The following is a 144,179-nucleotide window of genomic DNA, read 5'->3' on the forward strand; positions in this document are numbered from 1 at the left end:
CTGATTGGAGACATGGTAATAGCTGTCCAAAATAACTGGCTTGAAGAATGGCCTCTTGAAAAGCACTGTCATTTTTCAGACCTAGCAGCATCACTCTGTTTCCCTGAGAAGCATTTCCCCTCTATAAAATCCTTTTCTGGAAACCTGGAGTAACAAGAAGAGATAAGAATTCAGCCTACTTATGGGCAGAGTTTAACTCACAGAGAATCTATACACTTTCTCATAGTTCAAACGAACCCAAAGTGGCAATGCCCTTGTAATTGAACAGATTCTACCCAGTGTGTTCTTGAGAATCAAGTAGGATTGTTGAGAAAATCAAAGTACAGGAATGACAGCTTCTCATTTCATGGAATCCCATCTGTTTTTGCTATCCACAGCATATTGCTGACTAGATGTTATCGTCTTGTCACATCTCCATCCCCAAAGCCAATTTCAGCATGTTGCCAAAAAAAGCAAAAGATCATATGAGAAAACCAAGGCAGAAAGATAAGAATTCTGGGCAGTTCTGATCTCAAACAAGAGTTCAACTGTATGTTTTAAATTTCAGGAAATGACACATACCAGAATATTTTAAAACAAAAATCAATGTTGTCTGACAGAGACTTCCCAGCTGTGTCCACTGACTATGGAACACACATGAGTTTTGCTTACAAAATTCAGGCCACTCTCAGCACTATCATCCTTTGTCTTCAAATGGCTGGTGTTTTCAAAGAACTCCTCAGGTTGACCCCGCCCCACTGTATTAGTCCGGTCAATGAAAGGTCATCTCTGAAACCACCAGAAATGTCACACTGTCATAGGTGAAGAATTTCACCCTTGTTCCAAATCTCATCTGGCAAGAGAGAAAGGGAGAGATGCTCTACAAGTACCGGTACTTAGGTTATATGTGTGAATTGAGGAAATAAAGGCTAAAGGAGGCAGCATTGTTTCTGTAGAAAGGGAGTCTATTTGTGTGCGGACAGGGTAGACCTGTATATTTATTAAAGCAGTTTTTTCTGAAGTTTGACAACTTTAAGAGATGTGGACGTCAGTTCCTAGAATTTCCCAGGCAGTATGCTGTCTCGGGAAAACTTGAAGTCCATGCATCTTAAAATGCCAAGGTTGAGAAACACCATAATAACTGGAAAAAAAAATTCAAATATTGCTACTTTAGACATCAATAATAATAAAAATAATTAAGTAAACCATCTCTCATTAAACTAAGATTATCAAAAGCTGTTTGGAAACACTCACAGAATGGTAGAAACCATAGTTATAGTTGAGCTCATAGTTCTATGTATCCGTTGTTTGCTTTTGAAAAGAATGGGTGTTTTTTATTTTTCAAAACTCTGCCCAGCACAGTGAGTAGTTCTTCATTTCATATTCCACTCTGGCATATTTGAGAGTACCTGCTGACAATTTGTTTCAGCATGTCCATGTCCACAGAAATTATATCTCAACCAGGTTTAAAACAAAGGGCCCAAATCCCCCAAATAAAATCATAATGCAGAACCAAGCAATAGAAAACGATAGAAGACAAATAAGAAAAGGGTTAAAGCAGTGTTTCTGAAGCTTGGCAACTTTAAGAAGTGTGGACTTCTCCTCCCAGAATTCCCCAACCAATCATGTTGCCAAGTTGAGGAACACTGGGCTAGAGGAGAAAAAGAAAGGCATTTCTCCCTTTCTGCCAACTGTATTTTCAACTTACAAAAACCTCTCCTATGTGCAGCAAAGGGTGGACAAGTTCACAGTGAAGATGATCTTGGGTACTCTCATCCATCAAATATCTGACTATTTCAGATAACAATAAACAACACTCTTGACTAGACTCGAAATAGTTCTAGCTGGACATTGCTGACGTATAATTATACTAGTCATCCTTCACCATTGGCCAGGCTGTTTGCGTTGGCTGGAACATATGGATAGCCAAATATACAGTAACAACATTCAGAACAAGAATGTATGATTCTTTCCTGATAATGTCAAACTCAATGTCATATACATCTTTGTCTGGACTTTCAAAATCATCACACAGAATGTATACGTGTGGTTAGAACTTGTAATCTGAATAAATTGTTAAGTCTACAAGCTGTATGTATTATTTTTAATTTTTCTCACCCATGCTTTTAAAAAATATCTGCCCCTAATTACACTAAATGCTAAAATAATAAAGCAGACAGAGTAATGTTATAATGCAACATTTGTGCTTTTGTACTTACATGACCATGTTGCAACAAATACGTAATAGGCAGAGTTTGTGCTATGATATTGCTTCTTCCTCAGAATTACAATATTAGTGAATGCTGTATTCCATAAGCCAAATGGATAGGTCTGAGGTTTTTCTAGAACAGACATGTCAAACTTGTGACATCACGTGACGTCGTGCGATGTATCGGAGCTTTTTTGCCATTGCCGGCAATGGGGTGGACGCGGCTCCAGTATGATGAAATCGGCCCATGGGCCGGCAATTTGACACCCCTGTTCTAGAAGGACCCTAGGTAACATATACAGTATTATGGTTTTAGTGGGATAGGTATGTAATCCATCCATTATTTGCATTTAGCAACAACTTCTCCCTGGTTAGGAAGTCTATGGAACTCAGCATAAAGAGATTAATTCTAAGATCTTGGGCACTTAAAATTAGAAACTGAAGCATAAAGCTGATACTGCAGATTTTTACTTTTCTCTGATGGACTGTATAGGTTCACCCTTATATCTGTATCCAGTCAAATGTTGGCTGCTCTCAAAAAGACCTATAAGGTGATTCAGTGTAGCTGCTTCTGTGTGCTCCAAATCACTTTCCCCCTTTCAAATCCAGATTTGTGTTTATTTCTTAATTTAGTCTATAGCCCTGAGATTTTCTGGGGACTCCCATTTACATCATCTATTGACCAGGTCTAAATCTCCATAGCTATTTGTGGTTAGCAAAGATCAACTATATATTGTCACATTGCTGGACAATCTCTGAGTTAAGCACCCGATTAATAATAACAATAATTTTTATTTGCTATAACAAAGTCACAATTTCTAAGGTGGTCACTTATACTTCAACAAAGAGAAAAAATATGTATCCACCAGAAAAGAAGGTTCCCATTTTCCAAAATGATGCCTACTTGCATGTGGCTTCCATATAGGAAGGCTGCACTGCAGATCAGTTATTTCTTGAAGAATATCTATGGAAAAGGTAAGTTACCAAGCCATGATGTGAATGGGAAGGAGGGAATCACAGGGCAGGAACAGACCCAAGGCCTGTGGGTGCCCAATAGGGTATCCCTCTGCATCCTTGCAGTCATTCATATAGGTGGGCAGATTGCTAAGCCTTTGAGTTTTATTCAACATGACTGAGAGGATACTGCAGCAGCTGTAACTTTGGCAGGAGTCATAAGTCCTATGTTCAGTGCTATCATGATTTTTAATGGTTACTGAATGAATGGTGGTAAGATGAAGACTACCTGTTCCTATTTACAGGTTCTTAGGGAAAAAAAATCAGATCAGTGTATTAAACAAAAAGTGTTTCAAAATATGTATATGCTGCTTCTGATCTCCTTCCCTTTCTTCCTGTCATGCAAAGCAAACAATCCATTTGCCTACATCAGATTTTCCAATATTTATTCTAGCTTGGTGTAATAGGAACTAAAGAGAATGGGCCTGCTTAGCATCAGACTTTTACCCATTTTTTCCCCTTTTTAAACCCAACCTTTAAGATTCTTAGCTAAACTAGCTAAGTTTCCTCCAAACAGGTTTTCTCTCAAGATATCAATTCCAAATAGCATTGAACCATGGAGAATTATTGTCAGTTGCCTTGTCTTTTTTAAGCTACTGACCAGCATATGAGATGAAGTACACCTCCTTATCCTTCCTGCTGTCCCATTCTCAAACTGCAATGGGATGTTGGGACTTGGAGGGAGGAGGAGAGTAAATATTCCTGTCTCAGGAATAGTATCCGAAGCAGAACATCCAGATTCAGTCACAGTTTTGTTCCATATAGTACCGTATATGCTGGCGTACAAGGCGACCCGGCGTATAAGACGACCCCCATCTTTGTCACCGAGCTGCATTCCTAGAACGTCGTCTTATACGCTGGAAACTATCAGTATTTCCGGCGTATAAGACGACCCCCGTCTTTGGCGCCAAGTTTAGCGCTTGCGGAAGTCATCTTATATGCCGGCATATACGGTATTAATCTTGTGAACGTTAAAGCTTCCTCCTTCCGTTATGTATTCAAGATGGACAGTGATTAATATTTATATATTACTTATTATGTAAGGGTGTAGATCTATGCGTATGTTGAATATAGTATGTTTAAATGTATGTTATGTATGTGTACACTTTGAGAGCAAGCAATTAAACTTTATTTTTAATTGTGTGCCATTCTGCTCACAGTAAAAAAAATGACAATAAAGGTTATCTATCTATCTATCTATCATCTGTCTATCTTATCTATTTCTATTTACAGCAAGGTAACAATGGTCTGGATTTCATCTTCGTCCTGGTAATTCTGATAAATATTGCCATTTTTCCATGATTTTAAAATGGCTGGGAGGCCAAGATTGAAAACTTTCCACCTCACCAATGCAGATTAATATAATTGCCCTACACTAGTTGTGTCATGATGCTATGTTGCTTCCACATCTGGAACTGTGCTTGTAAATAATTCTGGAAATTCAAATAGGAAGAACTGCTTTAAGATGTTGAAAAAGCCTCTTTGCAGTAGTACAGATTTACCACAACTATTCCAATGGAAACTTTTCCATGTAATTCTTCCAATAAGCTCAGAAAGTCTGGATGTAGCAAATTTCAAATACATTCATAGCAGATGCTTGTCAACTCCTGCTTACTCATCACTTGGCTAAGCAAGACATATTTCATCTTCAGGAGCTAATTCTGGCTCCTTCAACATTTTTATTGCTTGCTTGAATCCTCTCCAACTTGGAACATCACAAGAAATGTCTGGAAATGAATATGGTAATAAAAATGCACCTCATATGAGAGAAGGTATTGCCTCCTACATTTTTTTTTATAGTGGGATGCTTGCCAGGTACATCCAAAATAGCAAGACAGTCTATTTTTTTTAATTAGTAGTCCACAATACCAACCAGACATCTAAAATATATCTAGATGTAATGGGTTCATTCAAACATCACTTAATTATACAAAACAAAACAAATCATTATAGATCAGCCAGATATATGTTCCTAGAGAATTACTCCAAACTGATAACCATTTCTATCACTCTATTCTCTTCTAATTTATGTACTGAAGAAAACAATTTATATTCACCCAATGAAGTGTACCTTTTCTGTGAATACTATCCTTTAAAATAAAATAAAAAAATCTCTGCATACATTTTGGAGTTTCTTGCAGCCACTATTATATAAAAAAAACAGCTACCGTTTATCTAAGATGACTTTCAATCATGTAGTCTAGCCAAAACAGTACTTTCTATCTTGATATATTTCTTTAATTCATAGGCTCTGATTATGTATTCACTTAGCCTGGAATAAATCCCACTGAATTCACTAAGTAAGTGGATTGCAATACAGATGGACAATGCACACACACGCATACACACACACACATACACACACGCACAAAATACAGACACTTCTTCTATTACAATAAGACTGAAAGCAAGCAGTGCCTTCTATACAGTAAATTGATTTTAAGTTAAAAATGTGTTTGAGACCTTCTGAACTCCTGATGTCCCAGAAAAACCTCAGAATGCCAAATCAGCATATATATCAGCAGCAGCCAACCTGTCTAAAAGTTAAAACAGTGATTGAAGGCTATACTTGAATATAATTTCTTACTCCTCCCTTAGCAAGAAATCTTGGCAGGTCTTGCCTTTGCTGGCTAAGTGGAAAGCATCATCTTTTTCTCCTGACAATAGAACACAGAAAAAGGAAAGCAACACATCATTTTTTAGCAGAAAACCTAGTGACCTTTTCTTACAATTCCCTGAAGCTCATTCTTCATGAATACATCCACAAATATGTTGGTCGTAAGAGCCTTTTTCTCTCCTGAGATAACTACTGTACCCATGTATGCAACTGTGTTCAGTGCTGTGAAATTGAAATTGAGTTCTGCCTTCACTACACTACCAAATACTGCCAAATATACTGCCAATAATAAGATAACTGCCATAGCAATATGCCATGGTTTTATGATCTGTGATACAGATTTTGTACCCAGTCATAGGCTAAATGTACTGCAGGGAAGCTTATCAAGTAAAAAAGTATCCTACAGTTGTTGTAAATCATCATCATCATCATCGCTACTGGGACACTATGTTATGGGGCTTGTGGGCTCTGAGAAAGATGAAAGCTATGTCATATATTCAACCACACTGGATGGGTCTCATCAGGACAGTCTGATGAAAAGTGTTTCTTGCATAAACCATATGCTGACATGTAACTTATGGACACTTATACCAGATTGGTTGTCACTTGGCTCAGCAAGACTCACACTAGGAATTCCTGATCATCTGGGACTTAGTTTCCAGCTACCAGCAGCTGGAAGATTAATGGAAGAAAGGGTCTTACAAATATACAAATACTGAAAACAAAGAAATAATGATTTGCTATTATAAATCAAATCAAGAAGAGAATATCTGAAAAGAATGCGCCAATTCTGAAAAAGCAATGTCCAGAATCAGAAATAACATAACAGATGCTAGCAAATGAACACTGATTTATAATATGAAATAAAATACTCACAGAAGTACAATTGGAAGATCTGCAAAGGTCTACCCAACTCTAATAAATTGAATTTTTGCCAGAAATTGATCACAGCAGAGAAACTAGGAGCATTAGTAGCAGAGGAAACCAGCATTGCCACTGAAGTATTTTCACTCCCAAACCAGACACCCTATCTCAGTGATGGCGAACCTTTTAGAGACCGAGTGCCCAAACTGCAACCCAAAACCCACTTATGCATTGTCAGGAGAGCAGTGGGCAGCAAACACCATTTCTGTAAAGAAGCTGGAGAAACAGTGGATCACTTTGTTACCTCTGCAAGAAGATCACACAGACTCATTACAAACAATGGCAAGATAAAATAACAACAATAGTGCATTGGAATATCTTCTACAAATACCATTTTCCTGAAAGCAAGAATGGGAGGACCACAAAATAAACAGAATAATAGAAAATGAAGGAACTTAAGTACTCTGAGACTTTAGAATTTAAATGGACAAACATCTGCCATACAACACCCCAGACATACCAATTGTTGATAAGAAAGACAAAAAGTCTGGATAGTGGACAATGCAATACCTGAAGACATAAAAACAGAAGAAAAAGAACTGGTAAAAAGCTTTCTGACTGACAAGCTTAGCATCTTTAATCACTGAGCCTTGCATCCCTTAACAAAATATAGACCTGAAAATAGAAGTAGAATGACTGAGGAAAAAAGCAAAGAGGGTACCAATAGCAATAAATGCCTTGGGTGCAATTCCAAAACAATTGGAGTGCCATTTAAATACCATCGACTGACAAAATCACCATCGGTCAATTGCAAAAGGCAGCTTAACTTGGAACAGCTTGTACCCTACAAGGATGCCTTTAATATTATTAAACAACAACATCTTTCTATCCCAGATCCTTGGGAAGGACTTGATTGGTAGACAAAAATGCCAAATCAAAATTAAAGTATGCAACCAACCATAACAATAATACTAATCTAATGGAAATGCAAATGGAAATGAGGGTAATACTTAGCCAGAGATAAAAATCCTTTCTACATAAGCTTCACTCAAGAATTTAGCCCAGGAGACATCAAATTTTAAATCTATAGCTAATGATCAGTTTGAAAATGCCAGTGTGAGTGTTGTATATAAAACACATATATAAATTTCAAAATATTCCAAACAGACAGTGGAGCCTTCTCATGAAGCCATGCAGTCCAAAAATAGATACTCTGATGGATTACACATGTTCATATATATTCCAAAACATCTTTTCCTAACTGACTCTAGAACACTTCATAATACAAATTAAATATCCATTATCAAATGCAAAATACTCTTACCACTCTCTTGTCACCCAGGATGGTTTCTCTCATTTTAATTTACTTTTTTTTTTGAAGAAAATTCTATGTAATGAGTCACCCAAAACATCTATGTGGCCCAAAGTTTTTCTAATGCAAAGATTATGCTAGAGGTTATTTTGAGCCATATTTTCTTGTTCATTATTTCATTTATTTTTTTAAAGTCTCTAATAGGATAAGGTATTGGGGAGGAACCATGGTAAACTTCTGGTAGTTTAATACTATTGCTTTATCATCAAATGCATTGTGCTTACAAAGAGTTCTTTTAGGTCCAAGGTCTCAGAACTTAAAATGTTTGATTATTTAAAAGATTAAGATGTATACCATTCCCAGAAAGATAACTTTTACCTGCTCTGAAAGAGGATAGTTCTATCTTTATTATCATATTTCTTTTTCAAGGATCAGAAATCATTAGATTAATTCTTCTGTTCTGAATATTCCTAAACATGAGCTAAACTTTTTGTTTTAAAAAATGACCAAAATTAAGCTGAAAGCTGGGGAGAAAATAGAAATGATAGAGATGATATGATTTTGTGGCAGAAAAACTGTTAATTCCTTATGCTGTTATACTGACAATATCTTGGAAAAGAAAAAAAAGGCTGTATCCATTTTCATGCTAATAATGTTATTCCCATCACTCACTGCAAATCCAGGTTTCTTTGCAAAGCTAAGAAAGTCCTAATCCAAAAAAGGGGTTTTAACAGGCTGAATTTTATTCTGTCCCTTTTTGTCTCCGGCTCCCCTCTGTGCCCATATCAACTTCCCAAATCAAAGGTGCTCTCTTTGTATTAATACAAGCCTTTTTTCAATCACAATCTCAAGTAAAAAGAAGGGGAAAAATATAAAAAACCTAAAACATCCAAGACAGTCAGCACACTGTCCATTTTTCAGTTTGTGGAAAAAAGATGTGTATACCGGTAATTATTTTCCATGAGAAAACTGGGGGGTGGATACTTTGGTGTGGTTTCAATGATGTATAATTTGCAGTGGTTAGCCACTCTCTGTTTAGTTCCTGGAAACTTCCCACAGTCAACTAGTCTAGACAGGAGAAAACTAAAACTATTCAAAGAACAAATGTACAAGGCACCCAAAGGTAAACTGTCTATAAGGACACCACTTTGATCAGCACATGTGCCTGGCCACTCAATAATCTTGGCTTGGACACTATTTCTGAGACGATCAAAAGGAAACAACATTTCACCATGCAGACAGCAGTCCTATATGACTAAATTTGACTCTGCAGATCTGACCTTCAACATAAATGTGGAATATCAATAGTCAGTGATGTTAGCCCACTGCAAATAAGAACTTCAGCCAGAATAAATAATGAGACAAATGGCTTCTGAATATGTGTAGAATCCACATAATTCTAGCAGCTATCAGCCAGACAATGAGATCATCAGCCATACAAAAGAGAAGAATTTGATTTGGCTGAAGTCACAGAACTAAGATAATTTTCCCAAGGGAACATAAGGCGAGAAGCAGGTGGGAGATAAAGACATCAGAAGATCCAAACAAGACTACCTTGGCAAAAGTCCAAAGTTCCAGATTAGGGGAAATCAATGGTTGTGGAAGTCAGGACAGTTATTTACTTTTGATAGGATAATGCTGTCTTTTTTTTCTTTTTAATATGCAGCCCTGATTCACTCACCATAAGGGGTTCTAGGACATAGTCAGAGTTTTTCTGATTTAGCACAAGTTGATTTAGACATATCTGAAACATTTTTTTCTGCACTAATTTAGCTATCTAATACATAGCATAACTACTCATGACATGAAACCGTGCATGCAAATACTTTGTTGCTGTTGCTGTTGTTGTTATGGCATGTAAGTCCCCCCAATTTATCAGGATTTTATAATAAGAAGAACACACAATCCTTCTATTTCTGGCTATAAACATATCTTAAATACCACAGATTCCCATATTGCCCTTGGGGTCAGGTCACAGTAAAAGCTGCCATTGACACTACTGGGAACATTTAAATTTTTCTATAATTAATTGCCATAAGAGGATTTTTGTTACTGTTGTTGCAATGTAAGGAAAGGAAGAATTAAATTTGTCTTTCCATGTGGTTAGTTCTTGATAAAAAAAACAAAAAACAAAGCAGGACTCTCTGTGCTGTAATTAAAAAAGTAAATCTGACAATGTGATAACATGTGATGAAATTAGTATCATAAGTAGCTGAGTACTGAATAATAATATTTTTAAAAAAATATTAGGAAAGAAAAAAATGGAAAAATAGAGATGCAAACTTTTACTTTTTTTCCAATTATATTCCTGTCTCTTATATACGTATCTTGTTACTGAGAATGTTGGTATTTTTGTCTGCCTTGAAAGAGGCAATAGTGTGCATGTGCATACACATACCCCCCGACACACAAACACACACACACACACACACAGAGAGAGAGAGAGAGAGAGAGAGAGAGAGAGAGAGAGAGAGCTCAATAAACTTTGCTGGACTTAATGGTTCTGGAAAATTTTTACCTAGTTTCTTTGGAAAGTCAGGAAGATGACCTTGGTGCAGATATGGAATAATATAGGATGTGATTATCTGAGATACCACTTATTTCTAAGTGTTCTATACACCCAGTATGATCCAGCAGATTGGTGTGTTCCAGGTACCCTCCATTACACACTGCCATCTCCTGAGATCTTGAAACTGTGCCTTCTCTATTGTGGTCTCCACGCTCTGGATAGCATCCCCCTAGAGATAAGGATAGCACTTTCTCTCCTAAGGTTTCGTAAGCTTTGAAAACCTGGACTTGGTCACAGGCCTAGAGTTGATGTTTATTTTTTGTTCAATAGCCTGTTTTGTTTTGTTGCTTTAGCTGTCTGTTAGTTATTTTAGCTTGAGCTGCCTGTATTATTTAATGCTTTTAACTCTTTTTATAATTTACCTATTTTATTCATCACCCAGAGGTCACGAGTTGACTGGCCAATAAATTTAAATAAATAAATAAGCAAAATCTTTGTTTTGGCAAAAGATAGGAAGCAGCTCAAGAAGATGCCTCCCTAGTTCATTGAACTAAAAGAAGGAGGAGATCTGATTCACAATATTCTTCTGCTAAGTCAAATTAATAAATATAGTTTTAGCTTCTTGTGTAGTTGATTTCATTACCTGAACAGGCTTAAACTCAATTCAAACAAGATCAAGTGGCTATAGTATATGTTATTTTTGGTACTGGAGAATCTCCTTCTTTGGTTCTGACTGTTATACACAATTTAGGGATCTTTCTAGACAAGTTGTATGGCTTATAAATCTAAATTATAAATGTATTAATAAATGAAGATGGCATATTGATCCCAAGCATTCTATCTTTGCAACATTTCATTGCATTTATAGTTTATGGCAAATGATTATGTGCTAAGAATTTATAAGGTCTGGTAATCCATGCCTCACAATAGGCATTGCATTACCATTGCACTTGGATCATTCCAGTCTATTATATTTCACATGAACTGGTTGTATAAACATTTATTTCTATTACACAAGCATTCCTTTTCTTTGCAGCATATACAGTGCCTCCCAAGAGACGTCCAATTTAGTCAACAGGGCATCAGCTTTCTGGGATTTAATAGGTGCAAAAAAAGTCTATAACCTTTCATAAGGATGGGCAAATTCTGCTATCAACTGTAGACATAAAAATGAGTTCATTACCCCAGCTTCTCCTTCAAATCTTTTCATCTATTGAAATAGGCTCCATCTGTCCCTTCCTATTCAAACATAACAGAAACAGAGTTCCAGGAGCATAAACCTCCTTGCAATCACTTTATTTTGTATAAGCATAATTAGTATGGTGGCAATGAAATGAGAGAGAATTGCTTTCTCCAGGGGACTAGGACTAGTCTAGCACCACCAGACTGTTAAGAAAAGTAATGCTTGCTAATCAAGAGATCAGCCCTGCTGTAATGCTTCTTTGTTCCCCATAGCTGTGTCAGCAGGTGCTATAAAGCTGTCAACAAGGCAGGCAGGAGTGGAAGGCTATAGTAGGATGATATAGCCTGATAGGCAGTCTTTCTCTGAGAATAAATGAAGAAGAAAATACACTTCTTTCACTTTACATCTACCCAAGTCTCAGAACTGTTAGCTCTGGAAAAGACTTTCTTCTTGGATTTGTACCTGATACCACTGTTGCTGTACCATCAAAATCAAGCATCTACTAGAGATGCTGTTCATAAACTGGACCAATAAAAGACCAACTATTATATTTTTAGTAGTAGTTTTAATAAGCAAGATCATTGATTGCCATCTGAAGCCTGGGTTTAAATCATACAGATTGTATGTGGTTATTTGTGTTTATACATACACACTAATATGCATTGGTTACTTGTCTTGTCAGTTAGCTCTTTGGGCATTGTGCAACATATTCAGGTGACCCAAACAGATCATTTTCTGTACTGCTGCAATCTGTATTCATATCCAATGTGACTGATTCTGGAAGTGAAAGCATCACACAATTCATAAGTCACAAGGTGAAGAAATTAGCAATTTTTACATACATTGTTACATAATAGGTGTAACCCTTCTATCTAATGGTCATCTGGATTTTTGTAGTCCAGATTTGGTAGCTCTAAATTACATCCAACCAATGTAGCTACTTTTATGACAGGAATAATTTGGAATTAAAAAAAACAATAGAGAAGAGGATGGGAACTCTTAATCAGACAAGTCCTTGTTTCAAGTTACTCAAAACCAATTATTCAAAAAGTAAATCTGTCCAAGCATGAAATAAGGAAGCAGCACATAGAGAAAAAGTTAAATTCTGATAATTTCACTAGAAGCTGCTGTTATTATGAAGGAGAATTAATGTTTATCTCCCCTTTTATAACTGAGATTTTAGATTCAGAACACAAATTTAATTCTACCATAGTAGAAGTAATAAAAGTAAGATTTCCTTGAAGTCATGGTAGATTCCTGATGACCAGACAACAATTCTCAGCAACAATTCTCATTGCCTTGCTCCATGATGATATTTTTGTTTTTATTTCATTGTCTAAGGTGCAGTTCTAGTGATTTTTTGTCTGAGTATTAATCAGGCCAAACCCTGCAGAATGTTAAGCCCAAATAAGGACAGCCAGGTGATGCCTTCTGCTTACTTAAATAGCATGGGAGCCAGGTGATGCCTTCTTTCTAAGATAGCATGGAAGCCAAATGACTCAACAAGTATTGCAGCTTCAATAGATCAGCAGGATTGGAGAAAGGAAGGCAAAGTAGACATTACTATCCTCTATAATTGATCAATACACTTTCCAATCTCATGCTCTCCAGATGGGCTCAATTATACCTTCCAGTTAGATTGGAGTTGGCTGCCTCAGAGAAAAAAAATCAGGACTCTTTGACAGCATGTTTGTGTAATTCAAAATGTCATAAGTAAGAAATCACCTGTTATCTCATCTCTTAATATTCATATATATTTTACATGCACTCCACTTTTATTCATGTGTTTTCTTTTGTTGGCGAAGCATGTAATTAGAGAAATAGAAGAATTAGACTTCTATCAGTTAAAAAGATAAAAGATAAATACTGTGGTAATGCAGTATTGTAGAGCCAACTCATTCACTAATTATCTTCTATCTATTATTTTAAGCTACATCTTCTTAGCATTTTCCTGGCTGCTGATCCAAATGTTGTAAGAATGTTAAATCCTTCTTTGGCCAAGTTATTCATTCTATTTGTTAGTTCCTCTAGATTTTTTTAAACTGTTCCTGTTGAATAGAACTAGTTGGCTTCCATCACCTTTTGCTTACTGAGATGCCCTACAAGGATTAATAACTGAATGCTAAGTGAACTTTCAGGCTAAGATCTGCTGCGGTCTGTAAAAAAGAGCTCATCATTTACTAATGTGAAAACATTACATCTGACTTCATTTATTTTTAGAATGTCAGTTATTTACAAAATTTAAACAGGATCATAGCCTATTTGTAAGTGGAACAATATTTAAAGAAGATTCTGAATCAAACAGATTATTATACAAAGCAGCCTTTCTCATGGCTGCCTGATGTGAGGAATTGTAACACCCATTATCATCAGAGACCATAGCTAGGATTCATTTTTGTAGTCCCAAAAATCTAGAGATCATCAGGTTGGAGGAAAAAAACAGGATGGGGAAAAAAAATAAACAGTATCAACTGCTTAATTTTGTGAGAAGTTAAAAGCTTCAGATATAAATCTTTTACATTTTTAAAAAGCTCCAGTGCAGAAACTGACAATTATATTGGAATAGGCAGAAGAGATATTACTAAGTTATATTCACTTCCAGAAGATAAACAGAAGCTATATCCTTGAATGAAATCCAAGGATCAAAAGAGCCAGCACATTGACAAACTGGAGAACAAACTTTATGTCAAGAACTGCTGCCCTGAAACAGAAAACTTTTAAATATCCCATGTCCCTCCCCCCAGTTGTGAGTTTCCTTTTGGGCTTTTCACTCATGAGTAGCCCATTAGAAGGAAGGGTTTTGTCCCTGACATCATAGATAGCAGCTCTCTGCTTGACCACTCACTGAACTGCTTCTCTTTACCATTTAAATTACTGGCTGCTGAACAGCATCTTAATGACTTTTCTAGAAGCAAAGAGAGAATTCCAACATCAAATTGCAGGTCCAAGAATGTTTCCTTTGGATAATGAAGAGCTGCCTACCAGGATTTTCAGCAGTATCTACTATAAAGAAATATAGGCTGGCTTTGAGATTGAGGAAGGAATGAGTGAAGCTTATAGGTAGTTTTTATTTAGTGGCTGCCTCATTTAGTGATTGTTTGTAGTTACAATGAAAAAGTAAGTTTATGACTAATCCTTGTATTTACAAGCTTTGCTGGTCTTTAAAGCAAAGCTGAAAGATGATTATAAGCACAGTTATGATTTTGCTTTACTCTTTAAACTCCAATTCTTCCTCAAGGCATGGTATGATGATTAAAAGCCTTTTTGTGGAGGTCAATTAATTTGGGCAGGGATAACAACCAAAGTTATTGGGGAACACTTTGGTCTTTGGAAAACTCAAAGGCAACATCAAAGTTAGCAAAAGACTAGTGGCTATGATCACAAGCATGAACTGAAAGAAGCAGTTAGTGCCAAATAGTCTCGACCAAAATGCCCATTTTGGTCATAAAGGGTCATCTCTGACTGAACAACTATCAGATATAAGTTATAGAATTTTGAATGACCTTTATAAGACAGTAATTCCTGACTTGCTTTATTTAGATCTTTGTGGCCCCCTGGTTCTTTCTGCAGCTATCTGCTAATTAACTACATTTTTGATACTTACAACCAGGAAGAAAGGACCATAGGTTTTTACTTCTGTTTCACATTTGTTAATACATTTTTTTTCACAAAGAATTGCGGTAAAAGGGGAGACAGCATTTGATATTTGCTTAGTCCTTAAAATATTGTTCAGAATAACTGCAGTTGATGCAGACATAATATGGGCTATGGTATCAGATAGTACTATACAAGTTAGAAAAAGGGATGTAAACTATATTAAGGGATTAAGATTTTAATTTTTTTAACACTTCAGATCCAAAATGTATTTCCTGACAGAACAATTAATCAGTGGAACAACTGCCTCCACAAGCTGTGAATGCTCCAACACTGGAAGTTTTTAAGAAGACACTGGACAGCCATTTGTCTGAAATGTTATAGAGTTTCCTGCCTGAGCAGGGGGTTGGACTACATGACCTCCAATATCCCTTCCATCATCATCATCATCATCATCATCATTACTATTATTATTATATACCCTTCATGTCCTGCAGATATGCAGAAGCCTTTTCTAGCCTTTCAAAGTGCTGGAATAAGTTAAGAAAAGACTGAAGCATTACAAAACATTTTTTTTAAGACAAACTCCCTCACCTTTTTTTTTATCACAGGATGATTTTGCTATGCAAAACACTTAGTGTAGTTGAAGCATATTAAAGTGATCTTGCATTGGATCTTAGAGGATATCAAATTTAAGTTAAAAAGCTAAAAAGATGTGGATATATTTTATATTCTTGCATGTCTTTTATTTTTCATAATAGATCCTAGATGTATGCTATTCCTTTGATTCTATTTGAATTTCAATGTGTTTGTGTGTACATTTTTATGTGTGCATATACAATATATTTGTAATACTAGATAATACACTATTTCTATGAATAGAATAGAATAGAATAGAATAGAATAGAATAGAATAGAATAGAGCTGGAAGGGACCTTGGAGGTCTTCTAGTCCAGCCCTCTGCTCGAGCAGGAGGACCTTTACCAACTCAGACAGGTGATTGTCCAGTCTCTTTTTTAAAATGTCCAGCGATGGAGCACCCACAATCTTTTTTCAGAAAAGAGATTTTGTATCACAAAACATGTTTCATCATGCCTTTTTATTATAAAACTTAGCCACACAAACTCAGCTGTCTGTGGTGACAAGCTTCATGCCTGTTTGTGACATCATGGCATATACAAAAGGAGCAGCACTTGCATGGTGGTATCACAATGTCATTTTCCTAATTCTGCTCTTTCCTTCATATCTGAAGATATCACTATCCCTAAAATGTGACGTCTGCCTTTCAAAGCATGTATTCTCAGAAATCAAAAGGGGTAGTAATAAAAAAGAGAAAATTGGGCTACCACAAATGGACTACAAAAATCTGGGTGAGCAACAGACATAATTAATGTGTTACAGTCCAGTAATCAATGATAATAGAAAGGAATTACTTTTAGAAAAAATGTGCAGCATTCTGATTGAATGTAATCCGGAAAGAAAATGATATTTGTTCTGCTGTTCTGTCATAAACAGATAGGTAAAAATAAAACAACTCAGAAGAAAAAGTCACAAGGCCATTTGGAGACCCAGTAATGAATGAGAATTGTGACAGTTTGATTAGCATTGGCTTAGAAAAAAATCTGTTTATCATGAACATTTGCTTTAAGAATCTCTGTTTATATGTACGTATGTCCAAGAAATGCATATAAAACCACATGCAGTATTGATTTTTGCAATGAAATATTGGGAAAATTAATAAAGAATTGTGATGTTCTTGTTGTGAAATCAGCCATTTTTTCTGGGGAAAAAACTGGAAATGAAAGAAAAGGAAAGATGTGAAACAGACTAGTCTGAAGGAATAGAAAGTGATAACAACAGATTAATCACAACAGAATTAATGGAAAATAAACATCAAAAATGGAGGAAGTTGAAATTTCTCTGATTAGAATAAAAAGAATTATTTTACAGAGAGGCAAAGAAGTTATGCTAAGAGGGATATGTAAAATGACACTGAAATAGAACAGGCAGTGGATAAGGAAAATGTATGTTAAGAAATGGTTGGGGCAAAGAAAATGAGATTGAAAGAAAAGTATTTTGCAGAGTAACACACATATATAAGGAGAAATGTTGCAAAGTATGTAGTAAAACAGCAAGGAACTGTTAAAATTAAAAGAAGCAGAGAAAATTTAGAGCAATTTTGATGGAAATTAAAGAATTGTCTTGGATGTGGAACAAAGTCATAAACAAGAGCCTCCAGCAGAGTGAACAGAATTAAAAATAAAAGTAATGAAATAATTTGGTTAAATGTGTATATAAAAGGCATTTGTGCCTTATAATTAAAATGCTATTATTGTTTCTGTATACAAAGTGAAAATGGTAGTAATAGTGAATGGAAAAATTAAATGTTGATTAGATGATTTGCATGGATAGAAAGGTGTCGAAAGGTATAATGAGTTGCTTTAAAGTATCTTTAGGTATATTTCCTTTTGTTATCTCACACCTCCTATTACTGTGACTATCTTTTACTCCCTTTCAATATAGGCAGATAGGCAGTGGTTGGTCAGATCTAGGATGTTTTTTGGGGGGGGGTTATATTTGTTTTGGATAGCTGTCAAGGCTTCTTTGATTGGCACTTGGGTGAAGAGGGATATGACATTGAAGTTCACAAGTAGGTCACTGGGCTGTAAGTTTTGTTTCTTTATGATCTCTATGAACTGGAATGAGTTTTTTACATGTGAGGTGATGGATTCTGCATAGGGCTGTAATTGTTTGGCAAGAAATTTAGCTAGGTTTTGTAGAGGTGAGCCTATGGAGCTGACTATGGGTCTAAGTGGGGTTCCTTATTTGTGTATCTTGGGGAGACCATAGAGCTTAGGGCATCTGGATGATTTCTCTCTGGGAATGATTCTTTGCTAGATTTGTTCACTAATGGGGGAGGCTTTTATTTTGGATCTGGTGGTTTTTTCCAGGAAGGTGGTGGGATCTGTATTTAGGGGTTTGTATGTGGAGTCTTGGAGTAGGTTTGTTAATTTGGTATGGTAGTCAGATGTGTTCATAACCACCGTGGTGTTGCCCTTGTCTGCTGGTAGGATTATTATGCTGGTGTCTTCTTTCAGGTTAAGTAGTGCTGTCTGTTCCTCTTTGGGTAAGTTGCTTTTGGATGGCTTGCTGGTGCAGAGGATGTTGGTAATTTTGAGTCAGATTCTGTTAGCGTCATCGGGGTTGATTTTGGTCAGGCTGGTTTCAACTCCGCATATAATGGTTTCAGTGGGGATGTGTTTGGGAGCAACTGCAAAGTTGAATCCTTTGGAAAGGACATTGGTTTCGGCTTTGGTGACGATCCTATCTGAGATATTATGCACTGTTTGTTTCATGTGTGGCTGTGAGGGAGGAGGGTTTGTTTCTGGTGTTCTTGTAGTCTTCGGAGTTTGTTGGTGTGTGTGTCTGTCTTGGGGGTGTGTGTGTGTGTATTTAAAGTCAATCAGATAAAAATAAAGAGCCTGTGGGATGTAAGGTAAAAGGCTTTTCTTATTAATTGCTGAGCTTTCGTTAACAACCTGTTAACATCATCAGAGCAAAGGGCTAAATGAGAAGGGGGGAGTATATGCATAAATTTACATAACAGTTAAACAACGATTCAGTGTTATGTTATGTTAACTTTTATGTAAATTTATGCACATACTCCCCATCTTCTCATTTAGCCCTTTGTTCTGATGATGTTAACAGGTTAATGAAAGCTCAGCAATTAATAAAAAAAGCCTTTTATCTTACATCCCAGAGCTCTTTATTTTTATCTGATTGACTTTAATGTCCATACCTGGGATTCCAATATTCAAAATTATTAAAGACATATATATATACCTTACTCCAGAACTAAATGGCACGATGGATATCTATAAACTAGAACCAGCAAAATATTTATTGTTCCAGAACAAGCAGTAATGGGCTTATATATCCTTGCTTCTTTCAAAAAAATATTATCCATAGTTTTTCTGGTTTAGAAAATATGGGAATCTCTGATTTAATGGAAGATTGCACAATTTCTCAGCTTCCATTAAGGGAGGGAAAAAGAAGTTGTTTGTGGAGTCACAAAGTTCATCCATAGCAAAAATGTCTTTGGTTAGAGGGCAATGGAGATAATTGCACTTGCTTCTATACACAGAAACAAGACAGTCTACTGAGATTGTTTAAGAGCTAAGCCTGCTTGGGGAGCTGTAGGGAAAAAACCCATAATTTATAAGCATTATTATGGGATATAATTGTATCACACCTGTATCAGTATTAGATTAACCTGCAAAATGTTCAGTATTAGCCATCAATAGAGACATGATTACAAACTAAATAAAACCAGGCTTTTATTTGTCTTTTAATGTCTTTAAGTGGTCTGTTTCCAGATCACCGTTTTTGAAGTTTTAAAACAGGCATTTATTTAATTCTATATTCATGCAACCAGCATAACTGAGTAGGCAGACATGTACTTTAGATTTGGACATAGACATACATAGCAGCACCAATGAATTCCTAGCTGAACTCAAAAGCTAAGCAAGATACGTTTAATACTTGAATAGGGGGGTTGGATGGGGGATTGGCTGGGAATTCTAGGACTGTTTTAAAGTGGGGAATACAACAGGAAAGTTCTTGAAGAGAGCAGTGGCAAATATCTGCCATGACACTGTCAAGAAAATGATATGAATATAGTGATCAGGAGTCAAGCCTGACTACAGGGTATTTTTACATTTGTAGATGATGACAGAACTCACACTATTTGGCAATTGCTCTTTTAAGGACTAGAACACATGCCTAGTAGTCAATATGCTCTGCTCCAAATGATGAAAATATCGGATGTGCATTTTGAACCTTCATGGGCTGCCTCAGATAGCAGCAATGAGAGTTTGTGCCAACAGAAACAAAAGGAAAAGAAGAAAAATATGTTTTGATTGTAAGAAGAATGAACATGCACAGATGCATAATAAAGGAAGTAAGAGTATTTAAGCATTATGAAGAACACCTTGGCAACCATTCTTTTAATTACATTAATGCTAATCCATTCTCAGTGTGATAGGAGGATTGAACACTGGTAAAAAATGCTGTTCGCTAAAAAAAATTAAAAGAAATGAGTTCTTTTCTGCTATTTTCTAAAACATATAATTTTAAAAGATTGTGTGGGAGATATGATGCAATAAGAGGCAAATCTGTAGAAATACCAATAAGACAATAAATTATGTTTCATTTCAGTTTTTAGAAAAATTTATAGTTTACAATTATGCTAGTGCAAGTTAAGCTAAAATTTCCACTGAGTTAAGTTAACTTTACAATATCTATATGGACAATACATGCTGTTTTCATGGCAATAATGCAGAAGAGATTTGCCACAGTTTTCTAGGTTTTTTTTTTTTTTTTTTACTTTTCAGTTTATTGGACCTGACTTAAGTGCTTAAGTCCAAATAAAACCTCCTTTGACATGATGGTGCAAGAGAAGTAAACAAATACTATCAGCCTATACTAACAATTTTCTAGTGATAATAATTCCCCAAAATTTACTCCTAGATGTTTCAATTCCAATTATAATAACTACAACATAATCCTATGATAGATTTGCTGTTACACTAAATAGAGTATGAATTAAACTCAGTTTGTGAAAATCATAGTATTAAAAATAAACAAACCAGTGTCTTCTGTTCCATAGTGTTGAGTAACGTGTGATCTATCCCCTATGTAAATTCAAAAAGCTTGAAATTTAGAAAACCAATCTTCAAAATCAACCAGAATTCATTTTTTTTTAATTTTTTATGGCTCTATATCAGATCACTAAACTTCACTATTGGCAGAATGGAATTGCTGCAGCTAATAGGCATAAGCAGAAAGTTCCAAGTCATAGTCAATGTATATTTTCCAATTAAATTCTATGAAATATATTGACATTCATGTAGTTATTTATTGCTTATTCATGATGGTAACTACTATTGAATTTGCAATGACTATGGGAGGTTTCAAAATCTAAATAGTAGTGTCATGTTTTTAATGATTTAAAGTAGTTTCTTGCAAAAGTTAAGCACTTTTTACACCAATTATTTTCAGTGGGAAGATTCACAGTCTTTAATTTCTGCAGTGAAAATCAATGGGAAGAAAGGGCTTAGATTATATTTCTGAGCCTCAGGTGGTGTGTAATTGTTTCTATATAGCAAAAGGTATGATACATCTTCAGATGCATTTATTATTGCAATATGTTTTTTCCTTAACTTGCATGATGTTAATCCCAACCAAATGTTTCAGGATAACAACTCTTTAGTAGTCTAGAGAAAACCATAGCAAGAAATAACGGGCAATTAGGATTCAGAATTTCAGGAGAACTCACTGGGAAAGACTTGTCAGATATTCAGGACGTTGGACAGATCCAAGCAGCAAAAAGCTTGTTAGGATTGAAGTGTACTTCTACATAACTAGGTCTGACTATAAGCTGGACAAGTTTATTGCATTGCTAGGAAATGGAGAATCTTAAAAACACGAGTACTTTATCATCTCTTAATGTCTCTCACCAGGAATCTGAACCGAGCAATAGTTATTTATTTGTTACGTTATTTATATACTGCCAACTTGAAAATGACTTTCAATATTTTATTTCTTTATTTTTTTCTTTAGGCAGTCCAATTCCATTCCACCTCTGGACAGTTAACAGCCATAAAATCAAAACAAAATGATAGCATCATAAACCATCATATGACAATGAAACTTAAATCAAATAATTACATGAAACCAAATAAAATACCCTCACAGATGAAGAAACCTTCTTGATAGACCCTTAAACCCAAAACCCCTATATTTTAATACTCTTCTTGGTTGGCAGAAAAAAAGAAACCATCCTGAATTCTGAGGGAAGCATGTTCCAAAATTTATGAGTAGCCATTGAGAAACTTGTTTTTCCCCAAATCTCATGAAGAGGTCCCAAAGTTGTGTACATGGGGCAAGGGATTCCATCAATAAGTGATAGTTGCTTGGGAACCAATCACATAGGCTTTAGAAGTAAGCTAACACTTTAAATTGTGCTCAGAAATCTATTAGTAAGTAATGCACACACACACACACACACACACACACACTCACATATACACACAGACACACAGAGAGAACCTGTGCCATGGAGCTGTGACAGAGATTAACACCAACACATAGGCAACTGAATTCTGAATTGGTTGTAATTGCAGGTAGCCTCTAAAAATAACTCCATATGTAATGTATTGTAATACTCCAACCTCTAGATGATAAGGACACGAGTCACTGTTGCCAAAGCCTTTTACTCCAAATAGAGCTGCAGTTGTCAAAGATGGTCAAAGGCTTGCCTAGCCATTGACGTCATCTGCAGATTCAAAAGCCATGTCTCTGGAAAAAAAATCATTCCCCTGCTCCTTCAAGAGGGGTAGGGTGCTAACCTAACCAGAGATAAACAGAAATCAACAGAGTCATGTGGTTTTTGAACTTTTTTCCCTTTTGTTGCAAAACAACTCCTGTATAAAATGCTACAAAGAATATGGAAGACCAAAACTTAACACAGTGACTGAAAATATGAGTCTAACATTCTCATTCACATTGAATAATCACAGGTATAATTGTAAATAATGCTTACAAACTAATTTTATGCTTTTGATCCAATGGTTGTAAAGTGCCCTTACAGACTGCTCCAAGTACAACACAACTGACATTTCGGATTTACTACCCACCATTCTGATCATCAAAAATACAATTTCTGAGCATTTCAGACTCTCATGTTTTAAGCTTGCATTAGTCATCATGACAAAAATAAATAAATGAATAAATTTTTTTTGTCTATTCCTGCTTTGTTAAAAACCAAAGAACATAATAATTTAAGCATCTGTACATGCTGAAAGCCACTCCTGGGTTAGTTTACTGAGAAAGAAGAACACAGAAAAGATGCTGTGACAATCTTTATCAACCCCAGTGAGGAGGCCTCTTTGCTATTGCCTTATCATATACTGCTTTCTGGATGGTGATCAGAGGCTTTTGTGCTTAAGGACCTTTAAAACAAGGAGAAAGATCTATTCAGTTCATCTGTAGAAACACCTCACATTTAACATTATCCTGTCAAAAGAAAAAGGCAAATGTCATCATTTCCCACTATTATTTAGCTAAGTAAAAAATGGAACTATTGTCTACAGCCTGTTGACTTATGAATACAGATAGCAATAAATACTGTGCACTGAAACATTCAATAGTTACCTAAAGCTAATTGTCTAAAAACTTAGAATTCTAAAATAAATATGTCTCAATGCAATCACATTTTAATAGCTCAATGTATGGAAGAATCAATTCACAACTAATAATGACAAAGAAAAATACATAAAATTTTTAGGAGAAGCCCTGGTATTCTACCACCTCAGTAGACAACACAGTAGAGACCTTCACATTTCTAGCTTTTATAATCTCAGGACTTGAAATGGATACTCAACATTAGAATCATCATTAAAAAGGCACAACAAAGATGTTCTTGCTGCATCAACTCAAAAAGCTTAGATTGCCCAACTGCTAATAGTTCTACAGAGTATTGTGTCTGTCATTTGTACCTCTATAGCTGTCTGGTTTGGCACAGCAACCAAACAGGATAGGTACAGACTTCAGTGGATAGTTAGGACTGCAGAAAAAAATCAACTGGAACCAGCCTGCCTCCACTGAGGTCCTGTATACTACACAAACCAGAAAGAGGGCTGACAAAATTTCTACAGACCCCTTACATTCTGGACAAAATCTGTTTCAACTTCTCTCCTCAAGACACTGTTATAGGGCATTGCATGCCAAAGCAACTAGGCACAAAGATAGTTTCTTCCCCCATGCCATCACTCTGCTAAATACCTAACTCCTATAGCTTTGTCTTCTGCTTAAAGATATTTGCCCATGTAGTAGGCTGTATTGCTATTATCCTTGCAATTTCTCATCCTTCTTGTCTTCTCATCTTTCTCATCTCTCATCTTTCCTACTATCTTCTCCTATTGGTATGTTATGATTTATCAATTTTAGTTGTACCTTATGATTTATTATTGTATCTTATAATTTGTGATCTGTGACTTATCACTTTGTTGATTGTATGTACACCGAGAGCTTGTGCACTGGAGACAAATTCCTTGTGTGCCCAATCACACTTAGCCAATAATTCTATTCTATTCTATTCTGTTCTGTTCCGTTCCGTTCTGTTCTGTTCTGTTCTATTCCATTCCATTCCATTCCATTCCATTCCACTCCACTCCACTCCACTCCAACCCATCCTGTCCCACCCTGTCCCACCCCATCCCCTCCCCTCCCCTCCCCTCCCATCCCATCCCATGAAAAGCTTTTTTATCCCACAGGGAACAAAGCTTCACTTTCTAAACAATGACTCCCATGCCTAACATCTTTTTTACAAATCTATATATTGCTGGACATTTCCACCCTGCTACAGTTTCAGTTTCCACTCTCCAATTCCTTTAAAACAGTTGACTACTATGAAGAATTGCTTTCACTTTGTCCAACTTCAAAATGTTGGAAAATGGGCAAAGAATTTTATTTGGTGACTATCCTTCTCTAATGTTCTGAAGTAGCAAAATCTTTCTAATTTCTACTCCACACAAAAGGTACATAAAAATATTGCTTATCTGATCCCTTTTTATTCTGGTTCTTAATTCTTGTAGTATGCATTTCAACTCAATAGATAGATATCACCACCACTTTCCTCCAAGAATGCAGGAAGATAGCAGAGAGTAGGTTATTGTACCTTTAAGCCATTTTTCCTTTAAAAGTACAGCTGTGTGATCAAAAAAATTGAGGTAGGATGAAATAAAGATTTCTGTAAATTAGGAAGTAGATTGGCCATAAGCTCCAGAAAGCTATAAGCCTTCAGTAGTTTGACTGTGTTTTCAAATACATTACAGCTGAGCCAAAAATAAATTGGCTTAGCTTTCAAACAGAGTTGACATCACAGGAACACAGACATCTGGATCCATTTTCAAATTGGTGAGAGCTTTTATATGAAAGGGACCTCAATCTCCTTTTTCCATTTTACCCTGTGTCTCTAGAATAATAAGCTAATCAGTCTTTACAAAGACTGTTGAGGAGAAGTATTCAGTACTTATAATCTTCCATTATGAATAAGGACAACCAACATACTTATATGGGAGTAAAGCTGAAAGGGTAACTGTACTGTATGGTGTGAGATTCCAGTATAATATAAAAGTTATAAACTACAAGGAGGGCACCAGATCAGAGCATTTACAGAAGAAAACAAGGATAATATATCCGATCCAAATTGTTTGAGTTTGTCATAATAGAGATTCATTTTTCAGTCTGACATAACACATTGTTCTATTAAACCCTCTTAGCAAACTGGCCAACTTCCAAGTATTCTATCATTGTTTATTTAATGGCATACAAATGCATATTTCATGGTGCAAATGCCCAAGCAATGTGGTAATTTCTCAGTTAAACAAAATGTTTATTAAAGCCCAAAAAATAGACTGGTTGAATGGATTTCAAAGAAATATGATTGAAAAGGATTTCACTGGATTCTATACTATGTCCAGGAAGTAAATGCTGATTAAAAATGAAGTCAGCAGATTATTCAGTTTTCCATAAATTATTCTTAACTGCAGGTGTATACTTTAGTGAAATTTGAGGAGGGGGAGGGAGAAAAGTAGCCATAGTAGTAGAGTTGGAAGAAACAGAAGGTCATTGATGTTGAAGACTGTACTAAATATGGATTGAGGCTTTGACAAATACAAAGGATAACAATATGCAGCAATAAAGATTAGTTAAATAATATATATGGAAAGGACATATAAATGAGTCGTAAGTTTAATGATTGTTATTATTTGTTTTTGTGTCTGGAGCTATAGTTGGCTGACAACAGAGAGGCAATCCTTTACTGGATAGGGATTTCAACTTCTTGATTGGATTGCCTTCCATGGATACCAGGTGATGATTGTCATGAATAAGAGTCGGAATAAGGTTGCAGTCCTTACAGAGAAACAAGTTCAAAGTCTGCATGAAGTTTTGGATCCAAAGGATTTATCACTATAATTTGAAATACCTATTACTGAAGTTTATTGTAGCTTTTCCTAGATGGAAATAGTCTTGCAACAATTCCACATTCTGGTTTATTTCTGCTATTTAATGTACATGAGGCTGTCTCTAATGTAGTTCTAAATACAACTGTAAGAATATTAACTTGAATCAGTTGCTGGCTATATATTCAGTGGTAGGATTCAAATATGTGAACAACCAGTTCTTTGTGTGAATGCCACTTCTGGAAATCCATTCTGGGTCTGGGCAACAATTAATTAGCTACTGGTTCTGCTGAACTGGTGCAAGTTGGCTGAATCCCACCACTGTATATATTGTCTCTAAGAGCAGAGAAAGTGAGACTCCAAAATCAGCTTCAGGAGAGCAAGTGAGAATATGTGACTATCCTTGTGCCTTGCAGAGGATACTATGCTTTGCCCTGATCCTTCAATGGTCTTTCTCTATTCTTCAGTTTTTAAGTAAGATAATTATATTGTTATATACAACATTACACAGATATTGATCAATACATTTTTCTTTGGATTTTTTTTTTTTTGTAGTATTGACTACTTTTTAAAAAAAACATTAAAAGCTATTCAATGCAACATTTTTAAAGTACAGGTTGACTAAAATCTTTATGATATGAAAAGCTTAGGGTCAAAAGGATTGACTCATCTAGGCAGAAAATCCAGACCATTTATCTAATCTAAAATTCCCACTAGAACATGAAGATCAAGTTTCAAAGCATGGAATTTTATTCAAACAAGGAGGCAAAACCACCAGCAAAGCTATCAATGCAATATTTTTTTCTTGGATGTTTCTGTGACCCCAACTGTTTATGATCTATGTGGCTGAAGTTATCCAAGCAATCTCATTCTTCTTCTGACAGCAGGTATAAACAGCAAGACGGCAAATTTATATATACACTTTTCTATGCCTGATAGCACTCTGGCCTTCATTTATTCTCAATCACACAAACACTGTCCTCCATTGAGGAGCTGGATGAAGGGTACTTTGCTGATTTATTAACTATAAGAAGACACACTACTTCTTGGTATGAAAGACAAGATTGATTATTCACCCATGAGCTATGCAATCTACCCTAGTCATTCCATTTCTCCTGCTTTAACACAACAGGGGACATGACCCTAACATAAGGAATGCAAAGCATGTGGGACTTAGTGAAATGATGACTAGAAGGAAAATGTATGAAATCTACATTTAACCTGGTAGAAAGTTCAATGAAACACAATCAGACAATAGTAGTAGTCAATATTGAGTAGTCAATATTAGTCATATTTTTTCATATATATTTTTTCTATTGTATTGGCAAAGAGAAAAAGATTGATATTGCCCCATGTCTAGTTGTGTGACTGCATTTGTTGTTTTTCTCAAATGAGTATCACCTAATATATCAGTTTTAAATTCAGGTTTCCCTTCATTAATTTTAACCGTGACTAGAACAATGTGTTTTCCAACAAACTATCTACATGTTGTATTCTAATCATAGGATTCTTTATTCTAATAAAGCAATCACAATGCATTTTAGGCAATGGTATATTTAACAAGAGTATATCATTAGAAAGCAGTAAAGCTAAGAAAATGTTTTAAAACCAGAGACAGCAGGCTTAAATTAGTTAGGCTCAGAATGAGACCAGTGCTTTAAATATTTCTTCCCATGACTCACACTTGGAAAAATAAAAAACACAACTCCCCCAGTTTTTATAATTGACCTTTAGTAGAGTGATACAGTCAACAAGACATTGTTTTCCATACAGAGACACATTTTATCACTAAAGCATACCCAGAAAATATCTGATATATTTACTATATTCCTTTAGTTACCCATGGAAAGTTACAGAGAGAGAGAGAGAGAGAGAGAGAGAGAGAGAGAGAGAGAGAGAGAGAGAGAGAGAGAGAGAGAAAATTGAATACAATTTTATTTAGGCTTACTTCCAACATATTTAACAATTTTTCTCCCATCATATTATTGTTTACAATTAGTTAGGATCTTTTGAGAAGAACTGCATTTCTTCCCATGAACTCCTTATCTGCATTAAATAATACCATATTCCTGAAATAGTGTCTGAATATTAATAGTTATTCCCTGCCCTCCTGAAAAACCATTTCCTTCTATTTCCTTGCAGAATGCTTTTTGGCTCTGGGGGTTATGTGGAAACAAATCTCCTAATTTTGCTGCAGTTTGGCAAATATTGTCACTAACAGGTGAAACTGATAATAAATCTCTATTATAAGGTGAAGGGCCTTTTTCAGCTTGCAGAGAAATCTGTGTGCATATGTTTGCCTGTAATGTTTTATTCATTTCATAGAATTTTTAGGACTTTAAGAAGTAGCCTTTTCTATATCTTTGTGTGTGACCAAGAGGAGTAGTGATTAGTATTTGTCTCAGAATATACAGGGAACTATCAGAGCTATAGGCTAGATTGGAAAATTTAAAAACATCCTAAAAAGAAGTAATGGCAAATTAACAGTTGTATATTTCTCAAAGATACATGGCGCCTCTACGAAATAACCTGGAGTTGGTTTAGTCTTCTATGTAATATAAGCATTTAGCAGCAAAATAATTATATTCACAAGAATTCCACTAGAAAATGGTTCTTGTGAATAGCAAAATTTCATCACAATGAAAATTTTAAGTTTTAAGTTTCATATGCAGTCATATAGGCTGCTAAGACAGCAATGGAATGAAGAATATTTTTCCTTCCCTGCAGGATTGTTCATTTACAAGATAAGTAAACGGGAAGCTATGTTGAATTTGAGACTTGAAGGTGTTGCTGAGCGATGAGTCAGGGTGGGAAACAAGTACTAAGCAGACAAAGGAGGACATGCATAATTAGATACAAGAAAAAATTGTGGAAAGAAGGACACATTGACTGTTTAATTTTCTTGCCATCCACAACAAAAATTACAGCAAAATCTGCAAAAAAAAAAGTTTACTAGGATTATGTGTATATGAAATTATTTTTTTCCCAGCATTAGAAAGATTGATTTTTCAATCACAATATTTTTCCAACAAATCTTTCATTTCAAGAACATATACTAGTGATAACATAATCAAAGATACATGCTTTCAAAAATTTCACCATAGAAAGTTATGATGTGTTCTACAGAATACAGTAATCATAGATTTGAAAAGACTGGTTTGAAGCCAATTGTTGGAATCAGAAAATGAATTAAATAACATAAATCTAGGCCAGGGGTAGGCAACCTTGTCTCTTTTATGACTCGTGGACTTCAACTCCCAGAATTCCTGAGCCAGCCATGCTGGCTCAGGAATTCTGGGAGTTGAAGTCCACAAGTCATAAAAGAGACAAGGTTGCCTACCCCTGATCTAGGCTAACCAGTCTATTAAGGGATGAGAGAAAAACAATTTACAAGATCACAATACATACTAGTGTTGTGAAAACACTCTAAAAGTCAGACGTTATGTGATGTTTAGTTAACCCTGCCAGACAGAGGAGACACAGATAAAAAAATAGGATATGTTCGCCTTTTGCTAGACTTCTGGTAACCCTAGCCAGAGGCCATAATATCCATGATCATATATATGCAAGCAAATAGGAACATACACAGTCTCCTCCCTCCCCTCTGAATAATTTCAGTGAAACTGTTTGGCAGAGAGGGAAAATAAAGCCTTTTCTCTTGATATACCATTTTCTAAATATTCTAGAAAGCTCCATAGAACAGGCCCAGCCACCATAGCATCTTCTATGTGCATTAGTTGATACATTGACTTCTGTTCTGAAAAGACTCTGCTACTAGGGCTTCAAAAATACATAAAATACATTAATAGGGTTGATGAAACAAGCAAGTGAAAGACATATAGGGGAATTCTGTGCATTCACAGAGTGGATCTCTAGAAAGTATCTAAAGACCACTTCTGATGTTAAAATCATAGCATAGGATCTGCTGGCTTTAAGAAATTAATGGAATAGATATCAATGTAAGATTGGGAAAAATACATAAAAAATAAAAACCATCAGCCATTATGGCATCTAGATTATTTTGCCCTTATCTATTGAAACAGTTCCTTAGCATTTCCTCATTAGGAAGTTGTCTCTAATTGACATCAGCAAGATTTTCTTTCCCAAAGAGTATGAAAAAATTTCCATGTCAGAATTTTCTCAGATATCTACTAATATTCTACCTGTTTAAATGCTGGTGCAAATCTCTTAGCTTGCTAAGGGCTTTTATTTTTTTAAACTCATTTTCTAAGGAAGTTAAAGTGGTTTAATCTTGCTGAAATTCCTCTGAGACTTAAATAAGTGCCTATCATCATTCCTGAAATTATGAGTTGGCTACCTTTGCATATTTAAGCCATGTGTAAGACATGATTGAAATTGCCTTCTGTAAAAATGTGCATATGGAAGCATGCCAAGACAACTACAATTACTAGTAGTAGAGACACTACAAAAATAATGGGAAAGGATTATGAGAAAATATTATGCTGAATTACCCAGATAGCATCATAATGCCCAGTTTCAAACAGTTGAACAAAACTTCTAGTCTCTTGCCAGAATTTAGATCTTCCCAGTCCAGCTTATTCCTTCCTTTAAGACAGCCAAGTATTCTATGATTTGACATGGATAAAGTCTGGCCTAATCCCTGGAGGATCCAACAGCTCCTAAACTTGTCACAAAAATAAAGCTCCCTAATAGGTGGGTTGTAAACTGTAAATAAACTGCCAACACTGGCCTTGCCCATGTTCCAAAAGCCCAGCTCACTCGACCCGCTGGGGCTCATAAAATAACAAAACAAACAGCAAGCTCACTAGCAGGAATCTGGGAAATTCGCCAATCTCATTATGGGGAAAGCAGCATTAAGCTCTGGCTTTTTTAGAGCAGACAGAATCCCCTTTTTCCAGAAGTCAGTTATAGTTGCGACTGGAACGTTGCTGGAGAAAAGGAGTTTCATACCCACAGACAACACAGCACTGAATATCACCCCACAACTCTCTCACACGCCTCCTTGCAATTGGTGGCAGACCTAAAGTTTTTCCACATCTCCCAAAGAATCAAGCTTGAATCACAATGACCAAATGCTAGTTTCACAAACAAGCATTGATTTTCCAGTACCCTTTGTTTGTTCTTTCATCTTAAGTAGTGCTTTCAAGCTGGAAAAATGTGCTTACCAAAACCAGGAAGTTACATATTGTTAGTTTGATTTTATCCCAAATGAAATCATCCTAGATGATTTTTACAGGGAAAGGTCTCTATAAAATATTAGAAGGAGGCACAAAAAAGAATTATCCACAAAAGTGATCCATTATATTCACCAGAGGTCCAGGATTCTAGGCTGCTTTTGTTAAAGGGGAGGGGGGAGTAAAACAAAGAGGACATTATGGGAAAACGTGGGATAATAAGAAATGGAGGAGGAGCCTTTTTCAATCCTTCTGTAAATCTCTATTTATGAGATATGGAAACTCCACAACAGTTTCAATGGAAACACCAACAAGAGCTAGATCTATTTTTCTTGAGAATGAAAAATGGAAGTTGGATAAAGTCATTTCTGGCACTGGTGAATTTATTAATTTGTAGGTTTTCAGAATTAAACTTTCATATTCATTCTTCATTTCCTCATGTGCAATCAACAAACACACAGCAAATCCCAAATGTACCTAAAGAGCTTTTGATATCAATGTTGAATTGTTATTAATACTGATTTTCTTCCAATGTTGAAATTGTTGTTACCAGGACATTTATATATTGCTTTACTCCAATCAGAGCAAATATTATAATGTTCTGTTTAGCTTTAACATAGAATGTTTTGTGGTTAAATTTAGGCAAATTAGTTATACCACCTACCAGGATATGATATAGCCTACACTAAGGAAGCTCTGCTGTTCCTTCAACCACAGTTAGATATTTTGCAACATAGAAGCTAAAAGAGAAAAATAGATTAGTAATGAAGATTTCACAGATACTGACTAATCAATTAAAAGGAAGTATAATATTGCCATAGGAATTCAGTGTTCTCAGTGATGAATCCTCAGAAGACACAAAGATATGTTTAGAAAATGATATAGTCAGAATCAACATCCCAAATCCTTTCCAGCAAGAAAATCCCCATAGGGCAAAAAGAGAAAAAAAAATCCACTCAGCAGAAGACCACAGCTAATGGATTATTGTGGCACTCAAGACTGCCAGTTCTGAACTCTTATTGGCTCAGACTGTTCATCAACAATCAAGTAACAATTCTTTAAACTGTGTTTATATTTTACAGTCACTTTTTACACCATAACATTTTAAGACTGACAAGTTCTTAAAACTCTAAAGTACTACAATTCTTTTACAAGGAGAAATCGCTGGCTCAACTCAATATCTCCATTTTTAAATAAATTTACCCTTACTTGAACGACATATGTTTGTACTATATCTGGCAAATTCCCTCAAGACTCAGAGTTTCTTCCCACAACTAAAATGTAGTGACGAGAAAATCAGCAATTTCAATCAGGGTCACTGGGGTAGTGAGAGCCAAGTCCCCCTGCCCTTAGTTCATGCTTTGAAAAACATGATTTTAAACAGGATTGCTGTGGAAAGCATCCCACTCCACTCCTAATAATTCTGGTTAACACCTATGCTAAAAAAAAAAATGTTTAGATTTTTTTAGAATTCTTATTTTTTACAAATATTTCCTGACTTCTTGAATGTAACAGGCATTAACATTGATACACATTTCATCTTTTTATATATTACTCTAGAACAGTGTTTCTCAATCTCAGCAATTTTAAGATGGGTGAACTTCAAGTGGCAAGGGAAATTTGAGGAGTTGAAGTTTTTTAACCCAAATGTGATGACCCTATTTGATTCTGTAATGACAATACAGCAGCCTCCTATAAATATACTTGGCATCATAAATGCATCAGTTTGAAAAAGTTTCCACTATAAAAATGCCATCAGGGATTAAACCATCCCAAAATGAGCAGTCCTTTAGTAATTCTACATAATTAATAGAACACAATTTCCCTTGGAATATTAAATTACCAAAATTCCCATACAAGCTACTATTTTTAAGTGCATTTTAAAGTAAAGACTTTCCAGCTAAAACTGTAGTAGCCTAAGCACACACACATACACACTGTTGCCCCACACTTTTTAATTGGCATACCTTTGAGAAATGTTTCAAACAGAGACAAAGAGGTAAAGAACTGTACAGTACTACTAGCAGTTATGGTCATTATTAAAGATGTTACTAATCCAACAATTATGGAGTGACAAACCATCTATAGTCTTGAAATTGAGCCAAAGGTCATCAGCTCAGATGTCTGCATATTCAGTGCAACTATTTTTCGGAAATTGGTTTATAAAAGTGTAGCTAATTGAACACATTAAGGAAAAGTTCTATGCAAATATATATTAACAATTGTGTGGGATTATGTTCTAGAGAACACATGGGTCTTGCTTGTGAATAATTGCAAAGGATTATACTGCCCTATATTTTTTTAACATACACACAAAGTTTATTTATGCAATGTGGGATTGATCTTATGCACCAACTCATAAACTTTTAGTCTAGTATCACTTGACTTTATTGGGAAGGTGGTGAAAAATGAGCAGCCCTATTTTCCTAGACTAAAACATGCTTGTGTCATGATGTGAATTACAGTAATAACTGGAAAGCAAACCTGTTGGTAGGATTCATACAACACAGCCATAACAAGATTTTCTCAATTTTGCTCCAACATGTTATATAAATATAAATTTGTGGTTTGGAAAGTAGGGCTTATGCTTTAACATAATGTTTGAGTTCAGTCAATTATTGCTTATTTAAGAAATCATAGCCAAACAAATCACAGCTAAGCAAATGATGACCTAGGATGCCCTGTGAATTCAGCCATAACATGCCTAATTCCTTAGCTAAGATTATTATGTTAGTTATTATAACAAATTACATTACATTCATTAGTTAATTCATTATATTTGATGATACTTCCTTCCTTCTGTAACTTCTCCTTTTTACCTCATATGTTGTTCCAGCAGTGTCTGCAACTCCTACATTACCATATTTGGGCTGCAAAAATCCATATGACCTCTAGATAAAAGCAAAGAATTCAGAGTTTTCTGGGTCCCTTTACTGCTGCACAATGATTACCTGGATTTTTAAAAACTTTTCCAATGCTCCAGAGCAGATTTTTAGATGCATTGGGAGGCAAACAAAGTTGAAAATCAATGTCCTATTCATTCCTCTACTCCTAAGAGAATATTATTAAGACTTATGATGGTGTATCAGGATGCATTCTCAACAGTCAAATGGGAAATCATATCACTCGGCAAGAATATTATGTCCATGACTGATTGAAACCACCAATTTCTAAACTAAAGCTGTTGGAATGGAAAGTTTAAATTTATGTGAACATCTAATTTACCACAGAGCTTTACTCCTTTACCATGAATATGTGTGAAGAAAAAGCCACAATGAATTACCACTTAGCTTCCTAAGTTTCACAAAAAAAGAAGCCTTTGTTTAAAGGCAAAGGAATGAAAAATGCCCCTTGGGCAAGTAGCCTACTTTTTATATAATGCAGGCTATAAGGAATTTTATCTAATGGATCCGTTAGTCACAGGATAAAATCCATAGAAAGGGCAGAATGGTGAACTGCAAGATTAGAGTGTAAAACAGCAATGCCTGAATGTATTTTGAAAAGGCTACCATTACCAATATTAACACATATACAGTATTTCTCTTAAATATTGAAAGGAGGTTGCTGTCAATATCAGGATTTCCACTGCTAAAAAGCAAAAGTGAAATCAAGAATGCATGTTTCCAGATTTTGAGAAACATCTATGGTTGATAACTCAGAAAAAAATACTATATCCATACTGTACAAAAATATGTTATCAAGCATAAATAGATAAACCTTAAAGATAGCATATCTTCTTGACAATAGCATAAAAGTATTCAAATGTGATTTTAATACTGAAAATCTGGAAAAGCTTCATGTTTCTCCACTTTCACAGAATCCTTAGTGTCAACCGCCCCCCATTCCAACACAGAAATGCTTCAGCACTCCCGATATGACTGTAGTTGTAATTGTGATGATGTTGTAACAGCATGTCTCCAAAAGAACAAGTGCAAATAATTGGAATAGCCCCGAAAAATGTGTGGCCCAGAGCAAAAAGAAAATCAGACTTGGATCATGTTTGGAAAGCATATTATAAATATATATATATATATCTTTTAAAAATATAATAAGAAAGTGATTATTTAGCAAATGAAGCAGAAATATTGAATCAGATTAATCCAGATAAACTCAGATTTAAAAAAAACCCACAAGAATTTGAATATTTAATTCTTAAACACTATAGGCTTTTGGTTTTCTTTTACATTTATATGCCTGTTTTTGCTGCCTTCAATTTACATACATCTCCAACACTCTTCATTCTCCTTGGCTGCCCTTGCTATCTGATCATAAAAAAAAAAAATAATCCATGGATCTTTATGATTTGGGGAAGCAAAAGTAACCAGGGAAATTGTTTGTTTAAGAAAAGAGGTATGATAATTCAAAATTAAGGTAAGGATAAAAACACACTGCATACCCAAATGCCCAAAACATGTTCTCTGAGAACATGTTTCACATGTTTCAAACAAAAAAATGAAAAAAAAAATCTCAATTCTTTTTTTTCCTAGAGCAGCCTTTTTCAGTTAGAATTTGGTAGGGATTTCATGAGAGATTGCAACTTAAAAAAAAATTGAATCTATGTGCCATATAATGCTAACACTCATAGTAGTGGGAATTTTTATGCTGCAACTCAGTTGCTGGCTTGCCACTTTGTTGTTATAAATGTAAATATTACAAACATGGGTTGAGGAATATTATAAGTAATTTTTTGTGAAGTTTTTGCATTTTAAAAGTTTTTGAGCCAGTTAAGTCTCTCTCAGTCCAATCAACCTTATAGTTGTTGACTTCTGGCTTTGCATCGCAGCAAAATGGACACAGAAAGGCAAGGCTCTGCCTTCCGTGCCCGATTTTGCCCTTCTGGGGGGCCTGAAAAGGGCCTAAAGTCACCCCAAAGAAGTGATAAAGAAAGAGGGTGCCTTGTCAACACAGAGAGATGGCAGTCTCTCTGTTCAATCTCAGGAAAACCCTCTAAAGTGGCAGAGGAAAGACCACCCACACCTCTGTGACCCGCCATTAGCTGCTGACAACTGAAGAACAAAAGCTTTAATTAGCACGTCATAAATAGCATGTTTGGACTGGGTGAGAATATTGATCCTTTCTTCATTATTTTACAATTGAATTTCCTGGAAAAGGCTCCCACGAAGCCTAAAACCTCACCAGATGTGAACAGAAGTGCTGTTTTAAATTTGTTATGGGGGACAGAAATACATAATACTGAAGTGAAAGTAATGCAAAACTACAGTTTTGATAAATTGGAGAACTGAGATAATTGTTAAGGTTTTCTCTTGGAAACAATTATTGAGGTGAAATATAAGATATATAAGAAATCAACCCTTTTTTAAAGAGTGGAAAATGGACTTTGAATAACAACTAGTGATGGATTTAAGTACACCACCGTAACTACCTCCTTGGCTGCTTGGTACAGCTGGCAATAAAGGAAAATATTTTGGCATATTTATCATCCTGACCTTACTGAACTATAAATACCTACTGACCATGGACTTTTAATCTCAAGAACTAGTGGGAGAGAAAGAAAAAATGACTTTTGAATACGTCTGGCTGCAGGGAGGTGGAATATTTTGAACACTTGGAACATTGTGGACTACAACTTTGCCTAAATGATAATTTTCAGGATACTTGAGATAAAGGATTACTATAAAATATTGCTATTAGGACTGGATTATAAAGGCTATATATAAATACCAGAAAACTAGAAGAAATTTTGTTCCACTCTTACTGAGACTGGTGATACCAGAGGATTTCTAGGAATCATGCCTCAAGAAAAAACAAATACCTTTCAGAAGAAAATACTCTCTATGTTACAGCAAATTCATTAAACAATTGTTGCACAAAAAGAAGACATTTAAGACACCATAATGAGATTAACAATAATCTAGATGATATAAAGGACCAAATCTTTAAATTGAAGCTACAACTGGAAAGCTCCCAGACAACGACTACAAAGTATGAACAAATAAACCAGAAATCAGACGATGAAGCAGAAGAAATGGATCTAGATATGGACGAGATAGGAGAAGGGATATATGGACTGCCATAAAAATCTAATACATAAGTAAATAAACTGAATATTGATTAAAAATATGGAAAACAAAATTTTGTAAAACCTCTAACGATCAATATCCATAGAGAAATGAAATGTCTAAAGGTAAACAGTTGTCCTACCTTCTTTAACTTGCCACTCTTGGTACCCACAAACACCACACTGTAGCCATTGTAGACATATGATGTAACAGAAGTCATCCGATCACGACCAGAAGTGTAAAGGGTCACTCCCTCTACTGGTATGGAGCCACCCAATGGCTGATTAATGTCCAATCCACAGAAGTTGTCATCTATTGGAACTGGCTGAAAGTGATGAAATATTTAAACACAAATATCAGTGAAAAGTGAACAGTAGAGCAGCTTCTTAATTTGATGTCTTCCATAATTTTGGGACTATAACTCTAAAAATTCCCAACCAACATGGTTTTTGGTCCTGATGCTTCTGGAAGACAACAAGATAGAAAAATTGGCATACAAATTGTGAAAAATTATATGTAATATCTGGCATATGACAATCCATTTGGCATATAATCAACTTTATGGAGTTTAAAATCTGGAATAATCAGATTCTGAGATGATGTTCTACGCTTAAAGACCTGTCTTGTATTGCTTTCTTTGGCTGCATCTATATAGATAGTCCTCAATTTATGACTACAATTGAGCCCAAAATCTCTATTGCTGAGAGACACAGTTATTAAGTGAGTTTTGCTCCATTTTATGACCTTTCTTGCCGCAAGTGAATCACTGCAGTTGTTAAGTTGAACACATGATTCAGGTACACAGAAACCATCAGAAATACACCAGTTGCTAAGCATCTGAATTTTGATCACATGACCATAGGGATGCTGCAACTGTCATGTAAAAAAATGGTCATAAGTCACTTTTTTCAGTGCTGTTGTGACTTTGAATGGTCACTAAATGCACTTCTATAAGTTGAGGACTACCTGTACTTACCTCTTCCCCTGTTGTATGAATAGCTTACACACATTTCTGGAGGCTTATGACAGGGAGGCAGTGGTGGAATTCAAATATGTGAACAGCCGGTTCGCTGTGTGGATGCTGCTTCCATTCTGGGCCTGGGCAACAAAAATTAGCCACCAGTTCTGCCGAACTGGTGCCAACTGGCTGAGTCCCACCAATGCATGGAGGCATGAGGATAAGGACAAAAGGAAGATCAGTGATGGGCAGTGTCATTTTCTGACAATGGTTGCCAACTAGTTCAGATGATGGGACCAGAGGTAAGCACAGATGATACTTTCTCCTGTTATGATTTATTTATTTGTCTGTTTTTTGCAAGAAAAATAACAGCAGCAATAGAACTAAATGGAAGAAAATTACATAAGAATCTGTACTAAAATCTCTTGCTTAACTCAGAAGAATTGTACAGCTCTCCCTAATAAAAGGCCTTTCCCAGAATTGTTCTGCATCACTATCTCTATGTTAGGCTCCTTAAAAGGCTTGTCTTTAAGTTTTTGTGTCTCATATTTGTAAGATGCTTTACAAAGCTACTCATATTTAGATGTTTACAACTACATAAAACATTTCATCATTTACCTCTTTAATAACACAGCTCTGGTTCATAACCCTTCAAACCTTTACTTTTCTGCAGACTCAAAAAGGTTCAAAAAGCTGAAGTATGACTTTGGTATGCCTAGATTAAATTTCCTGGATTCCATTTATTCAGTCAGTCAGATCTCATGCTTCTACTTCAATGAGATTGAGATTGAATGATAAGAAATACACTATGTATAGTTTTCACAAAATCTGCATTAGGAATTAATGCTGGTGTTTTTAAAAATTGCATAAGAAATAGGCCTGTAAAAGTGATTTGGTGAAATACCTCTTTGGCCTTTCCTTAATGTTGTGAAGAAACTAATGAAAGGTTCACCATGAGCACTCTCTGAATCTCACTATTTTTACCTGGAGTATAATTATAATTAAGTGCCATGCTGGTAAATATAATTATACAGTACAAACCAGTATAAGCGATAAAGCAATATAATAATTAATATATTTCCTGTTTCTTCTCAATATAAGTTGATAGTGAGTAGCATGTTAAGTAAAATAGGTCAGATCCCTGCACTCTGAAGAAAACAAACTATGATTTTCTTCTTGTGACTATTTTGTCTTTTCCTAGAAACAGCCAATTTTATCCCATACATATTTACTTTGATGGAAAGCATTAACATCTGATTCTTTCAGACACCTTCTCTAGCAAGGAACTACTTAAGGACATGGCAATCTGAGGAATTGCAGCAGGGATGGTCTGCATCATTTTACTCCGGCAAAATGTTATAAACAAATTTTATCTTACTATATTTGAAGGAATATATTATACTTACTGCCAATAATAGGAAATGCAGTTTAATAGTTTGTAGGGAAACAGATTGGAGAAGCTATCCTAAACAACCAGTAGAAAAAACTCTCATTCTCTAATCAGAATCTGTCTGGTTAAGCATCCTATTTTCCATCAACCAAATACTTGAGGGGTACAAAACCAGAATATAAGCAAAAAAGATTCATGTCAACAGTATTGATTACTCGTGCAGTTAGTCTACATGCATGTAAAACATTAAGTGTCTCTAAGAGCCACTTCATTTTCTTTATGTGCTCTGATATAGAAATCAATTTGTTTTTATTCTGATTAAGGCAAGGCGGTCACATTTCTCTTGCATTTATCATCTTGGGGCAGCTGTATTAATCAAGACAAAGAGGATAAATTGTCATTAAAATTGTCAGTAATGTTTAAGCTTTGTTCACAGAAACCTTGAGTTTCTTTATGAGTGTGTGTGTGTGTGTGTGTGTAGAGAAAAAATATATTATAATTAAATATATAAATAATAAATATATAGAATAAAATATTCAATAAGTATTATAAATATAAATGTTATAATTATTTATATATATTACAATAATGTAAGGCCTCCAAACCAATTATTTCTTACTTTTGGCCCCATTGCTTTAACCAATACAAACTTCACTTTTCTATTATTATAATACATGAATGAATTACAGTTTTCAATTTCATGCAAAAAATACTGTGTAATCACAAAACCTACAAATGGGAAAATGTTTGACCATTCCCATTCATACCTATTCTACACAATGGGTAAATCAAGTTGAAACTTCAGTAGCAGTCTTTTTAATTCCTGCCAGAAAAATATGTTGAGAAAACATTCTTGTGAGATAAATTAAAAACTGAGCTAACAGTTAAATCTGGTTTAACTTTCAAAAGACCTCTTCAAACTTCTTGCCAGGTAGCAAATTCTTAAATCCCATAATTTCTAACAGTGTTACTGCTAATATTCTCTATACCTTCCTTAAAGTAACCCTATTTAAAATACAGTATTCATTCTTACCGCCTTGGTACATTGGACATCTTTCCCTAGTAGCCAGTTGAGTTCCAAGTTGCCTTCCCCCTGGTAGCAAGATTGTAGCCGTTCCTTAATTTGGGCATTGATAGCACGGATGGGAAAAATGCAAAGTGCAGAGTCATCAGGGGGGTGGTGATACTGTTTTTGTCCCTTGGAAAAAATGGCAAAAAGGACATCATCCTGCGCAGTAATATTCAGGGATCTGGCAAGTACCTCCCCTGGCTTAGAAAGGTAAGCTGCCTGTAGTAGATGGTATTCCACGTCACCTTTGACACAACCAAAGGGCAGAGAAACATAGGAGTGAAATTTAGGATCATCCTTGCAGAGACGGACAATCCGAGATGTGTAGAAAAGTTCACTAGCCGAATTGATAGACACACCTTCGGGAGTCTCTGGCTGGACTGTCAGAAAATAAACAAAATTTCCACTGGCAAATCCATAGATATAGAAGATATCAAAGTGAGAGACTAAGGCCAATGTATCTGAAGGAATTTTGATTAGTGATGAAACAAAATCACTGTGAAGCTCATAATCCAACATAGCTGAAGATTCTGGATCACGTGGCAGCTTTCGGCTAGACAGGGTGGGAAAGTAATCCTGCTTACCATCCACTGCTGTGCCAATGAATAGCTTCCCGTCTTCTCCCTCAGAACGAACTATAACTCCATACATAGTGCCAGTCTTGTTGACGCTGGAAAGGTAGTGTTCTTTCTTATGAGATGGCTCTACTAAGATGAAGAGGTCATCTAGGCGCAGCAGTTTACAGACACCTTGATAGAGACTCCCACAGGCCAGCAGCCTATTTTCTGAGTAATCAATGATCAGGAGCTTGTTAACATTGTTTGTCAGAGTCAGGATCTCAGTACAGGGTTGCACAATAAGTGGTGGGTAGCAGGACTTATTGTCCTCTTCAGGTCCCGTCTTGTGATCTACCAAGACAGTCAAGTTTCCAGACAGCTTGTAAACCCGATTGATGGCTCCCACATAGACTGCTCCCGTTGTCTGATGGACTGTTAAGTGATTGAAAGTCCAGTCACGGTTCTCAGGATGAAATGTATTATAGACAGGAGTGCTGTTGATGTTTTGTGAAAAGCCTAAGAAAAGAAACACCAAGGCTACTGACCAGCCATCGGAGTCCCATGTCCGAGGCCAGAGCTTTCTCTGTTCCATCCTGTGGAGAAGAGCAAGGAAGAAAGGGAGCATATATCCCAAACTCCCTCTGTGCGATTCTAGCCACAGTAGCTTTCTTTACATGGTTCTATAGAAAGGAAGAAAAAGAACAAAATGCACAGAACAAAAAATTAGATGGATGTCATCCTAGGGTTACAATTGAAGCAGACATTTCCATTAAAGGCTCTTTGAAATAAAACAAAGAGGTTTCTAAATCCATAAGTCACCTTCCCATTTGAGTAAGCAGTACAAGCTTTAGTGCTCTGTTCTGTCTCTGTGTATTAATTATTACAAAATTTAACTGCTCATTATATGCTCTGATCCATGATTTTAAAAATAATGTTTTTACACATTCATCTACCCAAACAGCAGATCTAAAAACACAGATGGGGCAGATATGGGTTTTTTTCCTCTAGTTACAAGAAGATTTTTAATTAAAGAGAAAGATATCAAAGGTAAATCTAGTCTAACTATCTGGTTTTTTATATACTGCATTTGTATGCACAGGAAACTCAATTCTTAGGCTGCATTTGCATTATCTATGTTTGGCAAGTCCAAAGGGTGCTGGCATAGTCAATATTAAAGGGCAGGTCAAATATGCATCACTCACTTACAAATGTATGCAGTCAAATAGGCATCGGAATCAGAATTTCTCAACTCCCAAATTTCACACATAAAACCTTTATATAATATTTAAAAGTCTGTTAAGCAAATTGGTCAGCATCCATTAATAAGCAACTATCTACAAAAGGGTCATTAACTGCTGAATATCTACATTATAACCAAATTTCTCTTTTTACATGACAGCAGTAGAAAGTACAAGCACAACTGTGGGTTTTGGAAGAATTTCAGAGTATTATTCCAATAAAAGTGGGGGGAGTATGATGTTAATCAAGAACACTTAGTAATGTTTTTATCATTTGGCAATTTGTCCAAGAAGAGAGGTTTTCAATTTGCACTTCTAAAGTTAGTTAATCTCTGCATGGGCTAGAAAAGATACATTGGCTAACTTTAGGCAAACTACTTAGATGAGTTCTAGTTATATAATTCTTCTTCTCCCTAAAGATGTTTAACTTTAGCTGCACTGCATGAGCACCATTATACAAACACATGAAGGTGTTTTAAACAAGACAGAGCATTGGTCCACAAAGTTCAATACAGTATTTACAGCAGCTATTCAAATGTTAAAGTGGTTGTGATAAGTGCCAGGGATCTCTCCATTCCTATTACCTGGGCTCTTTCAGCTGAGATTAAATTAGATAGTTTTTGCCTTTCTTACATTCCCTCCCAATAAAAGGAAGTACTAAAGATTTTCCACAGAGTGAAGAAACCCAATATCACTTATTACATATTGCTCTTTGTGGGGTCCTTGATGCTCTCTGAGCTTCATTGTTTTTGTGCAAACATTTCATTACCTGGATAAGTAACATGTTCAGTGCTAGAAGGCAGTGGAGTTTGTTCTGTATTTATATAGAGTGGCTTTCCCTCTTCTTCCTCTATATTTCTCTTCCTGTACCACCTTTGTGCTCAGGGTGATTGTAATCTAACTTCTGTCACTATCTGCCAGGATTGCATTAGTCCTCCTCTAGAGCAGGTTTATCCAGATTAATGTGCAACAGTACCAGAACAATTTGAGAAAAATAGTGGAGCATTTCCAAGACTGCACATGAATACTTTCAATCTGATAATTAGATGAACTGATCCTATTTTGAAATATTAAAGTATTTTCCCCTCGCCCTGTTTCAGAATTTGAGTTAAAAGAAAATAAATTTGGCACCTGTCTGAAAAATCAAACTGAAAGATGGAAGTTTTATATTACTAAGATGCTCTACTCTAATCTGCAAACTCTATTCTTGCTGTCATAGCGGTCTGTGGCAAGCCCTATATGGTTCTTTCAATACTAATTTGCATCTCTTTTTTATCCAGAGGGTGACCATTCAGTTGAGTATCATACCTGTCTGAAAAAAACATTAATTGCAAGGGTTGAGTTTAGCAGCTGCACTGAAGTCCTCATATGAAAAACATTTTGAGGATGCAAGCAAAAGCAAGAGCTATTTAGACAGATCAGAAAGCACTGTGATTCTCAGATTAGTGGTGATGGACATCAATTTTCATGCTCTAATGCTAATCTATATAGCACTTACTGCAGCTATTTCTAGTAATTTAAAGTTTAAGGCTCAGTTAAAGGTTATAATTACTGCATATACAACAATTATACAAATTTACATTCCATATGTGAAACAAATTTCTTTTCAAATCTGGTACCTTGGATATTTGCATTAGATTGCCCAAATGTGTGTACTTAGATACTGAGAAATGAATGCATATGCATTTTTTAAAAAAATTCCTGGAATTAAGGTAGTTAAAGCAGGGGCTTTTTTTTTTTCTTTTTTTTTTTAGCAGATGGCAGAATCTAGTTGTTCTTGGCTGATCTCAAAAAAGCTAAGCAGAATTTAGATGGGAGATTATCAGAACATCAATCCAAGACAGAGGTAATGACTATGCCCATATTGTTGTAAAGAAAACAAATCAATATGTCTATGTAATCCCAAGAGATTGATCTTGGCTAAGAGGAATACAATGTGCAATTACCAGTCAGCTATTAAATGTTCATACAATTGTATACCTGATATATTAAACTGATGTCCTAAATGTGAGTGGCAAGGGCTACAGCTAGGCCTCTTCCAGATCCTTACTCCTACTTCTTTTTTAAAAATAGCCACGTTAAACAGAAGGACAAATCATAAGGCTAGGATTTCCTTAGGAAATGGGAGTTTTGCCCTAGAAAAACATTGGTTGTGTAGTGCTAACTTATATCAGAGAACCTTTTAATCACTCTTTTGGAATATGAATTTATTTAAAACCAGATGCTTGTGTGCATCTCTCTCTCTCTCTCTCTCTCTCTCTCTCTCTCTGTGTGTGTGTGTGTGTGTGTGTGTGTATGTTTCATAAATATCCACCCCCTTCCTCAAGCTATACAAGGAAAAAAACAAGAAAGACAAGAAAAATAAGATGAGATGCTTTATGAGTCATAATCCCTTTTTTCACCTGAGAAGTTGCCATTTACCTTAAACACTTTGGAATGAAGTTATAGAATATTATTTACAGAACAATAATAGCCAAGAGAAATCTGAACTTCTTTTAGCTTAATCATATGAATACACTTTAACAAAAGTACTAAAAAAAAAAAAAGCTTCCTATCTGAGTGATGGTTTTGATATATTCTCATCTGGCCGTTGATGGAGGAAGAGGAGTGTGTGTTTGTTTACAGTGTGATAATTCTAGTTTCAGTCAATGGAATTGTATGGTCATAAAATGAACGGAAATTATAAACTTTTATTCTATGATTATTACCAGCATAGCCAGTAGGGTCTTTGATATGGGTGGTATTCCATCAAATCAAAAGCAGTTCTATTTCTAATTACTGCAATTTTCTGTATTGAAAATTTATATCACCAGTTTCCCGTGTTTGTATGCTGCATTTCACAAGTGGAAACTACATCGAATTGCTGAGAAACTCACTCTCTCTTTAGCTGGCACATGTTTCTGTTGGGAATTATTAAGCAGCTAAAAGGGCATTATCATTGTGCAAGGGACTTTGGAGAACTCAAGGTTGTAGAAGTACCATAAATATGCATGGAAGAAAACCTAAATAATGAATGTTTTTCCTATATTCCCAGAAAGTCTTGGTATGTTTGGAGTGCATGATATTCTGTGGAGAAAAGGAAACAAGGGAAGAAAATCAAGGGAAGAATAATTCTGTTGACAGAATAGGATCACCACACTGCAATATTTTTTTAAACTCCAGTTTGCTGATTCCATAAAGACTAGTCATTTCCATACTTGCCCTTTGAATGTGACCTCTGAAGATAATATTTAATAGGCACGTGACATGCAAATGGGGTAGAAAGTTGATGCTATTATACTAACACAATAGCAATTCTCCTTTCCTCCTTACATTTATATAAAAATTTGGAGAAGTCACAAGATGAAAGCTGATAATTTTGCAGCCAATTTTGGCAATGTCGTATAGAGATACTTTGAAAATAGGGCTGAAGATTCACATGTTTCAGGGGCCATTGTTTACCCCATCTTAGAGAAAAAGCTATCACCTCCTTAACTATTCACTAGAACAGAGAGAAAATCTGAGAATTAATCCAGTTTTCTGTTTTCAGCAGGACCAAACTTAGATCAAATCATAAACACATGAAAAAAATACTATATCTTACTGCTAGTATCTGATACATAGAGATATCTTAATTATCTAAATGGAGGCTCCATTTAGTTGTCACAATGTATAGCTACAAATAGACTCATACAATAATAATATCTTGATATCATGAAATTGTAATAGCAAATTAAGCATTATCAGAAACTAACTTTATCATATGAATCTACATCCCAACATCCTTTAGGAGGAAACAAATTATATTCATTATTCCCTCTGTCATTTATCAGCACTGAATGACATCAGTTATTCTGTGCAATGACATCTGAATATACAAGAAAGGAAGATCTACAGAAACAGAAACAAAGTTTGTAAGCACTGTGATGGAATGACGAGATTCCTGAAGATCATTTCTTACCACAACATGGTTGTAGATTCCAACTGTTTTCTTTGTAATTATAACTTTCTGATTCCACTTTAGTACAGGTTAGTCCTTGACTTACAACCGCAATTAAGCCTAAAATTTCTGTTGCAAAGTGAGACATCTGTTAAGTGAGCTTTTTATGATCTTTCTTGTCACAGTTATGAAGTGAATCACTGCACCTGTTAATTTAGTAACATGGACGTTAAGTGAATCTGGCTTCCCTATTGAGTTTGCTTGTCAAAAACATGCAAAAGGTGATCACATGACCCTGGGGACACTGCATCTGTCATAAATATGAGCCAATTGCCAAGTATCCAAATTTTGATTATGTGGCCATGGGGATGATGCAACAGTCGTAAGTATGAAAAACAGTCATGAATCATTTTTTTCAATGCTGTTGTAATTTCAAACAGTCCCTAAATGAACTGTTGTAAGTCAAGGACTATCTGTAAGATCTTGCCTGAACTAAAAGTCATATTTTATCTTTTTCTTTAATTAAGTTACTATATCTTCTGGTTTTGAATTACCATGTTCAATAATACATGGGGATGAATCCTCTAATATTATATTTCTGAAATTCCTGAACAGTAATAAGATGAGTTCTGTTAGAAGAGCAATCATTAGTCTGTTGATCTTTTTTAGAAAGACAGAATGAACTGACTCAATTGGATTCTGAGTGCTTCCTGCAGCATCAACTGAGCTTAATTCAAACCTGTAGCTTAGAGCTGTCCCTTAGGCTAGAATAAAAGCTGAAAGCAGCTAAAAGTACAATACAGCAAGTCCAATACAATCCAAGATTTAGTGCTTCAAAATAAAGATCAACTTCTGCAATAACCTTATTTTTGCAACTCAGCAATTCTGGTGCAAAGTAGGTTAAGAAGCTGTGTACAGCAGAGATAGTCAACTTTCTGGAAGTGTCAAGTCAATTTGGCTTTCAAAAAAATACTAGTGAAGACATGCACCCTATTACTCTGTGGACAAGATAATGAAGGATGATATAATAATGTTAGCATTTAGTCTAAATACAATTCACTACAGAAGAAATGGCAACTAATTCTAGATTTCTGCCAAGATACTACAAGATTAGTTCCCCATGACTGCCTTATGAAATATATCCACTGAAAAAGAGGAAAGGACAAATATGCGTAGCACTGCTGCTTTAAGATGTGGCTGGATTAAAGTGAAAAAGATGCCTAGCTGCTGATGTGTCCATAGACAAAATAAAAGCTATATGCTCTGTGTGTATACACCATTGGAATGTGAATATTAGAACCATGAACTAAGGAAATTTGATGTTGTCACAGCAGAAATGTCAAGACTGAACATTGACATTCTGGGAATCAACAAAATGAAATGGACTGAAATGGGTCATTTCACATCAGAGGAGCATTATATCTTCTGTTGCAGACAAGGAGGTGAAGAAGAAATTTATTAACAAAAAAAGCCTCAAAAAACAGTTTTCAGATGCAACCCTAACCCCCTTCCCCTACGATAAGATGATTTAAATTTATGTCCAAGGCAAGCTAATCAATGTTATGCTGATTCTGGTTCAGAGAAAATGAAATTTGAAACTTGATAGAATGCTAAAAAATGGTATCTGAGATAATGGGAAAATTTGACCTCACAATGCAAAGTGACTCCACACACGAACAATGCCAGATATGCAGCACTGAAATCAAATGGTTTCTGTATTCTGCAAGGAAAGTTGGATAGGTTCTTTAGTTAGCACACCTGGGGCTGATTAAAGCCCATATCATGAATTACTTGCAAAATTATAATTGCTACCCAGAGTTGTCAGGCTCAAAACCCAAGTGGGGATATTTTCAAGACAGCAACCTTCCAATTCTGAGCCAACCAGTTTGAGTAATCTAAGCCATGTCAGCTGCCATAACTATTGTTAAATTGCAGATAAAAACATATTTATTACAGATTAATCTGACATTCACCAACAGAAGCTAGAGCATGAAGGCACCAAGTATCCTGTGGCCTAGCCCTGATGGGCAATCCTGAGGCTGGATCCTAAGATTACTCTAAATCAACAAACCCAGCAGCAGCTCTGAAGGCATTCTACCTCTCAGGATCCTGCCCATTAGAGGCTCAATGTTCTAGTCTGCCATACAATTTATTCCAAGACCCTCCCTGTAAAAAGTAAAGAAGATGACCTTCGTGCAGATATGCAAATTTTGCTACCAAAATAAGAAGGGGTGAAATCTATCTTTAAAAAAATCTTCCTAATTCACTGAAAGTAAAAAGAGGGAAGAATGACAGCACAACAAGACTTGCAGAATTGTTGTCAGTCTTTCTAAGTAGACCAGACCAGTAAATCAACTTCATTAGGAAGCTAGTAAGACTACTTATAATCTTGCAAACTGTTTTGTATACATGGCACTAGTCTGCAATTTCCTATACAAATATGTCTTTTTCTGAATCATGTTGTAGTAGTTAATCAAGAAGAGAAGCAACCTAGAACTAAGAAGAAATTTCCTGACAGATAGAACAATTAATCAGTAGAACAACCTGCTTCCAAAAGCTGTGAATGCTCCAACACTGGAAGTTTTAAAGAAGAGACTGGATAGCCATTTGTCTGAAATGGTATAGAGTTTCCTGCCTGAGCAGGGGGTTGGACTAGATGACCTCCAAGGTCCCTTCCAACTCTGATTCTCTTCTCTTCTCTCTTCTCTTCTCTATTATTCTCTATTATTCCATTCCATCCCTATTCCTATTCCTATTCTATTGGTTGAACCTGAAAAAGCATTACAAAGTATATTTTACAGTCAAATCTGAAGCACTGCACACTCTAATTAAGATCTGTATGTTAAAAAGAATCTAAAGCGATTCCCTCTTCCCATCCAATTACCCCATAGATGTCTGGAATTTAGAGGAATCTCATCAAGTGACTTTAATGTCTGTGCCACTGAAAGATAAATGCTTACCTAAGAATGTTGGGTTGCTAGGAACCATCATGTTAAATTTCCGACAAAATTTATTCAGGGATTCTGTTGGAATTTTAAAATAACTTTTGCAGACTTCCAGACTTACCTGGAAATGAAGAATGATAATATGTATTATCATTCTTGCAAGATGCAAGAAAACAAGAGAGGACTGGTAAGAACAAGCAACATAACTGATGGATGGCAATACTACCATAGGCTTTTTCCCATTTTTAGTATACAATAATAATGATTTGACTTTGAAGAACACAGACACAGGTTACAGAGAAAATGCCTTTGAAATACTTGGAATACACTGACCTTACACTTTGGTTGCAGAGAATTTATTAGATCACAAAAATGTCTCTCAGATTGCTTGGATAGATTGCTTAATCTTCTTTTCCTGGCCTTTAAATCATTGTTAGTCAAATATTAAAATATGACATTTTCAAAATCCTAAGGCTACAGTCCACAAATAAGCATGTCTGAGTCAACTAACGTTCAAAATTTAAGAATCTCAGTTAGTCACATTTCTGAAAAAATATACTGCTCTACCATGTGAGCTGAAAGCTCTACCTGATGCTTTAACAGTCAAAAATAGTGTTCTAATATTTCCAATGCTTTCTTCCCTTGCAAAAAGAAGGAAAGAGAGAAGGAAAAAGCAAGCCCCAAAATAATGTCTGGTACATTTTTTCTCCTTTTTCTTACATTCTTCTATAAAATAATAATAATAATAATAATAATAATAATAATAATAATAATAATAATAATAATAATAATAATAATAATAATAATAGTAATAATAATATAACACCCCAGACTTAACAATTGTCGATAAGAAAGACAAAAAAGTCTGGATAGTGGACGTGGCAGTGCCTGGAGACAGCAGAATAGACGAGAAAGAACTGGAGAAGATAACCAAATACAAAGACCTACAAATAGAAATAGAAAGACTGTGGCAAAAGCAAGCAAGGGTAGTACCAATAGTAATAGGCTCCTTGGGTGTAATCCCAAAACAACTGGAGCACCACTTGAACACCATTGGCATTGACAAATTTGCTATTAGTCAATTGCAAAAGGCGGCCTTATTAGGAACTGCTTCCATCCTGCGACGATACCTGTAATACCATCAAACATCCACATCTGCCTATCCAGGTCCTGGGTAAGGACTCGATAGGTAGACAAAATGCCAAATCCAGTCTGAACATCTGGCTGACTGTGCGATGATCGATAATAATAATAATAGTAATAATAATAATAATAATAATAATAATAATACAAAGACCTACAAATAGAAATAGAAAGACTGTGGCAAAAGCAAACAAGGGTAGTACCAATAGTAATAGGCGCTTGGGTGCAATCCCAAAACAACTGGAGCACCACTTGAACACCATTGGCATTGACAAATTCACCATTAGTCAACTGCTTCCATCCTGCAACGATATCTGTAATACCAACAAACATCCACATCTGTGTATCCCAGATCCTTGGTAAGGACTCGATAGGTAGACAAAAATGCCAAATCCAGTCTGAACATCTGGCTGACTGTGCAATGAATAATAATAATAATGATGATGATGATGATGATGATGATGATGATAAAGTTGGAAGGGACCTTGGAGGTCATCTAGTCCAACTCCCTGCTCAGGCAGGAAACCCTATACCATTTCAGACAAATGGCTGTCCAATCTCTTCTTAAAGACTTCCAGTGTTAGAGCATTCACAGCTTCTGGAGACAGGTAGTTCCACTGATTAATTGTTCTAACTGGCAGGAAGTTTCTCCTTACTTCTAGGTTGCTTGTCTCTTTGGTTTCTTGTGTTGAGAGTCACAAAGATATTTTGAGCACAACCAGGTTTATATCTATTCTATAATCTTAATATGGCACATCTCACAAAATGATGTTTAATATATATATTAACCTAAGTTTTGTCATACTATAAATATCCATGCCAACTGCATTTCAAATCATGCCATTCTAACTCCAAAAGCCTTCTAATTTTTGGCAACCTCCACTCTTTCATATAACAAGCTGCAAAGTTAACATTTCCTTTGATGCAGTTTTAGTTAATACTAAAAGGCAGAGGGTGCTGGCATTTAAGTTTTCTGTTGTATACCTCTCTATTCTTCCTTAGCTTTGTTAAAAAGTCCATAGGAAAAGTTCTCTCAAGATCTTTCTTTGGAATTGAACTGAAGTGTTTAAAACCCCAACACTGTAAAACACTGGAGATAGGACCAGTGAGTGAAAAAGAGATTATTCAAAATGCACATTTCCTCTTGGTCACTCTGTAATTAAGGAAAACACAAAAACCTTGTATGAAATATTGAGGAAAAACAAATTGAAGCAATATTCTTACATCAACATGGATCAGAATGACTAAAAAGATGGCATTTTTTTAAACAGCACAAGAATAAACCATTTATTTATGATTTTTATGCCAATTATGAAATGTGCAGCTGCTTCTTACTCTTTTTACCCCAAAGTAAGCAGAGAAATTGGTTTGGATTGCAAGAGTCATACAAAAATTGGAATATTAACCTTTTCCTTCCCATGTCATCATTTTTTTATAAAAAGATCTCAAATGGGTCTTTAAATAAACAGCCCTGCAATTGAAGCAGGAAGGTGGTGAAGGAAAGAATTAAACCTCTTCTGATCCACAGGGGGCATCCCTCCAGACATGTGCCTTGGTAATTATTTTGGAGTTGTTGTTTTTTTTAAAAAATCAAACAAGTCACCTGCACTTTAACCCTGAATAATAAGATTTCACAACAATATACTCTATTGTTTATACTGTATTGTACATAGTAACACTAACAAGTCATTTACACAACTTCATTAGCTCTCATTATTTAATAAGGTGCACTGGAGAATCTCTTTGCAGGACTACATGGTGTCACAGGTTCCGACTAATGAAGCACTTCAAAGAACTTTCAGGCATGTTTCCCAAAGTCTTTATTGCAGAGCTACGATTTTGCCGGTCACCATGATGGACGGGCTGATGCCAGAATCTGATTTCCTTTCGCTGGCATCAAGCTTTTCTTGCTAAACCCCTCCCTTCTCATGCAGTCACAGGTCACATTATCCAATTAGTGTGAAGGTCAAAAGTTTACTTCCTCTTTCTTTCCCGGGCTTTCCCCCCCCCACTCTAAGCTAAGTATTAACCCAATAAATACCAGACAGTTTTGCATATTGTCAAAGCAAGAATATATAGTATTTGCAGCATTGACACATGGTGCATATGCATGGAAAAGTGGGTGCAAAAAGTATCAGATGGTACCACAGCAGAATGCAATCAACTAAAGTTGGATTTCTTCATGTGTACTCCACTGTTTACAGAACAGAATGTGACATTGGTCTTGAAGTGAGCAGTTGCCCCTTTGGTGAAGTATGTGCAGTAGAACCCAAGAATCTTAGTCATGTTTCCACATTTGTCTTTTATACAGGCATGCAACACATCTAAACCTTATCTTACATTTAGGAAAATGAGATTCCAGAAACCTAAAGTTCCTCCAGCACTCCTATATCCATGTAGAATTGGCTAAATAAAAATGGCTACACAGTATCAGAAATCCCCAAAGTGTCAATATAGACTTTGCAAGCAGTCCAGTTTTATTGATTTTGTTTCCCTTTTATTTTTATTTTTAAATACAGGTAGTCCTGGGCTTACAACAGTTCATTTAGTGACTGTTCAAAGTTACATCACTAATTTTAATATGTATTTTTAAGTAATAAACTTATCCAGACAACACTCTGTTTACTAAGCACTTATGATGCGTAAAAATAGAAAATCAATAAAAAATTTATTTAAAAAAAGTTACATCACTATTTATGACCATTTTTAATACTTATGACTATTGCAGCACGATCCCATGATCAAAATTCAGATGCTTGGCAACTGGTTCATATTTATGACAGCTGCAGTGTCCCTGGGTCATGTGATAATTTTTTCTGACTTTCTGGCAAGCGAAGTCAATGGGGAAGCCAGATTCACTTAACAACCTTGTTACTAACTTAACAATTGCAGTGATTCACTTAACACTATGGAAAAAAGGTCATACAATGGGGCAAAACTCATTTAACAAATGTCTCACTTAACGGAAATTTTGAGCTCAATTGTGGTTGTAAGTCGAGGACTACCTGTAGATTCAACAAGCTCTATCCAAAACTAGACTTGCTAAATAAGATCCATTGACTGGTTTCATTTTTAAGCTTTGAAAGCATTTCTCCCCAACAGGAAAACTACAAAGAGGCAGCTGTTTTCAGAAGAGTCTAAGAAACATTTGGGGATCAGGCAGTGGTGGGATTCAAATATGTGAACAACCAGTTCTCTGTGTGGATGCCACTTCCAGAAGTCCATTCTGGGCCTGGACAACAAAAAATTAGCTACCAGTTCTGCAGAAATGGTGTGAACTGGCTGAATCCCATCACTGGGATCAGGCACAGAAGAGTCTAAGACACAATTGGGGATCTGGGAAACAGAGGACAATGAACATAGGAAGCCAGTAGCTAAGTATGTGATTTATCTTCTTGGAGGCTTTTTTCTTCTTCTTTGCTGTGATGGATATATCTTGCTGTTAATGAAAGGACAAGTATAGTTCTTGTTATGTGAAAAAAGACTGCCACAGTGAATTGGAGAGTCACTGTGAGAAGAACATGAATCAGAGAGTAGAAGCAGAATGGGACTGGAATTCAAGGTTACTGGCTAACCTTTTAGTCAACCTCACTCACATATTTCCTCTCATTAATTTTCCAAGCCAACTTTTGCAAAATGAAATTCGCCTTCCTCTTTACTGAAGAAAGAGTATTTCCAAAGGGCACGATCAAGTGGCTCAGGTGCTTCTGCTCTAAGGAAGACATTTGAGGCTGCTAACTGCTTTTCAAATGTACAAAAGGCACCTGATAACCTGTAATAAACACTAGTGACCTGAACAGGAGATTCATTGCTTCCGAGCAGCTTTGTTCTCTGATAAAATGACAGCACAGCCTGAAAGATGGCAAGAAGTGTGCATAGGCACACATAAAAATGATGTGTGTGTGTAAGACATTCATCATTGTCTTGCTATTCTACAGGAATGATTATATTGGAGTGTACATGAAGATAGAATAAGAAATTTTGTGAACAAATAGTTGAAGGTATGAATATTTTTGAATAAGAATAACCTGGAAGAAATCTAAAGCATTTCAAGTTTAAGTCTCTGTTGCATTTTTTGTGTGCAAATGATTTGTAGGTCAAACCAGATTAGTGGGGGATTAATAAACAGTAAACCCTCTGTCTGCCACTTTCCCATTTCACTGGAGGTAGCCTCATACTCAATCAATAAAGACAAAAAAGCAAAATCAGGTACTATACATGTCACTTCTGATATCGTTTCTATAACTATTATGTCCTTCTCTGCCTCACATTCTGAGATGCAACAGATGTAGAAATATTTTTGTGACCTGTAGTTCATGTTAACTTCCAGCTGCTTGCAGTATTGCTCCTGGCAAGTAATTTATTAGTTTACCAAACAAATTATCCTGGTGTTTTATACAAAGACAAAGCAAATCACATACATATGTAGTACTATGACTGGTAGTTGTCCATCATGGATATTTAACTGTAGTTGTCTAAGGTTTTTCTTTATTTTCTTGATAGCTATGGCTAATGAAGTTGACATGCATAGTCAGGAAATCTAATATTAGAGCTAAAATCTGATAGCGAATTTAGATAGATTTAAATTCATTGGGAAGATTATTTCAATAAAGAATTTTCTCAATCACAAAAAAATTGCAATGTGAGTGTGTCAGAGCACACATAGAACCCAGTTGGTAGAATGCAAGTCAGCAGTGTGTTGGCTTCTAAGCTAATTTCTAGATAAAAGAACCTAGTTTCCATAGCATGGGCATGCTTCAATAAAACTGGATGCATTTTTAGGCATACCAGCCAAACTGTGTGAGAACTGAGCAATATTGCCCTTATAATTGCAAAAGGAAGATGCAAGTGGTTCAAATGTAATTAAGGCTAGTAATCTAATCTATACTTACACTTTATCTTATTAAATACCATTATATGAAACCAATGATGGATCAAAGTCACAATGGGAAGTGCAAATCAATATCTATGGATCCACTTGGTGATTTATTTATTTTTATTTCTTATCTAATGCTTTATTTGGGGGGGGGGGTCGGGAAGGGAAGTTGCTGTTCCCTAATGCTATTCAGTGTTTTGTATAACACTGCTTCCTTTGAAAATAATAGCATGATAATTCTTTATGTATGACACAAATCAACATCTGATTTATTCCATCTCTTTCTAGCCTGTTTGCTTGGCTATTATTAATATATAATTCAGTGAAAGTCAATACTGACATTTAATATACAGACTTAAGATCTATAGTAGGAGATTTTAATGTAGAACCTATTGCTTGAACATTACAGAAACATAGAAAGTCATTATAAGACCATATAGCTCCATTTTCAGTTGCTGGACTGGAACATAAGCATGTGTCAAGCAAGCCAATCAAACATGATTCACATGAATGACTTAACTATCATTTTCTTATGTTGGTTCAGAATTTTTTTTTTAATAGAAAACCTGCAAGTGGGATTGGGATATAGAAGACAGAAATCGTATGACTATTTCAGCAATTCCAAGAAATTTAAGGGTTTTTTCAGCTTTTTAAAGTGTATTTGTACATGCCTTCTTCTATGCAACTACTGTTCCTAAAACAAAAGATGCATGGCACACTTAGAACTCATCAGCTTCAAATTCCATCCATCCATCTTATTTAAGTTGATATGTAAATCCTTAAGAAATTTATAAAAAAATCTATACAGTATTTTACTTCTAGATGTATCACATATTTAGATAGAAGGAAAAAGTCCAATATCATTGAGAACCCATTTTGATATCTGAAGTCACCCTGATTTACTTTTTAAAAACTTATTTAGAAATGTTTCACTTACAGTATAAAAAGATACACTATTTAATTTATAAAGCACACAGCCAGTTTTCTACAAATACAACCTCTAATTGCTTAGTGTACATAAGATCCTTAGTTCAGTTCCACATATGTATAAGTATAGCTGGACAAAATCATTTTTGAATCCAGAAATGAAGAACTGCTTTCAGTCATAATCCAGGGTGAGATGGCAATTATATGAGTCTGAATCTCTATAAGCTGTTCCTTATCTTCCTAAAATAATTAAGAAAGCACCCCTATCCCAACTTGCTGAAAAAAACCTTAGTAATAGCAAGAGCTAGTAGTCACAAATGTGAAAAAGAAAAAAGATAGCTTGCAATCTTTTGAGTCAATATTTTTGATCCTATCTTCTATTTTAACCTACTTTTTGAGGTGTATGGCACCCAATTTACCCTCTATCCTTCTCCTTCGCCTTATTTTGCAAACAGAATAATATATGCAAATACACAAGCAGGATCAATCATTTATATTGTTCGGTCACTTCATGGTGTTGGCTTGTGTAGAGAGGAGGGTGCTCTATAATTTATGTAGCAGATAAATGCAACTTTAAAAGCAATTTGGACCCATTTAGTAAAGGAACCGGAGATGAAGTAAATGCAACCATGTTATCACAGGCAACCAGCTGAAAGGTCTCAATTAGTTCAAAAGGTGTTATCTGGTATTTAATAATTATTAGATTGAAAGCATAATCACAGGGTTAGAGCTGATTTTTCTGCCACTGTTATCTTAATGGAGACCATAGTATTTTGTCCAAGGTCTGTGATTCTTACTGAAGAAAAAAACAGAAATCAGACTTGGCAGACTTGGCAGCAGAAGAAAAGAGTGTCATTTAATCATCATGTAATGACAGGAGGTATGATTAGTCTCTAACTTTTCACTCTTAGTAGCACACAGATCATACAGGTTCCCATTAGTATCATATAAAAACTATTAGGAATAGATACCTGGGAATATCTTTAAAAAATGGAAATAAAATGCAGTGTTGGATATTCTTCAGTTATGTACAGTTCATTACATTAGATGTACTTTGAAAAGAAAGAAAAGGCAAATTTACTTTCTAGTCCACAATTATTCAAGTCTTTTTTCTTCCCCCAGAAGCTCCTACATTTCTGTGAAAAAGCATTTTTCCTTTTTCAGATTATTCTAAATCAGAGATATCAAACTGCCAGCCCGCGGGCTGGTTTCATCATACCGAAGCCACGCCCACCCCACTGCGTCGCAACACGTGACATGACATGGAGATTTTTAAGAAAAAACTGGACAGTCACCTGCCTGAAATGAGCAAAGGGTTGGACTAGAAGATCTCCAAGGTCCCTTCCAAATCTATTCTGATTGATTGTTTGGAGAATTGAAAATTGTTCTGGAAAATCATGCAAGTAACAAAGGAACTGGTGAATGGATTGGTTCTTTGGAACCTCTCTAGATAAGGAGAGAATAGAAGATGGCCTATATGCTATGGACAACTGTTCTCTGTGAGGGTGTTCCTTGGATTTGAGTGCCTGGAGGTGAGGCAATTAGCCATCTTGCTCTCAACAGTAGTAGAGACTTTTAAAGTTTGCAAACCTCATTTTCTAATCACTTTTGTAAATTGCTCATTAACTACTAAGTTATTACAGATCTTTGGAATGAATGCTTTAAAATGCTGGGTGAGTATGCCTTTAATATTGAATGAAATAAAACTTTAAACATAAGAATTTAAACTGAAATAAACAGGAAAAAAGCTAAATAAGATTTTAATATTAGAAAGTTATAAATGGACTAAGGGTCAAGATAAAATTGGAATACTGAAACTTTTTCAATAAGATTTTTGAATTACTTATAAAGTATAAACAGCTTCTCATGGGAAACAGATACTGTTTTGTTTTTTACAACCTACAACATAAATAATTTCATGATTTCAAAATCTAGATGCTAGAGGAGTTTTTAGGTAGAGGAAAATATAGATCTGCAAGATGGTCATGACAATAAATATGCTGAAGGAGAATGGAATCAGAAAATAGTAACCACAATATCAGCAATATAATGATGTCTGCTTCTGTAGACAAACTACATCCAAAAATGTTACTGAAGAAATGACAGATATACAACAAATTTTACCTGACCAGATAGAGATAGTATTGAAAGTGGATTTACAACTGAGAAGTCAAAGAATGATTTTGAGAAAAGGATGCTTCACTGGATCTAAAAAAGAAACTGACTTGAGGTTTTGAAATTTCAAAAGGAAATACAAATGACAAACTAAGACAGTGACCTGGAATATTTTTTTTGGTGGGGATTTTAAAAAAAGGCTTATAAGAGAATTTTTGAAGAATTCTGTGCAATAGGACAAAGAAGAAATGAAGAGAAATCAAATTTATATCAAATGGGATATAAATATTTTTAAAAATCAAAGAATATAAGATTGGTTTATTTGATCAAGGTTAAAATAAAATATGTTGTTACTTCTGGGTACACTTTTTTGAGTTTCTGCTGACACCAGAACTGAAAAGATAATGCTTCTATGGATAATGGGATATGGGATGAAGAGATAAATATTTGTAACTTTAGAGAGGGTGAAAAGTTACTATTTCTATTTATACATTTTGTGATGAAGATTTTGAGTCACTTTTTTATGTATTTCTTTTCTTTTTCTTTATTATATTCTTACATTTCTCCTTTTCCTTTTTTCCTTTCCTTTTCCTCTATTACTGATTGAAAATACTTTGTGTTTATATGTTGTTCTGTACTTATCACCAAAGCTTGGCAAATAGTTACATCTGAGGATTTATCAGAAAGAGAAAATAAACACATGTGCATTACAACCCTTAGAGTGTGTACTAAAACATGACCTTCAGGATATCAGATTGCAGCAGTATATAAATCTACATAAGATTTGAATATAAATTCTTCTCAGTGACCTATATATTTTCCATTCTTAATCTAAAAATCTTATTTCGTCCAAAGTTTTTATCTTATCCATTCTAAACTACAATTTTTTTTCAGATTTGTTTATCAAAATAATGCCCCAAATCTACATGAAGAAATTGTAACAAAAAGTTATAACGTATACCCAACATTCTCAAAGAGAAACATTTTTGTTCAATTTTTTTTCTAAAATCAACTCTAATGGGGTCTTGAATTGCTAGAAATGTGCTACTTGTGTTAATGTAGGTGTATATATCTACAAATACATTATGCTCAAATAGGTTTATGCACTACGCTGCTAAATACAAGAACCACACAAATTTCAATGCACATTTTCTCCTAAAGCTCAAGAATCTTGCTTATGGTAAATGCCAACAATATTATTTTAAAAATTCAGTATAAAAATAAGCATAGCAAGAAACAGAAAGAAAGCAAGGGACATAGGATAGATCAGTGTTTCTCAACCTTGGCAACTTTACGATGTGTGGACTTCAACTCCCAGAATTCTCCAGCTAGCGTTGCTAGCTGGAGAATTTTGGGAGTTGAAATCTACACATCGTAAAGTTGCCAAGGTTGAGAAATACTGGGATAGATGGACAAACTGATCATCACAAGACAACAGTGATGGAATTGATGCCTAGCAAGTACCTTCTACTTTTACACACTTTTGTTTCACTTATTTTATGTCAAAGTATGATTAATTACTGGCTAACAAAGAACAGAAGGATGCACTGTTTCACGCTACTGACCAGAGTTATATGTCACCAGCTTGTCAGAAAATCCCTAGAATTCCATATATTGTAACAAGGATCACCAAAAGGGCAGGACTTGCAAGCCTCACTGAATTCAACTCTTTAAAAAATGTGTATGAGGATTCTTATTGAAGCAGTTTCAACCTTTCCCACTTTTTATGAAGCTACATTATCTGCTCCTGTTTACTCTAGCTTCTTAGTGGCTTAAATGGATAAAAAGGGCTTGGCTGGATTGAGGAGTATGTAAGTGAGAAGACCAAAAAATCCAGGTTCGCTGTTAGCATCATTTGTTTTTATTTCAACAAATGCTGAAAAATGATACCCATAAGCCACCCATTGGGCAGGATTGGAGTATAAGGCCTAATTGTGTGATTCAGTATAAAGCAACATGAAGTTTAGAGTAGGACAAAACTCAAATGAGCTGGTAGAAGCTGCAGATGCCTTCCAGATCCTTAGACAACAGCTTTCAAAACTCTTAGCCAGCAAAGGCAATGATTAGTAATTCTGGGATATGTAGTCTAAAATACCTGAAGGGTATCAGATTGTCCACGCCTGTGCTAGAAGAAAGAATCCTCTAGCTCTTAAATATCTTAACTGGAATTTTTTCTTCTTCTGTAACTACGTCAGTAAATATGCCTGGAAGTTCAGACATAACTTATCTTTTCTCATATTAATATAATCATCCTTCCAGCCAAAGAATTCAAGCTGATGAATATTTAAAACAGATATGGAATTCAGATATTTATACTTACCATTTAGAGACAGGAAGCTGCAGGTGTTACAGTTTTGGAATTCAGTTAAATCTTAAACCAAAACAATATTTATCAAACATTCCTAAAGAAAGAACCCCACTAATTCAAAGATACAAGATTTTGGAGATCAGTCTAACTAAATAATCTTAGCCAACCCAATTTTCAAAGGAGGCCCACCCACTGGAGACCTACTCCTGCAGTATCTGGTAAGAACAGCCAATTTGCAAAATCAAATAAGTGTAGTTTGGGGTGAAAAATGACAGAAACTGAATTACCATTAAATTTAGTTTCCCAATATACCCTCCCAAGGGTAGAAAAGTATTCTAATTTTAAGATATGAGAATATATAATGGTTCTTTTCTATTTGTTTTTATTAAAGCTACTCAGTCTTGGCTGCAAAAATCTGGACCAGACTAGATGGCAGCAAGTTTTCTGTATCTCTGCTGACAGAGGAATTTTTGCAGTGCAGATCTAATAGTCCCAGCAGATCCTAGCAGAGTATGCTGACAGAGTATGCCACAGTATAGAGTGGCCATATGTTCCCATGACAGGATTCAAGCAAAGCTGGGGAATGTAGCAATCGAAACAGTCCAGCTAGCAGAACATTTTCCTAGTCATAAAGTTAAGTGGAGTCAATTGCTTTCAGTATATTTGACTTGTTTTGTATGGCTTGAAAGATAGAAATACAACTATAGTTATAAAATGGGTTAATTTTTTCCCCAAATTAATAAGGGGGAAATGGGCATGATCAACCTAGCTGTAATTAAGCAGACACCATTGATTTTAGTGGAAAAGAGTTATCAATAGCCAAGCAATGTTTTCTCACTAAAATGCTGCTATAGAAAAGTACTCCATTTTGGGCTGGGTGACTTTCCACATGTTAATGTTTATATGATCATTGAGGGGTCCTTGGTGCTCTCCGACTTTGCTTGTTTCCTTGCAGATGTTACATTATCCAAACTAGGTAACATCATCACTGATCATCATCGCTAGTACTGATGATGTTACCTAGTTTGTGTAATGAAATGTCTGCAAGAAAACAAGCAGGCTCAGAGAGGACCAAAGACCCCTCATTTCAACCCTGAACTACAAATATTCTCCTTTATTGGTACAGGTAGTCCTCGACTTATAAGAATTCATTTAGTGACCAAAGTTATCATGCCACTGAAAAAAATGGCTTATGACCATTTTTCACATGACCACTGCAGCATCCCCATAGTCAAAATGATCATGATCATGATTGTGATCAAAATTCAGATGCTTGGCCACTGGTTCATATTTATGACCACTGCTGTGTCCTGGGAGAGTCATGTGATCCCCTTTTGCAAACTTCTGACAAGCAAAGTCAATGGGGAAGCCAGATTCACTTAACAACCTTGTGACTAATGTAACAACTGCAGTGATTTACTTAACAAATGTTGCAAGAAAGGTCATAAAATGGGGCAAAATTCACTTAATAAATGTCTTGCTTAGCAACATAAATTTTGGGCTCAATTGTGAGTAGGCCGAGGACTACATGTATATGATTATTCCTCTATATATGTTAGCTCTTAAAGTAAACCAAAAAGTAAAAGGAGTCTACAAATCAGCCTCACAAATCAGCATCACTAGCGGGGCCAACCAAGGCCTACATTCAATATGGCAACCAGAGTTCCCCATGTAATTCTTAATGACTGTTCACCTTCCATCTCCAAGTGTGCAAACGATAACAATAATAAGAAAGAATAGTCTCCATTTGCTTTACCTTGGGAGCTTGGAGTTAAGGCAGGGGTCTTCAACCTTGGCCCTTTTATGACTTGTGGACCAGGCACGCTGGCTGAGGAATTCTGGGAGTTGAAGTCCACAAATCATAAAAGGGCCAAGGTTGAAGACCCGTGAGTTAAGGGGAGACTTCGCATCAGCAGCTGGCACGGACTATGCATTTGTGCTACTAATAAGGACAACAAATTTTATAGTCATAGTAGCATTTAGTGCCCAGGAGCTGCTGATCCAATTCTCCTTCTAAGTATAGACTTAAACAATATATACCAGGATAATGTTTTGCAACATTGTCTCCACAAGTTTGAGAAATAGCTGGCAGGGCTAAGTATAGTTTTGTGATAATTGCTTGAAAAAAATGCATGGTGAGGAGGAGGAGTTCAAAGAGGAGCAAGCTGGAGGGAAGGAATGAAAACCAGCTGTGAAAAGGCATTTCCCTGATAACAAACATAATCACATGAATTATGGACTTAATTCTCACTTATTGTCTCAGTTATTGTTTTTTCAACAAGTGTACCGGATGAGCCTTTACTTTTTCGACTCCTACTCTCTACCTCATATCTCTGCTTTGCACACATTTGTTTGAAGGAAAAGGAAGAAGCAGAATCAGTCCATAAGCATCACTGTGGGCAAATTGCAAGTTATGACAGCACTGAGCTGAAACAATATTGTTTGGGAGAATAGTGTTTTTCAATCAAAGTGATCTAGCTTTAGTTTTTCCAGTGACTAACTGAATGATTCTGAATGAGTTACTTCCAGTAATTGAGCTTTTCTTGCTATGGTCTAGACATCTTACTGCAGTAGGAACATGAGACACAAAGCAAGTTCTAAGTTTCAGGCAAGCAGTAGAAAGTCCAAAAACGAGTTCCATTAGAATTCTTCCCCAACCTAACCCAACCCACCTGACTTCTACTGATTTAAAATAATGGACCACCTAATTCAGAATTATCAATTACTAGCAGGATAATTATTAATTATAATTATCAACCAATTATAAATAATAATTATTCAGTATTATTAATGATTAGCAGGAACCTTCCAAGATTTAGATAAGTCTCCTTTTTTCACTCCATCTACAAATGCCCAGAAGTAAAGCAGCAGACATCTTCATACAAAGCATATTTCTCAACTAGCTAAAGTCAAAAGTGGAAAGCATTGTCTAGGGTAGCCTTCTTTAGCCTGATGCCTCCAGGGGTGTTGCAGCCACAAGTGAAGAATTCCCATCTACTGTAGCATGGCTATCCTGTCTGGGAATTAATTGTAGGAGTTGAAGTCCTTAAACATTTTGTGTCTAACATGTTAAGGAAAGCTAGCCTTCAACAAAATGTATACATACACAAACATACCTATTTGGGTGTTCTGTTCTTCTAATGTAGGGAGGATGTACAATCTAGCACTTTTGTAATAATAACAGAGAGGGTTTCATCTCACAGAATTTCCCAAAGTCCCTGAATGTACAAAAAGAGTATCGAGTTCCATTTCTCAGAATGATGACTATATCTAGCTGATCCATGGGTTCCTATCCAAACACATTGTGTGCCTTTGTACTTAAGGTTATAATTTCAGCCTTGTGATCTAGATATATATAACATTTAGCACAGTGGGGAATTTAAGTAAACAATAATTTGAAGAAAGCTGCAACCAGCTCAATGAACTCTTGCCCAATAGTGTATCATGCCTGTTGAGATCATTTAAGATTCATTTGAGAAACCAGACTGAAACTACATTTTTGATTCTCTCTAGGTCTCTCTATAACTTCAGAATCGTCTGCCTTCGACTGGCTTATCTGATGTACCTGATTCAGAGTGACCTGAAAAAATATCTCCCAATTTTGAAGCCAGTCTTTTATAAGGACAAATCTCTGAAGATGAGGACAATTCTAGATATGGAATCAGAGGGTTTTTTTTCTTTCAAAAATTTCTTGTGAAGTGAATTTTCAACTAATTTTACATGCTATATTCTTTTGGATTAAAGGAATGAGGAACAAATAAAAGAAGAAGAAAAGGTGTAAATAAATAATGGATTTTATCTAGCTTTAGCTGCACTTAGTGTAGGTCATTGAAATCACTGTTAAATGGGGTTGCTCAACATAAAATTAAAGCTGAATTCTTACATTGCATTAAAATACAACATGAGGGTTTTGGTTTCAGTTTAGCAATGATGGGTGTTGGAGTCATTGGGTTATCTGGCCTGTTAGGCTGAGTCACCAGCTGCAGTAGGCCAAGGTATGCGGAAGTCAGAAGAGAAACTAGATTGGCGTAAACAAGTTTGTGCCGTGCGGTGCAAGGGAATGTTGTTTTGGTGTTTGTTAGTGCCGTGTGCAACAGCTGTATAGTAGCGTGTGCAAAACAAAGTTAGCACTTGTAATATGCTAATATGCTGTGTCATAACAAATGTGGTTGGTGTAAGGTGGTCACCAGGTGCCTATAAACCCGCCTTCTGATAACACAATAAAAGGGATGCTTCGTCTTTGTTCGAGGCTCCCATCCCGAGGAAACCACGTGTACGTGTCTGTTCTTCAACACCCATGGGAGACCGCTGGGCGCGTGAAAACCCGCAGATGGGTAAACCAAGCCTTGTAGATTGTAAACCATAATTATGGCTTAGTGCAACTAGAATGGTATGGACATTGTCCTGAACTCCTAGAAGAAAGATGGTATATATATATATATATATATAGGTCTTTGGTTGTTCGGGTTTTCTCCCGCGTAAAATTGGAAGTGTCTTGGCAACGTTTCGACGAAGTCACATTCGTCATCTTCAGGCTGGTGTTTTTAGCTTCTTGCTTTGAGCAGCAATGTGTGGTTTTAGCTGTTTCTCCTTTTAACTGCCAGTGAGGGTATGAACTGATTGGATGGGAGCTTGGCTGTGTTCTGATTGGGTGGAGGTGTGTTCTGAATGGTTAGGGGCTTGGCTGTGCTCTGATTGGCTGGGGGAGTGTTCTGTTTGGTTGTGCTCAGGTTAGTCTGAGTTGCAGAGGGGTTTAAGATTTTGGGGTTAGGGAGTCGTTTGTCAATAAGGGCAGGTTTCCAAATGGCTGGTAGGCGGGAGGTATCATCTCGCTTGTTCATGCTGTGTGGGCGTTTTTCTATCTCGATGGCTTCTCTGATTATTCTGTTATTAAAATGTTCACTTTTGGCAATGGTTCTGGTATTTTTAAAGTCAATTTCATGTCCTGTGGCTTTAAGGTGTTGGACCAGGGAAGATGTTGGTTCCTCTTTTTTGACTGAGTTCTTAAAACACCAGCCTGAAGATGACGAATGTGACTTCGTCGAAACGTTGCCAAGACACTTCCAATTTTACGCGGGAGAAAACCCGAACAACCAAAGACCTATATACAAATACCCGCGAAAACCTCAGAAAACAAATATCGAACCTCTACGGGGAGGAAATCCACCATCTGACCAGGACCTATGAAAAACTTGAAGTCCAAAGAGCTTCCATTTTATGTGACCTCGCATTCCTACGTAACTGCCGAGATCAAAATCTAATCCCCACATGTTTCCAACTGAAATTCCACTCCAACTCTGCAGCCACCAAACGGATCCTGAAAAGAACAGAATTGGCCCTAATCAGAAATGAACTTCACACAAAAAGATTCCTCCTAGACCGAATTAACAAAGATCTCCTCACACTCCACCTCAAACTCAGCAACAAGATCCACCCCGCACTTTGGGACAAATCCAAACAACTCGCCGTCTGGAGAGCCGAAACACAGACCACCCTCAAGACAGATACACACACCAACAAACTCCGAAGACTACAAGAACGCCAGAAACAAACCCCTCCTCCCTCACAGCCACACATGAAACAAACAGTGCATAACATCTCAGATAGGATCCTCACCAAAGCCGAAACCAATGTCCTTTCCAAAGGATTCAACTTTGCAGTCGCTCCCAAACACATCCCCACTGAAACCATTATATGTGGAGTTGAAACCAGCCTGACCAAAATCAACCCCGATGACGCTAACAGAATCAGACTCAAAATCACCAACATCCTCTGCACCAGCAAGCCACCCAAAAGCAACTTACCCAAAGAGGAACAGACAGCACTACGTAACCTGAAAGAAGACACCAGCATAATAATCCTACCAGCAGACAAGGGCAACGCCACGGTGGTTATGAACACATCTGACTACCAAACCAAATTAACCAACCTACTCCAAGACTCCACATACAAACCCCTAAATACAGATCCCACCACCTACCTGGAAAAAACCACCAGATCCAAAATAAAAGCCTCCCCCATTAGCGAAGAGATCCAGCAAAGAATCATTCCCAGAGAGAAATCATCCAGATGCCCTAAACTCTATGGTCTCCCCAAGATACACAAAGAAGGAACCCCACTCAGACCTATAGTCAGCTCCATAGGCTCACCTCTACAAAACCTAGCCAAATTTCTCGCCAAACAACTACAGCCCTATGCAGAATCCATCACCTCACACGTAAAAAACTCATTCCAGTTTATAGAGATCATAAAGAAACAAAACTTACAGCCCAGCGACCTACTAGTGAGCTTCGATGTCATATCCCTCTTCACCCAAGTGCCTATCAAAGAAGCCTTGACAGCTATCAAAACAAAATATAACCCCCCAAACACATCTTAGATCTGACCAACCACTGCCTATCCAACACATACTTCATCTATAATGGACAAAAATACAAACAAACAGAAGGAGCACCCATGGGATCACCCCTCTCACCTGTCATTGCCAACCTCTACATGGAACACTTTGAAACCCAAGCTCTAGAAAAATCGGATCACAAACCCAAACTCTGGCTCAGATACGTAGACGACACCTTCATAATCTGGCCACATGGGAAAGAAAAACTGGACAACTTCCTCACACACCTCAACAGCCTACACCCCAAAATACAGTTCACCATGGAAACAGAAGCTAACAACCAACTTCCCTTCCTGGATGTCTTAGTCTACAAGAAATCCAATGGCTCCCTAGGACACACCATCTACCAGAAGAAAACACACACAAACCGCTATCTGCACGCTCTCTCACACCACCACCCAGCACAGATCAACTCTGTAGCCAAGACACTCATCTCCAGAACAAAACGCTTAGCTGACGAACAACACCTAAAACCCGAACTACACACTCTCACCAATGTACTAACATCCAATGGATTCCATAGAAATAAGATTACAAACCTAATCCAAAAAGAAACCCCCACTAAAATCCAAGACAAAGAACAAGAAAACGGCAAAGCCCTCCTCCCATACATAAAAGGCACCACAGACAGAATCAGTAAGATCCTCCATAAACACAACATCAAAACAGCATTCTGCACAAACAGAAAAATATCCACCATCCTTAGAAACCCCAAAGATAAAATTGAATTAGAAAATCAAGGAGTATACGAAATCCCATGCACCACTTGTTCCACCACATACATCGGACAAACCAACAGAAGAATAAGTGCACGCATTGAAGAACATAAGAACTCAGTCAAAAAAGAGGAACCAACATCTTCCCTGGTCCAACACCTTAAAGCCACAGGACATGAAATTGACTTTAAAAATACCAGAACCATTGCCAAAAGTGAACATTTTAATAACAGAATAATCAGAGAAGCCATCGAGATAGAAAAACGCCCACACAGCATGAACAAGCGAGATGATACCTCCCGCCTACCAGCCATTTGGAAACCTGCCCTTATTGACAAACGACTCCCTAACCCCAAAATCTTAAACCCCTCTGCAACTCAGACTAACCTGAGCACAACCAAACAGAACACTCCCCCAGCCAATCAGAGCACAGCCAAGCCCCTAACCATTCAGAACACACCTCCACCCAATCAGAACACAGCCAAGCTCCCATCCCAATCAGTTCATACCCTCACTGGCAGTTAAAAGGAAGAAACAGCTAAAACCACACATTGCTGCTCAAAGCAAGAAGCTAAAAACACCAGCCTGAAGATGACGAATGGGACTTCGTCGAAACGTTGCCAAGACACTTCCAATTTTACGCGGGAGAAAACCCGAACAACCAAAGACCTATATACAAATACCCGCGAAAACCTCAGAAAACATATATATATATATATATATATATATATATATATATATATATATATATATATATGTATATGTATATGTATATGTATATGTATGTATGTATGTATGTATACACATGAGATATATAATGTTATATATATATGAGACATGTGTATGTGTGTGTGTGTGTATGTGTGTGTGTTTTGGTTTATGTAGTAAGAATAACCACCACTAAGTCTAGTCATTTTTATTCCCAAGAAACTATATATATAAATGGTATTTATATGCATGTATGAATTATACATGTGCCTACGTTTTTAGACACTTCTTGAAAATATGAACATGGAGGATGCCATGATGAGCTGTTTTATTTCCAGCTGTACATTCCTGAAACTATATAGTTCTACATGATGTCCTAAATTGCTTCAGCATCCAGTTGGGTTCTTCTAGGTCAAAGAAAAAAGTAGTTGGGTTTTTACTATATCCTCTCACTTTACTATGAACATATCATAACAGAAGCAACAACTAAGCTTCTATAATTCCACATGAAATCTAGTAAACTAGATTTGCCCCAGGACTTCAAGTCTAGAGTTCTTTGACAGCTCTGAAATGTGATGGCAGCATGGAAGTATTTAAGAAAAAAACAGATACTGAGTAACATAACCTTGTCCAAGGTCATGAAGAGAATCTATATCAAAAATTGACTTCAAATAAATTGAATTTAAGACTCAGGTGTCAAAGTTCAGCCTACAAACTGCTAGACTGCCACAAAGCACATCACAGAAGTAGTCCAAGAGAATATTTGTTTTCTCCCAGCTGCATGCTAAAAAAATATCGGCAGCAAACAATCCCTCCCAGCACCAAATTAAATGAGTCCCCAGGCTCCCCATTAAAACAACACAAGCCTTTGGCTGTGCCAACTCTTTAAAAGAGAGTGGTGTTAGTTATCTTGAATGTTCCCTATGGTGGCTAGACAGAAGCCACAGAGCTGTTACCTAAGTAAACCAGGAAATTGTACATTTGTTTAAATTAGGTTCTGAAATTCTGAATTCTGGCTGTGCATCTATATAGTTCATCCTGCTGCCAGCACTGATGTTATTAAGAAGCAAATCCTGAAAGATTCTCTCAAATTACTGGATAAATAATTCTAGGATTATGTTCGGAGTTTCTGAGCAATAAGCACCCAACAAAGCCAAAAGAAATGGAACTCTTCTGTTTATCAACATTCTAGCTCTTCAGTGTGTTTCAGGGAGAAGAAAGGATCAGAGGATGAAAAGGACATTAAAAAAAAAATCAGAGGTCAGAGGGATGCATACACTCCGATGTGACTGACGTTTCAAAAGATATTTATATTGGACCAAAATAACTGAATGGCCAAAATGTGCATCTCATTTAAATAGTATCTAATGTTTGAAACCATTGCTACCTAAATCAATTAGTGTTCCCGAATAGAAAATTAATTTGGACTAATAATCCAGTAATTTTATATTAATATGTCCAAAAATGAGGGTGAGGGGAAAAGATCATCTCCTTTCTTCTCATCCTCCTTTTTAGCCATCTTCTTGTTGTGAGAACAAAATGAAGGGATATGTGTCTGAGAATTTATATCAGTGGTGTGCCACCTGCAGTCCTCCTCAAAAACCATTATATTAAGTTATTTGTAATTTATTTATTAGATTTATATCTTGCTTTATTCAGGAAAACAGAGTAGCTGACAAGAAGGGGTAGCCCATCATTTTGTCTACACAAGAATCAGGAGGTGGACCGGCTTGAGAGAGGGGGTGGACTCATTGAATTGTTCAGCTCTGTTTTGATGAGAATAAAGCAAATATGTGTATAAGGACATTAGTGCATTGGGACCAAAAATTACTTTGAAGGTCCTGCCTCTTAAGCAGAACTACCATTTTCTGCACTGAATTTGCAACAAAGTAAGTTTAAGAAAGGTAGCTCCAAGTCAATCTTCTGTACAGTCAATGTCAAAGTTACTTTGGACTGCACAGTAAGTGATTCATTTCCTTCCTCTGTTCAACCCTAGAAACTGAATCCAGCATCAGCTGGAATGCAAATAAATCTTTCAAAACCTACTGATTTGTTGATGGGACTTTTCTTCATGGGAACACAGGAAAACCTGCTTAGTCACAAAATTCTTGGAGCTCTTTTCTCATCCTGTTACTAATCAAAGGTAGCATTTGTGATTGAAAAAGGAGACTTAGCCAGCAGATCTGGGATTTCTGAATGTGGACATGCATGTATTATGGGAGGGGAGAAGAATACTCTTTCCTTTTTCAACAGTCAAAAACAAAGTTGGGTTACATTCCCAAAGAAGTGGCTGAGTATATTTGGAAAGTCCTATTTTTAATGCAGATGTGTTCTGATATCCAGCATTTGCATACAAATGCACATATATACATCAGAAGCCATAAAATCTCAAGTCTTATATTCTGAGGACAATAAAGAAATAACTTTCAAACACAAAATAACCTGAAGCTGAGGAAAAGAGACATAATATCCTACTTAGGAGTTTACTTTTTTTTTGCTTAGCAAAAAAAAATCATGAAAAGGAATAATTAAGTATGACCATTTTATGAGTCAGTATACTGCAGGTTTCTTCTTACATTTTTTCATCATTAAAAACAAATCTAAACAAACAGAGGAAGGAACTTGTGTCAGACATTTTAGAGGATGTTTGTTTTCAAACATACAGCCATTTACTGGCTGAGTTAATGATGATGTAAAAACATTCTGATTTACAGCAATTAATGATCAGAAAAGAAATGGCTAGGATTAAAACCTGCTTGCAAACAATGTGTTGAGAGTTGTGAGTTGAGAATCCCTGATCCTTCAGTTATGGTTACTGAGCATCACAAAACTGCATTCTGCGTATCCTCAGGTAAACTCTGTATGACCTGGTATATGGAACATAGCTTTTATGGAAGAACACCACACAAGAATGCACAGCCTACACTTGCAAAACAATCCTACATGTCTTAGGGAGATCTCTGGTGAAGCCACTCCACAATGAGTTAGGATGAGGAGGGAACGGTGGGCTTGATTTCTTTGCCAGAAATTTTTAGGCTTTTAATTTTCCTCTCCCAGTAAAACACATTGGCAATAAATTCTGATAGCCTTGGGCTGGTGCAATTTTACAGCCTGCCAGTACTCCCTCTCCCACTTTATAGTCTGCTTTTTCTCTGAGAGCATAACATGGCATGGTAAGAAAGAAGACCTCCTCTCACTTTATCCTGACAGTATACAGGCATATGAACACGGACACATGGTATCTTTCCTATATTGTCCTATACAAAGCATTTTCTGACCACACAGCACTAGGGAGGCATCCAACTGGGAACTAGTCATTTTACCCACAGAAAATGGGGGTTGAAACATTTTTCACATTCATAACCACGTGCTCATGGGGGCACAGCAGAGGATTGTATCTTCCCAGGACTCATGACTTCTAAAGCAAATATTAGACCAAGGATATCTCCTGAGATTTGGGATTTGGTTTAATTTCTCAAACAAAAGAGGCAGTTTCTTGCATCAGTCTCAGCCTCCTGATCTGAAAAAAATAAATAAAAATCCAGGGCTCAGGCTACACTCAGATTGTTGCACAGAATAAGGATGGATGTGTCTGCATACTTCCCCTACAAACATAGGATCCCATAAAGGATAAAAGGGTAGCATCACTTTGGAAATAAACTTGGAAGGAAGGAAGGAAGGAAGGAAGGAAGGAAGGAAGGAAGGAAGGAAGGAAGGAAGGAAATATATGCATTTTCCAGATTGAGTTTTGCACAGGAATCATATGCTGAATCAGTCTGTGCTCTGATTCCATAATTAAGACTCATGCCCTGATACTTTGATTCAAGTCAAATCAGAAACTATTCTCTTTCTTATTTCAGTAAAACCTGAACTCTACTTTTAATGCACAACAAGCAAATAAATAGAATAATGTACTGGAGAAGAATATAACCTTTCTGTACTTAATATTTTTATGAACATTGTGCATACACTTATAACCAAACTGATTCAGAGTGCCAAAGACTGATTGAAAAATTAAATAAAATGTTCAGTTTACAACATGATCAGATATGAACCATGTGTGCTTGCTAATGATGATGTCATAGATGCAGTCCAATAACCCTCACCAATTATATAGTCTGGGTTACATTTGCAACAGTTACGAGACTGATGAAAGTGCAGAAATTGAATAGGACAACTATAGTCCTCCCCATATAGGAAATGGATCATATTTCTCTTAAGTCACATATAGGAACTCCCATATAGTCCCTGATTCCAGGCAGTGACCAGCCTGATTAAGTATTAATGAAGTAACACAAATACTTTCTAAACATTCCCTAGAATTCCTTTTGTTTTTATAGCAGGTTTATGGATTTAATATTTCTAGCTTTTTACTGCCTCAGCAGCTCTAATAGATTATATTTGAAACCATAAGTCTCTCCCCTTTTTTAAAGTGTACTGAATGTCAATAAGATATTTGAAAATAAAGGGTGGGGAGAGGTTATAAAAAGCTGAGATTCTTGCTAAGAAATAGCTTGGAAGAAAACATAACTTCTCATCACTGCCTCTTTTGAGAAACTAAGAGGTATGTGAAGAGGAAACATCAACCGGTTCACTAGTCTATGGGGCAGAATGGTAGGTGGGCTTTAATATTTATTGGCCTTTTACTTCTATTCCACCTCAGTTTCTTAGTCTTTAAAGAGCAGTCGCCTTTACTGCAGAGAATTGGTTTGATGCTTTATAGCCGAGGCTGCCACAATCTGTGACCATCTCCAAGTCAGAAAATTTATTTGGTGGAACTGATGCACTAGAATTGTCCATGCCATGTGATTTCTATGCTTTGAAAAGCTGTGATGCAGAGACCTTTCTATCAGAACATTATTACATGGAGAGCAGCCAAGCAAGTAAGAACTCCTACACTGTTCTTCTTACTGCAAAGAAATTTCAGATTCTTCACCATTGCTACACAGTTTAAAGATGGCATGGGCATGGATTCTGCCTAGACAGGTGGTGGCATTATACTGAGAACATTAGGCATTGGAGAAGGATGGATATGACATAAGTGAGAATCTTCTATAAGTTTTAAAAGAAAACAAGTCATGTTAACTAGGAAGTGTATAAAACCACACATATTCCATAATAAAGAGTTATATTTATTCCATCAATTGAAGCATTATAAAACTGTGCAATTTTTGCATTTTCAAAACTTTTTCATCAGATTATTGGCATGGCATAAGGTCTTTCTTTTTTCCTCCCCAAATCCAGTATGGAATATTAAATATCTTTACCAGTGAATAGTATTTGGTAACTTGAAAGCTTGCATATACATTTGTTTATTTATTTATTTATGAGACTTATATACCGCTTTACCTGCAAGCACTCTCTAAGCGGTGTACACCAGTAAGCAATGTATATATATATATTTACATTGCCCCCAACAATCTGGTTCCTTCCGGAAGGATGGAAGGCTGAGTCAACCTTGAGCCGGTGAGATTTGAACCGCTGACCTGCTGAACACAGTATCAGCTAAAGTGGCCTGCAGTACTGCACTCTAACTGCTGCGCCACCTCGGCTCACACCTTTAATGTGTGTAAAGCGCTTCCCAAAGTTTGATAAGGAAGAATTCCAGCAAGAAATGCTATTGAACTTTGGCATGGCATTTAGTTTGACTAAAAGCACACACACAAAAAATATGTCAGATATAAATGCTTTGCTATGGTCATGTTTGGACTGCACGGTAAACCTGCTGTGTAATTACTTGTGGATGCACCTGGGATGACTCCTTCTAGGTTTAATGGGTACCCTTACTCATGTGTTGGATGTTGCTATATGGTGCTATGCAGTGCTTTTTTTCTAAAAAAAAAAAAAAAAGGTGCCGGAACTCACACATGTCATACAACCTGCCTTGCCTACCCTACAAGGTTCCATCCAAAAAAGGTGCCAGAACTCCATTCTATGAGAAAAAAAGCCCTGGTTCTATGGTATGTATGTTCCAAGCAAGGTTTTAAATAATCTTGCTTTATCTGAACTGCTCTGGTTAGAAGAAATCATTATGTCATTTGGATAACATGGCAGCTCAAAGCAAGTTATGGATGGGTAGTGTGAAGCTGTGCCATAGAGGGGAAGAAAGGGATCCTCTTGGTATATGAGCAGCTACATTATAAGACAACTTATGTTATCTAAATGTGCTCCAACTATATGGATAAATAGTGTAAGGCAGATGCACTGGACGTTTGCATTTTAGAAGATCTGCATCATTCCTCAATTATCTATATATTGTGATGCTGTGTGGCCTTATTAACTCATAATTTTGAATCTTGCTCTAGATCTCTAGAAGACTGTTGAGATGGCTTAGTGATCCACTAGTAATAGAAACTTACAGCAGAAAGAATCTTAATTAATCCCTTCTGCAAGTTAAAGGATGCATGCAGCTCTTATTTCTTCCCTTCTATACAGCCCTAATGACACAGCCCCAGTTCACTTGCAACAAAATCATTAAATCATACCCTGCACATCTGTACTGCTCTGTGGTTCTAGGTTCAAAGTGTATTAGGTTATCTGAATAACACTGCATTAAATAAAAATAGAAACGTTTAGACTACTTAAAGAAAGAGATAAAACAAAGTCAGGGGAAAATATACCAAAAAGCCTACAGCTATTACTAAGAAGCATTAATTGAGGTTTGATAAAGATTTATAGGATTATCATCTTAACAAAGACCAAATATTAAGGCCCTAGATTGAAGCATACAGTATGTTCCTCTCAAAATCTCTGGGCACAATACAGTAGTTAGAAAAGACTTGCCTATCCAAAGATACAGAGGACTAAACAACCTTAGGGCTAAGAAAGTTACATCTAAAAGTCACCATGGTCCACTGCCTGCAATTACCAAATAACAGCATGTTAAACTTTCTTACAATTTACTCCCACCTGATAATCTGTTACTGGGCTGTAGCTAAGGTAACTATAAATAAACCCACTATGGGTAGCAGAATTGCTTTTAATCTTCCCAGAAACTACTTAAAATACAGATTGTTTTGGATTAAGACAATTTAATATGGATTTGTTAGCTGTAAGAAAATAAAACCTGTTTCTACTTGTCCAGTTATAGTATGACCACTGCCTTTCAAAACTGCCACCTTTGTGGCAAAGACAATAAAACTACATGCAAATGTTCTATTGTTTTTTGTTACCTGCAAGGTTTATCAATGAAAAGCAGATTTTGCTTGGTGAAATTCAATCATCCAATCAGCCCTAAGAAGAATGGCAAACCAAGTCTGAAAAATATTGCCAACCCCCACCCCTGCAATTGCCAGGAGTCCAAACTGACCTGAAGGCACACATACACATAGCTGCTAAACTGTTGAACTAGGGTACATTTGAATCTATCTGACTTTAGAATAACCACGATCTCTCAACTCAACTTATCTCCCATGGCATTATGTGAAAAAAAAATGGAGCAGGAAGTATTATCTAAGCTCTCCTGAGCCTGTGGAGGAAAAATTAGATATAAAACTAAAGAATAAATAATGTATAAATAATTCAATCATAACTGACACATGTCCATGAAACTTTCTGTTTGACAGATATGGATAAAAAATGCAACGTATTATGCATAGTTCTGGTCAACTGGGTTTTTTTAAAAATTGAAGGATTCTAAAACACTTGTCTTTTAGAATGTCTCTCATTTTCCAATGCTGGTATTACTGAATGAAGAAGCAAAATAAGTGCTTGTTAAATTTCATAGCCTCCGTCATGACAAAAAAGTGGAAATGACTTCTAGCTAAATATATGCTATCTCAAGCAAGCAAGAAGATATTTTTTTTTCCCTGAAGGCATTTATTTCTCAGAGACCATGCTTGGAAACACCCAGAATAAACTGTTCCAAAGTGAGTCTTCTACCAAGGCCTGATGTTTCTGAATAAATGACTAACACAAACTTTCCTTGAGAACCGTGGCCCACAGAACAGTTTGTGAATATGCACGGCTTCCTAGAAGTTTCCTGTTTTTCCACAGCTTCCTGAAAATGGTAAAGAGGCTTAGCTCTGTTATGTTTTTCAGTGGATATGAAGAGAAGATATTAAAGATATATTCCCAGCAGTTATTAAAAATTAATATAATATAATGATAAAGAGTTAAGCTGCAAGCAACTCACTGGTTCAATTCATACTTCAGCCATGAATTTCCCAGGTGGTCTTAAATCAAGCTCTGCTCCCCAGTCTATCAATTGGTTGAGTTCATACTGTATCATATGTGACCCACCAAGCAACTGTCTGCAGCTTATCAGCATTTTTTGAAAAATAGATCACTGCCACCAAATTTTCCTGCTCCAGGAAGGATCTGCCACCCTCTAGATTTCTGCAACTGTTTTGTCCCTGAAGGACACATTGGCAGTGCCTCCAAATCTCTCCAGGCCCTACAGACACTGCCAGCTCCAATGCTGCCATGTGCCACTAGCTAACAAACAGCCGATCAGCCCACTAGCTATTATTTTGTGGCCCCAATTATTTTGAAGGTATCAGTCTGGCCCTTTCCTCTCTAAGAACTAAGCACACTTGATCTAAACCTTAAAGCAGAAGTGACAAAATATAACTGCTGGGTTCAGCTAAGGTGAGATGCCCTGAACAATGAACCATAAGTTGATAAACTATCATACTCACAAACACAGGTCTAACAGATGCAGCATACAAAAAACAGCTATGAGGAAAATAATGCAGACGTCTTGCCTGTACAGCTCTGATTTTTAAAACCAGCGTCTTTGAATTTTCATTGAGCTAATCATTTAGTTTTATTTCTAGTTTAGTTCTTGATCTATTCTGATCTATCTAAGTATGTGACTCACAATGAAAATCTCTCTCTCTCTCTCTCTCTCTCTCTTCTTGCATGACATTCATTTCTGAAGTCTCTGTTCTCAGGTTGCTTCAGTATAGTATAAATTTTCCACCAAATCAACTCACTTACCTGTTCTTCTAATATTTTTACTGGTATTTTAAACTGGTACATATAAATAGGTATATCCAACCGTATTTAACTTCCCCAAGCCAGCATGTCTGAGCTCATTTTTTAAAAAACATAGTTTAAAACAGTGCTTTTTTTGTTTAAAAAAAAAAGGTGCCAGAACTCACACATGTCATACAACCCACCTTGCCTACCCTACAAGGTTCCATCCAAAAAAGATGCTAGAACTCCGTTCTGGGCGTTCTATGACCAAAAAAGCCTGGTTTAAAAGTTGTAGCTTTAATGTATATTAAAAACACCAAGCTGGGGGACCTGTATCAAGACTTCAGAATATTGGCTTACATTTAGCATTACTTCTGTTTCCTTGTCTCCAACTGGATTAATTTGTAGTTCCACACCATTATTTTATACTGGTCACATTGGCAGAAAGTCTAAGCGATAAGGAGTTACCCTATCATTATATGCTTTCTGACATGTGAATTACACAAAATTACATTTGGATTCCCAAGTGGCCAAGACATTCACCTGTTAAGTTCATGGGAGTCAATTCATAAGCAAGAGTGCTGCGGAGGTCTTCTCCCCCTAGCAGAACACTTCCTCTAAGTCCTGCTTATCTTTGACTTTTTTTTTTTTTTTTACTTGGACCAGGTAATCACTCTGCCAAATAAAGCACTGGGTTGCAGCTGCCTGTCATTTTATTATGCGGCTCAGAGGTATTTTTGGAAATAAAGAAGGCAAATAAAGAAGGCATCAGAGTGGCACTTCTCATACCATATCTATAAATCTAATAAATGTGCTTCTGCTTGTTAACTCCCCCCACATGCACACACACAACAAAAGGAGACAAACAAAACAGAGCTATCACACTGAAACACATTTTGCTAGTTTGGAGGAGATGAGATTTACTTATAAATGTAAAAATGCTAGTTATTATGGATATTTTTGATGTGCAGTTTGCTTACTGATTTGCTGCAGCCATTACACAAGCTCAAAACAAGGGGTATTTACAGCACACCTCCTTTTCCCAGTTAAAAACCATCTCCTTTATTAACCATTAGTGACCACGTGAACATTTATTTTTTGCTTCATGCAGAATGGAAACTCTACATTAGCTTGCTATCTTGTTCTTCAACGTCTCACATTCCTTTTTTATTGAATCAATTCAATTCCAATCTTCATACAGAGGCTGTATTGTTGCTTTCTCTTTAGTTAGTAACCATAAATACATTACAGCCATGGTGGCGCAGTGGTTAGAAGGCAGTATTGCAGGCTAACTCTGCCCACTGCCAACAGTTCGATCCTCACTGGCTCAAGGTTGACTCAGCCTTCCATCCTTCCAAAGTCAGTAAAATGAGGACCCAGATTGTCAGGGGCAATAAGCTGACTCTGTAAAACCACTTAGAGAGGGCTATAAAGCACTGTGAAGTAGTATATGAATGCTATTGCTATTGCTATTGCTATTGGTGGCCACATACATTAATTCTGATTTATAATGCAAACCTGAAATTATCTATACAGAAGCCAATCCCATTGAATTCCGTGGACTTCATCTTCAGTTAAGAAAGCAGATGGTGATTTATTTATGCTACTTTTATGCCACTTACTCTTTAAACTCTATGTGACTTAGATTCATAGAAACACAATTAAGCAAATAAGTTATAACAAAGCAAAACCCTCATGCTACTACCAATCTAACTGGGGTTCTCCTGAGCAAAAACCCTTCCTGTGAATGTTTTAGTAATGTGTGAAACTTTCTTTCTAAGGTGAGTTTATCATAGTTCAGTCTTTTCCAATGTACTGTATTGTCAGGGTAACAATAGTCAGTCATGGCTCATACTGCCACTGGTTGGTTAATAAATGTATTGTCTTCACTAGCAGGAGAAAGATTATATTTTGCGGATGCTATTTGTTTAGTCAATGGCATGTATTTAGCATAACCTGAAAGATGGAGGACCATCTCCTAGAAATCTTCCAGTGACTAATGAATGCTGGCTTGGTTATATGAACACATTCCCAAAGGGTGGAAAGAGCAGCATAAACTTTGTACACTTTAATTTTATGATGGAGTAAATAGGGGAAAAAAGAATAACCATTTTCCTGGATATTAAAAGAACAACATCAGATTGTTGGGACAATGCTGAGAGATCCATATAATCTCTTCAAGGGCAAACCTTTGGGTTGCCCGGATGTTGTGGTGCTATGTAAATTACAAGTGACTCAAAAAGCCTTTCTCACAAAGGCTGTAATGCGAAGCTCACCAAGCTGCTATCAGTCCCCAGAAGGATGCCTTCATGTGCCCGGAGTTCTGCCAAAACCAGCTTATAATGCTCAATTGGAAGGAGTTTGGCTAACATCCTATAGCTGAAATCAGCCTATGGAATTGAAAATCAGCTAAAAGGCAGCACAAGTTCTTATTTATTTAACAGAATTTGTACCCATTGCAAAATGTAATAATTTAAAATAAGAACCTTTGTGGGTTTTTTTTAAAAAAATTCTGATCTTAAGTCTTTTTCATAAAAACAGGAAAAGAGTATCTTTTTAAAAAGCATCTTAAACAGTATTAGGACTATGCAAATTAGCATATTTCCTCCCTTTATATAAAATGATATTTCTAATTCAACACACACACACACACACACACACACACACACAGAAACACACACACAGAGAAACACACACAAAGAGATATGGATAGAATCAGTGGAAGGAAAATAAGCAAACCCATCATTATTTCAGTTGCAGTATTGTAAGTGACCCACAGATAACTTTGATTAAATTAATTCATTAGTACTTAGCAGGAATTGGTTTAATCTGTAGGGGATATTATGAAATCTTGTATTCATCAGTATAATATCAGTATATTATACTGATATTATACTGATATCAGTATAATATCAGTTACCAACTCAGTCTAATAACCACTTATAACATAATTTTAACTGACATACCAGAAAGAAAAATAGAAATCTATGAGCTCTATTGAGCTCTAAATCAGCTGATCTGATGCCCTCCAACTCACTTGCTTTTAACTGTTGAAAGATTTAGCAGATTATACAATAAATATATCTAGAAAACAACAGTTTGGAAATGATTATTTTTTGATTAATCCATCATATCAGTAAAGAAAGGTGGATAGTTTCAAATTTGTGCCTTTTTGCTTCCATACTCTTGACTAACAATAGACCAATTCCATCACCTAAGAATGGTTAGGAAATACAAAGAAGTAAGTAAGCTTTAGAGGTTGGGAGCACATAGAAATGAAGCAAGTCCAATCACATAATAATCACATCTGGATACCTTCAACATCCAATTACCATTGTCATGCTGGCTAAGGATTCTAGGAACTTAGCCTAACACTTCTGAAAGAGTAACAAGTTGAGGAAGCTTATCCTAAATTAAAATATCAGGCACTAGGCTGGCAGAGAACTCTTCCCCTCCCCCAAAGATGTGGATAATAACAATTTAAAACAATCAAATTTGATGCAATTAAGCACACATATAACCTTATTTGAACAAACCTCCTCAGACACACAAACCTCTGTCAATATTCCGAAGTTTCACTCTTATTGTGTTTTCTTCCTTCCCACTTATTTCACCTGACCTTTTTGGGCAGATTTATGTATGAGCTAACTCTGGTCCCTAGCAACTTTTGTGATCCCTGGTATGACTAATTTACCCCAGATTGTTGAACTGTTGTCATTGAGCACCTCCTATTCAAGGTTCCACCCTACACACGGACTATGCCAATATCCTGAAGAAAGCAAATATCAACCAGGTCCTGATTTCTGTGCCAAGCTCCTTTCCCCCCACTGCAGAATGTCAGCAATATTAGGCAGAAGAAAAACAGGCAGCATACTTCATTTGCTTCTTTCCCCAGGAAATGCCTCTGTGTGAGAGCAACGGATTGATAGCTTGTCTGACTTGGCTCGCTATCACTTTGCCTTTTAAGATGATCTGGCTCTTTTTATAACATTACTCCAATGCCTTTTATCTCCTGCTCTGAATGTAATTTTAGCCACAGCAAAGCAGGATTAAACTTTCACAACATGATACATTTATCTTTCTTTTCATATTTTCAGCCTGTCCCCCTCCCCTGGTTCAGTTTCCACCAAAAAAGAGGCAGAGATTAAGCTGAAACATGATCTGGGCCAGATCAGATCAGACTATGGGAGACCACTTCTTTCTCAGCAACCCCATCCCTGGCTTGCATGATCACACAGCAACAGCAGCCAAATCTTCTTCCAACCAATAGAATACAAGTATGAGGCAGAATTCAAGCCAAGCAGCAGACAGAATAGTACAAGTGTAGATCATCCTGGTTTAGAGAGAAACTTGCATCTGGGATTAGTTTACAAGGAGACTACCTTGCTGTATTTCTGAGTTTTCCAAGTACAATTTCACTATCATCTATGAGAACAGCCACAGTAGGGGAGGCTTGAGATTGAAAACAATCAAGAAAGATGAACGGTTAAGGCACCAGGCTGGAAATCAGGAGACTGTGACTTCTAGTCCCACCTTATAAAGTCAGTGGGATGACCTTGGGCCAGTCACTCTCTGTAAATTTAACCTACCACACAAGTTTGTTATTGTGAGCAAAATGGGAGGAGGAAGGAGTATTAAGTGTGTTACTAAAGGAACAAATGAAATCAGAGGAGAAAATATCAACTTACTGTATCTACTTGACATGCAACCCATTGCTTTCTCCTGCAGTAACACAATTTTTATTCATAGCTAGGGTGTCACAAAACAATAAATCCAATTCCTCACACATGTTTGACCCACAAGTGTGTGTACAAAAACCTCACTGTGCTGTAAGGTAGACAGAAGACTGACCAATTTAGCAGATTCTTCAAACCGGTCTTTCCTTCCTGCTCCATGCAAAATACTGTGTATAAATCTTAATCTGCAGGAGTCCCCCTCTAGTGGGGAAAAGTGGCACTGAAGTTTTTCACAGCTTTTACAAAGGGAATGAAAGATGTCAAGTTCTGAAAAAAAAGCTTTGGCTGTTGTAAAGACAAGGATTCTGCTTTTGATAGTTTTTTTAAAAAGTAAATCATATCACTACTATCTGCTATTTGTGCATCAGTAAATTGGCAGAATTTTTAAAAAAAAGTTATGAAAGGAATTCACAGTGGGACAGCAAATGGAGGTAACGGAGAATTAAAGGTTGTGGTGCTCTTTTTAAAACAATATCTTACTTCAGAACACATTTTTAGCTGCCTTGTATGAATTTTCCATACCTCAGCAGTCCATATCTGACAAAGACTATATGCTGTCTTGATTATCTCTGGGTGCTGAATCTTTTGAGCAGTCACTTTTCTTATAACAGAAAAACTTCAGTTAGCTTACTTTTTCATGGAAACTTCATCACATCTGAACTAAAGCTGTGCTTACACCAGATTCAGCAGAGTCAGTAAAATGTGGTTATGTCTAACTTGTTCAACTGATTCAAGCTATATTGGATAATTATGCTTCGAAGCGTATATTAAGCTAAATAACGTAACTTGGATAGTTTGGAGAAAGATGGCCCATCTACTGCTTCTGACATATCCTCTTCAGCTTTTCCTTCTTACAGGAAAGTGCCATGGTGATGAAGAGATTAACACTTGGAAAAACCACACTTACTTTAATTAGCCATGAAATATTTGTTCTGTCTATTTACTACCATTTGAATAGTAGGGTGATTGAGGAGGAGGGGAGCAAGTTTAAAGTAAAGGAAGCTAGATGGGGGCAGGATACCAAGAAGAAGCAAAAAAAAAAAAAAAAAGAAAAATCAAATTGAATGGATTAATAAAAGAATCTTCGAGGGGAAACAGAATCCTTAGGCAGAAAATACAGGTACCTGAAAAGAAGACATTGTGAGTTTCCTTTCTTCCAACTAGCTAAATAGGTGGCTGTGAATAATTTCTAGTTAGCAGATGGCAACACAATGCATTGGCCTCTGTGATGTCTGTAGTAGTTTCGTTAACAGTTCCTGGTCTGATGGACAGAAGTACATTGTACCCCTCTGGCTATGAATGTAAACAGCTCTGTGTGGCTACATGCAGAGATAGCTGGGTGAGAGAGAAAGTATCAGAAAGAACAATCCCATCTTAAATGGTTTCAATATTATTTTACTGAGGAAATGCAAAATTATACTAAATAAGTAAATAAATAAATAATAGTGAGAGAAGCAAAAGGGGAAAGGAGAGATCCTCATAATAATTACTAGCTATAAATATTTCATGTCAGCAGAATAAAGGTGATTATATTCCTGCTGGCACATTTTCTCTGTATTGTCTCACTACTGCCTTCAACTTTCTTTCCGTCTTTCTCTTCTAAAGTGCCTATGAAATAAATGTTAATTGAGTGCTCAGTAATATTTCAAAAGAGAAAATGGCCCTGTCTCAAGAGCACCCCAGTTTCAATTTGGGAAGACTGCTTTGTACTTTGCTCTTATAACACCAATGAGAGAGAGGGAATAAGCTTGGTGGTGAGAAACAGGAGCATTAAAGCTGGTGCAATTTCTTAGGCTGAGATGGAGATAAGAAATAAAAGGGAAGACTAAAGAAGAAAAGTGGGGGCAGGGAATTTTTAGGACACATTGATGCATATCTTTTCCTGAACTGGTAAGCAAGGATAGTAAGGACGAGGGAGTTGCATCCATTGTTTCTTCTAGGATCTGATACTTTTCTGCAACCCTTTTGAGAAGATCAGTTTTTGAACAATTGCAAAAATTTAAAGAAAAAAGACAAATAGAGTATCTAGGGAGTCACTGCAGAATTCCAGAGAAATCATTCACCCCCATTCCCACAATGCTTGAGATACAGGTATAATAGCAATAAAGGATCAATGAATCCTAACATAACTTTTATCACTGCTTTCAAGTGCATATATTGACTTTAAAGCAGTAACTTCTTTTCAGCAGCATCTGCACAAATTCCTAAACATTGAAATGGGGAATAACTAGTAACATCTCTTACAGTATTCAAGCAATCTTGAAACTCTGAATGGAGCAGAAAACTCCATTCAGCACCAAAACTCAGATTACGTGATATATGTTCAGAAAGCTCTGGTCTCCATTGCAATCAATACAGATATTATTTTTATTTAACTGCTTTGAGAACCAAATTGTCCAGCATTAAAAGGTGATTTACTGAACAGAATCAAAGAGCCAAAGGCAGGTGGAGACATTTGCTCACCAGCCAAAGAGTGATTGGAAGTGTAGGGTATCTTGCTTTATGCTGTTTCTTGTTTATATTCTATAAAAATTGGCAGGACAGAATTAATGGGAGGTGATTAAAGATACCCAAGAAGTAGAGTAGGTGGAGTGAGGGGTAAGAAAAAATAATAATTTCAAGGTTCTAAAAAACACCTGTTATGTGTTTGAACTTTACAAATGTGCTGAGGTAGGATGGAAAGACAACTCAAATAAATATGCAGTGAGTATTGGCAGAATGGAGAACTTTTTTCCATATGCTGATTTTAAGCCCTTAAAGCTTTTGGCTACACTTTTTTCTTCAACTAGATATTACTTTGTTTCACCTGGGAGATTTTACTTTAGTTAAGCAAATGATCCTCAAGATATTTTCAGAAAGAACAAAAAATCAGCTGCCCAAAAGACATAGAAAAAAACTTAACTGTTTAAGGTCATTATGTTCTGGTGTGAATGACATCTGTGTTCCAATATAAATTTTTCAATTGCCTAATTATAGAATAAAGGAAGGCCATTGACTTATCACTGGAAGGCAATATAATGAATTAAGCAATCCAGTCAATGATGGCATATCAACCACAATCAGCTAATCAAGTTACACAAAACCTGGGGAAAATGAAGCATATACAAGGTTTCCTTGGGTATGCATATGTGCACATAGGTGTATAATCAGTCTTCCTTCATAGAATGCTTTATATCCATGTATTGATCCCTGCCACCAAAGGAATCAACACCCCTCTATCCCTCTGTTCCTATCAATGTGCAAGCTTTCATGTGGTTTGGAAAGCTAAGCAAGGTCAACTTTGGTTACCATTTGGACGAAGGAACTATCAAGGACTGTAGGTTACACTGGGAAGTAAAAGATATATATATATTCCAGAAAAAGACAATGGCCATTCATGCACCATCTTGCCAACAAAACTACATGGATGTATCCATGTAAATCTCCAGGAATCAAGCTTAGTGGAAGGGGATTTTACTTTGCTTTTTACTCTCTGATGTAACCATCCATGCTTTCCCAAAAGATGAAGTTTTGTAACATTCACTGCAAAGGAAACAGACTGGGCAAAGTGACCAGAATTGAGTGCTCTCTATATTACGCACAGTATCGAGATAAGGCAGGTTTTCCGTGCCAGGCTGACCAGGAAGCCAATAATTTTGGATTCTATAGAAAATACATGCATCAGTGTTTGGGCCAACCTGCATAGTTCGGATTCATTTATGTCCCCAAAAGAAGCTTCTGGGTTAGGAAAACTACGTTTTCCTAAGAACAGAAAGGCTGGCATGTGAAAGCCCTTGAAAACTAGCCAAGCGCTCGTGCGCTCCTTCTCTCTGGGAACTTTCTTGTACCTGTTTGCTTCGCCTTTACAGTTCTCGCCACCTTTAGATGGAAAGCGGGCTCTGGCAAAGGCGCAGCCCTCTGGATTTAGGATAGAACAGCGGCGATCTGACAGCAAGCAACGCACCTGAAGAGCCCTCACCTGGGTCAGGTTGCTGGCTGCGGGGCGCGGAAAAAAGCCCTTTCTCCTGCAGCGGTAGAAAGCTGCCCGCAAACAGCGCCAATGCCAAGCGGGCGCATGTCCTAACGGTACTCAGAAATAACATTGGCTGGGGTAGACTCCCGACTGCCAACGGAGAGGATTAAATTCAATTCCATTCATTCATTCATACATTCATTCATCATCCGGAGCAGACTCGCAGAGCCAGCTCTAGACTGGCGCTACGCTCATCACACAATACAATCAGATTCAGAGGTCGAGGGGAGAAAGATCGGGGGACGAGCTTCACCCACCGCTATCCCTCCCGCGGCAGGCAGAGCAAACGGGAAGCAGGTTTCGGAGGAAGACACCAAACATGCCCGGGCTGGCCGAGCTTCGGGCTCCGGAGTCTTACCTCGGCTCGGAGAACGACTCTCTTGTTGAGCTCCTTTTTTTGGGGGGGGGAGGCACCCCGTCTCTTCCCCACTCCTCTTCCTCCTCAGCCTCGAAATTACGGAGCGGTAATCCACCCAGATCCCCAAATCATTGAAATCCTACGCCGCAAGTCCCCAGCGCCGCTGGCATCGATCGGTATTCCTAAAGTCGTTCAGCCGCTCCTGCCTGCCTTCAGTCCGTCATGCCTCCAGAAGCTGTTCCGTGTGCGCGGCTGCTGGTGCCGGGGCTGCCGGCGCTCTAGCTGGGGCTGGCGAAGGCTTTGCCCAGCCCGCTGTCTTTCGGACTCCTGCCTGGCATCGGCAGTTCCCAGAAGCCTTGCTTTGCTGGCTGCCGTTCCCGCGGGCTTTCCTTCCAGCGCCGCTTCCTCCGAGGATGTGGATGGGCTGGTTCCCCCCTCTCCCTCCCCTCCCACCCTTTCCCTCAGTCTGCCGCTCTCTGGCTCGCTCGCTGCCAGCGCCACAGCCGCTCTGCACTCCTTCCTCGGCTCTAGCCTGGCACGGCGCTCATCAGCCCCCCACCGGTGGGAGCAGCGGCGGCGGTAGCGCCAGCAGCCTGACGGCTAAAGCCGGCCTCCTTGGATCGCCGCGGTGTTCATTAACATACAGTCACAGTGGGTTAACCCTTCCCCAGCCAGCCCTTCGATCATGCCAGGCCTTTCCCAATTTGCTGCAGTCTCGCCTCTTTCCCCCCCCTTCTCTTCTCTGTCTCCCTCTCCCACTCCCGGCGACGTCAGAGCCAAGCGAAACCAAACGTGTGTGTGTGTGTGTGTGTGTGTGTGTGTATTGGAGGGACCGGGCGCAGGAGACCGTTTAAAAATAGGTCCCCGCCAGCAGTTGGGAGTCCCCGGAGGCTAAGAGAAAAGAGTCCTCTTCGCCCATCGATCGGCGGCGGCTACTTGACGGCGGCTGAGGCGGGGGGATAGGCGGGGGGATGGGGGGGTTGCGCCTTTGCTAGAAGGGGGGGGGAGAAGGAGGCAACCCCAACTCCAAGATAGCCCAAAGGCCGACCTATCGAGGCAGCCGAAGGGAGGAAAGGCCGAAAGGTAAAAGGGGCGGGTAACCTCCCGGCGCCCAACCTGCTCAGGTACACAGCTGGACCGCTCTCGAAGGGATGGGTCTTATTCGGCCAAAAGGAGGTCCCAGAGAGTAAAAAAAGGGGTGCGGAAAGAATCTCGCCGCCTCTTCCTGCAGCCTTGCGGTTTATTCGAGCGCTGACTTCTGATCCCCGGAGGATTTAAAATGGGAAACAAGCGCCTCAGACTTCCACTGCATCTTTCACCCGAGTAAGCGAGCGAGCGTGGGATCGCCGCCTTCTAAGGATACCCGCGGGAGTTTTGCCTGCTTCCTGCTTGTTGCGTGTTCCAATTAAAGTCTCCGGCGAGAGTTGCAATTATTTAACGGAGGGGTTAAAGTTTCTAATAGGGGAGGTTGTTGGGCATAGCCTTGACAATTTGTCATATCCTACCTACCTACAAGTTACTGTGAGGAGATTTTTTGAGATTGAGGTGCGCAGACCTCTGAGCCTGGGAAGGGAGGCGGAGACAATGTAGCAACCTCTCCTTCACTCTCAAAAGCAAAAAACAGCAATTTTCACTTGATCTCTCTGAAAATTCAGCGAATAAGGTGAGCAGGTGTCTGGGAGGAAGACAAGGAATTAAAGAAGTCAGCAGTACTCGATAAGTTAGAAAAGCACTGGGGGAAAATACCTTATAGCTCTGAAGGTATCGCTCATGGGAGATCTTTGTGGCAATCTAAAAAAAAACAGATTAGAAAAACGTGAACATTAAAATGCATGCAAGAATAAACCTCTTTGTTAGACAAACAAACATGATTTAGGGGATCCTTTGGCAAAGAAGCTGGGAAGCAAAAGAACATTAAAAAGTGATTAATCAATCTGCTCTACCAGTCAAAAGGATTTTCTGATTGCAGATGGTTCTTTGAATTTAGCAGCCAAAGGGAGAGGGAAAGTCAACAAATGAAATCCAGCAAAACTGGGCTGCATCCACCTCTTGATTGCATGTAGAGTCAGATAGCCCTGCTGTTTTGCAACATGAGCACCCAGTGGAGGCTAACCCTTTCATCCCCCTCTATTTCCCCAAGGAAAAAGTAAGGGTGCTGTGCAAACCCAGGCTTTTTTATGCTGCCTGCAGAAACTTGTGTTCAGCTAATTCTCTCCAGTCTTTTCTTCCGGTGCTGGATCTCTGTGACAATGGAGAAAAGAAAGAGAGTTAAGGCTGAAATTCCAGGCTCAAATATTTGCAGGCTCTTATCTTCTGATCATTACTACAGCAATGGCAACATTAGTGTTTGAATATTTATTGTGTTTCTGGGATGTCTGGCCAAGAAATCCAGGGAAATATCCAGTGAGGTTATCCCATCTTATACTTACAACAACCCAAGTCTCCTGGGTTCAAATCAAACAGTCTAGCTATTATCCCACCAGGCTGTTTTCAAAATTCTGGCACAGAATCAGTGTAAATTATATGCTCAGCCAGAAGCTTTGGGCTCAATTAGGAGGAGATTTAAGGACTAGTAAGCATTCAGTATAAATCTCAACACCCTATTATTTATTATAGCTAAAAAAAATAGCTTCAGCCCAGGGTCTCCTACAGCAAGCCACATGGCAGAATACTGCCTGGGTTAACACATAATGCTAAGTGATAGTATGTATAATCATGGTTAATTGAATAAGCCATAACTGGCTGGCTTTGCACACTAAGTCATAAACCATTTTTTAAAGAAACTACAGTGTTTGAGTTTACACAACATACAAAGCTAAAACCAAACAAATCACTGAAGCCAGCATGTTATGTATACTTTTGAAATACACAAACTATGCAGTATGGCCACACAAAGGATTTTCTACCCATAGCTTTTATTTTCCAAGGCAGCTTAAAGCACTGGAGTGAGCAGCAAGAAAACAGTCAGTTTCTAAAGAATTTAAAGGAATTTTTGTTTTAAGTTTTTCCAAAGTTGAACCAGCCTGTGGGAGTGAAGCAACTGTGTCATTCATTACCAATAGCATTATACAACTTCTGTGCAGAAGACAGAGACATTCCTACATGTGCTTTTTAACTTCTGCCTAAATAAGAGAAAAACTATTTCTCAGGCACAACATAACAAAGCTGGAAGGTATACTGAAGGAGATTTCAGTAAATAAATACTTATCAAGAAAACTTTTTATGTTCTAAACTTTTAGTGATAGATTCTTTATAACTATGGTAGGTGCAAAAATGAAACTTAGATTGAAAAGTATAGATAAAGAATGATCAATCTGCACAAAATCAAATAAGGCTTAATGCATTTAAACATATGTAGAGATTTTTATATGTCTTGAAAAGAATAAAAGAGAGTAGAACCAAAAGAAGGCCCAAGATGAAAGTTTTAGCAATACATTCCAATTTAAAAGTAAAATTCAACTAAGTTCAATGGAACAAACTCCTTAATAAGTATATCTAAAGATGTAATCCATGAGTAAATTTTATTGACTTCTGTGAGACACACTTCAAAACAGATTGCAGGATTACATTGTAGCATACTAACAGCAAGCTGTAAAGACCTGGGAGGAAGAACAAATGAAATTCTTTGGAGATTCATTTCCACAACTGGGGCTACCACTAAATACTGTACTACAGGTAGTCCTGGACTTACAACAGTTCATTTAATGATTGTTCAAAGTCACAACATCACTGACAAAAGCTACTTATGACCATTTTTCACATTTATGACTGTTGCAGCACCCCTGTGGTCACATGATCAAAATTCAGATGCTTGGTAACTGACTCATATTTATCATGGTTGCAATGTCCCAGGGTTATGTTATCCCCTTTTGCGATTTTCTGAAAAGCAAAGTCAATGGTGAAGCCAGATTCACCTAACAACCATGTTACTGACTTAACTGCTGTGGCAAGAAAGGTCATAAAATGGGGCAAAATTCACTTAACAAATGTCTCATTTAGCAACATAAAGTTGGGGCTCAATTGTCATAATAGCACTACCTCTATTTCCTTTTTGTTGCTTCTGGTTGCAGCAGATAAGTGTAGCATTCAGGCAGGCAAAAGTTCTCCTATGAATTAAACTGATTGATAAATGAGCAACGTATCTTAAACTTCCTCTAAATGAAAAAAGTGATATTATAAAAAGCCTTTAGAATCATGAGTAAGAATTAACAATTGTGAAATTATTATACTAGGAAAAAAACAATCAGGAAAGTCTTTAACTAAAGGCACAAATTTTTATTTAGTTAATGACTTGTGCATATCAAATCTCTCCCTAAAAACAGTCAGAATCACTGTGGCATAAGTGATGGTATAATGTTGTCTATAAGCAGCTACATAACATTCTTAATATTTAAGCAGCTCAGCATATCATGGCCTGAAGAAACCTGTGTAATGTTTTTTTCTTGGACACACCCAAGATTCATTTCCAGGCCAACTGTTGATAAAAATCATTCTTGTGTGAGCAAAACATCTTTCTTTCCTTGCCTTAAAGATAAAAGGCCCCTCAAATTGAACTCAGTTTTTAATGATTAAACTTATGCCTCTTTCCTGGCAATAATAAATTGTAGAATAAGTTTTCATTTTTCTGGTTATTACTTTCTTTCAGAATTTTTTTTCAACTTCACTGCCTAACTTCAACACTGGAATGCCATATATTGGTGGTTTTTCATCCAAATTCTTATATGAATCAGCAGATCTAAGTTCAGATGTCACTTGCTGAGACCTATAACAAAGTAAGTGCAAAAGTATCACACTCCACTTTTGAGAATTTTTCCACTTTTCTCTCCTTTGAAATAATTTGTAAAGCAAATTCTGTGTCATCACACAGAATGAGAATTGGCAGAAAAAAAATGGGGTGGAAGGGATCTAGGAGGTCTTCTAGACCAACCCCCTGCTCAGTCAAGAGACCCTATGCCATTCTGGGCAAATGGCTGTTCAGTCTCTTAAAAATACCACCAGTGATGAAGCACCCACAACTTCTGGAGGCAAATTGTTCCACTGATTAATTATTCTTGTCAAATTTCTCCTTATTTCTAGGTTGGCTCTCTCCTTGATTAGTTTCCATCCACCCACTGCTTCTTGTCCTGCCTTCAGGTGCTTTGGAGAATATGATGTGAATCATTAGGCTTTAAAGTTATTTCTCCTTGATTGACGGGATTTGTGGATTGAATCTTCTCTCTGTTGGTGTCAAGAGGTTCCTTGGTTCTTCTATCTGTTTACTGTCTATTACTACATTAGTAGTAATAGAATAGAGCAAAGTTATGAGAAAAACCTAAGACTATTTTTAAGATTCCTTCTCTGATCATCAGATCTCATTGTTTTCTTTCCCCTTGCAGGCTTTTTAATTATGGGAAGAACCAGGATTAAAATATACAGCATTTCTTCTGCTGGAAGATACCAGAGTAGGGCTTTGATACATCAGCCATGATATCCTTCTATGCCAGCAAGCAGTTTGGAGGTATTCTTTTGTGCTGATTCTGCTCTTTCCTTCATGGGTAGTTCCAGTTGTAGTGAGAGAGGAGAATCAGGTGGCATCTTCTCTGTAGGGTGCCACAGGGCTTGCTCCTCTCCCTTTGCTTTTTATATCTATTAATATCTATGTACATTTGTACATCTATGTACATCTATCAGTTCAAGGTGCAGTATCACCAACATGCCAGTGACTATCAACTGTACATAACTACCACAAGATGAATAAGAGATTCTATCAAAATCTCATTCCAGTATATGGAAGCTACAAAATCTAAGCAAGATGGAGTTATTTTCTATTGCCGTTTTCTTTCATACCCTGCATTACCTCTTGATGGTCCCTGTGTCATCGTTTTGGGGTTGGAGGTATTGTTTTGTGCTTGTTCTGTTCCTAGGCCAGGTCACTTCATGACTGGAATTTTGTTGACATACTGTTGGCTGCAGTGACAGTATCTTGAAAGTCTGTATTTTCCCTTTCCTCCCTCTCTATACCCCAAGGAGTTAAAGTGGAGTCAGTTTGAGTTTCTTGCCCCTGTTTTTTTTTCTGCTTTCTGGACTTAAAACATGTTTTTGCAACTATTGTTGCATAGTTTTTTCTGTCTTTGTGGCTCTCCACACGCTGAAGACCTGGGGGTACTCTTGGATTTATAACTTAAGAGGTAAAGAGATGCTGTAACTGGGGAGGAAGGGGGGTGTAGTTCCAGCTGGTGTTTCAGTTGCATAATGTTTAAAACTTACAAGAAATAATTCATGCTTTCACTATCACTTTTCTGGATCACTATAATGCCTTCTCTCATTGGGCTATTTTGAAAATATCTACAAATTACATTAATCTAGAATGCAGTGGTCCAGTTATTAGTGGGTACATGGTTCCAGTGCTCCAGTCCCTATATTGACTAGAGCTTAGAAGCTATATTGGCTTTTGAGTAGAGTTAGGTTAAGGCTATATATTGCTGGATTCTGATTTAGCTCCAAGGCTGCTCTCTCCACCCAGTACCCGCCCATTCAACAGTCAGCCTCCCAAGTAGACCAGACAGGAAACACAACCAGATGAGTTAATTCTACTTTATTAAAGACTACATTAACTGAATGTTGCAAGTCTGAATATGCATATGTCTTGCCTTTTCTTTTTACCATCTGATAATTTGAGACAAATCCTTTCTAAGTTTCTTTCTCTGCCTGCTAGTCAGTTGTGGGTTCCTCCACTTTTTATCTGATTGTTCGCTAGCCAGCATCCTTTCTCTCAAATCTTCTAAGATCATTCTCACATTGCATTATACCAACACATAGGTCCTGGGAAAATTTGCTAATAGTTCTTCACTTTGGGAAGAACTATTAGCAATAGGCTTATGAGTATGCTTTCTCTGTTGCAATACCTGTTCTTCAAAATATCCTTCTTGAAATATTCAGTCAGCTCCCACTCTTTTACTCTACAGACATTATTGAGAGCAGAGCTATTGAGGACAATTTTTTGAATTATAAATATTGATATATTGGTTTTATTCTCAAGGTTTTTTTTTTAAAAAAATAAGCTATAATATGGAATTTTAATGGTTTTTTTATTTCTCATTTTTATCTAACCAAAAATATTTTGGACCATGGACATTTTAACGTAATTTGAAGGAAGCACGGCATGCCAATAATCTTCTGTTTGTGATGGGAAATGATTGCATAAATAAATAACTTGTGTTTAAAAGTTAATTGTTCCAAAAATGGCTTGATATCTGCTTGTTTTCTCAATAAACCGCTGCCGTTTTACCAGTAGTGCAAAGATTCAAAGGAATGCTATGACTTTTTCTCCAAGCAATGCAACCTCTGTTCTATCAGCCAGTGACCAGGTTGCTATTCTCTCTGCCATTTTCTGCCCAGGTCTGGCTACACAGACTTCTCCCTGTGCCTCTTTTGACTCTTCCCATCAGCTTCTGGAAGTGGTAGAAAAGGTATTTGCATCTGCATAATATATGCTGGAAGCCTCTTCAGCTATGTGAGTGGTTGGATAAAGCCTTAGAATGAAACAAAGAACCTTAAAAGGCAAATCAAATCAATGGCCAAAGAGGCCTCCCTGAGCTGAAGTTCAGTTGCCTTGCAGCTCTTCTTTATTTCCCTGGGCAGGTCCCTTAAGAATGATTCCCTGACATTTTCAATTTTAAGAAAACTGCATACTTAACAAATTTATCTTTCAAGCATCCACTGTAATAATATTTTCTTTAAGAACACACACACACACACACTCACACACACACATACACATACACACAAAATATGTTTATGTATATGTATATGTTTATGTGTTTGTGTGTGTATGCTCTCTGTCTCATTTGTGTGTGTGTGTGTTTGTGTGTGTGTGTGTGTGTGTATTTTATTGCCAGTGCAGAATGTGGTATAAATCTCTAGATTTTTTTTAAATGGATTATAAAATTAATAGAGTACATTGCTATCAATGTCTATTAATCATAACAGCCAAAAATAGAATATCAATTTTTAGCATATATTGCATATACTGTAAATATGTGCAGGCCATTGCTAACATCAGCATTCTCTGCTGCTATCTTGACTCTTAAAAAAGTCTCCATAACAACAATCATACACATATTTATGGTATGATTACACATACATGATATTTAATAGGTGTATATGAAGTTTTAAACCCCATTTCAAAGTCAAAAGAATATTTTTCTTAGGATATAACCGTTTTAGGGCAGGGCTTTTCAACCTTTTCACCCATTGTACCACTTTTAGGATATGGCAACATCCGAGTACAACCAGTTGCCTAGCAAGGTGTCAAAAACCTGATGACCAAAAATAAATAAATAAATAAATAAATAAATGAAAAAAGTGATAAAGTACAGGTAGTCCTCGACTTACAACAGTTCGCTTAGTGACTCTTAGAAGTTACAATGGCACTGAATAAAGTGCCCCCCATGGCACAGCCGAGCAAGACACCTGCCTGCCACCCGGCGGCGCTCTTCCTCCTTTCCGAGGTTTTCATTTTTGTGAGCATTTCTGTTGACGATTGGCAGCAGGGGTGGGGTGAGGGGTGTTTGGTTTTTATTCTCCCTGTCTGCTGGGTGGTTGCAGCAGGTTTTGGACACTTCACATGACCCTGGGACACTGTGACCATCATAAGTATGAATCAGTTGCCAAGCATCTGAATGTAAATCACAAGACATTAGAGATGCTGCAACATTCCAGTTGATTGGTGGTTCTTCATGGCTCAGCAGAAGCACCAGGATCAGTGCCAAGCTCCAGCTGGAACCTGGCACTGATCCTGGCACTTCCACTGAACCCTGACAGCCCCAAAGAAGCGCCGATCAGTTGAAAAGTGGCACTGATCCTGGTGCTTCTGCTGAGCCCTGACAGCCCTGTAGCTCCAGCCATCTCTCGCTCAGGCTTGTGCGGTGCTGCCACCAGTTCACCTCATTCCCCTTCCCCACTACCACTTTTCTTGGATGGTTGCGTACCACCTGCCAGGTGCCAATGTGCCATAGGTGGTACCCGTACCACTGTTTTAGGGTATTGAAAAAACATACATTTTAATAAAGTGATAGTCTTATTGCAACTTCAGTGACATGATTCAATTTCTATATAAACACACTAAGTTTAAAATAGTCAAATAAGTTATAGTCTAGGATCTTTTTACAATAGCTGAAGTCTCCTGGGTTCAATTCCCATCCAGTTATTATAGCAAAATGGCAATTTTGAGCATCTTAATTTGTATTTCTTTTGTACATTAAGTGTTAGAATAGAGCATTAAATGTCTCAGGTTTGCTTTGCCCTTAAAACTTTCTTAGTGCCAATACTCCCCCCCCCATTATACAAACAAACATGACTTTAAGGTAAGAAAAAAAAAATCCTGAGCTTTGCCTCCTCCAGGGATAAAGTGATAGCTTTGTATCTTAGACATACCTTCTGGGTATATCAAAGCAAAAACAAACAAACCAAGTCTAAACATTGGGTTGGTTAGATATGCAGCATGATGAAGGTTTCTAATCTTGTTTACTTTCTGAGAATGTCTCTCCTATTTTTAATATGTAGTTCCAACTGATTACACTCAGGGAAAGTGGCAAAGAAAAAAAATAAATCATCCTGGTGAACATCACAGAATATATGAGTTGGATCTTCAGGAAATGTCCTGAAATCTCTTAAATAGTTTACATACAAATGTGCCTTTATATTCTACTGAGTGAAAACCTCTCAAGCTACAAAAAGAAAATGGGTGATGGTTAGGAAGCACCCTTATACTTTGCAGGAAAGGAATTACATGGGAAGAAAAATGCAGCAGGAGCAGCAGCAGCTGAAAGGAGCTCTTGACTGGACCAAAATGTATCTGTAAGGAGATTATACAAATTATTCACACATGCCTGGACACACATATATTGATGAAATGAGACATAGCTAGCAATGGAGGTCAACAGTACAAATAAATCTAGGATTCTGCTTTTGGCTTTTTCAAATACCCAGAGAAAAAGGAAAGGTTATATTTTCCCCCAAATCCTTGAGAGGAATGAAGGATGAAGAGTTCCACTTAGATCACATTATTCTCCTTCTACTTTCAGTTAAGGGATAATAGCTATTATAGCTTAACCCAGTAGCCCTTAGAATCCCAGAATTTCATACTCCAGAAATCTGAAGAATTATCCCACAATAAGACTAGAGTTTTTTGGATGTTTAACTGCAATTTCCTTTCTTGTTTTATGCTCTTTTTAAATTAAACTTTAATTCTAAAATTAGATATGTGCAGTGGTGGAATTCAAATATATGAACAACTGGTTCTCTGTGTGGATGGTGCTTCCAGAAGTCCATTCTGGGCCTGGGCAACAAAAAAATAGCTACCAAAGTGGTGCAAACCAGCTGAATCCCACCACTGGATATGTGTCTGGATACAGCAGTCATTGCTTTATGAGTGTGCTGCCCACAGTTTTCTTTATTTGTTGGACTACAGTAAATTATGTCCAAAGCCATGATGATGATGGAAATAGCTCCTATTTTAATAAAAATATGTATGAGATTCAGCAAGTGTACAATACAGCAATTCATTCATTCATTTATTTGTGCAATTTATATAGTCACCCATCTCACAAACACATGACTCTGGGTGGTTTACAACAAAGATAAAACAATGCATAAATATTTAATGCAATTAGTATCACATAATTAAACATATTGAAACTGTGAAACCAAACTGAAAAAAAGACACAACAAGTAATATGTCTTAATGTATTTGGGAAAGCCTACATGCTCTCTCCCCATTTGAAGTGGGACAGATGGCTATGGCTTGGGCAGCATGCATGTCATAGTACAGCCTTTTCAAAATAAGATTAAAATAATATCATGTATTCATGCAGGGATTATTTCTTTAGGTCTAAAAGAGTCAAAGGCCAGTGAAAAATTGAGCAGCTTGCTGAATAAGCAGCCTGTCTCTTTATCAGTGTGCTACATTGTCTGAGATTACGACCTGCTTATTGTTTCTAGACGGAATTAAAGGGTACTTTTACACTTATGAAGGATGGCAGCAACAATTCAGACTGAATTAATCCAATATAACCTCACCTGATAACCGACCCTTGCTCCATTATGATCAGCTGAAAGGCAATATGTTTACCTGGATACAGATCCTACTGCATAGGTAGCTTTCCGAAGCAGCCAGTAACTTTGTAAGAACATTTGTATGAACAAATAAAATCCTTTCTCCATTATTTGTAAAAAAGACAGGTCACATAGAAGGATTCTCTAGGAACGGGAAATCAATATTTTTAAAGACCGTAAAGGGAACAAAAATGTCTTGTATGTGCAAAAAATGTAAAGTTTAACCATACAAAAACAAAAGTTTATTATTTATTTATTTATTTATTTATCACTGATGATGTTACCTAGTTAGAATAATGAAACATTTGTAAGAAAATAAGCAAGCTCAGAGAGCACCAATGACCCCTCATTTATTTATTTGCTTGCTCATTTATTTATCAAACTTGTATACCTCCCATCTTGCCAAAGGCTACCCTAGACATTGAAAACAATACAGAATAAAACATTGAAACAATAAAGATCTATAATTTAAAAATTCCATTAAAAGTAACTTAGCAGCTGCAGAGGGAGGAACCAAAGTGTGCGCAGAGAGGAGACGGGGTATTCTCCACTCCATTAGTCACCTCCAATGTATTTTACCCCTATTAGGGCCCAAGGCTATTTGGCATACCATGCCTTCAGACTCTTTTAGACGGCCAAAAGAGTGGCAATGGATCAGACCTTGGGGTGGGGGCAAGATGCTTCAGAGGGTGGGACCAAAACAGAAAAGTCCCTACATCTGGACCTCACCAGCTGAAATTAATTGATGGGGTTCGCAGCATGCCCCTTCTGCCAGCATCAGTAGTAAACCCATCAGAGTCCACCGGTTGCTCAGATAGGCTTTACAAGTGATGACCAACACCTTGAATTGGACCTGGAAGCAAACTGACAGCCAGTGCAGCTTGCAGAATAGCTGTGTAACATAGGCCATCCAAGGAGCCCTAAGAACTGCCCAAGCAGCTGCTTTCTGCAGTAACTGAATCTAAAGTATATATTAAACAAACAATAAATGTGCACATGTATGGTATACATGTTTATAAATACTGTAATCATTTGAATGCTGGTATCTGCTCCTGTGGGACAGATCTGACAATCATTGCTGAATAAACCTTTCTCTTTATCTGTTGGCCTTTTCTGTTCCTCACATGGAGAATCACTATTCTATCACATATTGGTATGTGTTGAAGGAAAACATTTATAAGTTTCTGGTTTTATAATAAACATGGTAATTTCAAGCAGATAGGATTCTCTAGGGTTGCCTTATTGCAAATATCAAAAATATTCTAGCACTATGCAAAGGATAACTAGTTTTGGAGGAACATGATTCCAGATGGATTGCTGAACATGCAAACAATCAAAACAAAATGACAAAAACTGCTTTCCAGAACTCCAGAGATTCATCTGATATTAATAAATCTCTCATCTAGAAAAGCACAAAGAATGCAAACTATGACAAAAGAACAGCCATATGTGCAGGAGACACTGAGGTTATTAGGCAACCAAACGTGAGGAAAACTGCAATAGAAAACTATTTTCTCTTTCATTATCATTTTTTTTGACAACTAAATGATCACACCTATATCAGAGATTAGGTGCTATTGACTACAGTGTCTAAATTCAAGTTCAGTTCTGAAATGATTTGCAGATGAAGTTATTGCTCTGGGGGCGTTATTCTGCCTATTCTTTCATTTGTGGTGATGGCATTAAATAAAGATGTATTTGTTATGCTCAAATCTGATTTTCTTGGAGGAAAGTAAGTTTTTTGGGGGAAAGTAAGTTTAGGGTAATTTGATTCCCTATAGTGGTAGGTTGCATGCCTATAATAACAGAAAGAATAAATATATGATGAATGAAATCTATAACAGCATTAAACTATTTTAAAAAGACATTCCACCTTACCAAAAGGAAAAAAAAACCTCCCTCCCTCCCTCTCTCTCTCTCTCTCTCTCTCTCTCTCTCTGTGTGTGTGTGTGTGTTTGTGTGTGTGCGTTTGTGTGCGTTGTGTCTATAGATTGAGGAGAGAATCCCCAAAAATATTTAAGTAAAAATTCTCAGATCCTCTACCAGACTATTTTACTTAAACTGTAATAGTTAAATTGATGTATCATTGAGAAGAGGAGAACAAAGTCTAAATTCAACTTGAGGCAGCAGCTACTGCTGCTAAAGATTATTTTGTATTGGATTAGAGAGTTAGAGGATTCTGGTGTTTTGTTTGCTGTTAATGTGAAATGGAACATAGGATGGAATTCCAGGACAGCCACTTGAAAGCTGCAGTGAGGATCATTTTTTGTGGTATTTGATAGTGTTCCTAAAAAGTTACCTTCTCGAGTGCTGAATGTTTCTAAAAAGCCACTGCTGTTGAAAACAACAGTGGCTCCCATTTTTTTTTAGGATACTTTTCTTAAGTGCAGGCAATATTGACTCATTCATTTATATTAAGCCTTTAAATATAATTTGGGAGAAAGGATAAAACAAAAGGAAGCAAAACAGCCAATCTCTGTCTCTCCCTGCCTGCCTGCCTGCCTGCCTGCCTCCTTCTTTTATTTTATAAAAAGTAAAGGTTTTTCTGTCAGTCTTGTCTGACTCTAGGGGACTGTGCCGATCTCCCTTCCTTGGCCAAGGGAGCCAGCATTGTTCAAAGATGATTTCCATGGTCATGTGGCCAGCATGGCTATATGCCAAAGGTGCATGGAATGCTATTACTTTCCCACTAAAATGGTACCTATTCATCTGCTTGCATTTGCATGCTTTCGAACTGCTAGGTGGGTACAAGCTGAAGCAAATAATGGGAGCTCATCCCAAACCCAGGCTGTCACCTCTCCAACAGACAACTCAACATCTTTAACCACTGAGCCATTGGGCCCCCTTTAATTTATATAGAAATGTGTAAATATAGTTCTTTAGATTGAAAATTATTTTTATTACCTATAAAGCCATGTATGTACTGAAATGGCACATATGTTTGTATTTCTATTATATTTACAATGGATAATACCCATAATTTAGTTAAAGTCTCTGTAGCTCCTGTGAACATCTGTAAACAATTGTCTACTGTACATGACCAATTCAGTTAACTTATGGTCATGCAAACAGTTTGTTTTCTCTTCTTTCTTTGCTGTAATTTGTTTACATATGTGTTGCTTTACCTGGTAATTGACTGACATAAATATTATCTAAAAAAATCAAAACTATGGATAATAGTAACTGAAATGTAGAAATTTTATAAGTGTATGTAATAATTATTTTACTGCTCTGTTGTTGATGTGTTTGAGATTAAATTTCAAATGACTTACAAAAAGATAGGATGCTCATTAAACAGAACTATAGATCTATGAAAATATGCTTTTTCCTGTTTAAAAGAAGGGAACACAGGTTCCCTTTATGATTTTTTTAACAGTCAATACTTTATTCAATAATTCTCTAATATATAACCACAAAGTATTTATTGCCATGTATTCTGGGACAAAGGCTAGATCTATGAGACAGCAGAACAGAGTTACTGCTAGGAGGTTCAGAGTACAGGTAATGGGGATGCTTCATATAGCAACTAATTAAATTATGCAATTTGTTTTCTACAGGATGTAGTGAAGTACATTAACTTAGACGGCTTTCTGAGGAGCAATCAAATTCATTATGTGTACTATCCACTACTACTATGATCAGATTGCCTCTGAATTCCAATTCTTGGAAAACTGCAAGCTGAAATACCTTGGATCCCTGTGGACAGAAAGATCCCTTATAACCAAGACATCATTGAGCCCTGGAAATAATCTGTTTTCAGTGCCCTTCATTCCTAAATCTGAACACATTTTTATCTGTTATTACCTTTTGGAATGCCTTGTCATCATGGGCATCTTCATAGGGCCCCTTGGGAATAGAAAGTCACATGCAAAATTACATAACCATGAAAACAACGTGAATTATGCTCTTGCATTAGATTTGCTGATACAAATATGTATTTAGATGATTACATGGTCATACAGGTGTTGGCATAGTCATGTCATTGTGGTTTCTGCTGTCTATTAAAGAAGCTCTAATTTTGCCTTAGGCATGAATGCTGACTAGTGACTTTGGACCAGTCATTTTTAATTAATCCAATCTACTTTTCAGGGTTGTTGTGGGGAAAATATAAGGGGGCAACATTGTGTATGCTACCTTGAATTGCACAAAATAAAGGTGGGACAGAAGCTGAGTTAATAAATGTGGGAATTACAAGAACAACAACAGCAAAGAGCCAAAAGCAAGCTCTCAAAGAAAAGACATTTGTATCCAGCAGAACAGAGCATTTTAAAGATGTTGTCTACATCTTATGCTGAAGTACACTCCATTTCAAACCAACTGAAACATCTGCATTGGTTAAGCATCATATACCACTAATGCAGTTGCTCCTTACACAGCAAGTTATCCAAGGCAGGGTTAGAGCATCACCATAATTTCTTTTCTTGCTTGACTGTCTGCATCCTGTCTATTATTTACTGATTGCAAATTGCTTCTTTTCTGAGTACACTGGACAGCTGAGTAAGAGGCTTCTAAGAAAGCAGCTTGACAGCTGATTTTACAACCATTTCGTGTTATGAGCAGGATGCAGATGGGTTAAGCTTCCATGGTCTTCAATACACTGTATTTGCTTGTATGAAAAGCAATGAATATGCAATTTGTGTAACCAGTTCTCAGGCTTATTTGACATCCAGGACACAGTTTGGGAACAAACATGTTTTCACCTGAATTTATGTAATTAGGGGTGATCACCTATCATTCAAGACAGTGCTAGTAGTTATGGAAAAAGGATGTACCTTTGGATACAAACTCTCTTTCAGAACTTGCTTTTATTGCTTGTTCTAGTCTGTACAGTTGGGACATATGAAGAGAAACTGTTAGAATTGGTTTCATATTGATGGCAAATATAATTCAGATATGCTTGTTAGCCACACATTCATATATTTTCAAATGGTTTGTGATTATGTGAGCCATCAAATAGATGGTTGATATATTTAGCTGATATATTAGGTGATGATGTTACCTAGTTTGGGTAATGAAATGCAAGACATGTATATGTGTATGTGTATGTGTATATATAAAGCTTGTATGTGAGAGGAAAAGTTTCCATAACAAAACAATGTCTTCCTTTCCTCCTGATGGATGCATGGATCAGGCTTTTCACTTGAGGTCACTTGAATGGGAAGGGAAGGAACTTAGAATGGAGGTGTCTGCCCACTTGTTTTTTCCATTGGGATGAAATTGGGAAACATTTGAGTTTTATTTCTCTGAGCTCCCAACTATTTATTTTCTTGTTTATTCAATAAATGAAACAGATTTATATAACCATCCAATTCACACACAGGTGATTAGAATTTGGTGCTATTTAGACTGTTTTCAGAGGTAGCATGCTAAATATGTCCAGAATCCTGATCCACTTTATCAATTTCTTTCCAACATTCCATTGGGTTGGAAATAATAAAATTGTTTAACCCATCATCTCTGTCACTGGGAATTTCAACAGAGATGCTGCTGGATGTATATTTCACATTGACTGCCATTTTTCCCCCTCCGAGACTTAAGAGAATGGGGCTGATTCAAGCAACATACTGACTCCTAAACTGAGGTTAATGAAGCATCATTTTTATGTTCACATAATATGCAGTGGCCCATATAGTATTATAGGTAATAAATGCTAGGGCTAGTTCAAATGTGGTGCTAAGGCAATGTCAGGGTTCCTGCAGCACTCTGAACCACAAAGTGCCAAAATCCATTTTAGTCTCCTCTAGCATATAGTACAAAACACATCTTCCTGAGTCATTTTTCTCTCAATGATTTTGAATAATTCTGATGTACAATTTCCTTACCTTAAAAAAAAGATCTGTAAGAGAATATGTTCCACACTGTCTCTATGTATCTGGAAGCAGGGTGTCAGAAGAGCATTTAGAGCTTCTTCAGGGGAGATAATAGAGAATATATTGTAGCTTGGGAAGTACAGATGCTTATTTTTATCGTCACCAAAATAACCAATGTAGCATTGGCTCCCCAGTAGATTTATTTACTACAAGATACCACAGAGTACCTAAAGAATTACCTGTGTGGCACTCAGTCACCTTCAGACAACCTCTACCTGAGGTTCTTTTCAAATGTGATACATTACTTACGATATTTTGTGCTCAAACAGGCATTGTTATGGTTTATTTGGCTTGCTGTAATTTTGAAATCATATGCAAATTTTCAAAAACATTTTCTGAGTTTCTGTTTGAAGAAAAAAATGAATTGCTGTTGTTAATGAATCCATATTATTCTCTACTGATTATAGACTAAACCTTTCACTGCATTTAGCTTACTGTTTAAATGTGGCATTATAATTTTTGAAAACTATTTTAGAATAAAAGGACATCTACATTTTAAAAATGCTAAATATTATAGTTACTATTTTAAGCAGAGTCAAAGTGAGTAAACTGAACTACCACAATTTGCCTTTGGATGTAATAATACCATTGTTTTTCCTCCTGATATTTTCTCTAAATTGATTAAATGATCTATTCTGTCTTATAAATAGGAGAAATGTATTTCCTGCATTGTCCACGAATGTGTCTGCTGAGAATGTCTGGTTTATTTGGAAATAGAGAAAATAGCACCATCTATAGGGCCCTTAGTATACAAGACATTTACAGCGTGGACTACAACAGAAAGCTCTGCTCAGAGGCACTGGTAGCACTTCAAAGTAATATTCAGGGAAGCTAATAATTATTTAACTGTAATTACTACTATAGGAGAATCACAGGCAATTACTTTAAAAATTATTTCCACTCAGTTACTGCCTTCAACGAAAAATGGAAATATTAAGCATGAAAGTGTACATATATAAATACCGAGCAAATGACTGTTAAAAAATAGCTTTTACTTTATATTTTCCCTCATTACGCCCCCACCCATTTTTAAGCTGTTTTTCATTCAGTCTGCTCTGCCTGTATTTTTTATTTGAAAGGAAATAAATATTTATTTTGCTTTGCAGTGTGCTACTTTTCCACTATAGATGACTATTATCCCACTACTGTGTAGTAAGTAAATATGAGAAAGAGGAGCCAATTCCTAACATATTAAGGAAGAATACAGAAAATGGAGGAGCCAAAATTAGCTGGGGAATGTATTAGAAAAAGAAATAGGTAAGTGGTTTAAGCAATGAATATAATACTGTATATAACATAATTTGTAAACAGACCGAGTTAAGGCTAAAGACCTGTAAGTTCAGAATCGGAATAGAGCTGGAAGGGATCTTGGAAGTCTTCTAGTTCAACCTCCTTCTGAAGCAGGAGACCTTATACCAAGTGGCTCTCCGGTCTCTTCTTAAAAACCTCCAGTGATGAAGCACCCACAACCTCTGAAAGTAAGTTGTTCAACTGGTGAATTGTTCTCACTGTTAGGAAGTTTCTCCTTAAATCCAGGTTGCTTCTCTCCTTGATTAGTTTCCATCCATTGTTTCTTGTCTTGCCTTCTGGTGCTTTGGAAAATAAATTGACCCCCTCTTCTTTGTGGTAGACATGCTATCATGTCTCCCCTAGTCCTTCTTTTTTCTAGACTGGCCATAGCCAATTCCTGCAACTGTGCTTCATATGTTTTAGTCTTCAGGCCCTTAATCATCTTAGTTGCTCTTCTCTGCATTTTGTTTTTCAAAATCTCAACATCTTTTTTGTAATGTGATGATCAAAACTGGATGCAATATTGCAGGTATGGTCTTACTAAGGTTTCATATTGGTGTCAAAAATCTGAACCATATTTCAGCTTTGGAAATTCTCGGGCATACAGTAATTAGAACTTACATCAGAAAGCTAAATCCTTTACAGACCTAGCAACACAGGTATCTGCAAGTGGAGTCAAAATCTGCAAGATGGCTAGTGTGGTATTGCAATCCAAGCAGTGCCCATTTTGTACATTCATGCACAGCCTACACATATACAAAACAGGTGGGGTTTGGATTGTGATGCTAAGATGTATATCTTTTCACAGATCTGGACCCACTCCTATGGACCCTGTCACGTAGCACAGCAAGATTTTTTTCCACTCTAGACTTTTTTATTTTTAGCAGTCACATTTGACAACCTGATTGGAAGAAATTCTCTATTTAGAATTGCTCCAAAACTGAATGTAGAATGAAAAATCTAGATATATGTGTTTATTTTTCTCACAACATAGAGACAGAGCAATAGAGCAACATTTTACCACTTTTGCCTTTTGTTGCTGTAGTAGATAAGGATGACTGTCATTTTGCTGCCAAAGTAAATAGAAGAATAGGGAATCTGTGAGTTCTCTACTAGATGGCACAAGAAAAAGAAAGCAGGAGATCTTGAGTTTGAGTGTGTGCAAAAGATAGTTAAAATGGTTGAATGCCATTAATATAAGAACATGAGTAATTTTGCATGCTATGTTCATTGAAAAGCATGATGAAACCAATAGGCATTTCTTTTCATTATGTATGTCCAGATGATTCTACCAGATTATAGGGAATGTCTTGGCAAGTCTAGGCCCATGCAGTTATTCTAAAGTTGATATGAGATTCATGTAACTATGTTTTCAGAATATAGAACATAGAATAAAAGAATTGGTAGTGACCTTGGAGGTTTTCTAGTCTGACCCCCTTTCCAAGTAGGACACCCTATGCCATTGCAGACAAATAGCTATCCAATCTCTTCTTATAAAAACCTCCAATGCTGGAACATTTCTAAAAGCAATTTGTTCAGTGTCAGGAAATTTCTCCTTAGTTCTAGGTTGCATCTCTCTTCGATACAGTAAGTTTACATCCATTACTTCTTTTCTTGACCTCAGGTGCCTTAGAGAATAGGTTGTTCGCCTCTTCTTTGTGACAGTCTCTCAAATATTACAAGATTGCTATCCTGTCACCCCTAGTCCTTCTCTTTGCTAGAGTAGACATACTAGTTGCTGCAACTGTTCATCATATGTTTTTGCCTTCAGATACCTAAACATCTTTGTTGTTCTTCTCTGCACTCTTTCTAGAGTCTCAACATTTTTTTTAATCAGGGTGACCAGAACTGTGCATAATATTTCAACTGTGTTCTCACCAGTGCAGTATATAGCAGTACTTCATTTGATCTTGATGCTATTCGTCTGTTGATACAGTCTAGGATTGCATTGACTTTTTTGGCAGTTGCAGCACACCACTGGCTCATACTTAAGTGGTTGCCCACTAGGACACCTAGATCTCACTCATAGTTACTGATGTTTAGCCAAGTACTATCTTTTCTATACCTGTGTGTTTGGTTTTTCTTGCCTAATTGTAAAACCTTACTTTTCTTGAGGGGACAATTGCAGAGAAGGGCAAAAAGAAAGAGAAAGCTTTCTTTTTAGACAACACTAATCAAAATTTAGCCTCCAGAGTCCTTATTATCTTGTGATAGAGTTTGAATATAGTTTGAAAATAGCTGGCTAAAGTTGTGAAACCAATATATTTTCCTCACTACTAAAAGTTATATTCCTCCAAATCTTGTAGATGGTTGCATATTCTTACTACCTGACAATGAAGAATCTGCCAGTAGATTTGGGCAGATTCAGTTGCATCATTTTATATATTTTACTAGTGAACACTTTTTATTTTAAAGGCAAATATCTACTTCTCTATAATCCCAAGAGGATATTTACTAGCGATGAATAGTACCTAGCTTATGGTCTTACTGAAGATGAACATGGCTAGAGACTGCCTAAAGTCCTACGATACATGATTGATACATAGATGTTCCTATGCTGGAAATAAATCATATATACTTGACATCAAATGAACAACTATGGATTGAGCACAAATTCTCCCTCCTCCTCAAATTTAAAGCTATTTTTAAAATCTATATTGAAAATTTGGTTCAGTGCTATGGCTGGCAGAGTGCTTAAATTGTTTAAAACAGGCATCAGTTGTCAATGAGGGCATGAACAAAATGACATTTTCATGAATATCAAATAATTCTTAACCAAAGTGTATTTTATGATATTAGCTGGTATATTTTCTGATTACTGATATTAGTGGCATGGAATAGGTGAAAGATCATAACAAATAACTATGGCCTATGTAGAACATTCATGGATCTAAAAACATGGCTCCATGGCCAAATTAATCTCTAAATTAAAAAAGAGTATCTTGCTTCAGTGTACCATGTGATCGATTCTCCTAAATATCTTTATGGATTGGAATTCTTCATGCTTTATACAAATCAGAAGACACTGGTTTTTCTGCTAAATTGCAAAAGGAGGTGAATGAATTCCAGTGAGATGCCAGAGACTTCTGATGAGATATAACCTTTATGATGAATATCATCCAGTCATAGTTTCTGTAGTATATTCTTTCTCAAACACCAATTAAAACTGATTTAGATTCAGTTTAACTTTTAGAAGAGGTAGTAACCTAATAAAAATACTGTATGCTTCAAAGCCTATTTATGACTGGTTTTTTTTTAATATTCTGCACCAGACCTTCAGGCAATGTTGAACCTTAGACAAAATGGTTAGCCATTAAATGCAGGCAGCATGCCTACCATATTTCACCCATTCTTTGAAGACAGGATGACTTACACTATCACAGGAACTAATACTTTATGTTAACAGAATTGTTATTCCAGCTGAGATAAAGATGTACTGGAAATACTTAATGGGAGCTATTTCAACACCACTTTGTGGTCACAGTTGAATACGAATATAATTCTTGATAAAAGATAAATAACTTCTTAACAGAAAGAACCACTTATGGCTACATCAACTCAAGACAAGTTGTAAAAAAAGAACTGGAATGATATTTGTGAACTTGGCAATCATAAGTACTAAGTTATCTTTATTATTTTTATAGAATATTTTCTATTTTCAGAACACCACATTTGAACATTCAAGATGTGTCACCATTGATTACTTTAAATATACAGTGGCTAAATGAGGGTGTCCTGCTGAATTCAAGACATAATGCCTCACATTTCACAGCATAAATACTTGTATATTTTCCTAAGAAGTATAATTTTGCTATATTACAATTATTATTCACTTTCTGTAAGCCAAGAGGGAAACAGAAATTCAGGATTTACATTGTATAGAATAATCTACCACAAAAAGACCCAGTCTTCATTAAGTTATAGCACTTCTCCCTTAATCCAGGGTCATCAGCTATAAATCACATTTGTAGCTCTGGAAATTTACTTGTTCTCTCACTGATTAGTTGTTAAGGAAGTTTATATATAAGATGCAAAAAATAATACCAGCCCAAAATTTCTACTTTGACAATCATCAAATACTGTTTTGTCAGAATCGCATTCAATATCCCAAGCGCAAATTAAATTAAATGGCCAGAAGGGATGGTCAGAACCAGAAACCTTGTAGGAACATTTTATAAAGTACAAATATTGGCATTTAAATGGAACAAAAAAAAATGATATAGATTCCTTCCCTGCTGTTGAAATATGTTTTCATTACATTCAGTGACAGCAGAACAGAATGCTAGGACTTTTGAGTTACAGAATGTCTTGTTGCTGTCAAAAACACAATTGCCAACACTTCCTGCACAGATATCAAAAATTGAAGGCTTGGATAATATAGTGCTTTAACTTGCCTTCAGAAGCTACTTAAGAATGGTTCTAAGAAGAAAGGGAGACTAAACAGAAAATGATAGAATTATATTTGAATTTTGCTGTATCCTAATGTTGTTACCTGACACACTGTAAGAATAGGGTGAATATTATGCCAGATATTTATGCTAGTGTGAATCTTAATTTGCATTATTTGTTCCCCACATAATTAAAAGTGAGGCAACAGTACAGCAGATGGTATACTTTTGTCTGGCATTTTCTTAACTGTGATAGTAAGTCATACCAATGTACTAACTGTTTGTATCTTTTGATGTGTGAATCCCTTTTGTGCAAAAATAAATTGGGAATGTGTTCTGAAACAATGGAAAGAATCCCAACTGAACCATGAAATCCGAGATGAACTGGCACCATTTTAAAGAGAGGAGAGAGAGACAGAGGGAGAGAGGGAGAGAGAGGGAGGGAGGGAGGGAGGGGGAGAGAAATTTTCACTAAAATGATGCTAAGGGAAAAATGGAAGGGAAGTTCTTTTGGAATACAAGACCCATGAAAGATACTGAATATCCTTCAAGGCCATTCCCTCTCCCCTCTGAGGTACCCTTTCTATTGACAATTAAAATTTTTTGAGCAATTTTACTGTCTGAGTATTAGCGACCATATTTGACAGATAAGTTTAAAACCAGGGATGAATACCTCACTCTACGTAATTAAAATGCCAGCATGGTCTACAAATTAATCTCTCACCTCACTATTTCCATTCATAATTGAAATGGCTTATTTGAACCAGAGGAAACATCATATTACTAGATTTGAGAGAAATTCAGAATATAGTCATTCCAATTCAGATCCATGTCAGTGTTTTGAAAGACTTGTAACCAAGAGCCTTGGACTGTTGTAAGCACAATCCACTTCAATTTAGGTCTGAATTTATTGTTAATAGACATACAAAAACCAGAAGCTTTGAAGTAGCTTGTATTTAAAGCAGTCCAAGGCTCTTAGTTCATGGAAAATGAACAAATTATTATATTGTTGCTTTCACTCTTATTCTTATAGAGTTTGATGAAATCCATGGTAATTTTTCCTGAATGAATGAATAATAGGAAGCAAAAAGTAGGAATAAATGGACAGTTGTCATTTATGTATGCAAAATGCATACATAAATGAAATGCAAAATGAAAACAGGTGAACATGGTTAGGGCTGCCAAAAGAAATATTTAAATAATTGCAAACATCTAATGACAATGACTGATTAGTAATAGTAAGCTTATAGTCATACTAGATATCCAAGGAAAAATATGTCAGCCTTGTATTCTCCATACATATTCTATTGTTAAATTGTACTCCATGCTGTTACTTGTATTCCTATGATATATTATATTTGTAGTATACTATTACTATTATTACTATACTACTAGTAGTAGTAGTGCACAACAGCATTTTAACTCTTACAGACTGTTCGGTCTTTAATCATCTCTCTCTCTCTTTGGGATTTTCTTCAATTGCTATTTTCTTTTTTATTAATAGGCAGCAGTTAAAGCATTGGCATTTTCCCAACATCGGGCTTCGGTTTGCCCTTCTTTTATTTCCTGACCCTTCCAACTCTGTGAAGAAAACTCTTCCTTTCATTTGATGGTGGCAGCTGACCCTCAAACAGACATGTTTTCTCCCTCCTCCACCTATTTTAAAGTTTCAGCTTTTATAAGCAAGCTTGCCATGTTGAATTGGAGAGAAGATTAAAATAGAAGGAGTGAAAGGCTGTATAGGTACTTGCAATTTCTTTTGCAGTCTTCCAAAGCAAGCCTAATATTTTACATGCCTTAGGCTTAAGACACATATTAAAAGGGGAGGCAGCTATCTTGACTTGCACTCACCCATGCTGTTGGATTAGGAGAAAAGATCACTTTAACCTCACTGCAGACCCCATAAGGCTTAGATAACAGGCCAAAGGTTGATGAGATGAGGGCAACATCTTGGGGAAAAAAGAAAAGATGTTACTAGTAAGGGAAGTGGAAAAAGTCACCATTTAAGCAATGACAATATTAAAGGAGACAGAATAGGAAAGCCCAACTTTCTATCTGTCGCAAAAATGTCTATTGTTTAAAATTGTGGATAAAAGCAAATTTTATTATAATATCAATTAAACTTATTTAAACCTTTTCCTTACTATAAGAAAAGTAGGACATTTTGAGCTTCTCTAACTATAGATTCATTTGCAGAGAATAAATATTCCTTCCAGGTGATTAGTTTGGCAGACTCATTAGTGAAACTACTGGGTGTGTTGAATATGGAGATGAATTGTTTTGTCACATTTCTTAAAGCCTGTTAACATCTTTGCCATTAGCTGGAAGGCTGGTATTTATTGTCAAATGTTAATATACAGAGACAATCTGCATATTGTTGAGATTACTCCAAAACAGGTATAGTACAGGTTGCAAATCAGTTACAACCAGTCACTATCTGTTAATCTAATCTGTTATGGATAAAACGAGATAAGTATGAAAGGGTCATATTTGTTGTTCTGATATGCTGAATAGTGAAAGACAGGAAATAAAGGATGGTAAATAAACATAGAATCATAGGAGTGGAAGGGACCTCAGAAATCTTTTGCCCAACCCTCTGCTCAAGGCAGGAGATGTGGAAGCTACAATCTTTTCTTGGCAAGCTACAGTTTCTTCAGTTTTTAATGCTTGAATTGTCTCTTTAAATAATGAAATCATAATAGTAGAAAGGCCCACAGAAGTCTTTAATCCAAGTTTCTTCTTGATATGAGGTCTGCTAAACCAGTGTTTCTCAACCTTGACAATTTTAAGGCATGTGGACTTCAACTCCCAGAATTCCACAGCCAGCAATGCTGGCTGTGGAATTCTGGGAGTTGAAGTCCACATGCCTTAAAATTGTCAAGGTTGAGAAACATTGTGCTAAACCATTTAAGACAATAGGCCTAACACATTTAGTTGGAGTTGGTTGACATCAACACTGAATAAATAAAATAGAGATAGTCCTTGACTTGTGACTAAAAGGTTTAACCTTTTGATGTTGAAAAAAGGTGCTGAAAAAGTGACCAATGACTAGTAATTCAGTTACAAGCATCATAGCATCACAATGGACATGTGGCTAGAAACCTTGGGTTCTTTCATGAAAGCCCAGTGAACCACACCAGATAGGTGAGAAGTAAATAAAAGGGTTACCTGGAAGCAAATTCCAAATGGGCACACCTTAGCTTGGAGTGGATCCTCTTTTATACAATTAAAAAAAAACATACATTGCCATGAAATCAATCATGGGACCATACATCATTATAAACCAATCATTAAGAGTAACACTATGCATACATTTCAGTGGCCATAGTAACTTAGTTCAACTAAAGGTTATAGAGTAGGTTGAGATCTCTGTCTTATCAATTACATTCCAAATGAGAAAAAAACTTCCTGAGCAACTTGGTACTAGGGTCTTCTCATCGCCCAAGGGAGCAGGAACTTCCAAGCTATAAGGCAGGTGGTTTAATTCAAAGTGTTGTCCTCTCTGCCTAACAAAGCAGTACAACTTCATGAATGTTGATGCCAGCCCACTCCAACTAATTCTTCATTAGTTCTATGTGCTAATAACAAGCAATATTTTAATACATCTAACAAAAAATTTATTAAAACATAAATACAGTTGGACTAAGACTAAATAAATAGCTAAATGGATTGGGTTACTTGGGTTGTCCCAACAGTCATATGATCAATGTTGGGGCACTTGGCAACTGGCATGTATTTCTATTGGTTGCAGCGAGCTGGCATCTATGATCACCATTTCTGACTTTCCCAGAGGCTTCCAATAGGCAAAGTCAAAGAAGAAAGCTAGATTCTCTTAACGTCTGCATGATTTTCTTAATGAGCATTGCAAAAAGGATCCTAAAATTAGGCACAACTCTTTTAACAACTATATTTATTTATTTAATTTTATTTATATGCCGCCCAATCCCAAAGGACTCAGAGACAGTCCCAATTGTGAGTGTAAGTTGAGGACTACCTGTATAAATAATAGGTTAAAGCACAATATCATTATCAAGCTGTTTCCTTAGGCTGATTTTAAAACTGACCTTTAATTTTAAATGTTTACGTCCCTTGGATACAATAAAATAGCACACACAATCCTTAAATAAATATAATACTTTATTGAATTTAAAGACTTTTCCCCAAAGATATATGTTTTTACATAGATGCACCATGACTGAGTATCTTTGCTGCAACATGTCAGGTGCTGATAGTTCTTTCCCCTAAGGTATACTTAGAAAGGAGTTGAATCAGCTCTCTCATTAAATAAACTTTCTGGCCCAATGTCTTTTAACTATATATCCAATGTGGTGTATGAAAAAAGATATTTTTCTCTAAACAAACAAAATATATGATACAATAGTGAAACAAACAAAGCCAAAGATTCCCAAATGATTAAAAGTTGAAAACTTTCAAATCCAACATCCTGCTGTTCTGTGTATGCTCTGAGGGCAGCTATGCCATTTCTACCTCTCTTCTACTTAAATAGAGGTACCTTCCTATTATCAACTAGCTTTTGCAGATAGAGGGTTTTTCTGATGCTTAGCTGTAATCTTTTTCCTCAGCAACCAATCCTACCTTTTGGTTCTAGTCTTCTGTTCCATTTTTGAATATCTGTCTGAAATATTATGTATCTTTTTTTCTTTAATCATTTTTTCTAGACTAAACAGCTCTCGTAATCATTCCTCATAAGGGTTGGTTTCTAGTCCCTTCATTATTCTGATCATTCTTCTGTGGATACATTTTCATTGTTCTTTGTAAAATATGGTTCCAGACCAGGCATATTGCACATTGTACAGTGTGCAATATGCCTCATATTGCACAATGTACTACAATATGAGACATAGCTAATACAGAATGGAATGGGACTAATCATGTGATCTGGATATTACACTTCTGTTATATTTATACAAAAATAGTTGAAGAAGCTGGGCATATCTAGTTTAGTGAAAAGAAGGATTAGGGGAAACATGATAGTGGTGTTCCAATATTTGAAGGACTCCTACGAAGATGAGAGGGTCAAACTATTTTCCAAAGCACCAAAAGACAAGACAAGAAACAATGGATGGAAAATAATCTAAGGTGAGAACTAAGAACTAAGGAAAAATTTCCTAACGGTGAAAGCAATGGAATAATTTGCCTTCTGAAGTTGTGTGTGGTCCATCAGGAGGCTTTCATAAAGACACTGGGACTGTCATTTGTCTGAAATGGTATAAGGTGTCCTGCTCAAGCAGGGGGTTGGACTAAAATATCTCCAAGGTTTCTTCCAAATTCTATTCTGTTCTGTTCCGTTCCATTCCATTCCATTCCATTCCATTCCATTCCATTCCATTCCATTCCATTCCATTCCATTCTATTCTATTCTATTCTATTCTATTCTATTCTATTCTATTCTATTCTATTCTATTCTATTCTATTCTATTCACAGCACATCTCCCCACTTCTATCTTGCAGGAAAACTGGAAGTGTGTCTCTTCACAGAAGAAGTCAATAAAGAACCATCATTAATGATGACCAGATTTCTGAGGCTGATTTTCCAATTCACAGAGAACCTACTTTTCATTGTAGTTCAGATTTAGGGCACTGTAAATATGTAATTAGCTTTTGTAGCTTCTCATAAAATCCAATCTAAAGAAAATCAACTGAGTTAAATTTATGTGACTGGATGAACAGAGAACCTATAAAGGTTTCTAGTATGTCATCATTTACTGAACATTTGCCCAATGGACTGTATCTGATCAGAATGAGCCATTAGAGTCCTAGACTCAATTATTGATTAATTAACAAAGACACTTTCCCATAGCTCTTGAGTTGAAACAGACAAACTGACTTATTCTATTCTTTTTACAATTTAATAATCATTTAACTATCAACTTGTGCATTCAGCTGGGAACTAGTTCTGTCAGAATATATAGAAGTGCGGGTGTGGACATGCATATATACCAGAATTGCCAGTTATTTATTTTAAAAAAACATCCCTTACTCCAGAAAATGACTTGTTGGGAATAATATATATTTTTCCTTTTAGAAAACTATAGCCCAGAGCAAATCCATAAGCTTTTTTGGAGTTTAACAAGAAAGCTGACTTATGATTTTATAATGCACATTTGCATAATTCATATGTAGCATTATGTACACATATAGCTTTCCCTATATAACAATAATTGTTAAATTATAGGGGGGAAGAGAGAAAGAAAGAGAGGACTTGGCCTCCTTACTTTTTATATTAGTCCCTCTAGCAAGAAAAGTAAAGGACAACTATGATATCACTAAGATCTGGAGTCAATATGATTGTGACTTTTGTTAAGTGTCTGTTTCTCTTTATTCATATAATCTGTGTAAGATACACATTTATGAGATGGACAGTGACAAAAGCAGCTGCCTTCTGAAAAGCAGCTTTTTAAAAGTCTAAGACACTAGTTTGATTTTGTTCTATTGCTTGTGTCTGTATTATATTGAATTGCAATATGACATGGTCATTCTCCCCCAAACTTCCTTCTCCTTCAACTCTTTCTATCATTTTGTCTCTGTTAGTAAGAATTATGTCTAGTATAGCTGACCCTCTACTTCCCTCCCCTACCTTTTTGGATGACAAAGTTGTCCACTAGTAAGTAACTTGTTTGATCTCTCACTTTGCTAGTTGATGTCAGAATAGTTAAAGGTCCACCCCCATTACTATTAATCCTATCCTATCCTATCCTATCCTGTCCCGTCCCGTCCCGTCCCATCCCGTCCCATCCCATCCCATCCCATCCCATCCCATCCCATCCCATCCCATCCTATCCTATCCTATCCTATCCTATCCTATCCTATCCTATCCTATCCTATCCTATCCTTCCATGAGTGAGAAAACAATTCCTAGCTTGACAGAGGAAAAAAGTCATCTAGGGAAATTGCTTCTATTTAGCTCTATATCATATCCAAAGGATGGATGGAATATAGGAGTAACCATATGCATATTTAGTTGATTATCCACACTAAACTGATTACAAGGTAGAACTTATTATGAGGAGATGCTTTGTAAAGAAATTCTGAGATTAGAAATGCTAAATAACCATGTGTCAGTTCAGTCTGTGTTGATTTTACTATGTATTTTGGTTTTACAACTGTTTTCCACACCTTATCAGTAAAGTAGATGGGACAGCAGGGAACAAAGAGTGCTCTCTGGAACTGAAACTAAAAGCTTAGGTAGCTTTGTCTGCTGAATAAAATGTGAAAAATAACTCTTTCTTGTGACTTATACACTGTGTTATAGGTCAAAACTTCAAAAAGCTAGTCATATGCTGTGTCAAAATCAAAATCTGAGAAGACAAAGGATATGAACTAAGAATTTGTTTGAAACCCTTTGCCAGTGTGAATGAGTCCATCTTTGAAATCTCTCAAGGACTTCAATCACACTGTTGCAACCATAATCTTGACTCCCTTTTTTTTTTTTACCTCACATCCCACTCCTCCTGTGGACACCTTTATGAGTTTCCTTGATGCCAACAAATACCCAGAAGCAAGCTGGCTTTGTGAGGACTTTCTCAATAGAGGTACCCTCACTACTGAATTCCTTGTATTTCAGGTATCACCAGTAATTCACTTCAAAGTGAGCGTTGTCACATAGGCTGTGGATCTTGACATTGATTGCGTATGTGCAAGGTTTTAGATATTGATTTTTAGTACTTGATTATTTTAATTTTGTGTGTCCTTTTTTTGCTTGTGAAACTTTTGTGATTCTTTAAGAAAACTAATCAAGGAGAGAATCAACCTAGAATTAAGGAAAAATTTCCTGACAGTTAGAACAATTAATCAGTGGAATAACTTGTGTCTAGAAGTTATGGTTAATCCATCATTGGAGCGTTTTAAAAGGAGATTGGACAGCCATTTGCCTGAAATGGTATAGGGTCTCCTGCTTGAGCAAGGGGTTGGATTAGAACTCTTCCAACTCCTCTGTTATTATGTTATAAATAGTATACACAGAGCTTTTTTTCTCATAGAAGGCCCAGAACGGAGTTCTGGCATCTTTTTTGGATGGAACCTTGTAGGGTAGGCAAGGCGGGTTGTATGACGTGTGTGAGTTCCGGCACCTTTTTTTTTTTAAGAAAAAAAGCACTGAGTATACATATATTATTTTCATTACAAATAGTGTTTATAAGATAGATTTGATAGATCCTAAAAGAATTGGCTTATTTTGGTAAGGACATAAGGAAGAAAAGGCAAATCACAATACCCATGCTTTAAAACAGGGGTTCCCAACTGGGTGTTCGTACCCTCTGGGGTGTGAGATGATACCCCAGGAAGTGTGAAAACTTGGATTTTCAAAATTGTAGTGTATATGCATAATTCATTACCATTATTTCAAACTTTTGTAAGGGGTGCAAGAATATATCAGAAGCATTCTAGGGATGTGGGATATAGAAAAAGTTGGGAGCTGCTGCTATAAAACAAAGTCATTTTTTTTCCTAAAAAAAAAAAATCAAAACTTGTTGTATAGCAGGGTAAATGGCCTATTTGCTTATCATTTTACAGAATATTTGTTGGAACTTAAACATTATGATTGACATGGAGGTAATCTTCTTAATATATAAACTTTAAAGCCCTGACTGAGAACCTATGTCTTTATTTACCTCTTATTGTGTAGATGTAATAGAGGGCACAATCCATCTGGAGGGTTTTTTATTTTTAAACAAGCAGAAGCATATGAAAGCACAATACTGTATTAAGAAAATGTGCAGTTAGACTAGGTACAATTCTTTAAGGATATGGATTTGTATTGCAGAAGCATTTTTTAATTATGATGCAATCTGACAATGCTATTCCTAGACATATGCCTTTAGATTAGCCTTGCATGGGCAGCTGAGATATAAGACATCAAAACAACCATTCTAGGTTATCTGACTGAATAATAATAATTATTTCCTCTATGTCAAGCTGATATACATATATATATCCATATATATCCATATATATACACATATATACACATATATACATATACATATACATCTATATATATATCTTCGACATGCAAAAGAGTGTTGTGAGGAACAAAGAAATGATCAGTGAAAGAGATTTTTTGTGTGCCTTAGTAATTATTGAAGAAAGGTCTGTCAAGTTTAATTGATGTATTGGGTTATTGTACGATAAAGGTACCTAGGGAGTTTTATCTTTATGGTCCAATGTATAAGAAAAATTACCACTGGCATTTTTATGTTGCTGAACATTCAGCAAGGGGCCCTTGCATGTTGGGAGATTAGTTGTACAGCAAAGGATGGAAAATTCAGCCACTGCATACATTTTAACATTTTTATTTCACCTGCACACTAATTAAATGCAGTCCTTTTTTGCAGGTTTCAAAAGCAATAATAGCAATGTGGTCAAAATGGTCCCTATGGAGTCTTTGACAGACAGCTGTTTCATTATTTTACCTTGGAAATCATTGAGGAAAACAGTCATGAAACTGAAACCACATTTTAGAATCAAGTTTGGGGATATAAGTAGTCTTTATTTAAACTAAACATTTGATTCTTCCCCACCATCCTATCCCACCCCCTGCCACAACCCATTTTGACCTTTTGTTGGCAGTGGGCAATTTGTGGTTTCCATAGCTCTATTTCTGAAAAATTCTCAGTCAGATCCTGAAGCAAAGATGGTATCTATTCTTTTATAGATGAGTAGAAAGATGTTCATATAATTTGTACACATAACTGCTTACTAAAAGGGATACCTTGAAGAAGATATTCATTAAAAACTGCTGCAGTTCTTTCTGTTACCCAGAGCAAATTCAGTCATTCAAGACCCCATCAACAGTAATGTGCATTGAGTTGCTCAGTCATCTTTCTAGCAGCCCAATGGAAAGGAATTTAGGATGTAAACAAAGAAAGAGACATGGTATATATTAGGGAAAGAGGATAAAGTGAAATTCAGACATGCTGTAGTTCAGAGGATGATGAATGCTGTATAACTTTGTGCAGAGATGTTCCAGGCAAGCTGGAGCTGCTAGGAGTAGTAGCTGAGCAACATCTGACCACTACAATTGCCCAATCTTGTTTTATTGATAATTGGAGATGGCTTGACATCAGTCTACAAAGCCTATTAGTGACTCCTCATCTGCTTTTTATCTCTTTCTTAAAGTGTATATGTAAAGTCTCATATATGCATATTTCTGTATCAATGAACTGAAAATTGTGCTTCATGAACATTAAATTAAACTCTAATCCAAAAAGTCTGGTTTTAAAATATTATACCAGGAGCGGTATTTTTGGGACTATGAACCATTAGCATCTACAAGTGTAAAAGGAACAATAAGAGGTAGAGATCCAAAACCTATTTACTCCAGTAACCATTTACTTCACGCATACAACACCATATTGCCTGAGGTGTCCCACATAAACAAGGGTGTTTTTTCTTTCCTCTTCCCAGTGATCCCTGCAGGCAAGAAATCCTGTTTTCTTTGCTGCTAATGCTGCTGTCCCACATATTTTCTTCATAATGGTAATTTCTCATAGTGATTTTGCTATTTCTCTGCTATTTTTAAGTTGCCAACTGGGATTTCTGAGGAAGGGAAGGTTTAAACTTTCCTCTCTATTGCAGTGACTCTGGCTAAGATCACAATTTTCCCTGGGAGGAAATAGTATTTGTGATCATTGGGAGAGATCTGTAAATTGCCAGAAATATTATACTTGCTTTGATTGAAGAAATGAACATGCATGGAAGGGCATGTTTCTGGCCCTGCTTCCTTTAACTGAACATTCTAAGGAGATAGAGGGCACAGCCAGATAGTGACATAAAACTGTCATCTAACCATTTGTAACCTGGCATATAATTTGCATCTCCAGTCTGCTCAAATAATGAAGATGAATATTGGTGTAGGCCTTGCTGTTTCAGTGAAGAGCAAGTTAAGAATACCAGATGGATTCCTCTGGGTTTATTTTCTCTCCCATCAAACATTGCCTGTTGGTAGGAAAACAGCTAACAGTGATTCTCCCTAACATGGAGGGAAGTCAAATTGGCAAGTGCTGAAGGGGATCAATTTAATATTAGATGCCGAGTTACCTACTGTAAATAAAAAAGTTGTAGGAGTGCAAATATTCTGTCCCAAATCTATCTGGCAGGCTACTTCTGAATGTGGGTCTAATGTTCTTCTTCTTCACTAAGGGTATATCGAAAAATAGACTTGCTGACCACAAGAAGGACAGGGATAACATAGGAGTGGGCAAAAAGCAAACACCTGGGCATAACAATGCAGACATCAATTCCAATTCTGTCCTCAAGTCTAGGATCATTCAGAAATACATTATGTTCAAACATGGAGCTACAATGGAGTAGGCAAATGCCACCTCCATAGCAAAAAAAATATATTGCCAAATGAAGCACTTTGTTGATAGAAAATGCCAAAATAAAACAACCTGCAATATACCCAGTTATGATACAATCAGCAGTGGACATATAGCAGAATCTGAAGTCTTTCCTGTTTAAACTGGCCTTGGGTGTAGCAAAGTCTAGGGCACTCTCAAGAAATTTTTGTTTGAAAGATAGCTGAGAACCCTTTCAAAGATGTACTAAATCCATGTTTATAAGGAGCTAGTATAACACATGATGGAAATTCCAATCAGCCATTACATGGGGAAATGCCTCTTTGGAAGCTAGTGTGTGGTCTGTCTTGCAGTCCAAATGAAGCTCGGGCTATGAAGTTACCAGTGAACAGGGGACTTGCTATAGAACTTAGATAGATTGTGCCCTGTTCTAGGCTGAACACACATTCCGTGGCAAATTGTAGCTGGCTTAATGATGAGTTTATACTTTAAACAACTAACATGGCAAATAAACTACTCAGATAAGCAGCTGCACAGATAATTCCAGAGAAATAAAGGGAAGGAGAAATTTTGCACAGCAACTGAGATACAGTGTTAACACACACACAGCAGTGCACTTGGAAGCAATTTGGTCAAGGGAACTGACATTCAACTAACATATACACACACACCTACACATAGTATATACATACACATATGTATACAGACAGACTGACATTGTGCTATATAAAAGTCTGTAGGCTAATTATAAAATTACATCTTATGTTTCAGTGGGATAATAATGGGATTGACATCTGGGAATCAATCAGAGAAAGCGGAAGTGTACGATTTGCATTATTTTTTTAATATAATTTAATTCAATTTATTCAATTTGGTAAGTGGGGATTATGGTTTCCTTGTTATATGCATCCCAGTGATAACTTTTTTCAGATCAAATGTGAAGATGCTGAAATCTTTTCTTGATTATGTCTCCAGGGGCATTAGTAGAAGTAGTGTATACCTTTTTTTAATGAAAATTATCAGCACTTTTGATCAGTGACGTCATCAAAGTAAACAAGCCCATGTGCTGATTACGTCAGCAGGGCACGGCCCTAAAAGGAAGTGACGTGCTCAGCCCCCACCCTCTGGATGTGACGTTTTGGCCTAATCCCATCAAGATTGGCAGTCAATCCTCTGGGTACATGATTAGGTTAACCCTAGACTAATTCTATGGACGTTCAAAACCAAAAAAGACCTAAGTAAAAGTGAATAATTAGCAGAGGCCTATGTTTTTGGGAAACAAGCCCTACTTTGGGGAGCTGTTAATCCTAGACTAATTCTATGGACATTCAAAACCAAAAAGAGCTAAGTGAATAATTAGCAGAGGCCTGTGTTTTTGGGAAACAAGCCCTACTTTGGGGAGCTGTGAAATAAAAAATAAAAAAGGCTTTTTATTTCTAATCATTCTAGCCTAACAATGCTTTTAATTTTTGTGGAGTTTTAAAAATCAGTGCCTCAAAAGCTGGGGAAAAAGAATCCCTTGAAAGGCAGCCAGAGCCTGCATTTAACCCCCTTTTTCTAAAAGATATTTTTTCTGAAAGGTATTTATTTCTAGGTGGAGATCCCATTGGCGTACCCTTAATTTGTTCATATATTGTTCCTTGGAATATGAAGTACGTTTTCAAGCATAGCCGTAATAACCTGACAACATCTTCTATCCTAAGGGAACTTTGACTCCGTAGTCCTTTCAGTTGTAGTAGGTCTTTTATAGTCGTCATGGCCAATTCTTGCGGGATGGACGTGAATAGCGATGTTACGTCGAATGAGATCATAATCTCATCATCCTGTATCCTCATCCTCTTTAGCCTCTGAATTGCCATTGTCTCTGAAGAGGCTCATATGCCAAAATGTAACAGAAATTAATTACAAGAATCTCTTAATGCTATGAAATTTATAATAAAATGGGTTTTACAAATCACATGAAATATGTATTATGTTTTTCTTTTGCTGACCCCTGTTTAACTTTGGCAGACGTTAAACACAATTTAATCAAAACTCAAGGGGTATTATTCAATTGGGTTTTCCTGATGAGGCGGGGCTGGCCAGATTTGCAAAAGTTGTGAAAAACACACCTCCTCTGATGTGATTAAGTTGTGACATCACCAGCGTATACAAAAGCAGGGTCCATACTGGTCTAGTCACATTTGCTGGTTTCTGGCATATCTGTACCTCCGGAGCCATTTGATCTGCTAAGAAGACCTTTTTCAGAATGGAAGCCACTATTGTAAGTAGTTTTATGGCTAATTTTTGAAACACTTAGATGCAAAATGGAGTTTTAGAATATTCTTGTCTGCTTGCTTGTTTGACTGATTGATTGTTTTATTTCACTAGAATGAATTGACAGACTCAGAATGTTTGAGGGCTTATGAAGGTATTTGTCTTTCATACTTTCACACATTTAGATTCTGGTAAACATTTCTGCAACAAATCTGACCATAGGATTTCTCTTTTCCTTCAGAATGGGAGGATGACCAGCTATTTACTGGTGTAGCTATTGCTATTGAGAACCAATTGACAGACTCAGAATGTTTGAGGGTGTATGAAGGTATTTGTCTTTCATATTTTCATAACATTTTAGATTCTGGTAAACATTTCTGCAATAATTCTGAAATTGGGGGGCTTTTTTTCCTTCAGAATGGGAGGATGACCAGCCTTATGTAGACCTTACATTACCCCAGGAGGCCCAAGAGGCCCAGCCATGCACAAGCTACACAACACGAATGCTGTTAGGAGGTATAATATCTAGCATTTTATCCAACTACAAAATCATTAGTATTATTTTTTTAGAAACTAAAGGGAGGGGAGCAGTATTACATTATTAGGAATGTTGGTGATAGCCTTTTGTTTGTTTGTTTAACCAGAGCTGGCCTGCAAAAAAGCAAAAATGCATGGAGGTGGACTTCCCGCATCCCCAGCAGACAGTCATAAATGTGATTCCATGCCAGCATCTCAACCAGAAGGGGAGATATGTCATTCTACACCATAGCTACAAGCCCCTAACTCTGCAAACTCTCAGAATATGAAAAATGTTTATTTGGATATGGTACAGGAATGGGAGAAGCCTATCAGGAATTTCAGGGCTGTGGAATATTATCAACGCTATAGATTTGTTAATCTTGACCGAATCCAGTCTTTTGTAGATGCTATAGAGGCTGTTCATAATGTGATACAGCCTCTTTTGAATAATGTTGCTAGGGACATAGGTCCAAACAATTTTGTTCAACTCCGGCTGGATGCAGAGGGGTTAAATCATCCTCTTTTTTCTCTTAGGAGGAATATCAATGATTTAAATGCTGAGGATTTTCTGACCGGTATTGAAAATCTGCTGCAAAGTAAGGCCGAGATATTGTGGGGGGGTAATTTGCAATTAGTGGTTACCGTCATGAAGAACAAGAAGGGGGGAGGTCTTAGGAAGTTAAGCACTGTGCTACTCACCAGAGTGCTGGAGAAAAAAAGGCAGCACTTAGTAGATTTCAATGTGGGAGGTGAATTTCTATGTTTTGCTAGCTGTTTGCTCTGGCTGATTGGCGGGGATGTTAGAAATCAAGAAATTATTACCAGGGCCAGGGAACTTCACAATAGACTGGGTGTTTCCACAGAAAACAGAATTGACTTTTCTCAGATATACCTCTTTGAAGAAGCTTTAAGGGTCACTATAAAGATCTTGTTTTATATGCAGGACGGTTGGCGGTTTTTTGTCACAGGTAGCCCCCAGCAAGAAAAAATAGTGTTTATATTGTTACACAACAAGCATTATTATGGCATCAAAAATATCAAGGGCTTCCTGGGTGAACGCTATTTCTGTAAATTCTGCCACACACCCTACCACCACAAATTTAGTCATGGCTGTCAATATATCTGCAGAGCCTGCCTCACCCAAAAATGCCAGCAGGTGGTGGAGGAGAAGGCGCGCTGCTGTAGGTGCAAAGAGTTTTGCCGGTCTAAGGTGTGTCTTGAAAGACACACACAGCTTGCTATGGAGGGAAAAGTTGACTGTAAGAATAAAGAATATTGTGAAATGTGTGGGGTTTACATCTTTAGCCCCCACAAAAAGTGCAAGGAAACCAAGTGTGGACAGTGCTCTGAGAAGGTTGAAAGCTTAGAAGGGCATTTATGCTTTCTAAATTCGTTGGACCGGCCACAAATTGGCGAAAGATACATCATTTATGATTTTGAATGCTGTCAAGAGAGAGGCATCCATATACCTAATTATGCCTGCGCCAGGGATATGTTGAAGGATGAGGATGATAAAGATGTTGTGAGGTGGGATTGTTATGGTGTTAGATGCCTGGAGCAGTTTGTAAAGAATTTTATAAATCATAAGTTTAAAGGATGTACTTTTATCTCTCACAACTCCAAAGGTTATGACGGGTACCTAGTACTGAAGCAGTTGATCCGTGAAAAGGTTAGGGTTCGGCTTATAAGTCAGGGGGGGAAACTTTTGTGTATCACCCTGCCAAATTATAAGATCCGGTTTATTGATAGCCTCTCATTTTTGCCCCTTAAATTAAGCAAATTACCCAAAGCTATGGGGTTTCAAGGCTGCAAAGGATATTTCCCCCACTTGTTCAATACAATGGCCAATCAAGACTATGTGGGGCCACTCCCTGAAACCAAGTATTACAGCCCTGAAACCATGATGCCCGGGGAGAGAGAAGAATTCATGAAATGGCACTCTGCTAATACAGGTACTGTGTTTAAACTAAAGAAGGCTCTGGCTTACTATTGCAGACAAGATGTAGATATATTAAGAGAGGCCTGTATTCGATTTAGGGAACAGGTGATGGAAATGACTGAGCGAGAGTGTTTCAGGGGGGTCGGGGGGATATTGTTGAGGAGATAGCGATTCGAGGCATTGACCCCTTCCAACATATCACACTGGCATCTGTCTGTATGGCCCAGTACCGGTTCATGTATTTGAAGAGCTATACCATTGCATTAGCTCCTTTGGACAATTATCACAAGACACAGAAAAGGTATTCAGCTCCAGCGATTCAATGGTTGTTGCATATAGAGCACACTGAGAATCTCAATATCCAGCATGCTCTGAAGGGGGGTGAAAAGCAAGTAGGCAAATATTTTTTGGATGGTTTTGCTGTCATAAATGGAACTCCCACAGCTTTTGAATTTCACGGGTGTTTTTTTCATGGGTGCCCTGTCTGCTACTCTGAAAAAGACTTCAACAAATTACTTGATTCAACATATGGAGGCCTGCACAACCGTACTAAGATTAAAGAAGAGTACCTCAGGGACCAGGGGTATGCTGTGCGCTGCATCTGGGAACATGAATGGAGGGCCATGGTGGAGGATGACACCTCTTTGAAGCAGTTTCTAGTTGAGAATAAGCTCCCAACTCCTTTGAATCCTCGAGATGCTTTTTTTGATGGTAGAACAAATGCTACATGCATGTACTACAAATCAAAACCCGGTGAACAAATCTTATACTATGATTTTACCAGTTTGTACCATTTGTGAATAAGACCAAGGAGTACCCAATTGGCCATCCGCAAATCATCTACCAAAACTTTGGGGACATAAAGCAATATTTTGGGTTGGCCAAAGTCAAAGTGTACCCACCAAGGAATCTCTATTTCCCAATCCTACCCCACAAATCAGGGGGCAAATTAATGTTTAGTTTGTGCACAACCTGCACAGAAAAACTGCAAACCACCTCCTGTAAACACAGTGATGAGGAAAGAGCTCTGACTGGGACGTGGTGTACCATTGAATTGAATGTAGCTTTAGAAAAAGGTTACAGAATTGTTGAAATCTATGAGATCTGGCATTTTGAAAGAACATCAAATGAGCTATTTTCAGGTTATATGAACACGCATCTCAGACAGAAACAGGAGGCCAGTGGTTACCCTGACTGGTGCAAAACAGAACAGGATGAAGAGCAATATATTCAGGATTATGAAAAGATGGAAGGTGTCCGCTTACGACGTGACCACATTGAAGTAAATCCTGCTAAAAGACAGATTGCCAAGCTGTTTTTAAATTTGCTGTGGGGCAAGTTTGGTCAGAGCACCAATCACCTGACCACATCCGTGGTGACAAACCCTGAGGATTTATTCAAATACCTTTTTGTGCCCTATTATGATGTTTCCTCATGTGAGTTTGTGGATACAGAGACAGCTGTTGTGACATGGAAAACAGCCAAGAACCACCCCACCAAATCGACATGCACTAATGTATTTATCGCCAGCTTTACTACTGCTTATGCCCGGCTGGAATTATACAGACTACTGGATGGGCTGGGCGATAGGTGCCTGTACCATGACACCGATTCAGTCATTTTTGTAAGTAGAGAGGGGGCGTGGACACCTCCTTTGGGTAATTATTTAGGACAGCTGACAAGTGAGATTCCGCCAAACACTACGATAACAGAGTTTGTTGCAGCTGGTCCCAAAACGTATGCTTATGCTTTGTCCAACGGGGAAACGGTGCTAAAAGTGAAGGGGATCACGCTAAACTGTGGTAATAGCAACAAGGTTAATTTTGACAGCTTGAAAGATTTGGTAGATGATTATTGTGTGTCTGGTGCAGAGAGAAAAAAGGAGATTGGGGTAGAGCAGTTGGGGATTGTTAGGGTTAAGAAAAATTGGACCCTAGAAACGCGGGTCCTCCGAAAAACTCTAAAAGTAGTGTATAATAAAAGGTTATTAAAGAGTGAGGATTACTGTACGCTGCCTTACGGTTATTAAGGATGGCGGAAAACATTGCACAATTTGTACACCCTTTCTCCTGTATTATAAGCGGCCCGTCCAATTCTGGCAAATCTTTTTTTATCAAACAAATGTTAGAACATGGTGATGTTGTGTTGTCTCAAATGCCTCAAAATATTGTATGGTTTTATAGTTGTTGGCAACCTCTGTACAAAGAACTGCTTAATAAAATTCCTTATATTAAGTTTATGGAGGGGCTTCCGTCTTCTTTTGAAGATGATGATTTGTTTCCGCCAAAACAAATCACTCTAGCTGTGATAGATGATCTCATGGCATCGGCCGGTGACAGCGATCAAATAGAGAAGGCTTTTACACAGTACGTCCATCACAGAAACCTGAGAATTATTCTCATACTACAAAACCTGTTCTTTCAAGGTAAGAAAATGAGAACAATAGCTCTGAATTCCAAATATTTGGTTTTGTTCAGCAGCCCCCGTGATCAGATGCAAATTGTCACACTGGCCAGGCAAATGTATCCCACTAACACAAAGTATTTTTTAGAAGTATTCCAAGATGCCACTCGCAAACCACATGGGTACCTTTTGGTAGATTTGGCAGCCACCACTCCAGAATCCTACAGGTTGAGAACAGGCCTCTTCCCGCCTGATTGGCCTACTGTTTACACAATGAAAAAGAAGTGTAAAAAGCAGTAGCTCAGTTACCCTAGCTCTAGTTCATTTAAGATGTCAGAGAGGGTACGTAGAAATTGGGGGCTTTTAAAAATCTTAGTAAAGGCTGGACCAAGACAGAGAAAAGCCATCTTATGCAATGCTAACAATGACCTGGTGGGGACAATAGCAGAAATAGCTCTGAACACCCTAAAAGGAAACCTTCCTCTGAAACCTTCACAATTCCGGTCTGTAAAGAGAAAGAAAGGTGTCATTAAAAAGTTGAGTGATAGAAAGGTCTCACTCAAAAAGAAGAAGAAGATCATACTTCAGTCGGGTGGTTTTATTGGGCCCTTACTAGGGACAGCTATTCCACTGTTGACTAGCCTGTTAGCTGGATAAACCATGGATCATGCCGAGAAAATGTACCTGGTGTCGCGTCATCAGATGGAGCAACTACAGGGTAGGCCACCTACTATGGGGGCTATAGCCACTAACCGGTTGGATGATGAGATGCGTACCATTCTTCAGAGAGCTGATTTGTCTGAGGATGACAAGATTAAGCTCTACAATTCTACACTGCAGAGGTATCTAAGACTGACCAGGCAAAATGAATCTGAAAAGGACAGACTGAATCTCATTTATCCACCGGAAGAGCCTCGACCACTTCCAACTTTACCAGAACAGCCGCCACAGCCATCTCCACAGCGATGGATGAGATCCTAAGGGGTGTGAGCACCCGTTACAGGAAAAATGCAGAACTTTTACTGAACAAAATGAAGCAGCATCAGGACGTCTCAACCTGGGATGATCGTGGTACCTTTTTATACAAAGGGGTCCCTATTCCTGGTACTAATATTTTAGACTTGGTAAAAGGAGCCTCACAACACCGAGCTCCTACTGAGAAGCAGAAACCTAAAGGCTGAGATGACTTTATGAATGCTATGGCTGAGGTGAATGTTCCAACCTCTGTGTTGGGATCTACAACTGTTAAAGAGCAAATAGAAAAGTTGAAAGATTCTCTGGTTGTTAAGGATGAAGCTGCTACTAACCTCGTCTCTGTTATGACACCCCCTTTTGGAACTCAGAAGCCTCTGATTACTGGTACCCCCTCTAGCCCTTGGACATTAAATCCTAGAAGTAGGTTCAAGTTTGGTGACTGGCTCAATTTGTAAAATGAATAAAAACACAGTGAAACAAGTAAAAACGTTTAAGTCTTTTTCTTTATTTTACAATAAGGCATGCATGTCTGCATGCATTGGTGACGGTTACAGGTTCCAAGCCCCCTTCCCACCTTTATAGTTTTTACAAACAGCTTTACAATTTGATCATTTTTAATATCGGCATCGGAGTACATCTTTAAAATATTTTCATAGTCCACTCCTTTAGTCTGGTTCAGTAGAAAAAACGCACAGTGTTGCCCGCAGGTCACAGCGCTGGGGTGTTGCAGTTGACGTTGGTGAAATGTGTACTTCTCAGCTTGCTGCTCTAAAAACATCACTATAGAGCCAGGAAAGTCAGGGCTATTCTGCGGTCTTCCATAAGAATCAAAAAATTTACCATATCCAGGAGACGGGAAGTAGAGGACCAGCCAGTGTTCACCAGGCAGAGTATGAGGGTGAGTATTTACAATTAATCCAAAAGGTCTTTTGGAGATATGTCTCTGGGGTAGCAGATCACAAGGGTAGACCCCTAGAAAGGCAGTATTTCCAGAGAACAATTGGAGGAGCTGCAGTGTGTCCATACTCACATATAATCAAAAAGCACATTCCTTGTGTGACTTATTTCAATAAGGTTTTCAAAAATTGCATAGAGAATCATGTTGACGGTGTTGGGAAGGGGTTGTGCAAATCTAATTTCGGCTCTGAGGTTACCATTCTTGATCAAAGAATAGTGCTCAGAGCATCCCTGATCAGGACTCAAGTCAAAACAATACAAAGTATACCCTCAGTTAAACTCTTCCCAGCTGATTATCAGTGGCCTGTCTTTCATGCCTTTGCCTGTGGCTTGCACCATCTGCATGTACTCTCTCATAAAAAGACCGTGTTCATAATCAGGCTGAAGAGGCTTTGCAGGGATCTGCTCGCCATCACAATGGGCGCAAAAATTGACATTGCAGTGTTGAAAATTGAACGGGTTTCTTTCATAATCCCCACTAAAAGATGCATTGTCCACAAACCCAATCACTAATTGTTTAGGTAGCTGCCCCAGAAATAGATTTTCCTGATTACACACAAGGCTCCCTGCAGGAATGCTGTAAACCTTCATCCCCACTCGATCAATGGGGTATTTGGCATTGGAGGTGAGCAAAGCTTCTGCATGGCCAAGGCGCACTCCCGGGGCTATTTTTACACGTTTTACAAAGAGAGAAGCTACCAGTAGTTGCACTTTATAATTCTCATTGCCGTCCTTCATCACACAAAATTCATTTCTGAAAGTTTGACTTTCACATCAACGCCGTTAATCAGCAGTCTGTCTTGAAAAAACAGATCGCTATGCAGAGGCCCTAGCAAATCCCATTTACGACTACCAGCCGTGTGTCTTACTCTCGCTTTGAAACCGGAGTTCCCAGCAGCTGTCAGTAGAGTACTCTCCATGAGTTCTGAGTCATCTTTGTAAAAAACCCCAGCTGTAAATTGGGTACCCAGTGCATCACTACCAAAGTTCAGAATCAGTTCAATCATGGCCCGATAAGAATAGCAATGATGGCTCTGTGTAATGAGCCGATCTCCCAAAGTAACATCCAGCTGGTTAAATAGTGATGCTATAGGGTAGTTGGTCAGGCCCACCCTTGCCCCATCATCAATATCCGTCCCATCCGCCTTTACAATCTTGCAACTCACATACAGCAGGATGTTGTTTAAATCCGTGTAATGCTCACCATGCCCCATGATAAAAAATTCCAGGGGATCGTTGGGTGTTAGCGCTGATAAAGGAGGGATCTCGACATAGGTACTGTTTTCAATACTGGTCTGTAGGGCGCCAGTTGAAAAAGATCCAGTTCTGATTTAACACATTCCTCTGAAGCAGAATGAATAAATGACATATTGTATTAGAATATGTCTTCCTTGTCACAGAGCTTCCTCTTCTGCGCACGTCTCCTCTTGGTATGACGGGCCTTTTTCACAAGTCTTCTCTTTTTAAGCGGAATAGGTGGGCCCGATGCATAATTCTTCCTGGCTATGAATGACCCTGATCCATCCTGCCCCCTTTCAACAACTTGGGATACAAGATTCCCCGCAACATCTCTGACAATGTTTTTGGCAGCAGATTTCACATGCGGCTTAATGATTTCTAATCCACGCCTCAAAAAAGGCATTGCTTTTTGAAAAAGCTCATGGAACAGACCCCCTAACCCTGTCCCGTACATAATGGGGGCTCCTCGGAAGCCTGGAAGGCCTCCACCAGCTTGTGCCCTGTAGTAAGCCACATAGTTTTGAGGGTTCCGGTGCTCCTTGATTACAACCATCCTTCACTTTTCCAAGGCCTAAAATGAAGCTTGACAATCACCTTCCCGTTATAAAAATGCACGTTTTTGTCCTGGTCAGTTTTGATTTCTATAGTAACGGTATCGATGTGATGTTTGCTGACTGGTACATAATGTGGACGGTCATAGGTTATTGTGATGAAATCGTTGTCTTGTCCTTGCACAGGCACACAGTGTAGTAATGGCACATAGTAGTCACCCACTATCTGGAGCTCTACAATTTCTGTGTAAACATATAAGGTGTTGAATCCAGGGAACGTACTTAACAGATGTCCAAGTTCTCCGCTAACTAGAATGGTATGCGGTTCATCACCTTTAAGGTTAATTTTTCGACCCACTGCATCATACTGTAGGGTTGTCTTAGGGCCGTCCTTGGCACTTGATATAAGCTTGTTCATATTTTCTAACAGTTGTCAGATGCTAGTATAGTATCCACTTCTCAAAGAAAAATGCCATCTCTTTCTCTCATTAGCAATTTCAAAATATCCAGGAGAAGTTAATGTGTGCCAACTATGCGGATACTATATCTCTGCTAGCCCTACTTCCCATGACCCTGGAAGATCCAACGATCTTGCTAATTGTATAGTAAAATTAGAATTTCTGTTTTGGGGGAAAATTGCTGCTGACGCATTACTGGGAAGGGTGATGTAAAACTCTGCCATATCAAAGATGTTGTACTTCAGTCTCCTTAACCCAACTGTTGAACTTCTCTGGCCATCCAGTCCATTTGACTAGAAATTCTCTGTGTCTCCCCCGCCCTTTTTTTTGGATAATTTTCTCTATTCTGTATATGCGCTGTTGGTCAGCAGGAACCTTTTGGAGCTCCTCAAAGTAAAAAGCCCCCTTTACAGGGTCACCAGTGTAATCATTTAATCTATACACCGCTCTTTCCCCCCTTGTCTGCAGTTCTTTGACGATGAATATCTCATCCGTATAGGTTTGCTGATAGCCCTTTTCAAACTTACCCTTCAGTCTGGATACTCTGACATGATCTCCCATCTTAAGACATTTTTCCTTTCTTTTTCTTTTTAAAGTTGCCCCATAAAGTCTCATCCACCCACCCATTTCGTTAGACAAATTTACGGTGTTAGGAGCAGTACCGATGCTACGATGGTAAGAGCTATTGTACCCCTGAATAGTATCTGCTAATATGTCCACATACCGGTGGGTATTTCTAGCTGTGAAATATCTCCAGAGTTTGTTTTTTAGGGTTCTATTAAACCTCTCTATAACAGCTGCTTTAGTTTCACTATGAGTGACAAAATGATGAATGCCGTAACGTGCTAAAAGTTTCTTCAGTGGAATATTCAAGAACTCTTTACCTGCATCTGTCTGTAATTTTTGGGGTGCCCGTCCTGTTTGAAAGATATTATGGAAGGCGGATGTAACTTCCCTCCCTGATTTATCAGACAAAGGGGAGGCCCAGGCATATTTAGATAACACATCGATAACTGCTAAGATGTACTTTTTTCCATGATTCTCCTTAGAAAATTTGGAGACATCTATGAGGTCAGCCTGCCATTGATGATCTAAGCCAGACACTACTGTTTTATTTCTAGGAAAATTAATTCTTGCAGGCTTATGAAGCGTATAAGCATTTTCCCCTGACAGCCACGTCTTACGACTTAAAAGCTTTTCATGCATCGTTATACTGAAAGACCACTGACAAATGTTCAAGTGTTGACATTAACACAGTCTTTTATTGGTTATACAGAATTCAGAGGGTGCACGGCTCCGCCATCAGAAAAATATCCCTCATCACCGCTATCAGAATCAGAAGATAAAGGACTATAACACGCTATTTTATAATACTCTGACCCGCCTGTGCCCCACAAATCACGTCCGTAGTCACAAGCAAACCAGTCTTTACACAAATTGCAGCTCTTTAACTCACAAGGTAGATATTGTGGTCTCTGGGATAGCTCATAATCCCTGTTATAGTCTGGATCAGAAAAATCTGCAGAAGGTTTCTGACCATGGCGATTACTACAGGAATCTAAAAGCAGGGTGTCTTGAAGTGTTTGCTGTCTAGGTATTACTAATTCAGAGTCTGCAAAATATAAAGTACATCCTGTTAGCGGTGTATCCGCTCCAGCATCATTTACATTATCATAAATAAAAACATATTTACTTACCATTGCTGGGAGATAATGTAGTATCATTCACCATTTCACAGGCTGTCCGGTAAGTACTCTGCATCTCATTGTTAAAGTTACAACACACCATGCTACAGTCATGCAACACAGGTCTGAATAAAAAAAATTCTTTATCATAACCCATGCAACAGATTTTGTTTCATTCTGTTGGCTGGGGCCTTGTATCAGAGTGTCCGACGCTATCTTTTGCTGTTGTTGTAAAAACAGCTTTGGAATCAGAGGTTGACATCTTCAAAAGACTGCTGGGGTTAAATCGCTAGCTGTTCAGGCCTGCCCACACAAACTCCCCTGCCCCTTGCAATGACACGACCCTTGAGCATTGCGCATGCCCAGATCACGGGGAGCATGACATGCCCGGGCATGTCCCTGCCCGCACAAACTCCCCTGCCCCTTGCAATGACACGCCCTTGACCATTGCGCATGCCCAGATCACGGGGAGTATGACATGCCCGGGCACGTCCCAAACAAGGCCTAACCCCCCCCCCTTTTTTTTTTACTAGCAGACAGACAGAAACACGCATGGCTGCTTGCTGCTTGCCTCTTGTGAGCCTGGTTGGCTGCCTGCCTCTTGTGAGCATTTTAATTCCTGTTAATATTCCTTGTCTTTTGCTGTAGTGGGGAGAGGGGCAGAATAAATTTTATTCAGGGTGCAAATGGCAAAATATGTGTCTTTAGATTTTTTTTACAAAGGTAAAAACCAGCTGTGGGTTTTAAAAGGGGCTGTGTTTGTTTGTTTTTCCCCCTGCGTTTGAGGAAAATGCTTTTAAAGCCACCTAGAAATAAATACCTTTCAGAAAAAATATCTTTTAGAAAAAGGGGGTTAAATGCAGGCTCTGGCTGCCTTTCAGGGGATTCTTTTTCCCCAGCTTTTGAGGCACTGATTTTTAAAACTCCACAAAAATTAAAAGCATCATTAGGCTAGAATGATTAGAAATAAAAAGCCTTTTTTATTTTTTATTTCACAGCTCCCCAAAGTAGGGGTTGTTTCCCAAAAACACAAACAGCTCCCCAAAGTAGGGCTTGTTTCCCAAAAACACAGGCCTCTGCTAATTATTCACTTAGCTCTTTTTGGTTTTGAATGTCCATAGAATTAGTCTAGGGTTAACAGCTCCCCAAAGTAGGGCTTGTTTCCCAAAAACACAGGCCTCTGCTAATTATTCACTTTTACTTAGCTCTTTTTTGGTTTTGAACGTCCATAGAATTAGTCTAGGGTTAACCTAATCATGTACCCAGAGGATTGACTGCCAATCTTGATGGGATTAGGCCAAAACGTCACATCCAGAGGGTGGGGGCTGAGCACGTCACTTCCTTTTAGGGCCATGACCTGTTGACATAATCAGCACGTGGGCTTGTTTACTTTGATGACGTCACTGATCAAAAGTGCTGATAATTTTCATTAAAAAAAGGTATACACTACTTCTACTGGCATTTAAATGATTCTGATTAACCAGAGTAATATCAATTTTATCAGGATATCATACTGGCAAAAATAAAATAAAAAATAAATACAAGTAAAAATGAACAGGGAGAAAATATTCCTGCTATTTGCCCTGGACTTATCACTAGTGTTCAGTGGTTGTCTCCTAGACTCTTTGGTGGAGCTTGGCCTTGAAAGTATTAATTTTCAAGTGGATCCAGTCCTTTCCCTAGGAGAGAAATTTTTGATGCTACCTAGGATTGAACTCTCAACCTTCCAAATGGGAGGCGAGCATCTTCACCACTGGCCACCACGCTGCTTTATTTCTTTCTTTTCAGTATTTATATGAAATCATTGTGGAAAGCATTGAAAATGTTGGTGTTTATGCTATCAATATCAAAATAGAGCCACTTTGTAGTAGTGGTTAAGGTGCTGGACTTGAAACCAGGTGGTAGTAGTTCTAAGCTTCGTCAGTCATGAAAACAGCTGGATATCTTTACCCCATTCATTGTCTCTCATCCCAGCGCAACACATATGGGGTTAGCGTTGTGGGAAAATAAGAGACAAAATATAAGACAGGATATAAATGTAATAGTCAGTTACATGTAATATAAATGCCATAGTCAGTTGTAACCTGAACATCAGTTTGAGCAAATGTAGTAGAGTCTCTGGATCTTAATTCTAAGTTAAAGTTTTTAATTGTAGCACATATTTCTGCAGTGGCCTCATAAATCTTTTCCAAAATAAGTGCACAGTTCAGTTCTAAATGAGGTTTCTCCATTTTAATACTAATGCTTAAAACAAGATTTCTCTTTCTTTTTTGTGAAGGCTATATTTAAGACAAAAAACATCCACCCCCCACAGCTTCACAGGTGAACAGCTTATCTTTAGTATTTTGAAATTCAATAGAAAAATAAGCAAAGCTGCAGTATTGAACTTTTGCCACTAGATGTGCTCAGTGAGTTAAGAAAGTCTTTTCCAAAAATCAATTCCTTTTTTCTGTCTTTTGAAGTATAATATATATATATATTATACAGGACAGCAGTTTTGGGGGAGGGAAAGTTTGGGAAGGAGAGTCCAACAGGAACGCAGGTTGGTAGATGGGAACAGTACGTAGGACAGCAGGTAAGGGGAGGAAGAATGCTGGAAGGAACAGCAAACAGAGCTGTGGATTGGAGAGGGGGGGGAAACAGGAGAGGGTGGGACTCACAGGAGAAGGGCAGATAAGAATAGCAGGCAGGACGGCAGATTGGGGGGAGGAAAGCTTGAGAAGGAGGGTTTAATAGGAATGGATGTTGGCATGTGGGAACAGCATGTAGGACAGCAGTTCAGAGGAGGAGGAATGTTAGAAAAGAGAGGATGGACAGAAATGGATGAACAACAGGTAAGTCAGCAGATTATGGGGAGGACATTGGAGAGGGGAAGATCGACAGTGGGGGAGGAGGGTAAACAGGAACAGCAGGTAGGACAGCGGATTAGGAAGGAAAAGACATTGAGGAAGAGAACATCAATAGGAATGGTTGATGAAAGGCAGGAGCAATATGTTAATCAACAGGTGGGAGGGTTGAAGGAAGGGGGGGAAGGATGACAGGAATGGACAACAAAGGGTGTATGAATCGGCAGGCTAGGGAGTTGGAGGAGGGAGATGAGATAAGAACTGGCAATGGAATGCAAAAATGGCAGGCAGACCAGCAGCCCAACAGGACTCGTGTATTGCCGAATTGGAGGAGGCATATTGCATTGGGCAGAGAGGAGGGATTGAGGAGTGTGTTAATGATAACAGCGCAGGGAGGGGGAGACAGCACAAGGATGACGGAGCAGAAAAATACAATGTTAGAGTGTCTGACTTATGGTCTGAAGCGTCAGGGCGATTGGCCATTTTACTGGCCGATCTTCTTCTCTGTTGGCCCTCAGAGATTCGTCTGGACAGCTGGAGGAGCCACCGCTCCTCTGCAGCCGGACAGCAGCCTCCTCGATGGAAGTCGCACCCTCCAGGGCGACTTTGGACCCGTATAAAGGTCCACTAATGGAGGGAAACCTAGCCGACAAGGAGAAACATCTCCCTGTGCTACTAGTGACGCCGCAAACCGGAACCGGAAGCCAATATTTAATCTTTTCTACTATCCAATTTTTACTATCCAATTTCATGGAAGCAATCAGAGGATGCTCTTGATTCAATAATGATATGGATAAAAGAGATTGCACTGAATTAAGTCCATCCATAATAAAGTATAAAAAGAATTTTCATAATCATGCAGTGATTTGCGCAATTTAATTTCCTTTTCATAAAATAATTTTTAAAAAGTTTACAAATATAAAGATAAGGACCAACACTAAATAAAAAAAAATATAAAGTGCAAAGAGAAAGAAAAAAAGAAATATGTATATGCCAACATAAAACAACCTGCAATATACCCAGTTATGATACAATCAGCAGTGGACACGTAGCAGAATCTGCAATCTTTCCTGTTTAAACTGACCCTGAGTGTAGCAAAGTCTAGGGCACTCTCAAGAAGTTTTTGTTTGAAAGATAGCTGAGAATCCTTTCAAAGGCGTACTAAATCCATGTTTATAATGAGCTAGTGTAACACATGATGGAAATTCCAGTCAGCCACGTATATAGAATGACTTTCTCCTCATTCTCGACAAGTATAAGCAACTTCAATAATTTAGCACTTCTATAAAGTAGTTCATTGAAAAAAAACCCTTTCCTTCCCATATCTCATTATCTCTCTATAAACAAATTATAAAAATTCATCATTCAGATCCAATCAGCAAAAATCCTTAAGAACTACCAGAAATAGTAACATATATGTTATAAACTTAATCAAACAAATTCATTACGTATTACAATTGATCACTTCTCTGAGAAATAAAGATAAGATAAGATAACCTTTATTGTCATTTTTTATTGTGGGCACAATGACACACATCAAAAATGAAATTTAGTTGCCCATTTTCAAAGTGAACACACACATGACACACACCTAAACATACTATATACAACATATATATACTATATACAACATATGTATAGACCTATACCCCTACATATACATAACATATGAACATTAAACACTATCCATCTTGAATATATAATGGAAGGAGGAAGCTTGAGAGTTCACAAGGTTTATACTGTATGGAAGAAAACTGTGGCTGAATCTGGATGTTCTGCTTTGGATACCATGGAGCCTCCTCCCAGAAGCTAACAAAAGCAAAATAAATCTTTCCCCATTTTTAAATGGTTTTAAAATCTCACCATTCAGTCTTAATCATCATCAACAACAACCATTAGTACCTATCAGAAACTGCAACATATGTATTTTAACACTGATTAAACAAGACCACTTCATATTCTTCAAGCTTGATCTTTTTTCTATTCAAATACTGTCCCATCAAGATTGATTTCTTATCATTTTCTCTTGGTTCCTTTTGGGAACAGTTTAACAAATCCCTACTGTAAATCCAAGATAAAAAGGTTTCCCAGGTCACTTTTCTGAATTATTATTTGTAGATCTCTTTAGTTATTAAGACATTGGCCATTTTCATTTGTAAATCCATTATGACATCTTTTTCCATGTCATTCTTGCAATTTTGCATTTTTAAAAAATCCATTTTCAAATCCAAGTCAGCCTTAATTTCTATTTTGTTCAGTAAAATCTGCTCCTCTTTAGCCTTTTTAAAATCTATTATAGTAGCAGACAATCTTAAAAGTAATTTCTGAATAATGGGTTTCTTTTCCTTTAATTATAATCCTTAGTTCTTATTCCCTCTAGAAAATATTCAAAGTCTTCTATTATCATATTCAAATCATTACAATTTTCCCACAGGAGGATTTCTTAGAGTTAATTTCAAAATCTTCATTTATACTTCTATAAAAATTTAAACATCCATCTGGCCCTTTAACTTTCCAAAATCAATATTCTAGTCCCCCTTTTGCTGTTTTCCAAAAACCATTTGTTTTCTCTTTAATTCTTAAATGTACATGAAACTACTTTCATCCAGGACAGAAGAATATTCTCCTGGCATAATAAACTTGCCCTTCTGAAAGATCACAACAACCAAACAAATCAATACCAAACAATTTCCTAAGGTAGTTAAGAAATTAAGTCAACGAACCGAGTGTTGAAATGAAGGTGCTAAACTGAGATATAGACAGGATGATTTTTTTCTCGCTTGTTGTAGATTGCTATTTTGTGATATATCTGATAAATCTTTTCAGGAAGCCTATATGGAGCAATTTGAAAGTGATCCCAGTCTCTTGATCCAGACAGAAGTTCCAAGGAGCTGATCCCTTCTCTAGCTTGTCTTTCCACTGTGGCCATTCAGTTCACCATTGTTTCCTTGGAAATGCAAAGTTTTCTGAGATAATTGGATTTGACAACAGTTGTCCATGTCTTGATTAGATCACAGTTTTAACAGCTGCAATGGGCTCTACATATGGATACTGTTGAAAAGTGACCAGAAGCTGCATTTGGTGCAAGAAGTAGAAATGATGTGATGTCTGTGTTGAAGGTCCTGTATGGTTTGCTAATTATTTATTGACAAAAATTAAGCTATTGGTATTAACTTTGGAAGCTCTAGGCAACTGATATTCTGCTGTCTCAGACATCATCTTTGTATTTATGAACTTGTTCAATTGTTATTATTTGAAAGATAGGAATTTCCCATCAGAAATCCATCTCTTTGCCATATGGGAGACAACCTCCTAGTTTGTGGGAAAACACTCATCTGGGAGAACATTTAGCTTCCACTTTATATCTGTGTTTAAGAAATCTGTAAAGATGCATCACTTTTGCCCAGAATTCAGTAGTTTAATATTTATTTCAGTGTAGATCTTATCTTTTGTTAGCTGTCTGGAATCTGTGTTTGAGCAGATAGACAGAGTTAATAAACATGTTCTGCAGGTTATACAAAGTCTCCAAGTCTATGGTCCAGTAGAAGAACATATCATTTATATGCAGAAGGTTTCAGATTTAACCCAGGCATTTTCATATTCTCAACAATCTCCCTCTCATGGTTGGTAATCTAATATTTTCTTGTTTGTTTGTGTACTGCATGCCTTTTCCTGTCAGAAAATAACTATGCTAGAGAAATTATTATTTCCAGGACAAAACCTAATAAAATGGCCCCCTGATTCATCCCACAATTCTCCTGTTTCCTCCTAGTACCACATTTGGGCTACAAAACACAGGTGACAAAAATGGGAACAAAGAGAATGTCTGAATCTCTTTGCTGCCATCTGATGGTTGCTTGTAGTTTTGCAGCCCAAATCTGATAAACCTAAGTGGGGGAGGTATCCTTTCTCTCTTAAATTTGTCTCCTGACATCACCCATTTTTATTGAAGCAGATGAAAGACTTGATCCACCTTCTGGCCCACTTCCAGTTCCTCTCCCCAGTTTAAAGGATTATAGGTAACAGCTTAATGCATAAAACCATTCAAAACAGAGTCAATTAGGCTGAGAGAGTAGGTTTTTTTTTTCCAGTATGAGGAGTTTTATCTGTTTCACAATATCAGTTATGAGAAAAGTATTTACTGATAATCAGTTGTGTCAAAACATGAACATTGCTCAGGCCTTCATAAGATCTTTTTTTTCTCCTTTACAGCAGGAGACACTCATAGCACACAAACCCAAACCCTCACAAAATCAGAACTACATCCATATATAGGTATAGTATATTTGCTCCAGAATTAGTCAATAGTGAAACTATTGTATTTCTAATTAGGAAGCATTGGACATATCAAATATAATGGTTGTCTAAAAAAAGGAATTAAGATGATAACATAAACGTTTTCAATGAAGATGTGAACTTAGTGTAAATGTACAGCACATTCATCATGACTGTTTGACAGAGTTTAGTATGATATTTTGGAGTAAGACTCAGGCTAACTGGAACCACAATATTTCAACAAAATGGAAGACATTAGGAAAGAAACCATATATTCACCAAAAATAAAGATGTGTTTTGAAGATCTGGAAAAAGGAAGGGAGAGAATGAAGAACTAGGCCAATAATTTCCATATGTTTAGGAGAAGAAACCTGGGAGTCAAAAAAAAAGTTCCATTGTTTTCAATAAATCAAATAGGGAGTGAAAAACACTCTTGTTTGTGTAAGGTAAGCATCTGTTTTTAAGTAGCTTTTTCTTATCTTGCTATATCTGCCCGGAGGTTTAGTTGTTATGCCTTGCAAAAACTAGTGTTTTCCAGTGGTACCATAACCTTTTCTTTGCTCTTGTAAAATTATCTACTAGTCTAAGTTACAACAAACCACAACCACTCCCTTCCTAGAAGTTAAATTGAATATAATTATGCTAAATGCTATGATAAATGGGAAAGCTGCAATAAAGGCAGCTTCATTTATTCAATGTAATGTTTATGAATTTATTTACTTGGCCTGTATGCTGCCTTACTTTCTTCTCTATTCAGAATGCTGTAGCTTTAACAAATTTTCCCCTATTTGATGCTATGGATGTTTAGTCTATGTCCCAAATTTCTAGTTCTATGTTTTTAAAGTATGTCTCGGAATTTTCATTTTGAATGTGATATTTTTTTGGGGGAAGGGGGTTATTACTATGGTCTACTAGTGACAAAATGTCTAGCATACACATTAGTGAAAGATGAAATAAGCACATAATGCGAAACAAATATTAACTGCTTTGTTATCCACCATAACAGTATATACCAAGTGCTCCTCAAGCAATATGTCCTGTTGGACATATAGCTAAGAAAGCCAGCCATCTATTTCAGGCGACAGTATAAACAAAAGCTGAAAGTGAAATGGTTACTCTTCCTCATGACTAAAATCCTATGAGCAAAATCCAGGAGTCTCTGCCAAGTCCCATTTCCTGACCCTTCTTGTGTTTAGTTAAAAGGAAAGTTTAAACAAGAACATTTTGTTTGAAAAATCTTAAGTGCCTTCAGCACCTAATGAGCTAACTTTAACAGCCCTGATTATAAGGAGGGACTGCTTTTAATTATATTTTTCTTGTTATTGTTTTTGCATGTCTCCTGATGTTATCTGAAGTAGAAAAAGAAAAAAAATAGATTGGCAGTAATGAAAATCATAGGATTGTCTGCCAATACTTGAACTTTAAAGTTGCTGAACAATTTTAGTACAGGAAATTATTGGCGATCAATTTCTAGAATCCCAAAATGTGTAAATGATCTAAATATATACTGTACAGCAGGCTAGAGGTAGCTGTCCATTATTATGGTAGCAAGGCATCCAGTGTGCTATTATTCAGTCAAGAAGTTGTGTAAGGCTAAATTTGATGGTTTTCTTAAAAAGCAAAAAAGATTATACATGTGATAATTTTCTTACAGTCCAACCTCTGAGTTAAAAATACCTTGAAATACAGACTTTATGTAGCAATGAAGTATCTATAAGATACTTGAGTGTTTCTATGGAAAATAAGAAGCAGAGATTTATGTAATTTTTCTTAATTGACAAGCAACTTGAGTGGGTCTTATGATGCTCTGAAGCAAGGTTTTTTTGCTAAGTGGCCTTGCCTTTCTCACATCAAAGTTCCACCAAAGTTACCTGAAAGGAAGTATGCATGGATCTATCCAGTGCTTTTTTTCTAAAAAAAAAAGAAAAAAGGTGCCGGAACTCACATATGTCATACAACCCGCCTTGCCTACCCTACAAGGTTCCATCCAAAAAAGGTGCTGGAACTCCATTCTAGGCGTTCTATGAAAAAAAAGCCCTGGATCTATCAATATGTTTCACCCCTTTTATTTTTTAAAGAAACATTTTATTTAAATATGTCTTCATTTACCTACGAAGAAATGTAAAGTAAAAAAGTAAGGGTAAAGGGTAAAATAAAGAAATATAAAAAGCCAGTTAGGTCTAATGGTTAAGACGTCTGGCTAGAAAGTGGGAGATTGTGAGTTTTAGCCATGAAAGCCAACTCGGTGACTTTGGGCTGGTCATAGTCTCTTAACCCATTCCACATCACAAATTTGTTGTGGGGAAAATAGGATGAGGAAGTAGTATTATGTATGCCTTGAGTTACTTGTAATAAAATCAATCAATCAAACAAAATCTGGGATGTTTTAGCAAAATTATATCAAACAAAATTATCATATCTCCACAAAAACCAAATTTCACGTCCCAAGCACAAAGGGGATTACATTGTACCTGTTTGCTACAGACCTGTTAAACAAAGAGATAAGCATAACTAAATTATGGGGATTCAGACTCAGGCCTTTACAGTCTAAGCAGGCCAAGAATCTTCCGGAAGTAAAGTTCTGCTAATTTTCTCTTCTCCTATATTCGAATAGTTCCATTAATGAAGAAATAGGTGGAACCTTAATAAAGTCACATTTTTAAAAACTGAACTGAAAGAATGTCTGAGCCTTTCCTACATCTTTCTAATTCGTTTTCAGAACAGGTCCACTAAAGGAACCCTTGACTGAGCTGGAATCTGACGTCAACCTGATTCCAAGACCATGTTTTATAGACCCTGCTCTCATAGTGTCTTCATCACGGTGCTGGAATTTCTTATGGATCATAGTATGCTAATATTCACAGAACTGCCAGTTTCAAAAATGGTCAACTGTGGAGAGCAAAGTGAAGTCACAAGAGTTAGACAGTGATACAAGTTTACCAAGGATAACAACAGTGTCTGACCTCATTGTGGAAGGAAAAAAAGAAAGAGGGGAAAAACCTCCGTGAAGTGTTTTATGCTGTGCCAGAGAGGCTCTCAGTTTATCTTATATATAAAAATACCCTCTAATTGTTTTCTAGGAAAATACACTCATCTTTCCACTACAAACCTCTGTCTAGTCTTCATTATGAAAATGAAAGAAATCTACATTATTGTTTTTTATTTCATCATGATTAATAATCAAGTGTGAACCACTTCACTTTTCTTTAAAAGAAATAAGAGGCTAAAAAAATGTCACATCTTATTAAAAGGAATCTGAATGTATTTCACAAGCTGCAATGATTTGTTACCTAATAAAGGAACTAACAAAAGAACTATTTGATGTTCAAAGGGGATTATTT

The 144,179-nt window shown here is 37.1% G+C and overlaps 1 protein-coding gene across 1 annotated transcript; it reads right to left on the reverse strand.

Annotated features, from left to right (window-relative positions):
* Positions 1-31,707: 31,707 nt before the first annotated feature.
* LOC120316178 (plexin-A2-like) lies at positions 31,708-87,194 on the reverse strand. The gene is made up of 4 exons (XM_039361466.1): positions 86,776-87,194; positions 40,866-42,138; positions 37,627-37,809; positions 31,708-31,941 (listed from the first exon to the last, which is right to left on the reverse strand). Exons 2-4 carry the CDS (start codon positions 42,081-42,083, stop codon positions 31,708-31,710), a joined length of 1,635 nt encoding a protein of 544 aa, XP_039217400.1. The 5' UTR covers positions 42,084-42,138; positions 86,776-87,194.
* Positions 87,195-144,179: the final 56,985 nt, after the last annotated feature.

This window comes from Crotalus tigris, unplaced genomic scaffold (assembly GCF_016545835.1).
Source record: "Crotalus tigris isolate CLP2741 ecotype Arizona unplaced genomic scaffold, ASM1654583v1 scf7180000019275.859293, whole genome shotgun sequence".
Lineage (NCBI taxonomy): Eukaryota > Metazoa > Chordata > Lepidosauria > Squamata > Viperidae > Crotalus > Crotalus tigris.

Bases quoted from the DNA above. Each gene is read 5' to 3' on its own strand.
- LOC120316178 (XM_039361466.1), bottom strand. From the start codon at position 42,083: ATGCTCCCTTTCTTCCTTGCTCTTCTCCACAGGATGGAACAGAGAAAG. The intron at 37,810-40,865 runs GTAAGAATGAAT...CATCACTTTCAG, and splicing joins ATGTCCAATGTACCAAGGCG to CCAGTTCCAATAGATGACAA. The intron at 31,942-37,626 runs GTAGGACAACTG...AAAGCTCTTTAG, and splicing joins AGAGTGGCAAGTTAAAGAAG to GTACATTTGGGATTTGCTGT.